General features: G+C 36.9%; 3 protein-coding genes and 1 long non-coding RNA gene across 4 annotated transcripts; 1 reads left to right on the plus strand and 3 right to left on the minus strand.

Annotated features, from left to right (window-relative positions):
* Positions 1 to 23,649: 23,649 nt before the first annotated feature.
* Positions 23,650 to 42,023, minus strand: LOC121328020 (high-affinity lysophosphatidic acid receptor-like). Its single transcript, XM_041272453.1, has 2 exons — positions 41,764 to 42,023; positions 23,650 to 26,087 (listed from the first exon to the last, which is right to left on the minus strand). Exon 2 carries the CDS (start codon positions 25,908 to 25,910, stop codon positions 24,792 to 24,794), a length of 1,119 nt encoding a protein of 372 aa, XP_041128387.1. The 5' UTR covers positions 25,911 to 26,087; positions 41,764 to 42,023; the 3' UTR covers positions 23,650 to 24,791.
* LOC121328022 lies at positions 39,608 to 46,143 on the plus strand. The gene is made up of 3 exons (XR_005951630.1): positions 39,608 to 39,683; positions 43,467 to 43,585; positions 43,660 to 46,143. It is a non-coding gene; the product is annotated as an uncharacterized LOC121328022 (long non-coding RNA).
* Positions 46,144 to 46,245: 102 nt separating this feature from the next.
* On the minus strand, positions 46,246 to 65,006 carry LOC121328019 (28S ribosomal protein S9, mitochondrial-like). Its single transcript, XM_041272452.1, has 11 exons — positions 64,867 to 65,006; positions 62,650 to 62,832; positions 56,952 to 57,014; positions 56,834 to 56,864; positions 55,208 to 55,287; positions 51,065 to 51,150; positions 50,791 to 50,866; positions 50,086 to 50,254; positions 48,955 to 49,063; positions 48,367 to 48,536; positions 46,246 to 47,371 (listed from the first exon to the last, which is right to left on the minus strand). The coding sequence occupies exons 1-11, from the start codon at positions 64,981 to 64,983 to the stop codon at positions 47,280 to 47,282; spliced, it is 1,176 nt and encodes a 391-aa protein (XP_041128386.1). The 5' UTR covers positions 64,984 to 65,006; the 3' UTR covers positions 46,246 to 47,279.
* Positions 65,007 to 106,296: 41,290 nt separating this feature from the next.
* On the minus strand, positions 106,297 to 109,480 carry LOC121327606 (POU domain, class 3, transcription factor 3-B-like). Its single transcript, XM_041271715.1, has 2 exons — positions 108,043 to 109,480; positions 106,297 to 107,749 (listed from the first exon to the last, which is right to left on the minus strand). The coding sequence occupies exons 1-2, from the start codon at positions 109,267 to 109,269 to the stop codon at positions 107,636 to 107,638; spliced, it is 1,341 nt and encodes a 446-aa protein (XP_041127649.1). The 5' UTR covers positions 109,270 to 109,480; the 3' UTR covers positions 106,297 to 107,635.
* Positions 109,481 to 109,513: the final 33 nt, after the last annotated feature.

Genomic DNA, 109,513 nt, shown 5'->3' on the forward strand with positions numbered 1-109,513 from the left:
AATTCCGCTGCCAAGGTCAGTGTCTAGTGTGGCATCCACATGTTTGATGTGCTGTCAGTTTGTTGGGTGGGGGTGGGGAGCTGCATGCAGGGCAATATGAGGGGAAGTAGATGTGTATGGTCGATTGTGAGACTCAGGTGCATGACAGGTATTTTTGCATTCATAGTAACATGGAGAGGGTGTGAAGGTAACACTTCAAAAACAGGACACCCATGTGACAGCTGCATGAACCAAGTGATATCGCCACTAGCAACATGGAGGTGTATGAGGGCCACTCTTGTGAAACTGTTTGCATGGGTGATGTCATGATTGCCAGAACAGAATTCTAACATTCTATTCTGACATAATCATGACACCTGAAGGGCTTTTGTCAGAAACGTCCTGATTTCTATATTTTTTTTTTTTTTAAACTCATTTAACCTCTTATGTACATGCAAAATAAAAAAGACGACTTTTTTTTTTTTTTACATTTTTGTACATTATTTTAAGTTGTTTTTAATATTGATCCACCATTGTTTTATGGATAAAACTTGAATACAAAATTGAACTACAGTGTTATATAGTATTATCTGCAAATTGACACTTACATTAAAAGTGATTTTCATATAAGAACTGATACTGCTGACATATGCAGGTGTTGTCCTTCAAATGAGACGTAAAACCGAGGTCCTATTGTAAGTGACTCTACAGCAGTGGTGATGCATAGCTCACCCCCTAGTCTCTGTGAGTCGCTTTGGATAAAAATGTCTACTGAATAATAATAATAATAATAATAATAATAATAATAATAATAATAATAATGGAATGTGGAAGGTTATTGCTATTTTTCATTGACAGTACAGTGCCATTGCAGTGAATATAAATGCGTTCCTGGTTCCTTAAAGAAAAATATAAATGTTACATATGAACTGAAACCTCTGCTATGAGTTTAGAAGATTTACTATAACCCCCCCCCCCCTTAATCAGTGTAACATTCAGTTTGGCAAAAGCCAGTAAATGATTCCACAATGCCAAATTGTGACTACTGTTGGGCCTAATACATGTTTCACTTGTGAACTAACCCAGCCCTTCAGAAAGTAAATAACCGACCACATCACCTCGATGCATTGAGCCTTAACCCTCCACCTCAACTCTTCTGCTCTATGTAGACAGTGCTCCATGTTCCCACCTTCCTTTTAGAACTCCAGAATAACTTCAACCAGGGTCCTCCACGCTGACTTCCATTCCTTACTGGCTTGCAGGTCTTGAATTGTAAACATATTTTTAGCTGAAGGAACTGGACTTGTGGAGATACTTGCAGTGGCCAAGAGGTGTAACTGTGATTTATTTCACCATATTTCCAATGAGACTGTTGTTCTACCTTCCCATTCAATTCAACAAAGATGTTTTTCTCTTGTTATTTTGAATGCTCTAAGGAGTTTCTTTTAAATAAACAAATACAATTGCATTTGCATAAATAGGAGAAAAGCCTTTATTTAAAAAATGTCCAGTTATTCATTTTGTTTTATGATTTAAATGAAATGTACACTTAAAGAAAGCAAAACAAGATATCACATCATCAACCAATGGGTATACAACACGTTTCATAAATAATCTAGGTATTCATTCACTTGAATGAAACTTACAAATAATAACCTACTACTGACATTAATGCAAAATAAAAAAATACAACATTGTTTAAAACAGTACCAATTACAAGTAAATGTAGTCAAAGGCAACACAAACAGATTTCAGTTATATTTCCCCTTTAAAAACAGCATTTTTTAAATTAAGAAAGATCTTATACAGCAAAGATCCTAACAATATCACACTCTGTTTATCCTTGACATTAGCTTAGTGACCTAATATTTGTTATCTTTCAGATATCTTAACGTTCGATCTGCAGAATCTGAAATATTATGAAAAAATATTTTAACCACACTTTCATGTAAGATTGAATATCATTTTTGGTATTTAACAGTCTGAAACCAACTAAAATAGTTTGGCACTAAGCAACTAATTGAATTGCAGACAACCCAAGGATGTCCTCGGCTCACCGCACACCAGCGACCCCTGTAGTCTGGCCGGGCTTGGATGCTGCCTGCCTGTTGCCTGTTAGCTGCCCGGGAGCTGCGTTGTCCTCCCACGCTGTAGCTCCTGGGCGGCTGCATGGTGAATCCGCAGTGTGTAAAAAAGCGACCGGCTGACGGCACACGCTTCGGAGGACAGCGTGTGTTCATCTTCGCCCTCTCGAGTCAGCGCAGGGGTGGTAGTGGTGAGATGAGTCTAAATAATAATTGAGCATTTCAAATTGGGAAAAAATAACAAAAAATAATTGCCAACGACTAAAAAAAAAAAAAAAAAGAAAAAAAGAAAAAAAAACAACCTTGACTTGCATAAAGGAGTGAAATAGCTTGCATCAAGGATGAACAATACTTGAAGATAATATCCTTAAGGAATAGAAAGAAGACATGCGTTGAACAACAGAACTGGCAGAAGTGTCGTTGTTCATCCATCAACAGTCCAAAGCACCTTTGACCATTGTTTCATAGTCCAATTTCTGTGTTCTTGTGCATATTTTAGCCTTTTAGTCTTGTTCCCCTTTCTTAACAGAGGTATTCTTACTGCAACACATCCTTTAATTCCTGATTTCAAGAGTGATCTTCGTATTGTTGATTTGATGGACAACAACACCTGCGCCTTCTGTCAGTTCTATTATGATATGATACAAAGTTCTCGATGGATGATACAAAAACCAAGCTGTGTTATTTCTGTAACACACAAGCCCTGTTATGCTGGTACCCAGTGTGCAATTCAGGTCGATGAGACACGATGAGATAAACAGCTGTAGAAATCACGTGCAGGAAAGACCTTGATGCTTTCCCTGATGATCTGTGGTTTTAGTTATTGTTTGAGTTAGTTTATGTCTGAATAGTTCTGCTTATCTTGTAATCTTGTCCTATGTTTGTTTTATTTCAATAGTGCAGAGATAATGGTTGCTTTCAACGAGTTTCACCCAATATTGTACTAATATATGTACAACATGTCAGTGTTTGCTTTTGATTGATACTTTAAGTTTATTGTTACACAATCTGTAATTGTGATTCTGGCTAAACAATTGAAAAGGAACTTTAGAAAAAAAGTACTCAGTAGCCAGTGGTGTGTGGTTGAGTGTGTGTATACATGTATATATGTATATATTATGTTTATTTTTTGTATAGTATTTTATCGTTGTGTTTTGCTCTATAAATACCCATAAAGTATTTATATAGAGGTAACAAATGTAAAAAAAGTTTTAGACTCAGTAGCGTAAATCAAACTCATAAACCTCTCTGCATTTGTTTCCATGTCTAATAAGGGAAAAGGTAGTCATACTAAAGTCATTTTTCAAGCTTTTTTTACAGGTCTGCAGTGTTGTTAAGTAACACAACGGTGATGATTCATTTATATCCAAGCAATTTAAAGAAGACTTATTTTCTGAAAACTCCATACCTCTTTATTCTTATTGAAATGTATCCTAACTTCCAAAGACTTGATTCACTTTTGTAAATTCTGTTTATTGTGGGATATTTTTTAACCATTCCTTTGCTCCAGAACAATGCATTTCACTATATAATGTGTAGACCACCAAATAAAGGTAGAAAACCATCCAACACTGACAACCATCATTTATTTTTCACATAGTATGTTTTAAGTCATTTATTTAGACACAGTCCACTTAAACTACTGGATACTATGAACTGCTTGCTTTTAATTGTTATGAGTGGCAGTAGTACTTGTGCAGTGCAAACATAAAGGTAGTAATTAAGCATTAAATTGGTACTTTTGCGAAGGGCTCTTTTTTAAACGGCAGACATATGTTCACTACAGACATAAATAGTACTTGGCCGTATTCTCCTTTGGTTCCTTCCAGGCACTTTAGGGAGGATCTTGAAAGTTTTGGGCATGAACTCCATGCATGCCTCTCTGAACTTTTTAATCCGCCAACAGTATATAATAGGGTTAAAGACGGCCTTCAGGTAACTCAGCCAGAGCACGCAACTACTGACGGCATAAAAGGATGGGCTGTAGTAGAAACGATGGCTGAACACAGAGAGCAAGCTCACCACTGTGAGGGGCAGCCAGCAGATGGAAAAACCGATGAAAATCAGCAAGAAACAGAATTGTCACGTCTTAAAACAGAGCCGCAAAGCTCACCGACTGTTTTTGATGAGAGGCAGCCAGCAGATGCCGAAAATATAATCCGATGAAAAGTATCAGAAGCGTAGGCGCCGCAAGGGCAACGCTCCTGCCAAGTTTGGAAACTCATGTCTACATTATCGGTGGGGACCATGCCCATAGAGGCCTAGTTTGCTGACCTGACTCAGGCACAAGCTGTCTGCGTCAAGCAGTCTGCTGTGTGTTCCGACTTCAGCACTCGCGTGGTGCGGCGCACGTGTGAGAGATACAGAGGTAGTTGAGGCCAGTCCATGAATGACATGCGTAGGGGATGACGAAACAGTGCCACCACCAGCAAACATGCGTAAGTGGCCCTGTCTTGCAGGGGATCTCGGCTGATAACCCGCAAAACTCTACTACGAGCTTTAGACGAAGTGTGCCGTGCGTTTTGCAGTCGCTATCGGGACAGCGTTCATAGAGACATATTTCGGGGTTTGCGCGACCCAGCGGGCTGCTGACCGTGTTGGTGTCGAATCAACGGATGGGTTGGTATGGTCGTACTACCCTTGCTCTACGGTTTAAATCTCATAAGGTTCTGATGATTTACTAGTATCGAAACGTGAACATCCAACTAAAAGACAGCCCGACTTGATACTAGATTCTTCCCACGCTAGATAGTGACTACAACTTTGCAGTCTATAGCTTTGAGGAAGGCCTAATGTTTCTAGTATATCGTAACGGTCCAAGGAGGAAAGTCATTATAGCCTCTGAGGGCCGTAACCGGTCGTCAGCTACCAGCAGATTACGAATTGTCCGAACACCTTGGCGTAGCGTTTCCTTCCCTATTCGTACATAAAAGACTATTTCCGATTCCCTAACGGTTTTCGTGCCTAACATACCCACATGACTGCGTAGCCGACTCAAAGACCAATCTGATAGTCTGTCTGCTATTCGTAACAGTTGCTATTTTTGACTACTGAGTTGCTTGTACTGAGGGCTTCTTAAGCTCACATAGACGACCAGGAAACTGTAATAGGAATAATCTTACCCGTATCAACATGGATGAGGCTGTTGAGGCAGCTAGTGTATACTCAGAACAGTCACCAGTGTTCAAAAGCAGTCCCCCCACTTCATCCGGCTTTCTTCTTTTACATGAAGCGAACGTACCGTAGCGTCCGGTAAAATGAGTTTTAAGTGACTGTGCGATAAATTTACTGTCGTTAATAGAACTCCTGGCAGGTAACAACGTTTCGATCTTGCGAACGTAAGGCCATGTACTAGGATAATGTACTGCCCATGATCGAATTTCCGGACATCCCTTACCAAAACGCCGTAAATAAGACCTCAGATACAAATTTGTAGATGTTTTTTTTTTTTTTTACTTTTTATTGGCATTTGAGTTTTTTTCACAAAGACATTACTGTCAAGAACAATGCATCATGCTAATATATAGTAGCTACTTCTATTTAAATGTCTTAGAAATGTGATTTATCTTTTCAAGTGAACAAAATACCAAATAGCTTGTACAACAATTATGCACAGGGGAGGTAGAGAGTGGAATTTTATTTCTCTTCTTATATATCATCACCATATACAATCTATCGAAGATAAATGTTACAGAATCTTTACACTAAAGAGAAAAGTTCACTGGTTATATGGTTTATCGAACTATGTTGTTAATACGTGTCCCCCCCCCTCTCGCACCTTAAAATACAGAGAAGTTTATAGAGGACCATATTTTAATACATAACATAGACAAACCCACCCGGAAACATTTTCTGTCTAAAGTAGCGCTTCCGTTTTTTTTTTTTTTTTTTGACAGAGAATAGTTTGCCAGTAACACTGTAGATGTGATCTACTTGTTAAACGTTATGAGAACTATGTTCTTTGTAAAACTCTCGATCGACGACGACTGATAAATAACGATTAAAATTATGTAATAATGAATTTTGTTAATATACAGACTTTGGACGTGTAGTTGCTAATTTTAATACAATTAATTAAAACAATTATATGCTCTGAAACTGCACCTCAAACAAGGGTCAATAGGGTTGTTCTGTAAGTTAATCCAATTAATGGCTCTGTGGAACAAGAAGTCTGCTTCCTATAAGAAATTATGGTAACACTGTATATCAATGTGGCAGGGCAAACACCCTGCACGTGTACATTTGTACATCTGGTATGATTGTAAGTAGTGTTGTGTACAGTTCTAAGGGTTTTTGCCCAAAGGTGATGGAGAATATATTGTAATATAACACAATATTGTTTTAAGCCATAAACATACATAAATAAAATACATTAACCCTTCCTCTACAGACAGTCAGGTTACGTGCTTTTATCTGCTGCATGTCTGGAGCCTGAACTGCGAATTGTTACCATATTCAAGATCCTTATATACACTGTTCTTATTCACTGAGTGTGGGAAAGTAAACCAAACTTAGCAGTCCCTTATGGCTGCTGGCTATGGCAGGTTTATTTAAATATAAATCTCTTTATAGTTGTAGTCTATGGTGAGTTAATCAATATAACTCCTAGTGACCTTTCAAGCCAGGCTTGCATAACAATCACACAAGAACAAACAGGACATACAAAAGTCACTTCAGCAAGAACATATCTCACAACAGATCCCCATAAATGCTTGATGCCTGTAAATATTGGTAATATAACAATTGCACATATTTGTGTTTTTGAAACAGGGGTTGTTTTAGTGTTAATGCCTGCGCTGTCTAGTTTCCCTTCAACATGCGGACAAGCCAGTCATGAGAATGTGACTGGACTGCTTACTCTGACCTGACTGGGCGTGATTTAAAAAATCTGTGAGATTGTGGTCTAGACAAATAGATTAATTAATTGGCAGATGAAGACGATATTTTGAACAATGGATAAGAGTTTGGTTTTTAAAGAACAGTAGCCATTTGGGGTAAGGTGTAATATATTACTAGAATAATTAAGGGTTAATAAAAGTAATATACAGATTACTAAAGTAAAAAGTAGTATTGGGTTAATTGGCATTTATTCAAAGCTAATGTAGCTTTGAGTTTTTCTATTGATATTAGGGAAAACAAATGAAGAAGTGAAGGGAAAGCAAGACAAGACTTTAAACAAAGTGGGGGCAATATACTGTACACGAATGGATAAAAATATATAGAGAGCAATAGAATGGCAGCTGCAGTATATGTAGCTAAGTTTAAAATTGTGAAATCATACAGATTATCTGACAACCTCTCTTATGTCCATGGAACAATGGACAATTATGCTGGCACTATGTTGGACGAGAGATGTTCAACCATTTAGAATGCTGATTCTTTCTGATTCTTTAATGGCTTGAAATGCCTTAAAATATAGTTAATCGAAAAATAGAGGAACTACAGTTTTAGAAATTCTACATTTACTCACAGAGTTATACACCAAAAGGGTTATACCTCCCCCAAAAAACATAATGGTCTATGCAGTGGTGAAATGGTGCAGCATTATTTATTTATTTTTTTTGCAATCCTCAGAAGGTGGAAAGGGGTGTAAACTACCACAAAAATTTACCATGTGCTATTTGAAGAAGGATTGCTCCAGTTTTATAAGTCGGACAAGGCATGCTAGTTAAAAAAATAAAATAAAATAAGGTAATCAATGAACATTTGAGATATGTTCATTTTAAACTTGCAGGTGTACATTACACCTCTTGCCACTGACAAAAGGTTAATAAACCATTCCTACATTACACACTAATGTAAAGTGTTATCAAAATTAGGTTGGTAATTTTATTATTCACATGTACTAGGGAACCCCTCCCCATTCACCTTTTCCAGGCTTCTACTCCCTTTCATTTCCTCTCTTCTCAACACCTCTCTACTCTGGCTGTTTCCTCTCTGCTTTCAAACAGGCCTGCATCACCCCCATCTTAAAAAAAAACCCTCCCTTGATCCCTCATCCCCCCAGAACTACCGTCCTGTCTCCCTTCTCCATTTCCTATCTAAAACCCTAGAGCGAGCAGCACATCGCCAGCTCTCTGCTTTCCTGTCTGCTGCAGAGTACCCCATGGGGAAGGTTTAGACCTGCACACGACTCATCACGACCTGCTCTTTCTCTGCCCGAGTGCGATTACTACCGCGGTCCTAATTGGAGACAGGTGTTTAAACGATACTCTTTTATTATCTGCCTCGATACACTATTCTCATTGGGAACTCACCAAACACACAACCCGATGTGGTGTGGTGAATTGCCCGCAACTATTTAATAAGATGTGCTGGGATCAATTACTAATTAATGATTCACTTTGAACTCCAGCATGTGAACCTAATATTCGATGCATCCCCCGTGCCTCAATTTTATTACAGTTACTTCATCTGCATGTGACGTTGATTGATGGCCCAATACCGTGCCTAAATACAAGTATCATACTTAATAATCACATGGGCTAACATATAGAACCCATTTATTATCTTGCAGTGGTACATATACACAAACAGTAGCACCCACATGCAACATCTAACACAATAATAGTGCCACAGGGGTAGTTAGGACACTTGTCACGGGGCCGTCCCATTGTGCCCGATCAGTACTCTGCATCATCATTAACTGAATTTATAAGAGATTTTATAACATGCTTCTTATCTGAGAGATAGACATTACACGTGCTAACAACATGTCTAGTCACCCTAGACAAGATGTCTAGCCTAAGCCCTGCTAATAAATAAATAATAATAACAATAATTAATGACAAGCCTCATTACAATATAGACCAACGGAAGTCTTGTTACAATTTAACCTGTCTGGTCATATTTCCACACAACACAATTCCTGATTTGAGCTGGATCTGCTGCCATTGGAGAAGAACAGCACTAACTTCAAAGCACTTCCAATTCAATTACTGTTGAATTTCCATCTTTCAGAAAATGGTTAATTAATGACTGCAGTAAATGGTTTAAATGGGTCTCCATGCTTGTCAAACTTAACCTTTACCCTATCCACACTACCTAATAATGCATGACCAACATACATGGAAACTACATGGTTGCCATTCACTTAATTTACAATAATGTTTTCAAAACTTGATGATCGTGCATTATTTAGGTAATATGAACTTTAAGTATGACTGATGGTCTTCATCGTAAACTACAGCACAGACAGATGAGCACGATTAAGCATAAATGTTAATATTTATGTAAGAGACGTTCTTGATCAACTAACCATTAGAAGAGGAAATAAACCTTAAAAGTGGAATTTTACATGAATTAATTAATTTTCAGTTACATTAACACATTGCCCAAGCTTCTTAAAAACTTGAATCTCCACTTTAACCCTCCTGTCCTAGTTTCCCATGCTCTCATTCCTTTACAAGCTCTTGATTTTTTTTATTTTCCATGCTTCATTTTCTCACACCCATCCCTAGTTCAAACTCACAGTCAAAGCATTTGTACATCAACATGAATGTTCTGGAAACAAACAGGAAGCTATGAAGATGTAGGAAAACTAAACAAAATTCATTGGATACATCTACAATGACTTGTAGCACCCAGAATGGAACGTTCTTTTTCTAGAATTTTGATGTTGTCATGGTGCAAGGACCCTGGGTCAGGCCCTCTCAAAGCAATGGCTGTCTCACTGGATTGTGGACACATTTTCAACTGCATATACTAATGCCGGCCTAACCCCACCAAACCCCGGCCCACCGCAACACGCAGATGGTCTCCTCACCGATGTTCGACCCGGGCAGAAATCGCCTCGGAGAATAGATGTATACATTGGTCGCGATCAATCCGTGAGGTGGATGAAAGGGTAAGATGGCGAATACACCGTGTCCCTAAAGTCAATCCGTGTTCCCAGGAACTAAACGACGAACGAACCTCCTGCAGTGAGGGGCTTCCGGATGACGGCGAGATATTGTAGGAGTCATCTTATGGGGTGGAGTGGCAGGCATATCCCAAAAGTACAACCACAGCTTGGACAGAAGAAAAGTTCTTGTCCAATGCAGGAGGCCATGGTTGCAATAGGGTTGTTAGGGTACGGACGGTCTCTAAACTGGGTAGTTACAAACAGGTTGTTTGACTCTGACTCTGAATAAAATTAGACATGACACGTATTTTGTGATTCAATGTTGTGTGTATAAACTTTTTTTTTTTCGCTAGTATTTATGGATACGGACATGGTGTGGTGATTAATATAGATCGACCGAAAATATCTTGTACTATCTCATTACAACAACACATAACGTTCTTGTCATCGACTAACACTTTTTGTTTTTGGTTTTTTTTATATATGCAGTGTAGACAGGAGAGAGAAAGAAGAAAAATCCCTGAGCAAGAATCATCTGTGATCCATACCAAACATTGCTGGTGAAGGTTAAATCTCCATGGATATATCTGTAAATATCATGGGATGTGATCAGTAATTAAATGCTCAGACAAAGCGTATTAGACCAGGAAGTACTGACAAATCCACACTACTGCTGATAGTCTTTGAAGCAGTCCATATAGAGATTTAGAACTATGTCAATGGGTACTAAACCACAAGTCTCCTGCAATGTGGCAGAAATAATTTGTCACAAGCTAAAACTAATAACTACTGTTTCAAACCAAATGAAGCGTCACCTGCCAAAACAAAACACCCAACACCCCCCATTAATTTAGATGGAGTTATTTCCGTATAAAAGTGTGCGCCCCCCCCGATTTGCGGTCAAAACAAAAAACATTATGGTTGAAACATATATAGGTTTACCGTTCGTGTTGTTATTCCTTGTTTCTAAAGGCTGTATTTACGGCCCCCCCCCCCCCCCGCCCACCCGCCCACAATCCAGTTACAGGGGTTTTGGTAATTTTTCTCTTTCGACGACCAATTTACAATACGTATGTATTGCTGATTCATGTCGAGTTCATCAATATATTTTAGCTGTTTTACGTCATGTTCGTGAAAGGTTTCTGGCATAATATTTAAGGAAATCATCACAATATCCGAAGTTTAAATTGTCACATTTATAACACACACACACACACAATGAGAAGTATTTTGTGACCCCATTGATTTAATTAAAAAGTTACAATTGGCCTGTGCTGCATAGCCTTCTAATGTCAAGATGTTTTCCTGTAGGCATCAGTAAAAGTGATTTCTCTTTGTCGCTCCTCAGTTGTGGGTGAGAATAGTAAAGGGTGAACTTCAAGATACTACCCGGCCAGACCTGTATGAGTATGTGGTGGATTTTCTTAGCTTCTGCTCAAGTCAGGAACTGGTCTGGAAATATGCAGACTGGGCCTTGCAGAAAAATCAAAAGGTTGGTACAGTGAATGCCATTTGCCATTACTCCTGAGGATAGCTGGATAACTCACTAGGCACCGAAGGGGTTGCGTCGGTTGTTTATGGCTGTCATCATGAATGAAATCACCGCAGCACTGCTTAAAAAATATGTTATGTTTGTATCAAAATTGCTTCCTCTGATTTGAAGTGAGATTTTTCCATTTAAAAGTGAATGAGATCTAATAACTCAGATGTTTAACCAGGTTGATGGTTACTGAAGCAAATTGTATTTGTAAACCAAGTTTGTGTCATTTTTTTTCTTCATAGTATGATCAGGTACACATCTAATGTAAAAATATCGAAATGTCATATTGTGGTACAAAGATGTTTGAGGTTGATAGGTAGAGATGAAAGATAATTAATACTTAATTAGGTTCAGAAACTAAAAGAGAAACATGGGGAATAAGGAGATACATCACCACACCTTGTTGTGTTTTTGTTAAAAATCCCTTTTTGATCGGCAGTACAAATGTAGATTTTGAAGTAAAGCTTCGCAAACGTTGCACGTTTCAAGTTCGGATATTCTCAGTTAATACAGCTACAATCTGTTTTTAGGTTGGTGTTCAGATTTTCACAAGAAGGCCTGTGGATGAAGAAAAGACAGGCAAATTGAATCCAGATGATATCATCAAGTACCTGCACAAATACCCCCAAGCTGTCACTCAGTACCTTGAGCACCTTGTGCTGGACAGAAAGATTCAGGTACTGTGTGAGCTTTTAGAGATGTCAAGGACTGTGGTTCATTCTGATGTATGACCTTCTTTGTACAGGATACAATCACCAATGTTTACCTACTGCATGCTCTTTTGTGGTAGCTGTGCTTCTTCACTACCCATCAATCTCGTATACGACTTTGATTGCCAGAGCGTTAAACATGTTTACTGTAGCAACCATAGCAACTGTACCATCTCTTGCAGTGCATTATGAGAACCATGGATTAGATATGTCAAGGAAAGCAAATCAATTTCCCTATTTTAACAATCCCAACAGGCACATTGAAATCACGGACCTAAAGATAATGTTTAATGCCACTGGGAGTAGAGTTTAAAATTAATGCTGGTGTCCATGACTTTAGTAGAGCATTGAACTTTACCAACTCTGCTTGAAATGTCACTTTGACAAAAAAAAAAAAAAACAGCTTTTTTTCAGTTGTGTGAATTGAACTAGTCTTTTCAAACTTTAAACTATTTCCTAAAGGTATGTAAAAATCTAAATTTGTATTTCCTGCCTTGTAATGCTGGTGTGAAAACCCTCCGAATGTTATATAAAACAAACATTTTTGTTTGTAGTTGAATATGGTTTGAAGTTTACCAGTTTTGAATTAAGTGATCAGTAAGTCAGTTCGGTTCACATTGATAATGTAAAACCAACACCACACACTAGGTCAAACCACACATATTATACATATACATATATATATATATATATATATGTATACTTATATATATATCTATATAATATCTATATATATAGCTAGCTATAGAAAAAAAAAGACTCATTTTTTTCTGCTTTTATAGACAGACTAATATTTTTTTATGTAGAATTTTCATCTGTGTGACTTCACAAACACACCATTTCCCCATTCTGTCATGATTTTGAACAAATTTCCGTGAAAAGATCCCAGTTTTAGGTATAACGTATGAAATTATTATTACATAAAATAAAATAAAAAAAAAGTGAAGAATGAATAAATATGTTGTATATTTAGATATTATTGGACCAACGTAGATCTCTCCATCAGTTGACGAGTTGTTTTTCTTTTGTTCCTCTGTAGAAAGAGAAGTTCCACACTCACCTAGCAGTACTCTACCTTGATGAAGTCTTGCAGCTGCATTCTCAAATTGACCAACACTGTGAAGAACTGAGCCCTGCCAGAGCCAAACTGAGAAGCCTCCTTCAACAATCCTGCCTATATAGGGTGCAACTGGTGCTAGGTAAGACCTGTGTTATAGCATTCATTCCCACGCCTTCCTGGCACAGCTGTATGAACTAAATTAGATCCATCATTATCATGAAAAGGTAGATAACCATGATCTGTATCCACTGTATTGTATGTGTCAGTTGTACTGAATGCCACTCCTGATGTCGGACTGCACCCATTTGAGTCCCTGTGCATTATTTTCTGGGCATAAAGAGTTTATATCTATTTAGAAATGCACTTAACACAATCTGTGCGAAATCTGCTTTACTGTTAACCGAGGGACAGGTGGGTGACAAAGATTAGTCCACATGTTAAAAAAAGAAGGCAACCCAATTTAGCACAGCTCTCTGCTTAAGAGTGGCCCTGGACAGAATGCATTTAACTCCATTCTATCCTTTTTGCTAAATTAAGTCAGTACCTGCTAACTTTTTAAATCCTCGATATCCCCTGTGGTTGAAATTTGTTGCATGTCTTTAGTATAACTCTGTTTTACCCCAGATACAACACAAACCTCATCTTTTGTCAGTGCAGAACTACAACAGGGGAATTAGGAAATACACAAACAAAAGTCAAGGGTCTGAATTACCAGCAGATGCCACTTAAGAACATTTTAGTTTTATTTTTGTAATGTCAGAAATAAAACCTGCAAACCAGTCTGTCTATTTATAGTTTGTTCTGATATATTGGCAGGTAAAATTAAAGACACAGATCTTAACTTGGAGCGCGCTATATTGTACGGGAAGCTGGAAGAGCATGACAAAGCCCTGCACATCCTTGTTCACCAGCTGAAGGATTTCCAGGCAGCAGAGGACTATTGCTCGTGGAACTCAGAAGGCAGAGACTTGTCTTACAGGCAAGAGCTATTTCATATGCTACTGGCAGCATATATGGACCCTGCTGTAACTAACGATACATTAGTAATGGCTGCGGTAGACCTTTTAAATAGCCACGCTGAAGTGTTTGACGCAGTCCGAGTTTTAAGACTTGTTCCGGGTAACTGGTCAATACAGCTACTATGTCCATTTCTGAGAGGAGCAATGAGGGAAAATATGCATTCTAAACGGATGTCTCAAGTGGCCTTGGGATTAGCAAAATCAGAGAATGCGATTTACAAGCATGAGAAGGTGAGTGAGATGACCTTTATATCATTTAAGGAAATTTAACATTAGAAATATGTGCACAGGGTATTCATCAGACACTATGGGCAAGTGGTTTGTCTATACTGGTCAGCTTTTAATATAAGGGTTTTTTTCAGTGCTTTAGGTCCTGACCAGTGAAGGTCAGTGTTGAGTCCAACAGCTTCTATGTAGAGTTCAGTGTAAAGAAAATGTATAAGGCTGCATTCAGAATGGGTCCATTTCAAACTGACAGTCTGGTTCATTTAGTATGAAACAGTGTCAGGATCAAACCCTCTAAATGAACCCAGTGTGAACACAGCCTAAGATTTATTTATTTATTTACTGTCTAACTTCATTATAACAAATCCCCATGGGACTTGGAGTAATGTTCGTTATATCAGGTTGTTCACTATAACAGGGTTTGGCACTTTGTTGTATCAGATAATGAAGAAACGCCGAAATTGAATTGAACATCTTTATACAGTATACAGTAGTTCTTTCAAGACAACTTCACACTGATCAACATTTAAACTGTATACTTGAAAGAAAACAGTAAATAAATGAGAAAAAAAGTATTGTTGCATGCTGAATAAAGTAATTATGTTCTCTTTCTTTTGAAAAACATATCCAGTGTAGATTGCTTCATAATTTTTGTGCTTTTCTCAATGCACTCTGTTTCAATCTTGTTACCTTCTCATGCCTGTTGCCATGTTTGCAGTTTGTGTGAAGATGGCAACAGTTGCATACGTCACACATGATTCACACTACAATAGGTTATCTATGAATCAGCCTTATCTTCGAATTAGCCTGCCATGGTCTTTGTTTTCACTGAGAGAATAACACATTCACACTGGAGAAAGTTCAGTGTCAGTCACTACCGAGATTGTTTTATCCGGGTAGATTTTGTAAAAGTGATCATTCTGATAGGGCTAATTTCCATTGAAAAAAACTGTTCTTGCTGCTTGGATTGTTAAAAAAGGGGGTTTGTAATAATGAAGTTAGATTGTATTTATTTATTTGGGGGCTTTAACTTGGTCTAAGTGTAAACTAGTTTTTGTCAAATTTGTGCAAAACATTTGACAGAACTGTAAAAAAAAAAAAAAAAAAAAAAACAAAAAAAAAACAACAAAAAACATTTTACCTACATAGTAAAAAAATGATCAGTTTAGAAAAATTAGAGATAGTAAATGTTATGATACATGAGAAACTGCACGTGACCAGATTTAAAAGGCCTGTCACCTGAAGCCATAATCAAAGACGTGACCAGTAAAAGTCCTCAAGCCATTCTCAAGGACTCCCAAGACTGAGTATTGTATAGGACAAAATGTGTTGGCTTAAGAGTTACAAGCAAGCAACATTTGAAAGAGAGAACATAAATGGCTGTGTACTCTGACTAATAGTTTTTTTTTTTTTCAGTTAAAATATAAAGGTCTTATTAACCTGTCTGAGAAAAAGGGCTGCCAGCTGTGTCACAACACTTTCAGCGCGCCTGAATTTGTTTGTTATCCCAGCGGCGTTCTTGTGCACATTCACTGCGCAGCGAAGAGGAACAGAGACTCTGCAAGTAAGCAGCACTTTACAAACCCCGAAAACCACACATGAAAGACCCTAATAATGTCTGTGAACATTCCCGCCCCCTTGAGAAATGGAAACGGAAAGGGAAGAAATACTGTTGCTGTCTGCAAGGAAACGTCCCTAGAAAGCCCAGGCTGGGGTAGCAGGTAAACTGTTAAGATGTGAGCTTTGAGCACTGGACACTTTCAACCTTTATATACAGTATGGCAAGTGTTGCATAAACCAGAAGTTAGTTATTTTGTGTTCTTTTCCATATAAACAGTGAACCTGAATGACTGAACAAAGGGTTCGGTTTTCCCCTAACAGTTTCCTTAATTACACTGCAGATATTTACTTTTCTGTTAAAAGAAAAAGCAGGGTTAATTTTACCCCATCATGTGTCCCCTCCACCTAAATTGTCACTTTAAAGTAAGATAAGAGAACCTTACGATACCGATTTCACACTAGGCTTTAATTTGGTATTGAAGGTGTTCTTGGACTAGTTACTGTTTGTTTTCAAGGGAAGTTCAAATTGCTTCCAAAATGATTTCCAACCCGCACAGGAAGTTTCACTACCACTTAGTTACTTTGAAAGTAAAAGTGTGCAATCCCACTGTTGTGTTTTGAAGGGAAGTACACCTAAGTAAATGTACTACTAAACAGTGGGCTGATTTTAACTTTCTTAAACAGCTTTGATCTAATGAAACCGTTGAAATAATTAAAGGGTTATTTTATAAAATAAACTAAAAAAATAAATAAAAAAAAGTCTCTCTAAGGGTGCCTCTGAGTCTCATGAGTATTTAAAATCTTTCTTGTCTTTTAACTGTAAGTAAACTGCCAGGATTGGTCCTACTTTTATAATTTGGTAGCATTATGATCCACCAGCATTTAGATATATTGAATTGATCCCAGTGTCTGCATTGCAAATGTTTGTTCCTTGTTTCCTGTATAAACGTCCTTTCCACACTGTGGTTCTGGTGTATTCATGCACAGGTCAAATAAAATTGATGGCACATTCAAATTCAATTGTCCATTCAATGTTTTTTTTTTTTTTTTTTGTACTGCACAGCAAAATTTCACTTAGCTTTCTAATATGAAGGCAACAGTGAGGGATTGGGTTTTAACTAGTCCAGGAAAGAAGATCAGATTATAGTTTGCTGAGTAAAAGGATATGTATGTTTAGTAGTGCTGGGACGAACATGGTGTTCATGTTTGGATGTCTGTTCAATATTCGTTCATTTGCAAAATGTTGTCAAAGCCATTATATGTAAGTTGAAAAATATCTCAGAAGTAAGAAAAACTTTGCTTTACCCTCATGATGAATTAAATCCCAAAGGATGCCATACAGTAGTTACAGTTAAACAAAAAAAAATCTTGTGTTGTAATCCCAGACATTGACAATAAACAATGTGACCATAGACACATTTCACAAAGTAATAAAATAACTTTTTAACTTGGAATAAACACTTGAAATAAATACATGTGGAAATGGGGGCTTGTGCAATGAAAAAAGACATTTGCTCACTGTTTTATTTCTCTTTTATTACATTCCACATAACAAAAACTAGGACTGCATCATTTCTTTTGCAAGTTGGAGTGACATCCCTCATATCATATTGCAGACAGAAACGGACCCGGTTGACCTCCTTCCTAAATCTGAAGCAGCACTGACAACTTCACATGTATACAGCCTAATCTGAACTCTGTTTAAAATACTAGAGAAATAGGGGACTGAGATTGGCTCACACAGACTAGAGCTATCTTCCCTCTTGCTAATTTAGAAACTGTCATGTAAATTCTGGCAAGGTGGTAAATCTGTACAAGGCAAAACACATAGTGATATATATTTCTCATTTCTGTCAACTGTTATATCTGACAGACACTCACAGGTTTTTTGTTTTTTTTTGGTCTTTGAATACATGTAAAATGATTGTTCTGATACAGGTATTTGTCCCAGCACTAATGTCTAGACAAGTACTTCAACATCAGAACTAATAATTTGCTAACACTAAAGCGTTTGCCCATTAAGCATCCATGGATTTGTTTTGTTTTTTCACATTATCCTTTGATGATTACTTCAAGTGAAATGTAAGAGCAACATTACGTCTTCCCATTTGTGCAATATTTTTGCCGGGTTGCTGTAGGACTAAGGATTCAGTTTTACTTTCAGACATTAAGGTAGACAAAAGGTTGGACAAAGTTTCAGCTGTAGTGCTTGTCCTACTTTACCCAGCTAAGAACATGTACCCCCCCCCCCCCCCCCCCCCCCCCCGCCCCCCCCACCTTAATGAAGTTTCAATAACTACTGAAGATCTTAAGATTTTTTGAAGCTGTATAGGTAGCAGCATGAAAACTTTCCATTATATCTGAAATCTCTTTGTGACATATTTATACGCTTAGAAAATATTTGATGATCACAGGTTTATCTGTCCCCCTCATGTAGGTATATCCTTATACTGTTACACTGTCTTACACTGCTATATAATGTCCTGCTATTCTGTATTTTTCAACACTGCCTTACCCTCTGTACTTTGCATCTTGTGCAAAGGGCTAAATATTTTTTATTGAACTTTGGTTATGTTATCAGAACCAAATGTATTTATTTAACCTGAACAGAACCCTCAGAAGGGACTAGACGGTAATGATTTTAGATCTTTATTATCCTTTTGTTGTAATGGATTACTGAACGTGTTTCCAAAAGGTTGAACCAGACGTCATTTTAAAAGGTGCAGATCAGCCTATTTAACTATTGAATGTTTATTCTCAGCTTGCTAACATGATTCAATCTGAATACTTTGTTAAAAATGTATATGATATTGCAAACTGATTGAATACATTATCAATAATCCTGATTGTCAAAATAATGTCTTTATTTGACAAGTGAGAAGGGACAGACAATTCTACATTCCCTATCAAACTCATGTTGAGTCCACTACTACAGCAGGGGTGAGAAACCTGAGCTGACCTTACAAGAGCTACTTGTGCTGCCCTCAGACATCACTGAGGGCCATGAAGACACTCTTACAACACGGTTCCATTGCTACAAGTTTAATTCTTTGATTTTGATCATGTTTGATATTTTATATATGGAATAATGATATAAATTCAACGACATAAACAAGCTTTGCTTCCTTATCTATCCATCCATCCATCCATCCATCCTAGGGAGGAGGGCTGTAGTAGAAAATTGGGAAGACGATTGTTACAGACAGGGTTATAATGCCTGATACTGCAGGCTGAGGGCATTGCACCCTGGAGGTAACAATAGTCTTCCTGAGGGGCATTTCATTTTCATCTAAAAGTATATTTTCACTTGCATATGATTATTTAATATATATATATATATATATATATATATATATATATATATATATATATATATATATATATATATATAAGCGATTTCATTGCTGGCATTGCAATATATTCATGTAGCGTTGTAATGATTTTCGTGACATTATAACAATACAGAAAACGATACTACTACATTGACCAAATCTCTTCCAATCGCTTCCACTTAGCGAAGCACAGTACAAAAAAGCGCAAGGGGCAATTCAGCCTATGCATTTGTTGTGCGATATATCATTTCAAGTTTAAAACTTTAGCATGAATATATCAGAATAAATACAGTAAAATGTTTAATTAAAAAAAAAAAAAAAAAACTTTTACGAAAAACCACACTTTCAAAATATAATTTGTACCAAACGCTCAGATTTTGAGCTCCAGGCCTCTTCAGTTCCTGTTTTGAAGCACACCAAAACAAACCATACTCCTTCGTGTACCAAGGCTGGGGATCAGATAGTCCTCAACTTTGTTCCGCTAATTTTTTCATTGCAATTGGTATTTAATTAGTACGCAGCTGGGGAATTTTATTCTAATAAACTCCTGTACATTTATTCTACTTTACTTTTGTGGCCCATCTTTTTGTTTTCTGGTTTGCTGATTTTCATCTGCTATACAGAATATACAGTTTAATTGCGATGCAAGTTCTATTTCTAATTTAGTAGCGCACACACACACACATATATATATGAGAATGAACCAATACTTTTAATTGCTTTATTGTATTTAATACAAACTTAATAACGTTATAAACCATTTTAGGAATAACCAGAGCTAGACCATTGGACCAGCTATACCACTGGATTGAGATTACAGCTGGTGTTATTAAAGGCAGTAGTGTTATTTAAACTAGCCAAGATGTTTCTAGTGCTATTGTAGTCCTATCCAGAATTAAAGAAGGGCAGGTAGGCTTTAGTGGGGGGAGGGGGGCACTATTGTGTACCAGAAATGGGCAACACATTGAGTTGTGAGGTGTAGGTAGGGCTTTAATTCATATCTATTGTGCTCTACAACAAATAATGTGAAATTCCTCCAGGTCAAGTATGGTCTAACTCAGACCAGTGCCATTTGCAGGAACAACAGGAATCTAATTTAAGAGGTAGAAAATAGATTTGAAAGCCTTGGGATATCCTGGAAATTGAATGGAAAACACAAAACATTTCATGAGTCATAAGGTGCAACATATTTGTGCATATTTGGTGTTCAATGAAGTAATCAATCTGTATGACCTTGAGGTATCTAAAACGTTAAATGTCATTTAAGCATAAGTAGATTCAGAATATTGCTGAACAACTGATTTGGTACCAAATACTTCTACATTTTTACACTTAAAGTTTTGAGAGAATTGTAATGCGAAATGCGATGCTAGGGGTTTTAACACAAGCAACCACAGACAGCCATCATCACTAAGATGAATAACGTACAACTGTACAGATAACACAAGAGATAGCCATCACCATGGTCCGCTGCCATGCCAGTGTGTTGGGGAGATGCCTGCATGCTGGGTACAATAGTGGAGGGGGAGCCACTGCATGTATATCTAAGCACTGCTCGGGTAGGTCCAGTGGAGACACATGCATAATGGTAGGGGTGGCATCAACAACACTGTACCAGTAAGAATTCCGCTGCCAAGGTCAGTGTCTAGTGTGGCATCCACATGTTTGATGTGCTGTCAGTTTGTTGGGTGGGGGTGGGGAGCTGCATGCAGGGCAATATGAGGGGAAGTAGATGTGTATGGTCGATTGTGAGACTCAGGTGCATGACAGGTATTTTTGCATTCATAGTAACATGGAGAGGGTGTGAAGGTAACACTTCAAAAACAGGACACCCATGTGACAGCTGCATGAACCAAGTGATATCGCCACTAGCAACATGGAGGTGTATGAGGGCCACTCTTGTGAAACTGTTTGCATGGGTGATGTCATGATTGCCAGAACAGAATTCTAACATTCTATTCTGACATAATCATGACACCTGAAGGGCTTTTGTCAGAAACGTCCTGATTTCTATATTTTTTTTTTTTTTAAACTCATTTAACCTCTTATGTACATGCAAAATAAAAAAGACGACTTTTTTTTTTTTTTACATTTTTGTACATTATTTTAAGTTGTTTTTAATATTGATCCACCATTGTTTTATGGATAAAACTTGAATACAAAATTGAACTACAGTGTTATATAGTATTATCTGCAAATTGACACTTACATTAAAAGTGATTTTCATATAAGAACTGATACTGCTGACATATGCAGGTGTTGTCCTTCAAATGAGACGTAAAACCGAGGTCCTATTGTAAGTGACTCTAGCAGCAGTTGTGATGCATAGTTCACCCCCTAGTCTCTGTGAGTCGCTTTGGATAAAAATGTCTACTAAATAATAATAATAATAATAATAATAATAATAATAATAATAATAATAATAATAATGGAATGTGGAAGGTTATTGCTATTTTTCATTGACAGTACAGTGCCATTGCAGTGAATATAAATGCGTTCCTGGTTCCTTAAAGAAAAATATAAATGTTACATATGAACTGAAACCTCTGCTATGAGTTTAGAAGATTTACTATAACCCCCCCCCCCCTTAATCAGTGTAACATTCAGTTTGGCAAAAGCCAGTAAATGATTCCACAATGCCAAATTGTGACTACTGTTGGGCCTAATACATGTTTCACTTGTGAACTAACCCAGCCCTTCAGAAAGTAAATAACCGACCACATCACCTCGATGCATTGAGCCTTAACCCTCCACCTCAACTCTTCTGCTCTATGTAGACAGTGCTCCATGTTCCCACCTTCCTTTTAGAACTCCAGAATAACTTCAACCAGGGTCCTCCACGCTGACTTCCATTCCTTACTGGCTTGCAGGTCTTGAATTGTAAACATATTTTTAGCTGAAGGAACTGGACTTGTGGAGATACTTGCAGTGGCCAAGAGGTGTAACTGTGATTTATTTCACCATATTTCCAATGAGACTGTTGTTCTACCTTCCCATTCAATTCAACAAAGATGTTTTTCTCTTGTTATTTTGAATGCTCTAAGGAGTTTCTTTTAAATAAACAAATACAATTGCATTTGCATAAATAGGAGAAAAGCCTTTATTTAAAAAATGTCCAGTTATTCATTTTGTTTTATGATTTAAATGAAATGTACACTTAAAGAAAGCAAAACAAGATATCACATCATCAACCAATGGGTATACAACACGTTTCATAAATAATCTAGGTATTCATTCACTTGAATGAAACTTACAAATAATAACCTACTACTGACATTAATGCAAAATAAAAAAATACAACATTGTTTAAAACAGTACCAATTACAAGTAAATGTAGTCAAAGGCAACACAAACAGATTTCAGTTATATTTCCCCTTTAAAAACAGCATTTTTTAAATTAAGAAAGATCTTATACAGCAAAGATCCTAACAATATCACACTCTGTTTATCCTTGACATTAGCTTAGTGACCTAATATTTGTTATCTTTCAGATATCTTAACGTTCGATCTGCAGAATCTGAAATATTATGAAAAAATATTTTAACCACACTTTCATGTAAGATTGAATATCATTTTTGGTATTTAACAGTCTGAAACCAACTAAAATAGTTTGGCACTAAGCAACTAATTGAATTGCAGACAACCCAAGGATGTCCTCGGCTCACCGCACACCAGCGACCCCTGTAGTCTGGCCGGGCACCTGCGGGCTTGCCTGTTAGCTGCCCGGGAGCTGCGTTGTCCTCCCACGCTGTAGCTCCTGGGCGGCTGCATGGTGAATCCGCAGTGTGTAAAAAAGCGACCGGCTGACGGCACACGCTTCGGAGGACAGCGTGTGTTCATCTTCGCCGCTCTCGAGTCAGCGCAGGGGTGGTAGTGGTGAGATGAGTCTAAATAATAATTGAGCATTTCAAATTGGGAAAAAATAACAAAAAATAATTGCCAACGACTAAAAAAAAAAAGAAAAAAAGAAAAAAAAAAAACAACCTTGACTTGCATAAAGGAGTGAAATAGCTTGCATCAAGGATGAACAATACTTGAAGATAATATCCTTAAGGAATAGAAAGAAGACATGCGTTGACAACAGAACTGGCAGAAGTGTCGTTGTTCAACCTTCAACAGTCCAAATCACCTTTGATCATTGTTTCATAGTCCAATTTCTGTGTTCTTGTGCATATTTTAGCCTTTTAGTCTAGTTCCTCTTTCTTAACAGAGGTATTCTTACTGCAACACATCCTTTAAGTCCTGATTTCATGAGTGACCTTCGTACTGTTGATTTGATGGACAACAACACCTGCGCCTTCTGTCAGTTCTATTATGATATGATACAAAGTTCTCGATGGATGATACAAAAACCAAGCTGTGTTATTTCTGTAACACACAAGCCCTGTTATGCTGGTACCCAGTGTGCAATTCAGGTCGATGAGACACGATGAGATAAACAGCTGTAGAAATCACGTGCAGGAAAGACCTTGATGCTTTCCCTGATGATCTGTGGTTTTAGTTATTGTTTGAGTTAGTTTATGTCTGAATAGTTCTGCTTATCTTGTAATCTTGTCCTATGTTTGTTTTATTTCAATAGTGCAGAGATAATGGTTGCTTTCAACGAGTTTCACCCAATATTGTACTAATATATGTACAACATGTCAGTGTTTGCTTTTGATTGATACTTTAAGTTTATTGTTACACAATCTGTAATTGTGATTCTGGCTAAACAATTGAAAAGGAACTTTAGAAAAAAAGTACTCAGTAGCCAGTGGTGTGTGGTTGAGTGTGTGTATACATGTATATATGTATATATTATGTTTATTTTTTGTATAGTATTTTATCGTTGTGTTTTGCTCTATAAATACCCATAAAGTATTTATATAGAGGTAACAAATGTAAAAAAAGTTTTAGACTCAGTAGCGTAAATCAAACTCATAAACCTCTCTGCATTTGTTTCCATGTCTAATAAGGGAAAAGGTAGTCATACTAAAGTCATTTTTCAAGCTTTTTTTACAGGTCTGCAGTGTTGTTAAGTAACACAACGGTGATGATTCATTTATATCCAAGCAATTTAAAGAAGACTTATTTTCTGAAAACTCCATACCTCTTTATTCTTATTGAAATGTATCCTAACTTCCAAAGACTTGATTCACTTTTGTAAATTCTGTTTATTGTGGGATATTTTTTAACCATTCCTTTGCTCCAGAACAATGCATTTCACTATATAATGTGTAGACCACCAAATAAAGGTAGAAAACCATCCAACACTGACAACCATCATTTATTTTTCACATAGTATGTTTTAAGTCATTTATTTAGACACAGTCCACTTAAACTACTGGATACTATGAACTGCTTGCTTTTAATTGTTATGAGTGGCAGTAGTACTTGTGCAGTGCAAACATAAAGGTAGTAATTAAGCATTAAATTGGTACTTTTGCGAAGGGCTCTTTTTTAAACGGCAGACATATGTTCACTACAGACATAAATAGTACTTGGCCGTATTCTCCTTTGGTTCCTTCCAGGCACTTTAGGGAGGATCTTGAAAGTTTTGGGCATGAACTCCATGCATGCCTCTCTGAACTTTTTAATCCGCCAACAGTATATAATAGGGTTAAAGACGGCCTTCAGGTAACTCAGCCAGAGCACGCAACTACTGACGGCATAAAAGGATGGGCTGTAGTAGAAACGATGGCTGAACACAGAGAGCAAGCTCACCACTGTGAGGGGCAGCCAGCAGATGGAAAAACCGATGAAAAGGATCAGAATGGTGGTGAACGCTCTGGTTTTGAAACTCATGTCTACATTCATCTGTTGGGGCCGCTGCATGCCCATGAGGCCTAGTTTGCTGACCTGACTCAGGCACAAGCTGTCTGCGTGGTTGTGAATTCGCACTGCGTTGCGGCGCACCGTGTTGAGGATACAGAGGTAGGAGTACAGCATGACACTGAAGGGGATGAAGAAAACTGCCACCACCAGCAAAACAGCGTAGGCCCTGTCTGCAGGGGACTCTGTATAACCCAAAACGCACTGGGGCGCCCGGGATGGCACAACCACAGCAGTGCTGCCTACCACTGATGGGAAAGAGATGCAAAATGAGAGTAGCCAAGAAACGATGATCATTATTTTGGCACGGTATGGGTTGAGTTTGTCTTGTCGCTGAACTATGATTAAGAAGCGGTCAACACTGATGATTAAGAGTATCGAAACTCCTTCCAGGACAAAGAACCAGTAGAGCATTGCCGATATCTTACAGAAAGAGACTCCAAATTGCCAGTCGATGGTAATAATGCTAACAGCGGTGAAAGGCATACAAAGGAGGGAAAGCATTATGTCGGAAAAGGCAAGGGTTGCCAAAAGCAGATTGATGGCAGACCGCATGGCTGGTTTCTGGTAGACTATCAGACAGACTATAGCATTGCCCAAAAAACTGATGGCAACCATACCCATCATGACTGCTGCCAACATTATCCTTAGATGAATGGGCAGAGTTGTATATCCGACAACTGAGAGGCTTGTATTGGAGTCTTGCAGCTCACAAGCCACCAGGAAACTGCTGTTGCAAGCAGCCATTTTAAAAATGGTGAGTATTTAAAGGCAGCAAGTTATCTTGAGGACAGTACCAGTGTTCAAATGCAGAACGCTTCATTCCGGGACATATTTTTACATGAAGGGTACCTAGCGTTCTGTAGGGTGGTTTTGAGGATGTGGAGTGCATCTTTAAACAATTCATGTTGGGTATTATAAGACCTGAAAAACAAAAAAAAAACAATGGGATAATTAAAACAAGCATCTAATTTCCATTTATCCCTACCAAGGCCGTAAATAAGAAATTAGAGCTATCAGTATGAGAACTTATATATGGCACTCAAAACCGCAGCTGCTGCAGGTAGTAGCAGGGTGATTGCGGCTTAGTTCATAGTGCGACAGCGTATCCAGAGAGGTAGACATACCTTAGGTAATGTTAACGTGGTTAATCCAACAATGGGGTCAATTCAATTGATCTAAACCACAGTAAATAGAAATACCAGCAGATTTTTTATATCAGCCCATTTGTGTACATCAGAAAGGGTTCTATTTTCATTATTTAAATTAAGTCAGTTTAAATAAATGTAATATATCCCAATGGAACTGTGTTTTAATAAAGTGCTCAGAAGTCTAAACTATTGAAATGTAGAAAATGTTCCCCCAGGATTCAGGAATGGTTTTAGTGTAAAGGTCGAAGACTGCAGATTAAAAATTACTTTGGTACAAACTGACAAGCAAATGTTAAAGCACTGGGCATTGCAGCTGAATTAAACCACATCCTACCCATGCTTTGTTTCCGTATTTTGACATTATATGGTAAACAAAAAATGGTGAAGAATTCTATTTGACAAGGAACATTTCTGCAGTTTTTTTCTGGCAGTTTGTATGCTTACCTTTACTATGGTCATTGCTTTGCCAGCCCCTAGGCTCACCCTTTGCTTGTACACCATTTGCCCAATGCATGCCTTTAGGACAGACTCTAACCCTACATTCATTATTACTTTAAAGGGTTAATTATTCCATGCATTTTGCTTCTTTTATATATTTCACAATTTCAATGGACACCGCTTCTGGTTGCATACAGATCTTAGTTTGTGATTTCCATGATTTATTTGGCAACAGTTTTTAATGGTGTGGTCACGTAAATATAAGGGGCAGAATAATGGAGAATGATTAGTAATATGTTGAAAGTTTAAATAACAATTACAAACATATAGTACGATCAAACGTTTCCAATAAAAATGCACCAACTGAAAGCATGTGTACAAATAAGTCAATTACAGACTTTAAAAACAAAACAAACAAACTGTGAAATACATCAATTATACCATTGTTAAAAGCAGTAGATAATGACGAAATGTGGCAGGGAAAAACACAAAACCAAAACATGGGCAGGCAACTATTACACAACTTAACCATAAAATACATATTGGGTCAATTGCAACGACATTTGAAGTTAGTGCACGTCAAGCATAGTAAATTGGACTAGCTGTTCCCTTACTTTCCTGACTGATTAAATTAGTTAAATTAGTTCCAATTGCAACGATCAAATGAGTTGGGGGATCAGCTGATCCTCAGGTTTATATGCAGCAGAGGATCAAGACTATCTCCAAACCCCCAAATGTGTGTGCGCATAAACAGACTGATTCCAATTCATGATAGTTCAAATTATTTCGTTGAGTGCATAAAAAATGATATTGTAGCAATCTCGGTTCCCGCAGGCAGGTGCATCACACGAGGCGAGGCAATCCACACCCAGGCGGAGGGCGGGTGTGAACCTGGCCCCTCTTGCACTAAAGCATAGCACCGACACCGCTGTACAAAAGAGCCGACTCCTTTGCAAGAAGCGTACAGTACAGTATATCAGGCTTATGTCATTGTATGTGATTACATCACCTACCAGCCCTGCTGCTGCCTTCCCCTGTGCACACTACACTATCAAAATGGTTGAAGATGGTAGAAAAGACGCCAATGTGGTTTTGCAACACTCAAATGTCTGGAGTGAAATTGCAGCCAGATTTAATGTTGCGTTTCCTGAAAGGTGTCCAGGAACAATATCGCATTTTAAAAAATTGTGGAAAGGCTGAAACAGCGATTATGCAGAGCGCCTGACAAACCTCTGCACCAGATATACAGCCTATTTTGCTTGCATCAACAGAAGTAGTTATTGATCATGATAGCATTGGGGTTGATGTCCAAGAATCTGGAACATCAGGTAATATTTACTGCAGTTTCATCAGTTTGGTTTTGTAAAATGCTACTAGTAGTTATAATACATTAACGGTCACCGTGATAAAAGCCTTCTTGAAACTGTAGTTGCAACTGGCTGTTCCGCGTGTGTGCTGCTTGCCCATCGTGCAATCACGTTACGTCGAGCACACAAACGTAACTGTAATCACTTAACATTTTTACAGAAAACAGATTGATGTAGAGATGGTAACAATGAGGGGAAACTTTTATATAGGACACCGTTTAAATTGGCACACAGGTTAGATAGTAGCCACCTCCATAACTGAGTCACTAATAACAGGTTTCATTGTTGTGTTTTATTTAAATATATTTACTGCCTTATTAAAATTTGAAAGGTCTGCTAAATGTTAGTTACATATTTTGGAAACTATATATTTTGATGTCAGTTTTATTAATGGTTTCATTTCAGAAAATGGCATTTAATGAAGCTTCTCAGTTTAACTTGAGTTAGTATGGTAACTCTTCTACTTAGTATAAAGTGCTTGGTGGTTTCATTTAGTCCCGGATATCAGGAACCTCAGCAGCAGTCAACATCTGGAGTTCGTTGCAATGGGGACTATCTGGTAGTTCTTGGTTTGTTGCAATTGATAACTAGAGCACTAGCTTAGTCTAGTCCTGAGGTACTAACTATGGGATCATCCGCTGCTTTTTGTTCATTGCAATTGACCCGTAGTCCTGAAGTGAAACAAACAGCTTTTATAAACAGTGGCCATTGTCCCAACACATAACGAGCTAGATTCTCAAAGCTATTTACTCCAAATCGTCATTAGCACAAAATTCCGAGTCGAATAAAAAAAACACTTTGCACTACTCTCATTTCTGGTCTTTATTTGGTACGTTTTTCCTTTTTGAAAAAAAAAAAATTGCTATTGATGATTTGGAATAAAGAGCTTTGACAATCTAGCTCAATGTATTCTGTATAAGGCACACATTGAAGGCATAATACCTTGAAAATAAATAAAGTGCACATATACATCAAATGCAACATGCAACGAAATAGAAAAAAATAAGTCCTGCCGAAGTTTGTAGGAGGCTACCATCCACAAGGATGTGTTGAATGTGCTATTCTGGGACGTGAAACAACCTTTATTAATATGACAAAACTGTGAAACTTTTTCTAAAAGAACTGAATGATTAACAGAGACAACGTTTTTACTGTTAAATATACAGTGGAGTCAATAGTACTGTATTGTATTTAAGTTCACCTATAAATCGAGGGTGATTCCATATGTATTATAGATCTTAAAACCTAGACTTGTTTCATTAACGCCTTGCTTCCAACTGCATTATTTTGAAACTTTACTAACTGTTAAAATATTGTATAAAGGTAAATGTTAAGGCCATTCATCTGTACACTAGGCATGAATCCAGGAAACATTGACTGGTGTCCCTATGCAGGAAGTCCCTTTACAAATCTAATGTTAAAATGATTTGAAAGAAAAGCTTCTTGTAGTTTCTCAGTTCCTTGTAGTTTACTCAGACTAGCTGAGCCTGTCGTTGAGCTGTTGTTGCAAACAGATTTCTCTGGATCTTTTCATAGCACCAGTACTAAAATACAAATTCATTCAAATCTAGATTATATTAGGAAGTGCTAAAGTTTTAATAATAAGGAATTCAGACTGCAATATTGACATTATTTAAAGCACAAAACGTGTCTCTGCAGTTGACATCCCTCACTCCAGGACCAAGCCATGCCCTTTACAAACAAAAAACACAGTAGTGATCTCACTTCCATGCCTCCTCTGGTCCAGTTATAACACAGCAGTGATCTCACTTCCATGCCTCCTCTGGTCCAGTTATAACACAGTAGTGATCTCACTTCCATGCCTCCTCTGGTCCAGTTATAACACAGCAGTGATCTCACTTCCATGCCTCCTCTGGTCCAGTTATAACACAGTAGTGATCTCACTTCCATGCCTCCTCTGGTCCAGTTATAACACAGCAGTGATCTCACTTCCATGCCTCCTCTGGTCCAGTTATAACACAGTAGTGATCTCACTTCCATGCCTCCTCTGGTCCAGTTATAACACAGTAGTGATCTCACTTCCATGCCTCCTCTGGTCAAGTTATTTGATGTCATTAGATTAAAGTGCTTCATGTTCAAGGCAGCACAATTACTGAACATGTCCTGGTTACCATAGTTACTGACCGTGCTGTTATGACAGAAATGTTTCTTTCGTATGGCACTCTACCCACATAGCTTCAATAGACGTTTTTTGATACTACTCAGGCAGACAAGATTCATTGATCAATTATTTTAATCTATCAAATCCCACAGGTATGATTAATTGATTAATCGGTTAAAACACCAATTGTTTATCCTATGCTGAGGTTGGGTGTTACAAACCTACGTCATTTTCTATAAAATGCATGACAGTACATCACAAATACTAGACAAGCCCAGCTGATGGTTTGTATAGATAAAATAATAAATGTGGAAAATACATTATTTTTGCGCTACCGAAAGAAAACCAGCAAATATCTACTCATACATAAAATACATTGAAATTCCTATTTAAACACATTAACTTGATCCTTTTGGGATTGCTGTTCAATGTGTATTACATTATTGAATATGACTTTACTGAGTCATTGTTAGATTACAAAACCCACTTTATCAAAGCAGTTTTTTACACCCTTACATGGACTCAAACTAAACTGGGAACGGGAACAGAACTACTGTGAATTCCTTGACTGCCTCATTTCAGTAAAGCTGACTGCGCTGAATTCTCAGAGAGATACGACCAATGGCCAAATTTACATGAATGCATTGTAACAGATTAAACAGCAAACTCTTTTTATCCCTGTTTGTTTCCAGACCGAAATACAGGCAAACACTTTTAAATAAACGTGTTTCATGAATGTCATCTGTAGCAAAGGTAAGCCTCCATATGCAAACTGTCACAATATACTGTTTCGTCAACATAATTCAATAAAATACACAGTGATAAAATACATGGCTATTTGATGGCTAAGCAACTAATTTAGGCAATTTTAACTCAACTCAAATACCAAACACTCAACAATTGCCATTTTTATGAAATCACATTACTTGAGTGCAGTATTTTGTTATTCCAAAAGGAACAATACTACTCAAACAATCAACAAACCTATCTGCTCACTAAAATGTAAATAACGTTATGTACGTGCCCAATGAGCTGTTGATGTAAAACTTGAGACTGTTGCATTTTCATTGTGCAGCAGTATATTAAACATGTACTAAAGGGGTAGAAAATTAAATACTTTTCTTACCTATGTATCATGTTATTTGGTTTCCTATTATATTGCTTCTGTTCTTCGTTTCATCCTTGAAACTTAATTGTAAACAGACGAACTCAGCAAGTTCTTCTACTAAAACACACTACTAGACAGTTTCTCACAAGGATGTGAGACTAATTGAATTATTATTTCTTCAAGTTAGAGACATATTGTAAATTCAGCCATCTCCTATTCTGTCAGAGATTACTCATGAATAAGTTGGTGGAATGCAATTATGGGGTTGGTTTGGTCATCAGGTTTACATTAACCACTTACCCTTAATTATCCTGCGATTAATCCCAAACAACAGGTAGTTGATGCACTGTAAAAGACAATACAAGAACCATGCTCTGGTATAACCCAGTGTGGTGTAACTCCTAAATCATATTATGAACTCCATAGCAATGTGCCTTACCTTGTATTGAGATCAGTTTGCTGCTATTTAATCATACTTCATGTTAGTTTGCCAGTAATTAGACTCAAGTTATCTTTAATGAAATGACATTTTTGAAAAGCAAATGGTTACTATTTTATCAGTTGGTTATGTGTGGCTTGTCTCATGAGGATAAACCATCATTTTCAAATGTATAGTGGACAGCCATTCAAAAAACCGTCCGTTTGCCTGTGGGAACAGACTTGGGGGTTTTCGATTTGGTTTGGAGTGGAGCAGTGATCACACCCCGGGGAAAGGTCACAGGGCTTGGCACAATTAAGAACGAATTAGCAATACAGAGCAGTACAGTACATTTTATTCAATATGTTCCAGCACATGGTAGCAGACACTCTGCACATAGCACAGCCATATATTGATTGGTGGTACTACAGGGATTTGAGAACAGGAAAACGGAATAGATAGAGCTTGATGATAGTTCCAGTCCCTGGTTCCTTGTTCTAATCCAACTGTAACAAACTTTAGTCTTCATTAAAGTCAATTTTCTCTTACAATTCCCATAATTTAATTACTCCAGTTTTTAGATACAATGTGCCTGAAAGCAGACCAAAGTTAATGTCTTTAGCAGGAAGGGATTCTTGTAGCCTGCTCTCGTTTAAAGGAAAACACTCTTGTAACTGTGACTTTTGGGGGCCCTTCCAAAGCTTTCTGCAGCCTCAGATTTTTTTTGTGAATGCACATACTTTACAGAGTGGCTGGTGACCTTTCCATCTCTTCCATAATTTCTACAAACAAAACAACACTCTTGAAGGCTAACTGAAAGAAGGTGATCAACTTGGGTTTCATTATTCATTATATAATGAAATACTGCACCATGGTTAAAGCGGTCAACCTAACTGAAAAACAAAATGTTAGTAGAGAACAAACTGCATGGTAAACATGGCACTACGTTTATATGGCCAAGGTAAAGTAACCTAAAAGGTTAGGTAATACAACACTGTATACAAAACCAAGCTATTTAAAACCATATGGAGTACCACACCAAAAGCTTAATCTCTATAGTTCAATTCTAAGACAAAGTGCAAATATTGTGTCCAATAGTGCTATTGTTATAACCACACAATTTAAAACAGTCTAAATCTGTACTTTTTTACTATTGCCACATGGATGTACCATGATCCACCATTGTAAGATTTTTGTACAATAGATGTATCTATAATGAGTACAACTGCAATCCAATACTGGATCATGGTACTCATTACTTTACCATGGTAGTACTGTCCTGTACTATCAATGCACCATGCAGTACCATAGTACCACCATACTAATCCCATAGCACTTGGAGAAGGAAATATTTCAAATAGTTTTCTGATCCTGTGTCCCGTCTTTATGCCTATCAGACAGCGAACGCATACATCGCCTCAGATTATTGCTGATATCTGCAGGCGGATCTGGAAAGATACAGGGGAAGATGCACATTGCTTGTTGCTTTAAAGCTCACGGCTGCACTAACTTTTCTTGCTAGTGGTTCCTTTGAGGGGACTGTAGGTGCTGCTGCAGGTATTAGCCAGTCGGTTGTAAGTGGTGCAATACATGAAGCTACTGCAGCTTTAGTGAAGCATGCAGGGTAATGTATTCATGGCTTATGACACCATTTGCACTCCAAGTACTCCTGCTCAATGCAGGTATAATTGAGCCATCACCTTGATCTGTCATTTAAAATGTTAAAAATACATTTCAGCTGTTTGAATTGGTCAGGTTTTGCACTACAATAGTCAGGGAACACTGGGAGACGCTCCTGTTATCGCTACTGCGAGAGATCAGGGAGCACCTTTTTTTATATGTACTGATTTACATTGTTCACTATAATATACATTGTTTTACTTTTATTAATTTTTTGTAGGCTATCCAAGTATTTTTGTTTTCTAATTTTAAAACAATTTGTTTTTGCAGAAAGAGGACACATGTTTGTAAATGCCTGAGTTCACTCTAAAACCATCCATTGATGGGAATGGCATATAAAGGTATGTATTATTGACTACAATGTAGTTTAGGGGTCTGAAGCATAGCGCCGATACCGCTGTACTACAGAGACGGGCTCCCTTGCAGGAACAGCTATCATCTGTAAGAAGCCCTTGCTTTGGGAACCGAGGTTCACTGCAGTATATTAGCATACGTTATTAGTACATGGTAAAACTAAAAAACAACAGTGTCGTTATAAAGAGACAAAAATGTACTCAGAGTTGGTTCAGGTTTTTCAATGTTACAAATAATAACTGCGCTACGGGATGTAAAGCATAATCCGTTCCCATGCCTCTCTCGCCTTTTTTGCACTGGGTGGTCGATGTTTGGTGCCATATATTATTGTTTTTCTTGCTTCAGCCTGCAATAATATCTCAAGTTCCTGTGGTGTTAAGTGACCCCTTTTTTGTCTAAGATTTGCTTGTGTGATGCCAAATTCCACGTCATGCTGCACTGGTGTCTCTTCCATGTTGGATATGAAAAACGCATAACTTGAGTGTCCTAGCGCCAGCGCAAACATATTCTTAAAGGGAATGCTACTGACTCGCGATTGGGCATCAGACTTCACCTCCCACTGGACAGATTGGCATAGCGCAAAGACATTCGACCTGAATATCAAAAGGGTCTTCCAGCAGTCCGAAACTCGCTGTCTCCGTCTGTTTTAAAATGACTTTTATTATAAAATCATAAAAATTTCTGCTGTTTTCCGACACGTGGAATTGGTGCATTTTACATAAAGGTGGCAGATTTTCTGTTTTTAAATGATAAACATATATGTTAATTATGCAAATTACAGTTTTTACATAATTTAAGGATTTCAATCAATGAACATGTGGGATTGAACAGTAGTAAAGGTGGAGCAAAAAAAACTAAACACGTGTGTTTCAGGAGATATGAACAAACAAGAGAAGATGCATTTAATAGAACATAATAAAGCAAATATGTCACGATAGAGAGAAAAAAGTAAAGTTAGAGAGCTCATTTTAACGCTGCCTTTTTAAATGTATGTTCTGTATTAATTAAATTATAGTTTCTTGTACCTGGTTATGGTGGATATTTTATACCAAAATAAACAAATAAATAAATGAATAGATAAATAAACAAATATAGAAATACATATTTATTTATTTATTTGTGATTTTGGCCTAAAATATCCTCTATACCATTTCAAATTAATTGAAAATTAATAACACCTGAGTATAGAATATCATACAAACAACTGATGGAAAAGAATGACAGGGCTGTGACACTGGCACTGCAGGACCCCTCAGGGTGCTTGACTTTAAATCCTCTTTAAGTTCATCACATATATACAATATTGTACCGTTATCTATTTGATATCTCCATAGCACCTGCTGTTCTGTAAGGTCCAAACAGATGGCCCTTTAACGATATACTGGTGGAGTATACTTTCGGCTGAGATTCCATACTGAGGGTGGGGGTGCAGCTACAGTATCCCTTTCATCCTTTAATATTGCAGCAATCCCTAGCAGCAATTGGGCACCATCACCATAACATAGTCAAAGAGTCACTACACCCACAGAAGACCTTTTGCACGGATCCTGTTTGAAATAGGTTCCCACCTCCATTAAAACTCTTTGAAACAGGCAGAAACACTTTAGACAGAAACTACTCAATCTGACCACATTAACCCTTTAGATTTTTGCACGGGGGTAAGTTAATTAGGTACCTACTTAATCTGCATAACATTCTTCATAGAGATTTTCTTTGAATAGAGAAAAGGCAAATGTAGGAGGCAATGGCAGAAGTATTAGTTGTTGACTATTAACGAAAACAAATCCTATTTTAATCAGAGAAATTCATTTAAATTTAAGGAGTGTAAAAACAGCACATTGCTAACTTTTATTATGCAGAAAATAACAGTTCACTTGCCTACCACATGACAGCCATAAATTAATATTAGCAACTGAAGGTGAATGATATCTCAATAACTATGCATTCAGAAACCACATGGCTAATATGCTTAGAGCAGCTTGTTAAGAATAAATGCCACTTTTACTTTGATCTAACACTGCACATTAACAGGTAACTCATACCCGCAAACTAACAATACAAACAACTAAATACTATGTTGGGTATATAAAGGCTTGCTCCTTTTTAACATTTACTTTTCAGGGGTTCACAAAATACTGTAATAAAAATGACTTGCTTTATTTATTAATTTATTGCACTTATATACCAGTAGCAGTGTACTGTACAGTACATTGTAAAACCCACCTACATTTACACAACACAATACCTTTTTTATAAAGATCCCCAGGGATGACACACACACAAACACAACTGCTACATATTAAATTGCATATTTAAATAACAGTATATACATTTTTTTTTTTTAAACAGCAATTTAAAAGTTACATAAAACCCATTAAGATGAGAAAGCTGTTTTTATACAAGTATGTTTTCCATCTTGACTTAAAACTGTAACAGTCCCAACTTCTCTGATGAAAGGAGGGAGAGCATTCCATAATTTAGGGGCTTTGCATGAGAAAGCCCTTCCTCCTCCTGTGTTAATTTTATTGACCCTAGGAATAACCAGCAGTCCTGCATTCCGTGAACTAAGAGTGCAATTTGGATGATACAGGGTCAGTAACTGTTGCAAATAACTAGGTATTAATCCATTTGGGGCTTTATAGTCTAACAGCAAAATCTATTCTATACTGCACAGGGAGCCAGTGCAAGGAGGCTAAACAGACAAACTGAAATCTATCGGACAAATACGATTTGAGCCAGGACAGGGCCAGACAGCCCCACTCTGTTTTCAAGGTGATTCAATAAGGTGGGGCGGTCTACAGTATCAAAGGCAGCACTTAGATTTAAGAGAGCTAAAACTGATGGAAAGCCTGGGCTAGAGCTTATCAGCAGATCATTTACAGCCTTATGCCCGTGGGCGTGGTACGGTAGTGGACGTGGTACGGTAGTGGTATGGGTAGTTCTCCACTGGCTATTTGTCGAGCCAAGCGGGAACCAAACCATGAAACTCTGGCCTCACAAGACATTTAAATCCGGCAGCGAGCCGAGCCAGGCCAGGCGTGGGGCTAAGGATTTTCGTCATTACGTTGCATCAGTTAGTACACTCCAGAAAGACAAACAACATGGCGGGCAGCAAGCATGATGAGACGAAAATACAGGGGTTATGTTTGGCAAATCATATGTTTAAAACCTCCTTTTTTCCCCTTCAACAGAACTAATTGAACTTTATTAAGTCGATTATAATCAGTAAAATGTGTGGATTATAAAGACATTCCTAAATATATTTACAAAAGATAGCAATAAACTGACTTATTTAAAATTATTGGCAAACTGATTTATTTAATAACAATAATTAATAACAACTGTCTTTTGTTGCGTGTGACGTCAATCATTTTTTGGTTCTGACCAGCATCTGACTAAATGCGGCTGGGAAGGAGATATCCAAGCGAAAGAAAATCACAGCACACAGTCATACCTGAATTTCCACCTGTTGACTGGATTCACATTGTGGAGGCTGTAGTTTCTTAACAGTGCATGTATAAAGGTGGTGGAACAGTAAGGATGTAAAGGAAAATACATGTACAGACAATCTGTCCAAAACAAGGCTGGGGTGTTTAATAATAAACCAGAATGTCATTGAGTATACAAATACAAAAACAAAGGCAGGTAAATGATAAGACTTGGCAGGCGCTTAATACTGGTTTTATAGTTTATCGATTTTCTAAATGATTATTTGTACTAAACAGAGTTTACGTGTTTAAAAGTGGCAGCCTTAATGTTTTATAAAAATTGGAAACTAGGACATTTAAAAAATAAATAAATAAATTGAAATTGGGTTATTTGTAAGGCATGTTTAAACTCTGTAGTCTATATTCTTTAAAAAGCAGTAACCTTTCCTTGGTATCTTCTAACTTGCTAACTCATTAAAACTGGAACCCTGCTACCACAGTAAGTGATAGGAAGAAGCAAATCTGTGCCGTTCTAATCTAAAGTAAAAATAACCAGTAAGAAATGGATTTCAACAAAAAAACTAAAAGAAAAAGCACACTAGCAGATTAAACAGTAGTTAATGACACGAAATGACACACAGTACTTAATTTTGTTGCATGGATTTCTCTTAGTAAAATACATTAGTTTGGGGATGTCTTCAGTTACACAAAGGATTCAATGGTCAAGTACTTTACATAATACAAAGGATACAGTGAGCTTTAAGTGTTGTAATCTGCTAATTGTATATCAGTATGGGGAAATTGAACAAGGTCCTGATCACTGTAATGTCTTTATATATGTATTTAATTTGATTAGCTTTACTTGGGAGGCAAAACTGGGTCACAAAACTGCAAGTTCCAGGAATAAAATGTGTCCCATCACACCTGCTGTGTTTTTAAGACTCTGCGTTTTAGAACAGTTTACAGTATAATGATGATTTCAGTAAAAAGGGTTGAACTAATGTATGTATGAATTTTTCTATTACTAATACAGAACCTCTGTTTTACTGTCCACAATATCAAGACAGCTTTAACTATTACAAGCTGAAAAAGCCTCGACACAGTGTTACATTTATGTGGGTTTGGAAGGATTCATGACTAGAAAAATAGTATATCTTGTGTTGTTGGTTTGTCCGTGGGTACCACAAGTAGAAATCTGAAAAAGCACAATTGCTATGGAAACAGACTTGAAGAGACATTGTTCTTAGTGCGTCAAGAGCTTGGAACGCCTGTATGATCCCCTACATCATTAATTACAAATAACAAGTTGGTGGGACTGTGTCATATTTGAAAAGATTAACATTGCACAGAAGATGTATTTGTAAATTATATGAAATATCAACAGGAAAACGAAGACCAGTACTTGTTTTTCATTGGGTAATATTGAAAGGTTATAAATGTTGAAAAATCAAATAATTTCAATGATCATTTCTGAATGGTGCTGAAAAGTGATCTCTGATGTGTCAGTTGAACTTAAGTAGATGTATAAATGTAGTATTAAGGACTTTCTATTAAAAAAAGAAACTTCATACATTAAAAAAGACACATAAATGAGATACTTTATCAAATATATTTTCCTAACATTTAATTTTGTTACCTGTTTGATATTCTGTTACTGAACATGTTCTCTATCATGTTTGTGCTTGAATCCTTTTAAAAATGCTTACTATTACAAAAGAGAATTACTTAAAATACATAGAATAAAACAGGTAAGAAATGATCCATTTCAATAATGTAAATGGTATGTAGTATCCCTTTTAAGCCACTATACACGGGACAGTTCTACGGTTGAAATGTTGGAATACTGAATTGTATAGAAGTTTTACAATGACACAACTTTAAGTGGCTCTTACTGCGCAAGCACGTGATTGTTTTTATACTAGTTTATGAAGTGATTTATACAAACTTAAATAACTGTTAAAATGTGTGAGAATTATCATTTTGAGTGAATGTAATTTGTTTTACATTGTCTGATGGGAAATGCTGTGTGACTGTAATACACCAACGTTATTGACCCCTGTGAGTTTGATTGAACATGTCTTTTAACTTGTTTGTGGTAAGTTGTAACTTTCTCTAGACATGATGAACTCAGTTGAACTACTTTTTGCTTGGATAATACATTTCCAAAAAACAATTTTAGTACCTTCTTGAAATCCCTCCTGTTTGCCTAAAAATGTGTTTATTTTATTCAAACTTTGGGATTTGCCTGCCTATTGGTAGGTATCACTGAGCTCTTTATATCAGAGCTGCCGATAGGCCCCTTCCTGGGGTGACGCCCTAGGTCCCGCCTACCGAGGGATCAAAACAGTCAACCCACAGAAGCCATTCCTCTTTTTGCACCGAACCCGTGACGGTGACGGATGCAACCTCGCAAGGTTTGTTGGTCGTCTTCTCTTTCAGAGAACCACGGTTACGGTAAGTGACCTAACGTTCTCTTTCAATTTGAAGACGACCAACAACATACTTAAGGGAAAGTATACCAGAGCAGCGCTGCCTTGTCTGCGCCTGGAACCCTCGCCTGTGACAGCCATAGCCACCTGCGAGCTACCACCAGGGGACCTGCAAGATGGTTGCAGTACGTCCCATCAGCACTGACGTAGAGAAAGCGGGGGGAGACTAGCTTCCAAGGCAACCTCGGAGCTGGGCTCTGTCTCGGCCACAGGAGATGGGGCCATGGCTGTTAATTTATTTTTTTTTAAACTGCAGTGAAGTAAATTTACAGCACAACGCAGGCCAAGCCAGGTTGTGCGATCGGGTCACACACAAGTGGACACATAACTATAACAGTAGGATATTACTTATTTTTGCTCAACTGCAGATTAGCAGCCAGTGGAATCGCTCAACGACGGGGTTATAGCAGAGCCTAGCCCCGGTGGAGGAACCATTTTCTCCCCAAAAGCGTAGGCTGTAAAGACACACACACTCACTCATTTAAATCAATACTGCACAGGCAGTCACACACAAATGACAGACAGTAAAGAAGCAAGCCTGCAATGCAAGTGAGGCAGGCTACTTTAAGAAAGGAGACAAAAAAAGAGACTTTATTTTATAAGTCACTGATTCCACGAAAGCAACAAGCCAGCTTACGGCACGAAGGCAGGGGAACTGCAGTCGACCAGGAAAAGCTATTTTAGTACCCGCTCAGTTATCAACACAGAAGGTCTCACCTTACTGTCTTGCGAGGCAAAAAATAGTAATGGCTTCTGTGGGTTGACTGTTTTGACCCCTCGTTAGGCGGGACCGAGGACGTCACCCCAGGAAGGGGCCTATCGGCAGCTCTGATATAAAGAGCTCAGTGATACCTACCAATAGGCAGGCGTATCCTATAAGAGTGTTGTTGGTCGTCTTTGAATTAAAAGGGATAAAAAAATATTCCTTGTTGTGGATTCAGGTGATGACAAATGCTCCAGGAGTACTGTATCTACACATAAAACAATTCCTAATCACAATTTTACCCAAAACCTTTCATTTAATCCTTATCAGAATTGGTATTCAATATTAATTTGTGTAATAGTGCCTCCTGGTTGTTTTGCTGTGGGTAATATCACAGGTAGGCTAGATGTTATATAAGTAACTGCTACTAATCTGTGAATCTGGGTATGTGAAACCTGGTCGTTAATATATACAGTATAAGGAGGTTAGCCATTCAAAAAACATGTAGACTAACCATATTGCTGCCTTACACTGCCTTATTATATTTAAAAATAATAAAATAAAGTAAAACTAAAATATATCAAAAATAATAGTAGAAATTAGAATAACATTGTTGGTTAAAATTGATCACTTTTACAAAAAGCTTATTCGTATTTCAAACAGCCAATCACATGTCTCTCCTAAAATCGTCAGAACCTGCAGTACATTCCAAAATGCATAACTCCCTGTGCAAGGTATATACATGTGCAGAAAAAAATTAAATTGCGCACGCATGTGTTCGTTCTTAACAGTCATCATCACCAAAGGCTTATTATATTCGGGTCAGTAATACCGGCACAATGGTCATCTCACTATAGTGCCTACTTGGGGCTTGAGTAGTAAAACAGTGGGATGATCACGACGTGCAGCTCTACATCATGAACCCTCCCCAGTACTCCACGAAGCGTATGCATCATATTTAAACAAGTCTGAAAATGATCTGTATAATTATGCTTTATTGTTCCATGGATTTCAGCTGTTTAAGTTATTGCCGACACATTACAGATGCACATTATTGAAGAAACCCGTATATTGATGATACAGATGTTGTAAGTAACCAGGCAAATGTAACATTAATTAAATAACAATCTTTCCGCTAAGTCTCTGATAGATTGACGGTGTACTAGTTTACATACTTACTGTATACATGTACAGTATGTTTTATATTATGGTACCAATAAGCAAGAGGACTATTGTCACCTTGTCAAATCAATACCAATAGCCTTACTGCTGTGTAAAATAATTTGATCATGGATACAATGTTCAGCGTGCTAGACTATGATATTTGAATACCGGTACTTACATTCACCCAGGAGATATCGTTTACCTTCCACCCAAAGCAGGTTTTTTTTTTTTTTGATGGGGATTTCCCTCGCTCAACGTGAGTCCTTTTGGCATGTCATATATTATATTCCCTAGCAGCGTTATCTAGTCCCACTGCAGGGCGATCAGCTACAAACGAGTAAATCCATGTCCTGAGGGTTCGGCGCTGTTCTTATAGTTATATACCCCGAAGAGCAGCTCAGCCCCCAAGCATGAAAAGATGTGTTAAAAGGCAGCAAGAGATGCTCGTTTTTCTGTTTGCCGACACAAAATCTTAAAGGGCTGTGTGGGAATATACAGTCGTATCTTTATTTTTTTATTTTTTTTTTTTGTCATAACATTACCTAACGTTTTAATACTATTCAATGCATTCCATAAAATATTTGCGAATGGGATTATACAATACATTTGTGCATATGGTGTAAATTTTGTATGAAATGAGGATTGATTGAAATACGGTAGTATAAAAGAATGGAACAAAAAAAAAAAAAAAAAAAAAAACACGTGGGGAAAAAAAAACCGGTATCTTCTGCTTCTGCACAAAGTTGTGCCTATTAAATTGACTCTATTGTATCAAATGACAACGGATACGCTGTATACAAACTTGTATTTATGAATTAAAAATCTACCTGTTATAATTATTGCATGGGTTTTTCAGCATTTGGAGAATTCCCTGCTTTTTTGCCACATACTTTATATTGACCATAAAAAGTGATTTTGAACATCTAGTAACACAGAGAATATTGCATGTATTTGTTCATCTTCTCCTTGCCTCGTTATGATGTTTGCCATCATTGTGTGTGCCGGTGTAGTGTCATAAAGTGGTACATCGTCAGAATGTGGTACACGTACCAAAACCTAACCCGTGCAAAAAGAGGTACGTTGTCACATTGAAAAAGTGGTACGATGCCAGATGCAATCAGTTGCGATCTGATGGGTGTTTTCCTATTGTCAAACAGAGGTACATTTACCATTAATTATACTGTCTATTTCACAAACTTACACTGGAAACAGACAATCAATTTCTCTAAAAAGAAAAAAATAATCAGGACGGTCAAGACAAAATGAGATGTCCACCGCAAAGCTGCACAAATAAAAAAATGTACAAGTACCCAATGTATTGCATATGATAAATATTTGCATACTATGTTCTTAATGATGGATAAATATGATAAATTACATTAACAACGATGTACAAGACTAGAACATATTGATAAATAAAATTAAAAAGATGAATTAAATAAAAAAGACCGAAAGCAGCACAACGTGCCAGATTTAAATAGGCAATTCCGTGCTTTCTAAGTGGAAATTGTTTAGGCATGTGTGAGTAAGCGCAGTGTGCTGCATACCACTCTTTACCTGCGTACCAGAAAATAACAGTACACCTGTTCTGTTGCTCCAGTATTGAGTTATTCATTTGATCTGGTTTTAGAGTGCTTGCGCTTGTCTGGAGAAGAATAACTCCCAAGAATAAAACACACTTCCTTATTCAATTCAAAACCATTCAAGCCTTGCATATAAGGGTGAGGCCAGCCAAGCTGAAAGGAAATTTTGTCATCTGACTGTAATGGATCATCAGAACCCAGAGCCACATAATTGCAAACATCATAAAAAGGCATAAATAAATAAAATGACATTTGAAACTGTTTGTTGTTTAACAAATGTATTCTTTTTCTTATTTAGAAGCAGTTTGTAAATCCTATAACGTGCGTCCAGTGCTCCGAAAACTGTGCGTGCTCAGCACTTCTCCTGTGCCAGATACAGCTACCCAGCTGAACCAAGAGACAAAAAAGATCTAGAAGGTAAGATACTTTAATTTCTGTGACTGTTCTTTATTAATAATATTATAACATTTTTATATCTGAAAATATTGCAGCTTTTTTCTGAAAAAAACAGTTACTACACTCAGGGGGGATGCACAGCTAGTCCTACTGAACCTCCACTCCCGACTGAGGGAGCCGTGCAGCACTGAGCGACGCTCTTGCACGCCACTTTGGGAACCTGACTGACCCAGAGGGACTGAAACTCTGGCTATGACACCACCTGTATCAGCTGGGTGAGACCCTAGTCAGTCTAGGATCGGGTCCCACGGATACTCTACTGGATCGAGATCCGGGATTGTGCTGGCCAAGGAAGAGGACGCTTTTATAGTCTTCCAATCATGGACAATGCCAACCCAGTGGAGGAATTCTGAAAGGTTCAATTTTCTTTACAACCTACTAAACTGCTAGAGAGAGATTTAAGACAGAATTCAGCTCTAGTGCCCTGTTGTATGCAGTAGTTTAAATTTATGAGCTTCAACAAAAAGGAAATTAACATCATGGAGTTTTGGTAAGAGCCCAGTTAGATTAACGTAGTTAGGGTTCACTGTAGCATTTCTAAGAATGCAGTGTTCACATTTCCATAAAGTTTGTGTGCAGATGTAGTCTCTTATTAACAATACAGTGCAGCAACACACCTCACTAAAATGATGGTGTACTTGGAGTACAGCCAGAATTACATGTCAACCAAATGCAGGCTGCAACAAATAATTCAGTGCTACAGTAGGACATTACTGTAGTGGCATCTTACAGATACTTTTATTTACTGTTATTACAAAACATATTTAATTGTTGTGTCTTGTTTTCTCAGAGCAAATAAGAGGGTCTGAAGTGTTTTGTGGTCATTGGCAAGGCCTGTTTAAGATCTAGTTTTCTGAGTGTATTCATAGAAAAACGTATTATTTAATGATGAACATAACATTTGGAAAAAAGAAAAGCAATATCGTGTATCCGTGTGGTTCGTCGGAAATTAAAATTTGTTTCTAGGTCACAAATTGAATGACAACATGCGTTTCAACAAAATTGAAATTCTCATTCATGCAATCTCCCTCATCTATTAAATACACACTTGGTAGATAATTTAAAAAAAGCAAAGATGCTTCTTATTGATTCAAAAGGAAATGTTACGCTACTTATCAGCAGTGGTCCCAAGACCTGCTAAAATCATTGTTGAAGAGTTGTTATAAAAATGACAAGAATCAAAGAAAAGGCCACTAATCCAATAACCATTCAACTCACTTTTTTTTTTTTTTTTTTTTTAATAATTTAATTAGAATTATGCAGATTGTTTAAATATAATATTATGATGAAAATATTGCTACTGCACTTCTTGGTGCCTAAATACTTCAGGTGTTGTAGTTTAGCTTCACTCCAATGGTCTAGCTGTAATTGTATTTGCAATATTTACATATCCTGAATTACTGTAAAGAAAACAAGGACTAAAAGATTCTCATCACAATAATAATGTTAATAAAGCTGATTAGAGCTCACAAAATGCATTGGTTAGCATTTTTTTTAAAAAGCAGATCCTCATATTGTTATACACAATTTCTCTACGGTATGTATCCATTTTATTTTTTTTATGGCAGGTATTTTTTGTTGCATGTTTTTGAGTATACATGAAGATGATTGTATCCAGGCTGGCAATGAAGGCTGAGAACCACTCTGTTCTCCTAATAGAGACAGTATGTTGCAGCTGTTACAACTGTTGCCATGGCAACATATTAACAGTACTTGTCAGTGCATGAATAGAGTGGATTATATGCACATTACATTCCAGTGCTCTACATAAAAATTAATATATCACGCAAACCTGTGTAATCACCATGTCTTGCAAGCAAGCTATCTTTCATTAACAAAGACACCTGCAATCAGTTTGGAGTACAAACTGTTTTTGCGGTAGTGTGAAAGATGATTTATCCTCATGACCTGGCTCTTGCTTAGTGGGTCTGGATCTGTAGAGTATTAATCTATCAAGGAATCAAACAGAGATCATTCCAGTCTAGTTACTTTATGAACATTTCACTACAGTACAACATGTCTAACCCTATGCTTTTACCTCCTCCAAGTTATACTAACAGGAGTGTGCCACCACCTGACATATTCTAGTCTGGACATTTCAGTTTGGTGATAATAAATAAACATGTCATAAAATAATAAGTGATATTAAACAACTTTGACTGCAGGTATATTCTTGCTTATGGAGGCACCTACTATCAGCTTGCTTTCAAAATGTTACAGCTGCTGTCCTGCGGATCGTGATTAATACTGACATAGTGGTTAGATTAGACACATTTGCAGAGCACAACCAGTTCTTGTAGTTAAATATTGTATCTTCTGCCCCCAAGTGATTTTTTTTCTTCAGATGTTGTATGTGATCAAACTACACATGTGACATCACATGAATAAAGACCACGGTGCTCATTTGCGCACTGGAATAGAAGTGTGCTGGAAACAGAAACACACGTACATTTTAAGGAACATTCTTTTTACATACAGTCAATTTCACTGCGCTAAATTCTATTAGATAACTCTAACCTTGGTATGTTTTTTGTTTCTTGGTGGGTTCCCCAAAAATAATCTTTAGGGGAAATGTCTTTGTAAGAAAAATATCATCAGCTTTTAAAATAAAATACAATAACTTGAATTATGTTTTATAATGGTTGTAACAACGACACATGAGGAAAACCATTATATTTGCAGATAATATACTGAGGGATAATCACAAAGCACTCTCATGCTACATTTACACTCATTTCTTACTTTAAAAAAAAAATACAAAACCTTGATTCAGAAGGCTAAAATATGGAAGAAATGTAGTTAATTTTAGCTGACATCTATGTAGTTTATTTTTAAATCCATGTAAGATTTTGCTGGTCAGAATTTCTTTGCTACAGTGCCACCTAGTGGTAAATTTAGATTATAGCTTGCGTGTCAGTTAATTCTCCGCATACAGCACAATCTTTAGACAACAATATTAGCGTGAAATATCACTGAGTTTGATGGTTAGAAATTATATAACCACTATATTAGTGAAATATCATTGGGTTTGATGGTTATAACCGATATAACCACTATATTTAAATAACCGATTTAGCAAACGTGACACTTAAATACATAACAATTTCAGTTATCTTCCTTACAAAACCCTAGAATTTCTCTTCAATCATCCTTTTCAATCCTTTCATGCTACACCACTTGCTCTAATTTTACATTTTCGTCTTGTTTTCCCCTCCAACGTCTAACTTTACTACGGTGCTGTATTTTGACTAATTTTCCTCTTTATAGCAGAATGATTTTTGTTATCAAGGCTTCTTGTCGTGGGTTTTTATCCCTTCACCTCCCCAGGAAAGACCTAATAGGCATTCCAATGTATAAAACACTACAAAACAGCTGAACTGAAATCAGGAGTTTTTTTTTGAGAAAGTCAAAAAAAAACATTTCATGGCTTAAAAATCCTTTAATCTTCCATGAAATCTAGAACTGCTATGGCAGTATGCAAATAAGTGTTAAGCTAAATCATATTTTATTACATTTTAACTAATACAATTTTTATTATCATCATCATCATCATCAATACACTAAGGAAAGTACAGACTTGCTCACAGGAAAGCGCGTTATGGATGTAAATCGTATGTGCTTTGACGCCTGCTGCTCCTCTTAAGGAGACGCCACTTCATCGTTTATTCCAAGTGAACCTCCTCCGGGCTCCTTCCTGTCCAGGCTTCTGCCGCTCCTTCACACGGGGGTCGGGGGTCAGCAAACCAGCTGGCAGGGGTCACAGAGAGAAAACAGTTCACAATCTTCAAAACTCAAATACCATAGTTTTGTTTTACCTCATTCATTTATGAACAAACATTGAAGTGGGAGGCATTGTTTATCTCTAATATGTACTGTTGTTTTTGCTTTACAGAAAGTCTTCCAGCTTGACTATAATTATATGCCGATTGGAAGTGGTTGAATAGAACGATGCAGCACAATGTTACACCTGTTTTTTATTTTAGGAACAAACAGAACTTCCAGTCTGTTATTTTACTAACTATTGCGTTACTGTTACTGTGCAGTATTCCCTGTTACTGTCTATGGTGCTATATGGTAATAAACTGAGGGTCAAACTGGAGAATCTTTCAGACCTTGCAATCAATGCATGACTTTTACTGTAATTATTAGAAGACAAGGGTAAGAAGAAAAGCTGTTGGGTTCGATCCAAATTTCTAGACAGTGGATTCTGTGTAATATTAAAAGAGTAAAACTATTAAAAAAAAAAAAAAAAACATACATGTTAGATTAAATCTATCTAGTTTATATTCAAGCCCACGTAAGGTTTTGCTGGTCAGATTTACTTTGTAACAGTGCCATCTAGTGGCACTTTTACATTACACCTGGTATGCCAGTTGGTTCTCTGCATACAGCCTAGTCATTAGTGGACATTCTACAAACTCAACCAGTGGATTCTGTGTTATATTAAAGAGGAAGTAGCTTCAAATAACAACAAACACCTTTTTTTTTTTTAATGCTTTGACTGAGTCCAGGAGCTGGTCTTCAGTTCTAGCTGACTGCCACGTACCAGTCAAAGTGTCTTTATATAAATAAGCACCAGTACCATCAACAGCAGAACAGTGTCTGGCCGGGAAGACTGTGGTAAACATATTAGGAAAGTGGGAGATCACTTGGCTGGCTCATACTTCTATAAAGACATTTTGGCTCGTCTAGCATACCGTAGGTAGCAACTAGATCGAAGGAGCAGCTCGGGTCATCCTTACCCTGCCTCATGGACTCCATTTCATTCTCTGTGATGAAGCTGAGCAGAGCTCTAGCAGTGGCCAATCGGATCGCACCGGCCTGTGCTGACCTGCCGCCTCCAGTTACTTTACATTCCATGTCATGCTTCCCCAGTCTGTCCAGAAACTGGAACGGGAACATTAACTGCTCTCTAAGAAACACACATTAGAAAATTCACCCACCAAAAACAACATAATAATGAAGTGATTCTTAAAATGGACAAGTGCACAATGAAACACTGAGTTAAGAATAAAACCCGACAAGAAACATAGCATAAAACTGAATCACTACTATCAGAAAGCAATCATTTACATACGAAGCATCTAATGGTGATTGGGATGGTCCACCAGGAAGTACGAGAAATGAACACAAAAAAAAAACTGAAATTCAAAAGCACGCTATCAAATTATTAAAAAATGGACTGTGATTGCAGTATTTAAGTGAAAATGTTGAAATGGAATTACTTAAATGTAATAACCCTATTGATATCCTACATGGCAGTTGTGCAATGTCTAGGTCACATTTCTTGCTCTTCAGATAAATTTACAATTAATTCGGGACACACTCACCGATCTTGCAGTACAGGAAAGTAGTGCAAATAGTCCACACCATTTACAGTTATTTTTCCAGCTCCGTTGTCTAGGACTCTTGCTGTTGCGGTGGCAGTCTTTCTTCTACCTATGAAACAAGCACAATATTGTAGGTATACAAGATGAACTCACAGAGGCCATCAGAGACCGAACAATATCCTGGTAATAAACACAGTATAACTCACGTAGGAGGCTGTGTAGTCCAGTGGTTAAAGAAATGTGCTTGTAACCAGGAGGTCCTGGGTTCAAATCCCAGCTCAGCCGAGCAAGTCACTTAACCTCCTTGTGTTCCCTCTTTGGGGTGACACGTTTTTGTAAGTGATTCTGCAGCTGATGCATAGTTCACACACCCTAGTCTCATACCTTGTAAAGGGCTTTGTGATTGTGGTCCACTATGAAAGGCGCTATATAAAGATTGTTAGATACTAAACTTTTGAAAAGCCGAATCCATACTAAAAGCGAGTGTCCTTCTTAGTGCCCCGTGTCCAAGGTTTCTGTGATTTGGGCCACTGGCTAATCCAATATATTCGTGCTGAATATTCAAAACAAACATTTCTTTACATGTAGGCAAAAAAACATGTCTGTATCCACCAGAAATTACACAATTGACAGAAAGTAGAACGTGTTTTGCCTTGCACCGATTTACCACCTTGCCAGAATTTGTGTGTGTCATTCTCAATTATTACAGGAAAAATAGTTCAGTCTGTGTAGGATTTAAAAAAAAAAAAAAAAAAAAAAAAAACATAAGTCAACCGAGTTACTCTTGGTCCCCTGTTCACTTCTGGCTATCAAAAAACGTCAGCATTTTAAAGTCCAGATTAGGGTGCGCACGCAATACAGCTTGCTGCCAAACTGTAATCTCTTTGCCTTCAGATTTGTGAAGTGAGTCAATCGGGGTCATTTCTACCATATTATACAGATCACCTCAAGTTTTCCAGCACTGGCTGAACTTACAAAGGTATTGTATAGACGCCAGTGTTTTGTTTTTCTTTTTTAATGCTTCCTGTGCCACTTGTATCTTCAATACTTTATATTTCTGCTGAACTATATGAACCCACCCTGACCACAAACACAATTCCGCTTTTGCAAATATAAGGATTTAATGAGAACCTTCTCCAGTGCTGAAGGCCACTTCACTTTCATCATATTGCAGTGGCTCGATCTTCTGTTTCTTTGACTGTACTTCCAGGGTCCGACGGAACCTCTGAATGTACTCCTCTTCCCTACTGCAGTACGGAAGAGCCAGGATTCGCTCTAGCAGCTGGATGAAGCGCAGACACTAGGCAGAAAGAGCTGCGTATTAGAGCCTTACACATCAAGTATTCCGAAATGCAGTACTGCAGGTAGCTGGAGAACAACATGACTCGTATTTTAAATGTTAAGTTTAATTAATATTACAGCAGTACAATGAAAAACAAACCACAAGCAAATTGGGTACATTAGCACCCACTGCTGCATCAAGCAAACATTGCACCTCCTCAACTCATTCACTCTCTCTCTACCTGCCTGTGCTTGGTACATGACAACAGAAGCTTTGCACACAGATCGTCTCTGAACCTGTGAGTTACATCATTCCACTTAACTATGTCCAATACCATAACCAATTACATCTGTTAGCGCTGTTTTAAGTCTAATGACAAAAACTATACTATTGTAAACAGAAAACAACCTATACTACAATTTGCTGATCATTTCATATAAATCAGTTATTGTTCCAACCACACAGTGCTTGTGTTATAAAGCTGGAATTAAGTAAAGACGACAACTTATATATACACACACAATACAGTACTATATTCACAGAGGAACACTTACATCATGATCTGAAATTGGCTGCACCAATATCTCTTCTAGCTCTTCCTTAATCATCCATCTGCTGCCAATCAGGTTCCTGTGGTTTTTTATTCAAACACAAAACATCCATTTAAAACGATATTACTGTGCTTATATGTACAATATGAGATACATATATATATATTATATCTATATATATATATATATATATATATATATATATATATATATATATATATATATATAAATATATCTCATATTGATAGACACACACACACACACACACACAACCTACACTTGTTTAGTATCTTGTGAAAAAAGTCCCTCTGCTCGCATACGGTCTTGATATTTCTGAATGTCCAGGAACTTTCCAAACGTGTCCTGTAAGATAAGAAGCATTAAACATATGTAAGCAATAAGGCACTTCAGGGTGTGGGATATACTCCAATATCCACACGCTCCGGGTGTGTTATACTTCACGAGGCAAAGAAGAGTGGCTTTAACAGCCCGGGGCGTGTGGATATTAGAGTATATCCCACACTCTGAATTGCCTTACAGCGCTTATAAAATGGGTCAACTAACAAAAAAAAACAAAAAAAAAACACGTTTTAAATTAACAAAAAATTAGTTTTTATTAAATATCCTTCGTCCTCTGACCTAAAAAAGTCCCTTAAAATTTAAAAAAACAAAACAAAAACAAAAAATGTTTTAATTAAAAAATGATGATGAATTTAGATGTTAAATTGAACCCTGCCATTGAAATTGCATCTTTGAAGAACACAGGCCCCTTTTTTTAGATGCTCATTCTGAACACTAGATGGCACTGCAGCAAGCGATTTCAAGCAACACCACACAGACCTGCTTTGCCATGTCTGTCCATATTTAGTTACACATCAAAACAAACCTTTCTCACACGACCTGGGGCTGTCAAGTGACAGTGTTGGGGAAGATTTGTTATTTATTTATTTTTAGTTGTCCTTTGTGATCTGGGAGTCTTGACAGGAGGTATCCATGCCAGGTTTGCGGTACAGATTCCAGCGGCAACAAAGATGTTGTTTACATTTTTAAATACTCGGACAGTGGCATAAAAAGGGCACCCGATGCCCAGGCAGTGGACTTGTTTATTTTCTTGTCTCCTTTTCTTTTGTCCAGAAGCTGTGCTTCGGTAAGTTTGATGCCTAACAGTATTACTTTTCTTTCACCACTTGCATATGTGACCTGTTTTGACCAATCAGGATAGAGTATTTAAAAGACCCATTTTATAAATTAACTGAAAACACTGGTATTGTTCATTCTATTCTGCCAAGTATAATTCTGAAGGGTTTTATATTATAAAAATAGATTAAATATTATATACATTTCTGCACTGTGGCATGAAAACAATACAACAGAAACAGCTGTATGCTGATTCTCCTTCTTTAGGCTAGAAAGACTGAATATGACCTTTGTCACCTTACATAATAATAATAATAATAATAATAATAATAATAATATGCTGACTTATAAAACAGCTGTGCTATGTATAACACAATATTGGCATGCAACCTACACCAGCTTAGCATAATCAAATAAAACATACATGTAAGAAAGTAAGCAGGTAAATAAATAAATATACAAGACAATTGTTTTAGAGTGGAACTAGATTACACCTGTTTGTAAATACCTTTAATTGTCTGAGAAATTGAATTTTGTGAGCCAACTGTTTATTTTATTTTTTTTATTAAAGTCTGTCATGCAGAGCAGACTGCAGAGGGCTGACATGCTTGTCTAAATTGGCATCAAGCCTGTGAGCTTACAGTGCCCATCAAACTGTGCAGTTCATGTATAACACTTAGTCAACCTTACAAATGAATGCTTGTCACGTTGTAAACCATGAACCCCAGAGTGAGAATGGATTTCCCTGTCAATTATCCTACAGATGGTTGCCTTAATTCTTTCTTGATAGTGCATTTAATCCTAAACAGCTGCTGGAAAGCAAACATCAAGCAAAAAAAAATACTTTTCATAACAAAAAACCAAAATAAGCAGTTTATTTAATATTATATTACAAAAAAAATAAAAAAATAATCATAAATAAAAAAGCTCCAGACATAGCAGTCTTTTTCAATATGTGACAGCGGCTCTTCTTACTAAAATACTTTCAATGTTGGATATGCTTTGTTCTTGCAAACATTGCTATTGAACATTATTCAAGACTTCGAGTTTCAAGTCAACACATAATGCATCCCCTGAATAGACACACCATGTGGTTGCATTGTAACTCACGGCTAAAACATGTGGAAGCTATTTTGAAATATGTAAAAGTAATAAAAGGTAAAATAAATATATAAAGACAATTTTGGTTTTGCTTGTTTCGGAGTGTTCTTGTATGCGCAGTCTCCTGCTATTCAAAGCATTCTTCTTTTCTTTAAAAAATATGTTGGTTCTTATGAGTAGTTTTCACAGAAGGCAAAGGATAATAGCACTGGCTGCAATCCCCCTGAAATCTCTGCAGACACCCAGACCCTCATTCAGACCTGAAACACTCACCAGTCCTTCAGTCCTGGGCCTCCCTCAAGCAGGGACTGACCATTGTGCCGATGTTATATTACCACCAAACTCACTTCACCTTTATCCTGACATTTCTATATAAATGCTACATTTTTACTGATGCGAACTGTACATACATTGATGCTCATAAGTGTCAGCCACTTCTTGACAAAAATCAAACAGGCTTTTATTTTCCACACAGAAACTATCATGCACTGTAAGTGATAGCATAGAACCACCCGCTCCCTCTGTAGGGTAGGCTCTATCTGCTCTTCCTTTCATACAGATGCTTGACAGGATTTCAATTTGGCATCTGTCCTAACTACTCCAGAGATTAAATCAGCATCTTGAGGCACTGTACATACCCAGCCTTCCTTCCTGGATGATATCATTTCCTTGCATATTATTGAGTTTATGGTCCACTGAATGCCCACTTTTGAAAGCACTGCCCGATGCAGCTATTTAGATGGTTAGGTGATGTAGTAGATTCATTCACTAGCTTGTCAAGCCTTTCATATAAGGCTCAGCCTCCATTTCTGTTGTTAACCAACCGCCTCTTTCCCCTAACGACGTGCTTTGTAGCCAGTGACAGGCTTTGATACCGAAGACATTGCAGAGGTGAAATAATCAAGGCTGAAAACTTGACAGCTTGTTTTCAAAAAAGTGCACATTTGAAACCTACACAGAAAACGGCAATGCAGGACATGTGAAGAATTTGTTCACTAGCTAGAATCGCTTTTAAGCTCTTGGTTACCCGAACTAAAAAAGTCCTAGCTTACAGACAGGCTGCTGTGCACTCAGCAGCAGTGCAGCAAATGGGTCCAGCCACAGCGGTCTGCCAAATATCCTGTCTAAACTGCACTTTATTACCACTTTCTCCCATGAAACTTGAATACAACAGCAGTGGGGCAAAAAGGAAGCTAATGTACCATGTACTCTAAAGGTGATGTCATGCAAAACCCTTGATTAAGTGGGGGAGTTAAAAGGAACAAATTTACCCTGGATGGCTCAGCTGGGAATCCTTTCTGTGTCGACAGCACTACATCTTTGGTGCCATCATCCTTTCTGACAGCTGAAATGCAATGTTGCATATGCCCCCCCCACCCCCCCCCCCCCACCCCCCCCCCCTTCCAAAGAAAATTCGCATCTGCACCATGAAGCGTTGTACATTATTTCATAGCACTGCAGGGGGTTTAAGTCTGCCAGGAACCTTTTGCAAATATTACCACAGATCAAACAGGCAGCATTTCAAGGTAGATTTGACATACCTATTTAAATGAACAGTAGGGGTCCTTGGGTTGCTGGAGGCTGAGCAAGAGCAAACCTCAGTGGAAAGTCAGAGCCGCAGCTCCATTACTCAGCAGCGACACTCTGTGCATTTATCATTCATTCATTTCTGCCTGGCCAATAAGCTCATTGCCCAAGGTCGATAGAAAGCAGAGAGGTTTCAGGAAAATAAATGCTCCTGACAAACGTGGGGGGCAGATTTTGTTCCTCTGGGGGTTTTACTTCCTGCCTATCACCCCCTGCAAAACACACACAAATATGGACTCTACAAAGCTTGACTTGCTTTAAAAAGTCAAATCGGCAATCTTGAAATACGATTTTAGAGTACAGGGGACTGCCACCTTACTTAATTCCATGCAACTTTTATTTCTGTATTTCTTCTTGGCACCAGTGTGTGAAATAAGATCTGACAGGGTCCCTCATTGGGGGATTATAAATTCATCTACATTAAGAAATATATGCTAGGGACTGGGCACACACCAAACTTATAATCACAGCACTGAGCTGATGTGAACTCTTTCTCTGAGTCCACTGAAGTGAATGTTGTTATATATGCAGCTTATTCACCAGCAAAGGTGCAAACACATAAATATCACAGAATTCTCACGGCCGATTTACTTACATGCATTAGCGAGTAGTAAGACTGTTTGCCCGTATAGAAAAGGAAATGAAAGGGTCGACCATCTTCTCCCCATTGGACAGCTGGAAAAGCAATACAACAGCAACGTTAGGCTTCCAATAGTGGGGTATTTTCAAAACTTTGCCAATTATTTTCCAATAACATTTTCTCAAGTCCTTGTTTTTATATAAGATTCTAATAAACAAGATGCCTCAGTTCTGTCAAATAGTATCCCGGACACTGTAGCACTGGTGTGTTTTGCTTGGTCTTTCTCATATGTTGTGGAATATCATCATCAACTCTGATGCACTATGGACACTTGTAAAATATTGTTTTTCTGAAAGCTGACAGTGTCTGCTGGCTAGGCATGTACTGTAACAGGTAAAACACCTGTTCATTTTACAAAACTAAAACCAAACAACTACAGTAAGTTATATATTTCAAGTTCTGTTAAGCACTCTCAAGGGGTTTTGTTTTTAATTTTGAAACATTAACATGCTATTCTCTCCCTTCAAAGTTAACGACTGGGTAAACACTCTGCAAATACAGCCCTCTGTATCATCCCTTATGCAGCCCGTTACAGCAATTGTTGGTTTTCTTTACCTTCAAATGTACCTACTGTATCAACACAGATGTGTTCATTTCAATTTCTGGCATATCTCAAATTCACCTCTTCTCCTGCTTATCTGTTTACTGCATCTGTATTGCAATTAACTTTATGTACATGTGCAGCTTAGCAGTCTTTAAAAATAATTATTAACACAGGCTTTAACAACTTATTGTAAAAGACTGCTAGTATAGTTTCTGTTTTGTGTTTCAGGTGCATTTATGGAAAACTATTTACAAACATATTACACTTTATTAGGGGAAAAATGTTATAGTAGTTTGTACTGCATACTATTTCAGGCAAAGGCTTTGGGCAAGCTGCAAAATGATATAGTACATCAGTCTTTCTCTCATAATTGTTCTGAGGATTACTGTGGCATAGTTGCAGACAAAACAGATCGATAGGTGCACTGTATACTGTAGGCATCCATAATACACAGTCAGTTTTTAAATCAACACCAAGCTTGTAAATACTAAACATTTAGTGAACATTAGCCACTAATATGACAAAGAGAAAAATACACAATTTCTGGTAGCTGAAAGGACTGCGTTTTAAAATAAGTAGGCTTCTATTTAGATGTACTGTTGGTTTTGTTGATACAAAACTATATTTTCAACAGAAGTATTTAAATTCAGAACGAGATGATTCTGAAAATGTCACTTGCCAAAAGAGGCGACTCACAGTGGACTGTAATACCGTCCATACTTTTAAATCCAGTACGTATTGTAGCAGTATGTAAAATTCCCCGTTAATGACCCAACATCAAAATTAAATGTTACCCATACACAGAACTGCATAAAAAATAAAGGCAATGCAATTTAGCAAAAGATAAAACAACACCAGATTCCAGAATTAAAACAGTATCCAAAGTCAGTATTCAAAATTGCAGAACATGGTGCTTGATAAGGCCCTAAAGTCACAGTTCACTTGCAAACGAGTCAAAAAAGCCTTAGTTATTGAATTATCGGCATTATTGTTCATTTTAAAAAGTAGTTAAATCACATTGTATTATTGAATCTTACCTCTCTGCTTAGGAAAAATCTCATCTGGGTGCTGTAACAGAATACAACAATGTTAGGGATCAAGCAGGCATCTTTCAGCACAACATGACAAGTATATTACATTTTACTACTCACGTACCTTCATGACAGGCCTGGCTCTCTTCTCAAACAATCCAGAAGGGAAAAGGTAGGCAATCGCCCTCTGTGAAAAAGAAAACAGAAATTGTAAACTGAAATGTTAATTTGTTTCACCTGTGATAAGAATAATTTTTTGCTTAAAAAAAAAATAAATAAAAAGTACAGCTGCTATAACACTGTCAGCCAGGATAACATTGATTTGACGTGACAAACCTGGAAGGTCTATAAACTGTTCTGAAAGAATACATGACCATTCCTCAGTGATTACTGTGGACTGTTGCTTCAAAAGTGTTTTTTTTGGAGCGTTTTTTTCTACATTTCCCTATTCAAAAGACATACACAATACTAAACATTACTGTGCATTTTCAGTCCTGCACTGATGACAGAAGTCATGTGATCGCAGAGACATTTAAGACCAGCGAGTCATAGGAGAAGCATACTGAGGACAGCCTAATTCTGGGGACTCCAACTCCTACAAGCAAACTTAAATAATAAAAAATCACAGATAAGAAATCAACCAACCACCATCACGGAATTATCACATGTAAAGATGTCATCCTGTTTACTGAACATATAACACAATACTATGTTTACCAATCAACACTACTACTTTTAATGTTACACCTTTCTTTTTATGGATTATAATCAGGGGGGACATGACTGAAGTCTTTAAAATCTTGGGAGTTGACATAGTTAACCCAAACTAACCCTTTAAGCACAGTAGAGAAACCAGGACCAGGAGAACAGAGAGAGAGAGAGAGAGGAGACACTTTTTCACAGTGTTGAGGGTATGGAATCAGCTGCCTAGTCATGTTGTTGAGGCAAAATCACTTGGATAATTTAAGACCCATCTTCTGTTGGGTTTTAAAGGTTCTGAGATCAATCAGCTACTAAGAACCGGGTGACCTTATGATGGGTCAAATGGCTGCTTCTCTATGTTTGTAAGAGTTTTTATGATCACATAATACATTGTGTGTAGGGTGTTTTGTTTTTTTTTCTCTAAAACTGCACAAGATGACATCTCTTATAGAAGACAGGTTTAAAATCTGAAATAAATGGAGATTGACACTTCAAACTGCGTTAAGCTCTATGTATCTGGGTGCATGGTAACCGCCAGATTAGCTGTGAGGTACACATAAAGGTGACAAGATGACAGCTCAAAATGTTACAAGAGTACATTATATTTACTCTGAAGGATAATATTAAAATACCACAAGAAGATAAATGAAGACAAAAAGTAATTCAATATCTTAGACCCTGTCATATATAAGTGTCACGACAAAGCAATCACTGACTTGCATATAAGCATAAGGAATTCTTAATTTCCAATGGGACACCTCAAGTAACAAAGTGTTCCTAGCATCTTAGCAGTGTGGTACACCCCTTTTGCTCCTAGGAACAGAGAGCCCCAGTGAATCTCAGGATACACTAATGATATCAGTCACTGAAACAGAAGCAATGTTCCTGTGTTTACTCTTGCTTCCTGTTGCTTATCAGGTGATTGCCTAGTGTTATTTCCAATTTTCTCCACACATGCTTGAAATAGAATACAATGAGATGGACTACTGTGAAACCTCTCTATTAAGGCCAGTTAATGCACCAACAAAATGTGGCTTTAATAGGGGGACTAATGAAGGTACAGACAACTTCTTGTAATTTCTTAAATACAAACTGTTGTAATTTACTGTTCTAGTTTCTAACAGGGAAATTAAGTTTCATCATGTTACATCCACTTTCTAACTGCTATAGTGCAATAATTTGATAAGAGATTTTGTGATTTTTAGCAGATGGAACCTTGTGTTATGTTTACTTTAAATCCCTTTATTGATGTTAATGCGAGTGACATGGCTGAACACAGGTGGAATCCCTGTTTCATTTAAAATGCGCTGATTTGGAAATGGAGATTAATAAATCTTCAAAATAATATTTAACTGAAACAATGATTTAACTGGTTCTACTGATCTGAGTGAATTTGCCCTTTTGGACTTTTAACTTCATCAAATCGAAATTCCGATCCTGTCAATGGATGACCGCATGAGAGCTGAGCTTTCAAATGTCGTCGTTATGTTAGAAACCATGCAATATCCAACACTGAAAGTGTTTTTTGAGGAGTGGCCTGCCTATAGCCTTGTTATGTATAAGTAGCTTTGTTGAAAAAAGGTTGGAGACTTGATACAGAAGGTAAGCTGGGCAGCTCATTTCCACTTTAAAAGAAAATGCAGTTATGTTCTTGGTATTTTGTTACAGAAAGCGTCCAGTGCTGTAGTCGCATTAGCCCTCACCCTTTGCACTGTCTAACTTTAACACAAAACTAAATTAAGTAAGGGGCTGAACTCAAGCTCAAAGCACTAAACAATCTACTTTGTATTGAACTTGAGGCAGGCTGTTTACTGTTCCTTTTAGACTGTCGCAGAATGAGAAGTGACGATGGTTTCAACAGGGGAAAAGCAAAGGGTCGTGTTTGTTGTCTTTATTAATTAGCTTTCCCAGCTGGGCAGTGGAATGCAGCTGTTTACTTGATCAATGGTTTACACAAATGTCATCTCGACTGACTCGCTTATAAATTACCGACAAGTGCAGCTAATGTACAGGTGCTAATTTATTTAAACTCGTCTCCACATCTCTCTAAAATGCATCTGGCACCTAATGTTACCCGTCAATTTTGCTTAGGCATGCCTGTCCTAATGACTCTATTCATTAGAAATGAGTGCAAATCATGAAATCCGGTGAATAATGATACATCAAACGGAATAAGCAAAGCAAATCAATTAGAGGCGATTTTACTCCCCTTGATTGTTGACACAACGGTTAAATTGAGCTATTTTCCTTGCAAAGATGCTAATAACAATTAAATATCCATTTGATGCCTTGTGCCATTTTCTGTAATGTGTACTGTTTTTTTTTTTTTTTTTTTTTTTTGCTTGGCACTTTGTGAAAAACTTTCTGACACTGAAATACAAAATGACTGCTGCTGCTCAAATGCCAGCGTGCCTCCAGTTCCAGACCAATTCAAATATCTCCTGTGGGGTTTGTTTTTCTTACATATTGTATACGTGGTTTAACAGATTTGTGGGGTGTTTCTCATCACACAGGAGTATTGCTCAGGACAGACAGGTTTGTTAGCTCTCCTTGCCTATACGAAATAACAAATGGTCACCTAATCCTTATACAAAACGACATGCTTATTACTTTTTCTTCAAAAACATATGACAAATAACATCTACATTATTTCAATCATTTTTGAAATATCATGAAAAAGGGGTTGTAAACTTATTGCCGTTATAATTGTAAATCAGTAAGGGGTACATGTATAGATAAATAAGACGACATGAAAGTCAGAGGATGTGCCATTTTAATAAACATCTTGTCCCTATTAAAAGCACACCGCTTTTAAAGAGGGGAAATGTCACATACTAAAATGCCTGCTTTAAATGCACATCTCTTCACCACTAGGTAATGTATATTGTCAAACATCTACACACATCGTTTGTCTTATTTTTTTTCTTTTTGAGTACAGAATTACCTTCTTTCAAGGGATGTCTTCTTTAAAAATCTATTTAGCTGAATTTATAACGCTGTAAAATACTACATTTTATGAAAAAACGTGTGAATGCAAGAGCTGACAAAAAAAAAAACATGGCAGCAGAGTTAAGTTTGTCACCAAATTTATTTACTGTTTACACTAAAGTTTCCTGTTCCTAGTAAACGATATAATGTGTATTTGACTTCTTTAAATGTTATGATTGTAATGGCTTTGCGTCCCTGCTACACACGCAACTCCAGAAACATTGTACCCATTTTCTCAGTCCCCAGGAAGTAGATTACCTTGCAGCATATACCATGACTCATTGATATTGTGACCACTTATATCAATGTGAAATTCTTAGCAACACAAACAATTGAGCAAGACAAGAAACACCAGTTTGACATTCGCATTATAATTTCAAATTCTGATGTTTCAGATTCCGAGAATATAAAAAAAAACATATGTGGAAAATAATACCCAAAGAATTCATCTGGCATCAAGATGACAGGCCAGACTGTTTCCAAAAGAAACAATATTTACAACTAATAACAAGTTACGGCTATTGCAAAGACTTATCTATGCTATCTTGATCGATTACTGTGATTTCATCTCTAGATAAGCTACAGCTTGCTATAAAACTTCAGTCTGAGACATGACATGCTAACGCATCATTTGGTCTCAACTGCTGCCCAACAAAAACATTTCAAGACCCTGACCACTGCCTTCAAGGTTCTCTGTACTGGTACAATCAGCTGCTATGTCCGCTCTGACTAGAACTCCCTTACTGTGGAAATCAGGACACACAGATGCTTGCCAAATGTAACTAATGCCATGAGACATTCCTACAGTATTTGACAATGCTTTTTCACATCACTCCAGACTTGTTCTTAATGCTTCCAGCTGTACTCCAATTTTGCTCTTTAATTCCCAGGGATGTGATCATTTTGTTGTTAAGTATGACATACAGGAGTCCCATTCTTATTTATTATGCTTGGAAGATTCCGATTTTGATCATCTCAGCGATATTCCCCAGTCCAGTTCTGGCAAAGGGACATTTCCTGTTCAATCTTGAAAATGACATTCAGATCTGTGATGGATTTTGACAGTAATCTTTCCTACCAAGTTGCACATCATATGCTTACAGTAAAGCGGTTTCATATTTTGAATAATGCCCTGATGCAGTGGTTGAGAAAACCACTTTGGAGGCAGAAACAGCATGTGCACGTTGCCTCAATGCTATGGGAGCTTGAGTTGTCAAGCAGAAGTAAGAATGCGTGTTTCATAATATGCATCGTTTTGTTCAGCCCCTTAAGCCAGTCACAAAATGGTACAGTATAATCATCTTTTTGCTTGTTCAAGTGACAGGTGTTACTGGATCAAGAGCTTTGCAGCTTTTTATCAAAAGGCTTTAGTTTCTCTTCAGTTGCCTCCTGTACACTTGTCAGTCTAGTGTTCTATACGACGATCTGAACCAAAGGCCAGTTTCATCATACTTGAAAACGTCACTAACATCACAACCGGCACACTGTTCATGCCGTTTACACTGATTCATCAGAATATTTGCTGAAGTTAACAGCACAACATGACTGTCAACTCTCCAACCATCCATTGAAAGTCTTGAAATCAGTAATATTCAGCTGGTTTTCAAATGCAAGTGATTTGCTCCAACAACGGGGGATTTGTTAGCGTGAGCCTGTTTAAACGATACCAATAGCAAAGCGTTCACTTTTTCCACCTGCTTGCTGTTGCTCTGTTTTTGTGTGGCTGTAAATAGGACTCTCGTAATTCCCTTGTGATTTTGAATTTTTGTTCTTTTTGTGTTGGTTTTGGTAAACTTTCAGATTCTTTGATAAGCGCAATTTTGTGAACATTTAGCCATTTTATTAGCTGCTCAACACCTGCACAATTTAGCATGGCACCTGCTGGACATGTATGACTTACTCAACATACTGCTTTTTAATTATTTTCATAACATACTTGTTTATAAACTATGAAAAGAAATCAATGACTCATTGCTGGACTTGTAGATGATGCCCGATGTCAAGACTATACAGGTTCTGGTTTGTAGAGGAGGCGACACTCATTTAAAAAAGAACCCAGAAAACATGCTGAATTATACAAGATGATGTAGAGATTGGATTAGATAGATTTAGTGGAGCACAAAGATACTTACATCAATACCCTCTTGAGTAAATGTTTCTGGGTCTTCACCCATCATGTTAGCCAGGTGTCTCTTTCCAATGTTAAACTCTTCAATCTGCTTCTTGATGAATTCTTGTGTGTACTTCTCTGGACCTGCTGCTGCTATGTTCTTTCGTTGAAGTGTTGAGCTGGTGCATACTAACCTTGCTAACACCTATAAAAAAAATAAAATAGGAAAGAGGTGAGTTTCGGTCTATTTCCAAATCCTGATCTTAAATCAAAAACATAAAAAAACTTTACATCTTAAACTGTTTGTGGTGAACATTAAGCTATATACTGTTTTATCGTTCCAATCAGTAAAAAAAGTACAGTAATCCATCGTGTATCCGGCCGTCACATATCTGCCCTAACCGCCATGATCAGTCTCTTCAGCAATGTTAGTTTATTATTGAAGAAAGAAGATTAGTTCAGAGATTGCAGACCCTATCGTACACTGTGCTTCGTGTGCTACCATCGAGCTGTTCAGTGTGTTGATATGTAAATAAATCCTGTTCGCCAGCAGGAGGCGTATCAACCTCAACCTCCGTGTCGATCTCCTGCCTGTCACTCAGCAGCGAATGCACACGCCCACACAGCAGACGGCTACCCTGTCACAAGCATTACTACCCTGTATCTTTCTAAACAAGGGATTTGGGGGAGCTCCCTAATAAAAGCTGAATCTCAAAACAATAATTGTGTGAATACAGTAATGGTGTTACAGCTGTGTATAATGGTATTTAAAACAGGATTCCTTTATCTGCCCTTATTCTGGTCCCAACGCGGTCAGATATGCAACGGACTACTGTATTTAGATTGCACTGGACTAATGAATGTACCATTGGTAATCCCAATTGCAGTGTACCAAAAGTGGATAGGTTACAGGGATAACAAGTTAAACTAGATCACATTTAGTACTGAGTGCAGCATACTAAACCAGACCTTATGTAGAACCTTATGAATACAAATCACTTTATTTTCAAAGAAAAGAAACAGTAGGTTAGCATTAAAAATAAGGACAGAATATTATGGCCTCTATTCATCAAAGTAATATATGTCACAAAAAAAAATTCTTAAGGGTGGCTTGTCATAAAAACCTTCTTGCACATTTCCGACTGCCCAGTGTCATCACTTCAATCAATACAGTAACTTTGTTATTCCACACTATTGCCTGATTTGCATACACTGACTTTAGGAAAGGCTATATTGAAAGGTACGTTATTTTTTAATGTAAACATCATGAGTCAATTGCAATTTACTTTTGAATTTAGTAGGCATCTGGAGAAGGGTTTTTACTAGCACAAATGCAAAGTGTTATTTTTGTGTGACATGTTGTAAAACAAATGTATACATTGATGACAAGCACACAATATAATACTACGTTATTCTTTGTGTTCGTTTTCTGACGTAAATGCAACAAGTAAACTTACCTGCTCGTTTTTGTCATGTCTGTCAAATATATTGTTTGCAAGGGCCGGTTTGTATTACGTACGTTTTGGAAAGTGTAACGTTAAACAATAACTGACTGGGGAATGGTATTAACATTACGGAATACGAGCACAATGCTGGTGCATAGAAACAATACGACATGAACAAGATTCACCAAGTTAATACCTGTAGTAGGGCAGCTTTTCATTGACTGGTTTACCACACGCACTAATTTCATTACCTGGTATAGTAATTTAAAAAGTAAACTCGATTTCCTTTCTAAATATATTTAAACATTTACTAAATATAACACACTTTTGACCCTATGTGTGGAGTTGAACTACAGGTGTGTTGATGTTGCATTTGCACACTGCCATATATGACATAACACACAACTTGGCAAACGGCATCGGTAAGATTTTTTTACTCCCTTCCAACACTTTCCTCTAAATACTAACTTTAATAGACATTTCATATCATCATCAGCATAATTAACTGTATGTATTACGTGGTTCGCTGGAAGTGAACAAAACGACTCTTGGCACTGAGTAGGTCACACCAACGTGTAACACTACATTTTTACACCGGATCGCTCTATTGTGTGACAACTTACATAGATATATGTATACTACGATTACAAATAGTATTGTACTTACATCGATTAAACACACACACACTTGAAACAGCCTACCAATGAGGTGCAGTCAACGATCTGGAAATGGCAGACCTGACAGTTCATTAAAAACACTACAATTCAACAACCTGAAAGCACAAACTAACTCACCCTAACTGCTGGCTTTTGAAGAATGGCATTTCTTGCTATTGACGGCAGCATCACAGAGGAGCACCCGCAACATCCCCGCACAAAGGACTTAAACACTCTCCCACTGGAGGCTGCCATCTTTGAGCCACACTTCGCTGCAGAGCGCAGGAACGTAGTAGCACGCGCACAGTATAGCTCCTCCTACTGACACCCTGGGATCGTGCAAGAAGCAGCTTGCTGAGATCCTGGGATCAGTAAAGCTGCTAACAGCCGAGCATACAAGGTGGACCGAATGGCCTCCTCTCGTTTGTAAACTTTCTTATGTTGTTATGTTCTTACTCCCAGTCGTATGTTTGACCACATCCGTCTTCCTAAACAAGAAAGCAATTTCCAAATGGTTTCATATCCAGTAGTGTTACATCTCAAAAACTAGATCTTGTATGTACCCATAACTTACTGCAGTAACAAAATGTTTTTACATTAGTAGTAGCCATATATCTATATGTTTAAAGTTTGTGAATTTGGGGTTGTGTTAAAATTAATTAATGCAGTATGGCGACACATTCTGATATTTACCAAGTAAGGAACACTGATACCTACCTTCTGCAACATCTTGTCATGCAATTTAATAGTAATGCTGTTAATATTTGTCTTAAGCTATTGTTCTTTGATACTAAAACATGTTAATTGTTAAATACTGTAAAGGAGAGAAATGGCTAACTTTGGCAGAACGGGACGTCAAATGCAATATGCATTACAGCTGGAGAGGCTCTACCAGACAAAATGTAGAGCCCATATATATTAAAGCGTGCACTGGGGCCAGTTTTTTTGTACAGCGGTAGCGCGAGAGGTATTGGGTTCGCGCCCGCCCTCCGCCTGTGTGTGGATTGCCTCGTCCTGTGTGATGAGCCTGTCTACATTAACCGAGATCGCTTATATACATATATATCGGCTTTCTACACTAAATTTTAAACATTTGTTATCGTACTGTTCCTAGTATGTAATAATATGGGTGTGTGTACTTCTATATATGCACCGTTTCTTTTTTTTTGTTTTTCCCCGCCGCCTCCGCCTGTGTGGGATTGACCGGTCCGGTGTGCCAGGCGTCTTCCATTACCGCGATGCTACTGCCTACAAGTTATCGGTACCTGTCGCTTTTACACTAAATTATGTTGAAAACGTGTGTGAGCGTACTGTTCCTCGTATGTAATAATATGGGTGCTGTGTTATATATAGATATATATATATATATATTTAGTACTGTAAGTGAACAAGAGAGGGTCGACTGGAATATCAGATTATAAGACTTTGCTTGGGTTTCTCTGGACCTTTGGCTGTTGTTTTCTGAATGTCACCCCTTTTCCCTCTGGAGCCACTGTCTGCTGTGCATTCTAATTAGTACCAGTAATATTGTACCTGATGGTGTTTTCTGTGCCAGCTCCGTGCCCTCAAAATTCACTGTTCAGAATGCTAATTAATGACACCTATGTTACTTCTTGTGATATGTGAAACATGTTTGGAAAACTATTTCAAGCTCAAGTACAACTTTGTTTTGATGTCTGTCACCAAGTTATATTTGCATTATTGCATTAGTTGGCAATTTGAATGTAACCATTTTTTCTTTGTTAAAGAAACACAGACTAGTGCACTGATCTCTTGACATCTGGCACCATTCCCAGCAATGGCATATGTTGGCTCTGTATATGGTACGTTATAACTAAAGGAGCAGATATCATTTTGAGATACTATTTTGGCAGAAATCCATTTTATAGCTGTATCTTTGGTACATTCTAATCAGTTACACTCTGTACTCTGGCAACTCCACTCCATCTGTAGAATAATACAACCAGTCAATATTATAAACGCCTTTAAAAAAATATCTATCAAATAGGGTTTGGCTAAAAACACCTGCCATATATAACACATACTTTTGTATGTGAATGTCTTTCTGTGCGTAGAACAATATAAGGAGTGTGTAGCTTAAAAATAACAAAACACATATGTGTCACCTTACAGTTGTATGATGTTGGCAATCAGTGTGAGTTAATTAGAAAGTAATTGGGTTAAGGTGCTGTTGCCTGAGGATGTACTCACCAGTTTTATTTGCCTGCCAGAGATGTGCTGCATCAGCCAAAGTGTCTTTCTATTAGTTATCACCAGCACAGTCCACTGCTCAGTTATTTACTGACAGAGTTAGAAAAGGAAACTTGATGCAAAGTAGCTCATCAGTAGATGAGGTGCTTTGGTCTAACTTCTATAAAGCTTCTAATTTAACTGCTCTAGTCTGTTACATATATCTATGGCAGGTAACTAGAAATAAACAGCACAAGATATATTTTAAAAATGCAGTCAGTTTTGTGAATAGGGCAACATCTATAACTTTAAACACTCATGACAATTTAGAGTCAACAGAGTCTTGGCCAATGCCTTTGTCAGTGTTATGGTTCCATCTGTTTGTGATAGTGTTTTTATACATGGGGTATTTATTTAACCCCTACCTGTAAAATATACCACACCAAGGTATAATGGGAATGGGAAACTAATATAAAGCTATAAGAGAAGAAGGGTGTAGAGGCAGAGGAGAAAAGGGAATTGAATGGACTGTAAGTGTGGGAGAGAGGTGAAGGGGAAAGATACACCAGGCAGGCTCAATGTTCTAATATAAGGCTTTATATTTCAAGAATACCTGGTATAAATCCATCATGGTTTGCATTCAGTTGATTGAAGAAAAACCAAATTGGGTCTGGAACCACAGCTGCCTCATTATACAACCTCCCCAAGCTGGTGTCGTCAAATGAAAAGGAAGCCTAAGGACAGCCATTGGCATGAAAGTGATAAACTGTGGTTATACTCATTTTTAGCCAGTAGCACCATTTTGAAAGCTATGAAAAATACCTTCGACCCCTGGTCAATAATTCATTGCAGGAGACGGGGGTAAGACTTTAAATCAGGGAGTTGCCTGAGACTTTGACCAACGACAACGAAGCCAAATGCACTGTGATGCTAAGTATGGCTATTTCTCTTACTTGTGTACGGTGACTCCAGAATTATTCAGAGCTTTAACCTACGTTTGAATATTCATGCTTTTATATGGTATATTTTAATGATAATATAAATTCCCTGTACTGAGCTGTCCTCCGTTAAGTTATCCTACCTCTTGCCTTTTTACACCCCTGAAAATTGCCTTGGAAATTTGTTGACAGATTATTAATTATTCATAGTTAGTTTAATTAGCACAAGGTACCATTTATTGGTTAGCTGTCAGAATAATTTTGAGTTTTTGCAAGCTATGTTTAAGTAATTAAAATTAGGAACCTGAAATATGTATTCATTGTCTGAAAATGTTTTGGTGCCACTGTATGTCAGCCTATTTCAATGTCTTTTTGACAACCTGATAATTTATCCATAACTGACAATAGCAATGATCTCAATACCCCCAGCAATATAATGCAAATGGTAGCCAATACAAATCTGTTAGCTTTTTTAATGCTACAATGAAACACAGAGGCACATGTAATCCCTGATTAAAGCAAACATGGGGTGTACAGATAGGCAGTGCTCCAAAAGAAGCTGCATACTGTATGTTTTACGCATTGAAAACATATGAATTACGTATAATAATAAATAATAATAAAGAATACACATAGCAATTTTGATGTACAGCTTGAGTTGGCATGTTATCAAGCTTCTTGTACTTCATTGGTTCCCAGCGTCTCAATGGTCAGTCATGTACCGCAGTAGGTAACTGGAGCTTTAAGTGTATTTGCTTTTTATTGTAAGACCAAATTTTTGTGCACTAGTTCAAAGTTAAAATGTAAGGCTGTAGTTAATGCATACCCCATAAGTTAGCATTAAAGTATGTATAGTATTTAATGAAAGTACTCATGACTTCAAGGTAATGTTGCATTTTACTCACCCAAAATACATTTTACTCGCATCGCGTCTAAATCTGGAGCGCTGGATATAGTGATTCGACTCACAACTGCACCAATTCCAAAATGTTTTTCCAATATTACAACAGCAAGAGAACATTCAAAGAGGAGATTAAATGTTTAAGAGATACAAATGGCAAAATCGTAGAGGAAGAAAAAAAAATAGCAAATATGTTAAATGATTACTTTTCACAAGTTTTTACAAAGGAAGATACTGACAACATGCCCCACATGTCATCCAGTTCCTATCCAGTTTTAAATAACTTTAGCATAACTGAGGCAGAAGTGTTAAAGGGACTAGGAGCTCTTAAAATAAACAAATCCCCTGGGCCGGATGAGATCCTCCCAGTAGTACTCAAAGAAATGAAAGAAGTAATTTACAAACCGCTAACCAAGATCATGCAGCAGTCTCTTGACACAGGGGTGGTACCGACAGACTGGAAAATTGCAAACGTAATACCGATCCACAAAAAGGGAAACAAAACTGAACCAGGTAACTACAGACCAGTAAGCCTGACTTCTATTATATGCAAACTTATGGAAACTATAATAAGATCCAAAATGGAAAATTACCTATATGGTAACAGGGTACTGGGAGACAGTCAACATGGTTTTAGGAAAGGGAGATCGTGCCTAACTAACTTGCTTGATTTTTTTGAGGATGCAACATCGATAATGGATAATTGCAAAGCATATGACATGGTTTATTTAGATTTCCAGAAAGCTTTTGACAAAGTCCCGCACAAAAGATTAATTCTCAAACTGAACGCAGTTGGGATTCAAGGAAACACATGTACATGGATTAGGGAGTGGTTAACATGTAGAAAACAGAAAGTACTGATTAGAGGAAAAACCTCAGAATGGAGTGTGGTAACCAGCGGTGTACCACAGGGATCAGTATTAGGTCCTCTGCTATTCCTAATCTACATTAATGATTTAGATTCTGGTATAGTAAGCAAACTTGTTAAATTTGCAGACGACACAAAAGTAGGAGGAGTGGCAAACACTGTTGCAGCAGCAAAGGTCATTCAAAATGATCTAGACAAGATTCAGAACTGGGCAGACACATGGCAAATGACATTTAATAGAGAAAAGTGTAAGGTACTGCACGCAGGAAATAAAAATGTACATTATAAATATCATATGGGAGATATTGAAATTGGAGAAGGAATCTATGAAAAAGACCTAGGAGTTTTTGTTGACTCAGAAATGTCTTCATCTAGACAATGTGGGGAAGCTATAAAAAAGGCTAACAAGATGCGCGGATACATTGTGAAAAGTGTTGAATTTAAATCAAGGGAAGTAATGTTAAAACTGTACAATGCACTAGTAAGACCTCATCTTGAATATTGTGTTCAGTTCTGGTCACCTCACTATAAAAAAGATATTGCTGCTCTAGAAAGAGTGCAAAGAAGAGCGACCAGAATTATTCCGGGCTTAAAAGGCATGTCATATGCAGACAGGCTAAAAGAATTGAATCTGTTCAGTCTTGAACAAAGAAGACTACGTGGCGACCTAATTCAAGCATTCAAAATTCTAAAAGGTATTGACAGTGTCAACCCAAGGGACTTTTTCAGCCTGAAAAAAGAAACAAGGACCAGGGGTCACAAATGGAGTTTAGAAAAAGGGGCATTCAGAACAGAAAATAGGAGACACTTTTTTACACAAAGAATTGTGAGGGTCTGGAATCAACTCCCCAGTAATGTTGTTGAAGCTGACACCCTGGGATCCTTCAAGAAGCTGCTTGATGAGATTTTGGGATCAATAAGCTACTAACAACCAAACGAGCAAGATGGGCCGAATGGCCTCCTCTCGTTTGTAAACTTTCTTATGTTCTTATGTTCTTATTCAGTCACTGAACGATATGTCCCTTATAAAAGTTTTCTATAGTAAAAGCATGGTAAAGCCCAGACAGATATAGTAAAGCATATTTAAAAACATGGCAAACCAGGGTGAAACTGTGGAAGATGCATGATGTAACCATGGGTAAAGCATTGGAAAGCTGCAGAATTTCGGGCATATTTACTGAGGCAAACTTTTCTAAAGGCTATTCTAAGCTAAGCTGGCTACAGCAAATCTAATGTTCAAATATACTGTAACTGTTTATCAGCAGCCCTATTACACATTTTCCAAGGATCTAACGTAAAGTATATATTACTTGGTAAAATTATAATGTTATCATTATGCTATATATTCCTATACATGTAATAAACATTTTTTTTTTTTTTACCTCTAATCTCTCAGCATTATTGTGTATTTTGATTATTTTGAAGTGTTTCAACAAAACCAGAATGTTTCAGTTTACTACTATAAACTATAGAAAATACACACCTGCAATTTCATTTATTCAGATTTGATACTGTAAGACTGAATCACTGCATTAGATTTTAGGTAATATATTATTCAATACACCATCTATGAAAATATACTATTATGCTCCTTTTCCTAATCTTAACCTTAAAGGTGTAGTGAGGTTTAATTATTTATTTTTCACAGCTTAACCTGAAGCCAGTGACAGTACCATTTTAACCACCACTTTGCACCTGCATTAACTTTGAAATGGTGTAAGCTGACATTAGAGTCCCCCCGACACTCTGTGTGGATAGAATACTTATTTGCACCTGTTTCACAGTGAGATAATAAAACATAATGACACATTGTGTTAAAGTGGATTCTAACTGGAAAGGAACTCTCATTTCCAGCAAAGACAGCATGGAGGGCTTAGCAAATTGAAAAAGATGTGGAAGAAATGAAAAGTTCAGCTGTACAGGGAGGCAATGAAAATGGCAATGACAAAACAATCTGTTTACCAAATAATCTTTAAAGGAAATGCATGCGATGACAAGGGGCAATGTAGCACTGCTGCAGATACAATGATATGAACAAAGAGAAGGACATGTGATACCTTTTATTGGACCAACTAAATAATAATTAATCACAAGCTTTCAAAACCTCAAAAGCCTCTTCTTCAGGTGAATGACCATTGGCAGAATGGTACCACAATGGTAATATTGTCACAATTTGACATACCTATGAGATCATTCTGGTGTGAACTAACACACAATGGTATTCCATTTCAGCACCATGGTACCAATCTGAGCCAGCGTGTTACCACAGTAGAAACCCTGTGCAATAGTAAAAATATAAGAGGAGTGGCAAACACTGTTGTAGCAGCAAAGGTCATTCAAAATGACCTAGACAAGATTCAGAACTGGGCAGACACATGACAAATGACATTTAATAGAGAAAAGTGTAAGGTACTGCACACAGGAAATAAAAATGTACATTATAAATATCATATGGGAGATACTGAAATTGGAGAAGGAATCTATGAAAAAGACCTAGGAGTTTTTGTTGACTCAGAAATGTCTTCATTTTGATCCTCATCTTGAATACTGTGTGCAGTTCTGGTCACCTCGCTATAAAAAAGATATTGCTGCTCTAGAAAGAGTGCAAAGAAGAGCGACCAGAATTATTCTGGGCTTAAAAGGCATGTCATATGCAGACAGACTAAAATAATCGAATCTGTTCAGTCTTGAACAAAGAAGACTATGCGGCGACCTAATTCAAGCATTCAAAATTCTAAAAGGTATTGACAATATCGACCCAAGGGACTTTTTTGACCTGAAAAAAGAAACAAGGACCAGGGGTCACAAATGGAGATTAGACAAAGGGGCATTCAGAACAGAAAATAGGAGGCACTTTTTTACACAGAGAATTGTGAGGGTCTGGAATCAACTCCCCAGTAATGTTGTTGAAGCTGACACCCTGGGATCCTTCAAGAAGCTGCTTGATGAGATTTTGGGATCAATAAGCTACTAACAACCAAACGAGCAAGATGGGCCGAATGGCCTCCTCTCGTTTGTAAACTTTCTTATGTTCTTATATTCAAAATATAATATTGTAAAATTGCCATTGCTGGTGAGGTAGTGATCTATCTGCTAGGGCTTCTTCAGGTATAATGATATCCCAGTGGTATTTACAGAACTATCCTTGCAGATGTTGATTCCATGATGATGAAAATACATCATTAAAGGTAAAAGGCACTTGTAGTTATCGTAGAAACTTCAAAGGGAATGTGATGGGATTTTTTTGGCAGTTGGAGAAAGTGGTGCATGAGATGTATTGAAAAAGGCTATTCTAGCCTTCTCAAGTATATTGGATTTTTTTTTTTTGTAGAACTTATTTGATGTCCTACTTCAGTTATATTAGCTTGTGAACATTAACCCATTAATATTTTTAAATATTTTTTTCTTTGAAAAAATGTGAACACATGATGTATTCATGTAATTTGATACATTCTAAATCAATATTTCTTCATGGAAAAAAAAAAAATGTAAATCCTTTGTTTTGTTAACTTCTGCATCCTATTTTGAAAACTGTCAAGTGTCTATAATCAGACCAGTGGAATTAAATGCCAGGTATGAAGCTCAACACATAGAAAATCAAGTTTTATCATCACTGTGGGGAGGAAAACGACAAGAAATGTGTTTAGGTTTCAGTTTCTTATTTTATATTGAGGCATCATAGAAGCATCTGAAGGGCTGTATTCGTAGAATTAACAGTTAAATGTAGATTTAACTTTCATGCTTAACAAGTTATTATAGCAATATTATTAAAGAGAACATTTTAATAACCAGTAGATAGATGCCAGTTACAAATTCTCCAAAAAATGACAAAGTAGCCTGTCCTCAAATACGAACAATAGGGCTTAATGGGTTAATACCTATGGATAGGAGATACTTCTGAGGGGCCACTGGGGGGCACCATAGAAAGACAGTTATTTCTATTACAGTCGATATTGTAGGCTGTACTGTACTTCTTTTTTGTTAAGACTGAATAACAATGAGATTCATGTAGGAAGGTTTTTTTTCTTCTGAAGGTTTTTTTTTTTGTTGTTATAACATTTTTCAGTAGAAACTTAAGGGTGTTGTGCACCTAGTTAAATATATATTTTAACTTACCTTTTTGTTAAAAAAAAAAAAAAAATCTCCCCCCAAAAAAAAAGGATTAAATGCATATGCATTGACTGTATATTTAATGCAGTTGTGGCTTACTCCATGATTAACATGCTAAATGATTCATACCCTCTTTCTAAAGGATACGCTTTCATTTTTTTCTGGATGTTAATCTTTTGTTTACTGTACATATCCAAGTGTTGGAAAACAAACAAAAACACCTGTTATAGTAACACTTTTGAGTAAAACAGGTACAACTTCCTGTTGCAAATCAGTTTCAGATCTGACAGACATTACTAGGCATAAGCAATATAGGTTTTCAACCTCCAATTTTCAAGGTGGTTGTTCCCTCATTTAAACACCTTACACACATGTCGCAGCTAATGAACACTGTCCTGGCTTCGCATGGTGGCCCTACACCTGTTTAACAGTGTTGTGGTGCTTGCTACAATTTTTTCTCCAACGACTGTAAGTTGCATGGTTAGATTTGATACACTGAACACATTACAACCGTTTACCAATAAATGCCGCTCTTCACAGCAGTGTGCTGTTTATATTCTGTGTGGGCTTGGGAGATGAAACAGAGGGATCCTGCTCACCCCCTGGCTTTCCAGAGATGCTTGGTGAAAGGATTTTGCTGGGTCACACATTAATCAGTGATTGGAGAGCTGAAACTATGGTCTCTTGAATCTCTGTCCTGGGGATTTATCGATGTGATCTCCAGTTTCTAAACAAACTGCCTTTTTGGTGTAAATATCTGATGTAAACATATTGGTAGTCCTTTTGAAACATAACATGTACATGATCATATAAATCCTGTCACTGGCATTACACACCCAGCATAATCCTGTTTAGACCTGAAAAAAAAAAAAAAAAAAAAAAACTGTGGTAAGAAGCACAATGTATATATTTTGTCTGTATATATTTTGTTGCCACAAATGGTAGGACACCCCATGGATATGAAGCACTTGTTGTATGTTTTTCCCCACTCAGGTGACCTGCTTTCTTAATATCTTAGTTACTCTGAATAGATAATTTGATAGATATGTTGTGGGTAAAATGAAGAACAAATGTCCCAGGGTTTTGAATTGATAGTAAATTGATCACATTTGGCATACCACTGCCTGCCAATATTTCTTTAAATCCTTAACTTTAATGCTGGGGTCTTTTGTTACATTTTTACTTTTGGTTTCTATGAAATAAATACTGGGATCTTTAACTGTGTGAGATTAAAGATGCATTTAATGCTCATTAATGTTTAATAATTAGTAACCCTATTTTATGCGTCATACATAACATGTTTTATTCTTATTTTACTGCCCTGCTGCTCTACTAATTGAAGAAGACTCCATTGGTCATAACCAAAGCAATATTATATTGATATTTTGGGATTTTTTAATTGTAGGTTTTGCTTTTTCACCAGTAGTCCTTTCTTAAAGTATGAAGTCACAGCAGTAATTTAAAATGTACACCTGTGCTGAAGCTCTAGACACAATCGTGTGACAGATACAAAGGAGATTAATGAGGCATGACTGAAGGGTTGATTTTTCTGTCAAGCACTTCCAACTGTTTTTTAATAAACAGAAACATGGTATAAAGTCTAAATGTCTATTCTTCATGTTTGTAGGTTTTTCTTATGTCAAATAGGACACACCTGTTATTATTGTGTTGAGAAATCCATTCAGGTTTTGTTTGCTAGAATTTTAAGATCTTCTCACCACACATACAATATAATATTAAAGGGTAGCTTTAAATGTCCATTGAATGCCATTAGGTACAAGAAATTTTGGATTATTTAAATCTTAAAACATATCAGTAATATGTATTTTTTTAATATAAACTATTCCTTCCATGTCAACAACACCCACTAAGAAATAATAAAATTCTGGACAATTCTCCATTGTAAGTGGTGTTAATTGGAAAAGGCAGTGTTTCTCCAGCAGTCCCTAATGGGACTCAAGTACTATTCGTGGTGAATGCCTGCACATTACCAACGTGCAGATGAAAGTGTTTCATTTACATACCCAGTGAGTGTGATCTTATTAAAACTGCACAACCAACTTCCAGCTGACTACATGTGGTGTACAGTGACAACCAAGAACACACCCAATCACACACAGCACCAGTGCCACTGTGACATCACACACAGCGCTAGTGCCACTGTGACATCACACACAGCGCCAGTGCCACTGTGACTGCTCCCCTCATTTTTGTTGATGATTTTGATGATGTTTAATCAGTGTAGTGGTATTATATTTATTGATAACTTCCTATGAGTGAACTACTATTATGACAGAACTATTATTCTGTCTAGAAGTCATAGTTAGAGATTTTATTTCCTACATTTGGGCAATATATGATGATTGATAAAATACATTTGTATATACAGTACAATGCAAAACGCCTAATAAGGAGAACTGTTTGATGAACAGGCTTGTTTTGTCACACTTGTCCATCACTAATGCAAAGAGAGAAAGAATTTCCAAAAAAACTGAAAAGGGGTATATAATAAACTAACAAAACAGTATGCCTGCACATGAATTATCATATTGCTAATCAGTTATCAAACCAGTTACACGCTATCGGTGACTGTTTCCTGAACAGAGCAGATAATGCATTTATCATGCTTTAGCCATAGGTGTCCAACACGACTGGTACAATAAAAAAAAAGTTTAGCAGCAAAGTGATACAACACAACTGAGAATTATGCTGCAAATAAGTGGATACAAATGATTCAGCCCAGTAAACCATAAAACTACTTTATAGGCACCAGGAGCTCAAGCTGTAACGTGCTGTTCTTGTTAAAATACAAAATACTTTCATGGTTATGGAATGGATAACATTTTTATAAGAAGCAAATACACTCTCCTAAACTGTGTAGAATTTCATAATAAGATTATTTTCTGCCATATAAAAAAAAACAAAAAAAACCCACATCTATTTATGTCTAAGCAACCGTCCAGCCTCTGCCAGCCCCTTACAAGCCATCGGAGCTGTAGAGCTCTTTACTTTGTTTAGGGAACTCCATTGGCCTCTGCTTACCTCATCCTATTACCTGCAGACATCTGAAAAACGCGTTCATTTTCCGTTATGTCGAAGTAGATCAATATCTTCAAAAGCAGCAAACTAACAGCCAAGACCAGGTACATATTACACATATTCATGACTGAAAAAAAAAAAAAAAAAAAAAAAATTATATATATATATATATATATATATATATATATATATATATATATATATATATATATATATATATATATATATATAGCAGACTAGGGGAAGGACTAGGAGGAAGAGGAGAGAAAAATGTAGTCCAGGAAGGGCTGAGGGACATCTTTCCCCAGAATGCCACGGGAGGGACCCAGGATGAGGATCACCTGGCTCTAATTATAAATGAATGCCACCTGCGCGCAATTGACAGGCAAGTATTTAAACAGGACAAAAAGTTTGTTCTAGGCAGTCTCCAGTCTATGTGAAGAGACCTGTGTGATCTTTGTTTGTTGTGTGTGTTTATAAGGATTTTTTTTTTTAATTGATAAATGGCTTAGCCATCTGATTTTAATTAGGGTCTAAAGAAAAATAAGTTTAGTTAGTACTCTGTGTGGGAGATTGATTTTTTTCTTTTATTTCTGTAATTGATTGTAATTGTAATTGAAAAATTGCACGAAAGTGCTTAAACACTTCAAATCTTGTGTCTGGGTGTGTTTTTAAGGGGCTTTGAACCTTAAATTTAAGTGACATATATACAATTCCTTACAGCTAGCATGATTTAAATGTAGAGAACATATCTGTGTATAATTTATAATAGAGCTTTTATAGCTTTTTTGTGCTGGAATATATTATGGTTCTTGGGGATATTTTTACAAGTGCTTTCGTATTTGGTAAGAGCTAATGGTAATTGAGATGAGTTCCCAATCTGTTGTGCCCTAGACTAAACCTGTGTAGAACAAGTAGCAAGCCTTTACCAGCAGCAATACAGTAGCACACTGTTACAATGATTATCCTGGTTGTATTGGTTCACACCTTGACTGGACAGCATTTCAACAAAGGTTGTAAATGATCAGATCACACTGCTGTGAGTCCTCCAAGTCTCTGTGGTAGGATTCAGGGTAACCTTTTTGGTCTTGAACAGCACAGTGGATGGAAAGAGTTCAATATCGGGATGATTACGACCCTTAAGACATATTCTATGATAGAAGGACTTGAGGGGATAAGGTTTCCTGTATTACTGACCAGTGCGTATTCAATGACTTGAGATTTTATCACATAAACAATTAACCTTGGTGTCAGCAGCTGCTATGGTGACTAACAGTCTGTCCACAAGTTAATGGTAGTGTCTCCAGAAACACACTGGTACTCAAACTTACAAAAAATGGCAAATATGTTGTGCAGTCTAAAATAAAGTCCAACTTAACTTTAAAAAAAAAAAAAAAAAAAGGTTGTCAGCCTGTGTTTTAGCAAATTTCTTTCTTTTTTTTCTTAATTATAGTTTTTTATATATTCAGAGTTTCAAATATTAATTTTCATGTATAAAACATACCATTCATGTACACTTTTTACCCTAATACTACACAATTAAGAAGGTTATTGCATATGTGTATGCCTTTGTTGAAAAAATACCATAAAAAATTGTTGTACTCTTCCATTAGCTTACCTTTTTTATTTGCTACCCAGAGATACTTGCAGGCTACATTTAAAACCTTCTGTTGCTGCAGGTAGTCGCAGGAGCATGCATGTTTAGTTCACAGAGCGACAGTGTCAATAATCTATGAGGACGAACGCAGATTTTTTGCCTTCAGCGTAAACCACCTTTAGGGAATGTAAACAAACCGTTAGCCAACCAGATATGGTTTCTGGTGTAGCAGAAGGGAACAGAAGGGTAAACTGGAAAAACTATGTGGTAAACAGTCATCCAGGAGTTAAATTCAGCAAAGAAATGTATCGGATATAAAGACTGTCCCAGCACAATAAGTGTTTCTGAAACATCCCCAAGCTCCCAGGATGCTGCAGTCTCAATTCTGCTATTCTGACTGCTTTGTTTGCAATATCAATCCCGCAGAACACAGTTAAGTTTTTTTTTTTTTTTTGCCTTGATGTCTGATTAGCGAGGCAGTTTAGTCCAGCTTGCCAACATGTCTGCCTCATTGTGCAGGTGCATGTGAAACAGCCTGAGGTGACCATGCCCAGACTCCGCTTAAAGAGCCTGCAGAGTTTCTGCTTCCAGATGGTAGCAATCTGATGCCTCCCCTTTACCTAGCGCTGGTATTGAGTTTCTACCCTGAAACCAGTAAGAGCTGCTCCAGCATTTTGCTTGGATCGGAAAGACGTTTCTTTATTTTGCACAGGGCTGAAGGGATAGTCCCCACAGCCACTGAAGGAAGGAACTAATTACGAGATTGTGCAGGAGCTGTGCATGGGCTCCAGCTGCTCATAGTTTAAGAGGAAGAAACACAGGACCTGAAATGTGGGACCTGATTCCATGAAAATACTTGAGATCCACCCAAGAAAAACATCCTTAGAGGCTTGTTTAATAAGCATTATGCATAATAATCTCAATGTGTGCTCAAATTTCCTGAGGAGTTTGTACTGAGCTAACAAGATTCCCAAGTAGAGGCAAATAATTTAATGAAGGTATTTAATAGTTTGTGTTAAACCTAATATGGTCCATTAGGAGCTGTCATTTTCATAAATAGAGAAGATATATTACACTCCTCTTGAGTGTAAGTTATATCCGGCTTGATTTCAACACGAATGACTAAAATGAATGAATGATAGTTGGAAAGATGCATTGCTATACTTTCCAAATGTCTGAAAGATATCTGGGATGCTACTCTACATCAATCATGATTATAACATTATCTGTTTGTGTCCTTAATAAAACTCTTATATCTATAATATGTAATCCAAGGGTGGTAATGTGGGTCCCAGAGGTGTAAACAATAGGTTTACTATAGGAAAGCCTACTTTTCTCCGAATGCTATGCAAATGAAGAAGGGGGGAGGGGGGTCAGATTTAAATTAGCTGTGCTGACAGCCCATTTAGATTCTCCTGCTGTTAACCTTGAAAGTCCCCAAAATACTGTTTACATGAGAACAGTTTCAAGAGAGTGAATCCACATGTCACTGTGTGTGACAAATCCTTATTAAAGATCAGATTTGCTGATGGATACTGACTGTTTTTTTAATACTTAGTTGTAGTGTTGTTGCCAAAACTGCTTTTCACACATAATCGGTCTCGGGCTTATATCTTAATTACTACAACCTGTTTTGCCTAATTAATCAATTGAAAACGTAGTAGCAGCATATATAAGAAATCTGTTCATCCCACATGTCATCTCACCATAGCTGACAACTGGTGGAGACGCAGAATTCTAGCAATGTGTGCAAGACACCTATCTGGATTGTTTTCAAGGCTGTCTGGATTGGGAACAGTGGATGCCATGGCACTGTTCACAGTGATTGAACCCCCTAACATCCTTTACCCACAGATCCCTATGCCTCTTTAATAGGGCAGTCTGAGCACATTGTTGTCCGTCTTGCTGGTGGGAAGAGGTTGTGCTGCATTCCTCTTATTCGGATCAATACCATCAACCTTCCACAAAATACTGGAACTCGCAAAAGAAGACCGGCAGCCAGAATTAAATTATGTCCTGACGCCAGTAGCACAGGACAGTTGGAAATGTGTTTGGTGTTGCAGAGGTCAACTGTGCATAAGCATGTGTACAAGTTTGTAAAGTCAATTGTGCACAGGCACTGCAAGACATAGATAGCAATGCCTGATGAAGCCGAGGATGAAACCATTGCTTTACGTATCTGTGAAAAGTAGGGGTTGTCCCAATTAATTGGCATGATAGATACCACCCACATTTCTATTACAGCACCAAAGCAGTGCCTAAGAGTTTACTTCAGTAGGAAATTCTGGGCTTCGTACATTCTGCAGGCAGTGGTGGATGACAAGGGAAGGTAAGATATATATATATATATATATATATATATATATATATATATATATATATATATATATATATATATATATATATATATATATATATATATATATAGATGGGCTTCAGTGAGTTACAGGAAAAGAATTTCATCTGGAGTTTCTGTGACGTCATAAATTCCTAGACCAAAGGTCGAGTAATTTATAAACTGTCACAGAAAACCCAGATGGAACTGGTTTCCTGTAACTCACTAAAGAGACCCATCATGTATTATAAAATATAATAGGATACCCTTGTGATGCTACTATTAAAGAAGATGAGGTTCAGAAGTACAGTTGGGTTTTTTTAAACGTAGGGTTTCAGTGCTGTGCAGACATTCTATGTCATTATCTGTTAGTGCTTCAGCTTTATTTGGATGATTGCCTTACCTTGTTTTAATCACGTTTCTCTGTATACTTGACATGATGTTCTGTAGATGGCGGTGGTGGATTCTATGGTAGTATTAATGCAGGTTGACTCTATGGTAGTATAGCCCCCTTCATAATGTGCAAAAAAGACATTTCCACAGCAGTGTATATCTAAATGTAATCATTTTATGAATTGTTCTGTAGGCACTGCAGCATATAGCAGATTAAGAAGTACACCTGTATCCTCCTAAGTGATGTTGCATACCCCCTTCTTCCCTGGCTTATGAAACCCTCACCCTCCACACAGCTCACAGCTGCTGCAGAAGCATTTACCGATAAACTGGGCCAAATCCGAGTGGCGGTTGAACAGGCGTTTGGGCTATTGAAAGGAAGGTGGTGGCTACTACTGAAGCGTACTGAAGTGAACCACGAGCTTGTTCCCCAAATAATTACTGCCTGCTGTATAGTGCCCAATCTCTGCCAGGACCGTCAGGAGGTGTACAGACAGGATTGGCTGCTGCCTGTCAGGAAAGCTGAGATACAAGCACTGTGGCGTTCTCAAGACGGTCGTGCTATCAGAGATGCACTGCGATATTTAGTTTAGTAAACTGACTGTACTTTTGATTTGCTTCACGTGTCTTTCATTAGCTTATTGTATGTATATATGTATTTTTAGTTAAATAATAAACCAATGCATAAATTTAAGAGAAGCATAACCCTTTATGTTAATTTATTGTACATAATACAATTATTTGCTATTAAAGTGGTCTCCCATTTATGCTGCACATGTATGACTGCTTCTGTTAAATACAATACTGGGTTCAACAGCGTTCGTGTTGTGTGGTTTACTTACATATACCAATTTAAAACTGTAGAGAAAACAATACCCAGAAACAGCGTAGTAAACTATTTACATATTTCATATTTACATTTGTGCATCACGCTGCCTTCCTCCCCTGGTGCGAATCCCTTGAGATGGACGACACTTGAGGCATTTTGTGTGAAACTTTACAAACACATTTAGGTCCATGGCATAATTAGCATTATGCATGGTTATATAGAAGACAAGACTAGATTTGGGTTATCCCTCAACACCAAGCTGATAAGGAAAATACTGCAAACATATAAATAATTTACCTGCTGCCATCTTTGGACCATGATAACTTCCGTGTTCCCATGTGACTTTTATAGAGGCTTTACGCCAGGCAATTGATGAGTTCATTAACATTTCACGTGCAATCTAGAAATTGCAAACAAGAAATTGAGGCTTTCACTGTAAAATATCATTTTTTGGGACATTTTCACAAGCATTCCCTGTCAGGTTTCACATGTAAACTGGCTTAATGTGTCCCAAACATTAAGACAAGTATATATCTCTGTCAAGCAGTAAAAAGTCTCTTGACCTCAAAATGTCAAGGACACTAACACATTCAGATAACAAGTCACTGCCTCAAATGGTTTTTAAAACGTGTCTTTGACACTGTTAAAGGGATTATTAACAGCTGAAGCAGTGACTCAGTAGGTACAGCCAGTGATTCCCAAAGGCATACAAGCTCCACTCACAGGGATGCTAAACTACTGAAAATAGCTGAACAATTCCTTCCTGCAACTAGGTGGATTTTTGCAAGTATGATACAGTAATGCGGTGGTTCTCTTGTGGATCTTAAGCTATTCCAGTCTAGGACCTTGTTCCAGCCATGTCCCTAATCAATACATTGAGCAGTCCAGAGCCTTGTTTCAACCAGGTCACAATTGTTAAATCAAATCTAGGTGTTTAATTACTGTAAGTAATAAAGACCTGGTTGGATTAATGCTGTGGATTAGAATGGAGTGAAAGAGACAAGAGTACTGTAACACTGGCTGAAATATCTATGCAGGGACCTTTTAACAATGTGGGTCTTAATAGTCATAGTATGAAGTAGAATATCTTGCAGGCAGGAGAAACTAACACAATATTCTCTCACTTAAGTGTTAAATACTACGGTTGTAGTTGAAATGTCCTTATTTTAATACTAGAACCGCTGCACTTATACCTAAAACTGCTGCATGCAGTTATTATGAGGGTTACAATTTAAACAACATCAATATTAAAATGAAAGACAAACAATTGGATACAACTCTAAAGTTTTATTCAAGCACATCATATCAAACATCTGCACAGCCGAAACGTGGTATTTCAATGAACAATTAAACATAAAAGGATTTATTTTATACCACATATAAAGCACTAAAAAAATGAAAAACTATAATAAAATAAACATTTCAAAAGAAACTAGTGTGTAAACAGGTATATGTAAATACAAAACTGTAAAAACGAAATTATTTTTTAGTTTCAAACGAAAGTAACATGTTTCTTCTTGCGTGTGTCACTGGCTGCAGCACTGAATCCAGGTTGAGCGGCAGCAACCTGTAGCTTTGCAGTTTTCTGATTGAAATGTTTCTGCTGAAGCGTTGTAGCTAGCTTCAGGATGAAACCTCTCCTACTGATATTTTCCCTGGTGCATTCCTTGTACAAAACACAGGAATTGATGGCTGCTAGGTCCAGTAGAGATAACAACAAGCTTGTGTGTGTGTGTGTGTGTGTATATATATATATATATATATATATATATATATATATATATATATATATATATATATATATATATATAGTGTAGTTTTTATACTTACTGTTTGTCTCGTCTCTGTTCCGCTCTGAATGGCTAGGGGTCGCTGTCAGTCATCTCAGTGGTTTGTTAGTACTGTAGTTTTACTGCCACTGTCACTTTCATTGACTGAAGCAGCACTGGAATGCTCTCATTCATTAAATTAACTGTCGATCATCAAGACTTGCATGGACTGCGCACTTTCATTTGCCAGCTGCTGCGCCTGTCATTCAAAGAGGCTACTTTGAAATTAGTGAAATTAAAGTTATACGGTGACAGTTACTAGTTTGATTTGTGTGCAAGAGGAAAACACTTAATGAATATTGTGCACAATACCCTGATTGACAGCTGAAGTCTCTGTGGCAGGACAAAACGGGCCCGTCTGCCTTGCCTTCCAGACTCCAAGAGGGGAAGAGGGGGGAGCTCAGACTCCGAATAATAAGCGCAAGTTAGTCCTGTTCAGCTATCTAATGTTTTGTTCTGTGCATAGTTTTACTCGTAAGTTTATGCTATAAAAGTCTTCGTACGCTGTGTTTTCTATGGTTTATTTGAGAACATCTTTTTAACTTGTGAAGGCTCTTTATCTTTACAAGGTATATGTCCTCTGTAACCAAACATTATTTCAATTAGAATGTTGATAACCATGGTTTTGTTGCATGTTGAATATGATAAAGGGGTTTCGTTAAATGACATGTTTCTCAATGGCATAAAAAAAGTCTTTTTTTTTTTTTTAAGGCATAAAGGTCGATTTCACCCATTCTCTGCTTGAATTGAAAAATAAAAAATGGTAAATTCTTTCTAAAATAAATGTCCATATTAATTGTCGATTTGGCAAAAAAATAAAAATCGAATAGTAGCAAGCTTATGTATAAAATATGTTTCTATGTGTTTATTATATTTAAAATTTAGGTTTGTATGTATTGTAAAGCTATTTTAAATGCATGACACACCTACACTAAATTTGAAAAATACATTTTTCATGTGGTTTTGGTGTTGTGTAAAATTTCTCTTTACAAAATTAACAAGAAAAGTCCAATTTTCATTGCACAGCCAATTAATATGGTCAGTTTGTTCTCCAGTATATGGATACTGTAAGTCAGGCCAAGTCACAAATAGGCTTGTTGGCCAACTAACAGAATTAAACATTAACAGTCTAGGGATTATTTAGGATTATTATTGTCATCACTTTTATTTAAAATGTTTTTATCCTAAATGAGCCACTATATAATTTACTCAGCCATAGATGTTTGTGATTCCAAGAACATTTTATAAATGTGGGGTATCATTATGCTTTTGAAATAGATTGCTTATTAAAATCCTATGCAGGTAATTTTCTATTCAGTTACCAAGATATTAGTAAACAATAGGCCTGAGATCCCCTTGAGACCAGCACTGATTTTCTCCTGTTTTATTTTGTTCCTTACTGTTGTCTGAAGAATACTTTTCAAAACTACCTTGACAAAATATGTATGTTTCAAACGGAGAGATCACATAGCTTCTGCCTGTTGATGCATTTATTAATGAACTTTGATATCCAGACCCTAATGACTGTAATACCAAAAGTGGGGATTAGTACTTTGAATGCATAATCACTGTCTAGTGTGCAATTCTCTTGAATAACAGGGTTTTGAGAACAATTACTAGTAATTAAACATGTGCTGGTTACCAAAAAAGATAATTACGTCCTTTGTGTATTGCACAAATTAATTGCTTTTATTTCAGGGAGCACAGTGCTTGAACCTCTCTGCTGTTATTTATAACTGGTTATATTTCAGAATACATGCACAACAGGTATTTTTACACCTATTCCTTTTTGTCTGAAATATCTTAATTATCACATTGGTTTCAAGATAGATATGCAATGCAGCATCACTGACAATTGATAATAAGGGACGACAAATTTGTGACATTTTAGTACAAATGTTAAACCCAAAAAGGATGTACCCTCTTCTTTTTAGTGTCTTGTTTTCTGCTATAGTTTTCATTCATGAATAGCAGAAATTAAAAAAGATTACCATTCTTGTAAATCTCTGGGTCACTACTTGTAGTAACATCATGTGTCCAACTGTAGTATTGAAAAATAATTGCATACCTGTATGCCCCCCTTCCTGATTATGTTCCTGGGGCTCTCACAAGCCAGATTCACTGGTGTGTACAGGACCAAGCCTTCTACTGGAATGCAAAACCACATCACATTACATTACATACAAGTGAATTGCATGTTAGTCAGCCCACATCCCCTTACAGTAGATTATGTTGGGCTATTAAAAAATAATACAGTGTGTGTGAAACACGGTACGTGCATGAGGTATCAGCTCTCTTAACTAATGTATTCTTCTTGTTTAGAATTGTTGAAAGCACCCCTGTGGTCTCCTAGGGGCTCTCAAACATGTCTTCTTTCTATGTCTAGCTGGTACACCAGAGTGTAACGGTGAACCTGTTCCCCTGCAACACTAGTGGATGTTACAAATACCATGTAGAAAAAAGTGGTTCCAGGAAAGCTTTAAAGTCACCAGGTTGTAATATATACAGTACAGAGACAATCAAAACAATAATAATAACACATTAGTTAAGATAAATGTTTATTTTCAAACCTGTACCAAGTTGTTATTTAAACACAATAACATTGCAAACAGGTTCAAGAGCTTAGAATGTTGGTTTTTAGTGGTTGAAAGTGTTTCCTTAACAAACAGATTAGTCATAGAGGCACCCATGTGTGCTTCAGCATTTTGTTTGTTATGTCTATTTCCAGTTAAATAAGCTCTTAGCTCAGCACTGGGCCTTTGTGTCTCTTTTTAAAACCTATACAGTAACCTGTATTCCATTGGTGCCTATCTGATGCATATGATGCACCGTAGAATTTATATAATGATAAACAAATAACAAGGCTTTTAAAAAAAAAAATACTCAATTAGCATAAATCTGTTGTTGATTTATAAAGTAAGCACGTTGTGAGGCGATGGGGAAGTACATTCAAATGACATTCTCTTATTGTTTTACTGCCCTTTACATTTGGAATGGTTCTTAGAGCAATTACTCAAATAGTGTTTCATTTTTTGAGGAGACTGTGTTAAGATGCATTGACTGAGTAGGTGCTGTTCTTCTGTTCTAGTTCCTGCCATAGATATATGTAACACACACTATATCAACTAGAGTGTACCTTTTACAAGTTAGGGCCAGAAGCACCTAGCACACAGTTCTGCATCAATAAAGACACTTTGGCTAACATGCAAACCAGAACCTAAAATTAAATAGTGATAGAAAGTGAGCATTTCTAAACAAGTTTGTCTCTGTACATTCTACAAGCAGAAAGCAGTGACAGGAAGCAGGGGCTGTGCAACTGCTTTATGGACACCAGAAAATGTGTGGGGATCCCTAATACCTGTTATAGATAGAAATGCTTCTGTATGGTTTAAAAAAAAAAAAATCCCTATTAAGTGCTGGTGTATACAACCTCTCTTAAGAGGACGTACAATAGCATCCTGTTTAGAAATCTGTCACATTCCCCTCCTAAAGTTGCCTACTCTAACCCTAAAAACTTGGGGAAAATCCAGCCTTTATCTATTGATTTCTTACCTTTAAAAATAAATGAGAAATTAAAGGGATGTGCTTACATACATGTATTGTAAGGGTCTATTTTATTTATCCAGGTAGCTCAAATAACAGTCACTCCACACAGACATTCTAAAGGCAGGAATGCATTCATCCTTACTGTTTCCGAGCTTGACATATTCATACTGGCACATGTTACCTGCAAATTACGGTAAAGATCCAATAACCCTTTGGGGTACTAGGTCACTGAAAGAGGTGGCAGTCATATAAAAAAGCATACAGTTATTCTGAAAGGAAAAACAACAAAAGGGTTTTGTTACAATATGCATTGGTATTAATGGAATAGGCAGCTATACACGTGCACATCAAAAAAGCCACTCATCAACCAAAATAGCTGTCTAACAATGACACAGAAGGCTACACCATGAAAGAATGTAATGAAAGAAATTATATTTTTATATATATTAATTATTTTTTTGTGTAATAAATAACATGAACTTTAGTGTTATGCTCTCTAGTTTCTTGTTGTTGCGTAGTGAATTATTCCTGTGCTACACCTTTACTTACAAAGTCTTAAAACATTCATATGTAATATCAAAGTACTATAGCATTAACAGGCCACACTTTATTATCTGGCGCTAAAAGTAGTATAATAGGTGCAACAGCCAATTTCTTCATTAAGAACAAATTCAACAGGAAAACTAGGGTTCATTGTCTATTATATCATATCAAACACCTTTTTGTAAATTGACTGTTTTATTATACCCCACAAAGGATTGAAGTTCTCCCGCCAATCAATATGCAACCCCCAAATGTTTTATTTAGGGGGGAGGAGGGTGCTAAAATAGGTGCTACACCCATTAGTGTACCTTACAAAACGTTTCAGAACACGTACCTTTCATGACATGAACCTGTGAAAATGATGCAGCTGCAGTAGAGTTTCTGGTCATTAATCGTTGTCCCTGTCTCATGCCAGAGGCAGTTTCCAGACGTTTCTCAAGTTTTAATCAAAGCCTCCCTTTTAATCAAAGTGATGTACACTGGCCTGGATTAGTTGTCATGTTATGAATTGCTAGACACCTTGTAGACAGCTCAAGTTGTTTGGAAAAAAAAAAAAAAGGTTTTATCACGATAATATCCAACCCAAATACAGTACAGTACTAAATTCTGAATACTCAAATACGTGCTAAGTTTGCACCAAGAACAAGAACTAGCAAAATCACAACTAAAGTTACTGTAAAAGCTCTTAATTGAACCGGATTGCCTTAAAGCTTTTTAACATCAATGTTTTCTTTTCCTTAGCAGAGTGGTAAAAACTATTTGAATATTGCCCATAATGGATTGAGGGGGAAATGTCCCATAATCATGTTTAATTTACATTCAAATGTAAGGTCTGCCTTTTCCAAATGATCTTCATATTTTTTAACTCAAAAGTTATATGTTGTTATGTTGAATTTATGTCGTTGAATTAAAAAGTTGTGTTTATAAACATAATTAACATATCACTAAAGAAATCGGTCAAGTATCAGAAGTACTGTATAATGTTGATAATGTTCTTTCACATATCCAACTCGAAGTAGTTTACAGCTGCAATTAGTCCAGAATGGAAAATCAATTCAACAATATACTGGCTCCACAGTATTTTTGAGACAACCAGTTTAGAAGACACATGCGAATCATTGGAAATTGTAGTTAACAAAAGCAACTTAGAACTCTGAGATACTTTGTAACAATCAAATTATATTCCAGTGTTAGATTACAAGTTACTGTGGGAGATCTGGTATTAACCACTTAATCTGGAGACTACGTTCAAAATTATTCTGAAAGTTGAACATTGACATTGCAAGCTCATTCTAACAAGAGATACTGGTAAATGTACTGAATTTGTTTTAGTTCAGGGTGTTGGAAATTAGCCAAAAAAAAAAGGTGACAACCATGGGAATTAAAACCCTTCCACAAGTGTGCTTAATGCATTTCAAAATGATCCTGGGGGATTAATGAGAAACTTAAGATACTTGCATCCAATTATAAGTAATATATTAAATCCTGTAACCACTAAATGGTTAATCTGTGATTCTAACGTTTGTGAAATGTCCTTTTATTTCGTATTTCTTTGGCTAATGTATTACTAAACTCTCCAGCATGCCATGTTGTTCTTTGCAGCCTTCTGTTCCTTGATGTTTAGCATACAGTAATTCTATCTCCTAGCTTGTGCTAGCTGTACACACTGCTTAATCCTTGCATGTATGCAGAAGCACACATCTCTTCAAACAGTGAAATCACCCTGAACCGCTCTGGGACTGTGGACCTGCGAATGCAATGTGAGCAGTTCTCCTCCCCTGCTAAGTATTATTGACAAATCCATCAAAGGCAGTGATGCATTGGCTTCCACCTTACCCAGCAGGACACTAGGGCAACAGTGACATGCTGTCACCGTGGTAACTGCTGCTGAAGTGAACAGCCTGTTGGGATAGATGACCTCTGTTGGCAGCATGCCGAGAAATGTAGCAGTCGTGTGGCAGCGATGTCAACAGGACTCAAAGGAGAGGCCTAGTGCCCTGCAATTGATCCATTAGGCCTTAAAGGTATTGATCGGTTCAATTTGTGGGAATTTATTATATTGATATTGGACTGATTAACATTTTGTGCCAGACTGGTTCTATGTAAGCTTGTAACAGCTTCCAATGATTAATTGACTTTTATGATTCCATCTTGGTGCTGTCAGTGAGCTGTGAGCTATGAACTGTGGGCAGGCTCATTCCCAAGCTGCCTCTCATGTGGCACAGGCCAGTGATTGAATACCTGGGAAATTAGTGTCCTTGCTGTCTCGTTTTATGAAAGATAAATGGTATGACATTTTAATGTCAGGCTTTAATTTAGAATATCATCGAGCCAATCATTTTGAAAGTCAACTGTAAGCATGGAAATCTCAACAAAATGAACCTTTTTAAATTTGCGCAAAAAAGTAAACTGTACATTTATAATATAGAACAGCTATATGGATACATTGTTTTTCTTTGGAGAGAATTTAACAGGTTTGCCACCAAAGGAGTTTATTTTACGAGAGTGTATTTGTAACAACAAAATCAGACTATAAAGGATATCTGTTTTGTACAGCTTTGTCTTAACGGTTTTCAAAGGTATTTGAATTTCTTGTTTCCAACTCAATCAGATGAAATGTTTTTTATATCCTAACACTACAGTCCTATATACAGGCCTAGTATGATTAACTCCAGTCTAAACTGCAGACCAGTAAACTAATCTATGCCAATTGTATGTATTTATCAATTTAAGGCACCGGGTGTGAAATAATGATTTCTATTTAATAAGGGTAATCTTTCTTTTAATAAGGAGCAAAATAAAGATGTTGTTGACAAAAAAAAAAAAACCCTTCTAATGAATACAGTCAAATTGCAATGTTAATATTACACTTCATTATCGTATACTTTCTTCTAAAAAAACATTGAGCCATGTCAACTTGAAGATCTTGAATGTTTATTAGAGTTATGAGACACTTTTTCCATCATTCGATATAAGCTTTGAAACCCAAAATTCCCAGTGACACAAATATGTCTGACTTTATTTTATAGACTGCCCAGGTTAAGTAACTTATAGAAAGGCCTAGGATACCCTTTCAAGTAATTTCAGCTTCAAATTTGGTTGCCCAGAGCTTAATTCATTGCATAAAAATGACAAATACATTTCCCAATAGATCTGTTAGAAGTTTATTTCTACTTTCACAGCTGTGTTAGCAATGGAAATTATGACATTTATTTTACTAGTGCTATAGCAGAAACCTAGGTTGTAAATTGAGGAGAAAAACATACAAGTAGGTATCCCTTTAGATTAGGAGTGCAAATAGCCATGTAATTACACTATAATTACAAATGGTTGTGAAGGGAAGGAAATGGTAGTTACCCAGTTATTACATGGTTATGTTTACCCATTATCTACAGAGATCTGAAAGAGATTTTTTTTTTTTTTTATAACAGGCCTACCTCAAATTCTACCAAACAAACGAATCATTTGCTAATTAAATAAACCACCATTATATAAAAAATGATTGCATTTCCAATCGATTTGTTATTCACCTAATACAAAATTCACTAATTTTTTTGCTTCAAAACTTCAATAAATCAAGCTGTTGCAGGAAGTGTTAAGAAGTATAAATATATGTTGCTTAGTTGTTTTGGAGTAATAGAAATTAACAGTAGATCTGAGATTCAGGACTTCCAGTTTTATGTGTTAATGTAATGACTTTGAATCAGAAGCTTTGCTACAAATTTACTTTTCCTGAATTCCCTCTAGTGTGGCAGAGCGGAGAAAGAAAATACGTGTTTCCATGAAAAAGGTAAAATAATTTGGAAGAAGTTAATTAAGTATGTCATAAATGATGAGATCTATTAGGGATCACTAATTAAAAGATGAATTAATATGGCCCAGTGCCACTGACTCATTTAAATATCAAACACACTACATGTATATAAATATCCACCCCTATGATAAAAGAGATGTTAAGAACCTGAAGGTATTGCATGCTATGTTCTGTACTGAACAGATTATCCTATTAATTATTATAGAATATTCATATTTGTTATAATAGTGGTCATAGCTATATTCTTGTTGTATTGTATTTGATGAATATGCCATGTATGATTACTAACGTATTTCTGGAGTGAAACACTAGTAATTGGGAGGCAGTTAACAAATTATCTCTACATTGAACTTGTCGCAAGTCTTGCCCATAGATCGTTGGGAGTTGTCCAAGCAGCTGTAGGTTAATGAAATTTAACCAATTCAGAACAGATTTACCAGGGCTTGGTTGCTTGAATTCCTTGCACCAACATAGTAACTTCAATACCATATATAAAGCAGGTCATTCTGAAACCCAGGACTGTGGTCTAGATTGAATCAAAATGATGGTACAGTCATAGACATTATAAAGCAGGTGCAGCATTATAAACTTGCATTTAATGTAGGCTGCTCATTTTTATCCTGATAAAAGCAAGGTGTATTTTTTTATTATCAGTAACTGAGACTTACGTACCATTTCTTCCACTGGCCAGATCATTTATTTGAAACACAGCTGTAAAGTAACTATGGATGCTGGGATTTGGTGTGGTTTTGAATGTCCCATGTGATTGGTGTTAGAGCAATCTCTCTATGGAATCATCCACAGTTCTGTGTGACATGTATCCCTCTCCATCAACAGCCTCTTCACACAGCAGTTCTACTTATCAGATGCAGTTTTCTGCTTTGTCTCTCCAAGCAGTGAAGGCTTTTTAGACCCAAACCTAAATGATTTCATAGTTATGTAGTTAAGATCATGCTTGTTTTAGGTGGTGGACAATCCTTAATTAACTATTATTATTGTTGTTAATAATAATACAAATAATATTATTTAGATAGTATGAAAGCAGTTTTTCTGTATGCATGCCCTGCCTGTAAATAATATTGATTTGGTGTTTTGGTGGTGGTTGGCAGGGATGGAGTTAATTTCATGTAAAGATACATGTGAGAATGTGGCTGGAGCTAACTGATGATAGTTAGGCTCCAGCCACATGGTATAAAAATGGAGAAAAAATCCTTTGTTGGGTGGAAGGGATTTAATGAGTGAGCACTCTGTTTGTTATTGTGGTTTGTTTGCATTTTTGTAAGTCGAAAAGTTCAGTGAAGGCTCTGTCTAGCACGAACAGATTTTTTTGGTTTGTTTATTGAAAGTGAGCATGAGCACTTAACTGCAGCTTTCCTAGTCTCTGAGTCTCTATCCTGCCAATAACACCTGGACCGACAACGCTGTCCTGTTATATATTTATATATGGTGTCAGAGTGTGATAGTGTCCCCTAGAGACTCAGAGAGGGAAAATAAAAGGGGAGGAAAAGCAGCAGGAAACAGCAGCAGTGACACATGCAGCACCAACAGCAGCAGCAACAACAACAGTAGTGCAGGTGGTAGTCATGGGTTCCAACCCTTCTGGGACCTCCGGACTGGGCGGCAGAACAGCAGCAATGGAGGACAGAAGGGGCCCCCTTGTGTGGCGCCTGTGGACCAGGGGGACTGCCCCTATGGAGACCCCTTCTGTGAGGAAGTGTGGAACCAGGGCCTGGTTGGGAACGCTGCAGAATGGTTCTGCTTTGCCTGGGGTTACCTGCTGTCCTGCTTCACCTGGGGGTTCCTGCTGTCCTGCTTCACCTTGGGGTACCTGCTGTCCTGCTTTGCCCAGGGATGCATGCTGTCCTGCTTCACCTGGGGGTGCCTGCTGTCCTGCTTTGTCTGGGGTTGTCTGCTTTCTTGCTTCGCCTGGGGTTGATGCCTGCCCAGCTTCGCCTGGGGTTGCTACCTACACACCCTCGCCTGGAGTCACCTGGGGTCGCTAGCTTTGCCTCGCCTGGGGATGTCTGCATGACACTGCCTGGGGAATTATTTGCATAAGCAGCAGTTTCGCTGCCAGTGATGCTGTGGCCGGAGCCCCAGAAGAGGGAGGGGAGGGGGGGGGGGGATCAGGAGACCACCACTCCTGTGCCACAGCCCAGCACCTGGGGGTTGGTTCCCTCGACCTGGGCTCCTAGACACCCGACCTTCATGTCTGAATCTCTGGTCGCTGGGTCTGAGTCCCAGGTTGTGGCACTGCCAGACACAGTTGGTCGCTTGGTCTCCTGCTCCACTCCCCCTGGCAGCCCAGCTGTTGCTGCACAGTCGTCTGGACTCACACCTCTGCCTGGGGCTGCAGCCAACTGGATCCCCTGTCGCTGGGTCTCAGTCCCACCTTGACAGCACCGGACTATGGACTAACCCTCCCTCAAGGAAGGCAGAAGGACAGTAGGGTATATGTGGCATGTCAGGGCCCTGCCTGTAAATAATATTGTTTTGGTGGTGGTTGGCAGGGATGGGGTTAATTTCCTGTCCTGCCGAGATACATGTGATAATTAGGCTCCAGCCACATGGCATAAAAAGGGAGAAAAAAAATCCTTTGTTGGGTGGAAGGGATTTAGTGAATGAGCACTGTGTTTGTTCTTGTGGTTTGTTTGCATTTTTGTAAGTTGGAAGGTTCAGTGAAGGCTCTGCCCAGCATGAACAGATTTGTTGTTTGTTTAAACCTTTATTTTGGCCCGTGTGCTTTTTGTTTTGTATTTTGTATTTTTTTGTTTGTTTATTAAAAGTTTATTAACTCCAGCTTTCCTTTGTCTCTGAGTCTCTATCCTGCCAATAACACCTGGGCCCACTCTCGTCTACCCTGTCACAATGCGCTATTTATATGGGAGGGTTTATAGCAAGCCTTTTTAATATGGTAAAAAATAATCTTACCCCATTCAGTAGTCTTTTGTGGGGGTGGATTTTTATATAATTTGTTCCAGACTAATGAGGCTCCATCCTATTTAATAATATCTTGCGCTCTTAATGTCTGTTTATTTTTGCAACTCTATATTCCCCCTGTATCTCCTTGTCTACATTTCTATCAGCACAATATTACATCTTAGATGAAACAAGTCATCCTTCAGAAGGTGGTATTTATATACAGACAGTGCCAAAATGAAAAAAAACTCCTAGGTCTGTCTGTTTAGAGCACCGTATTTTGTTCACATTGTCTTCAAGAATACATTAGCTCTAAAAAGTATTATTACTATTATTATTATTATTGTTATTATTATTATTATTATTATTATTATTATTATTATTAATAATAATAATAATAATAATAATAATAATAATAATAATAATAATAATAATAATAATAATAATAGCAATAATAATATCACTATTTACTTATCGTCAATCCATGAAGAGTAGCATTACCTTAATCCAGAAATGGAACCATATCCAATGCTTTGTAGTGGCATTTAAGTTCATTTTGAACCGATTTATATCCATATTCACAATGAATATGTCCAATAAGATTTGTTGAATTCATTATTTTTATTGTAAACAGGACTGGATTATATTTCATATTGTGATACAGAACAAAGACACTGATGGGAGAAACAAAACCAGCAGAAGGCTAACAGGCTATTAGCCCTGCCTTTCCATTGACAATGCTGTATAGATTTGAACTTTTCGAGAAATTTAAATTTTTCCCAAACAGACCTAACTAGTCAAATTTCCAAATCACGTGACTTTCTTCAGCTTTAGAAATACAGTACAAGTATAAAATATCCCTGACAAAAATCCTTTTATGGTATTAATTAGCCTACTACTTCCCGGTTGGGTCTCATGAAGGTCTATCTCTTCTCTCTCTCTCTCTCTCTCTCTCTCTCTCTCTCTCTCTCTCTCTCTCTCTCTCTCTCTCTCTCTCTCTCTCTCTCTCTCTCTCTATATATATATATATATATATATATATATATATATATATATATATATATATATATATATATATATATATATCAATGCTCATTCATTGGTAATCATCCATTCCTAGCCACCTCTTCCCACCCCTTTAGTATAATGAGGCTGGCTCTGGTGCTGAAAATAAGCTTGACATCTGTTTTTTCGATTGTGTTATTTGATGCATCATATCATGTGAAGTAACTTTTCTCATGAGGCATTTCTATGATCATTTTCATTAAGTAAGCTACCTGCCATAAGATATCAGCAACATCCTAAAACACGACTGAAACTGAATCATGACACTTAGATTCAGGACTGCTGTACACTAATTTGGTTCAACCTGGACTGCACTATGAGAGAATGTATGGAAATACTGTACAGCAGTGTGTCTTTGTGGCAGCTTAAGTAGACTGCTGTTTGTTCAGGCTTCCCAAGTACAGTGCAACTACACATGCTTGAAGTACAACATGAGTCATTTGTTTTGAGATTAGATGGGAATGGTGAGTTTACCTAAAGATACATGTAATTGCAATGACAGCTCAAAAAAATCACAAAAAAACAAACATATAAATTAATAATGCATGTTTAAGTAGCTCCATCAAAAGACTTTGCAGCCCTTTCTTTGTATATGTTCAACTGAACAATGGTTCATTTGAAACAGATACTGAACACAAGTTCTAAATAATGAATCCAAAACTATATATTGTATCAAATCATTAAATAATTATATTTAAAGCCATTACATATAGTCTGTTCGTTATACAAGAATGGTTCTTTATAGAAATCTACGGCTACAGATATGTCTTAAATCCACATGGTTCTTTACACAAGGTATATGAAACACATGCATATTGCATTTTTATTGCTGGGTGCTCCAGTTACCCGTGTTGAAGTAGATGGTTGAGGTCCCTATTGCATACAGTGTGCTAAATGGATTAAAAGTTAAAAGGTTTTATTTTATCTGTAATATAGACTTAATGTGACCATAACCTGGAACGGGATAATAAACATCAAATTAAAAAGCTACTGAGATGGTTTGTGATGTTTCATTTAACTATTCCAAATATAAAAGTCCTTAAAAACCTAAGAGTACGTAAGTGTATATCAGTTGTTTCCTGAATCCACGATTAAGAATATTTTCCAACATTTTATAATTTTAAAATGTATGTTTTAATGCATTTTACTTGCATTCATTATTTTCTTAGCTTGTTTTTTTCTTTACTCTTAAAGCTGTTGCCAGAAGATGGCGCTAAAGTCTTTCGAAACCCAATTTAATTACTATTATTTCATCGATCCAACCAATGAAACAATTACAATTCATAATTGCTAATAATAACAACAAACTGGCACTTAAACATTTTTAATTGATTTATTTTTCAAATATATTAATAGTTTGGGACACAGGTTGTATTCTTTTACTTTTAACTAAACAGATGCAGTCTTCTGTTTTGTTGGCATGCAGTTGTGCTTTGCATGTATTTCCATGAAGAATAATTATTACTGTCTGTATTAGGATTGAATTGATTTTAAAATGTGCAAATAAATATATTTTTAAATATGTGATGAGATCCGTAAAATGTGCAGGCCTAAACACATTGGACTAATGTAAAACAAAAACAAAACAAAACAAACAAACAAACAATGAAAACACAACAGTTATACTAAAATGCATTGGAAAATGACCGGGTATATAATAACTATAAATAATAACTATAATGATAGTAATGTTAATGAAACATTATTTTGGTTTACATTAAGTTTGCACAACTGAAACAACATAATTTCCTATACAAAAGTATACTCAACGTGCACAATTCTAAACTGAACTGGATGCGTGTACAGCGGAAAATGTACACAGAAAATAATTATTTGTTCACGTTTTGCAAAACCAGAAATATATTTATTTATTTTATCCTTTTGTTTAAATGCATTAGAGGATAATGGTACAGGCTACAGATATTCATTTTTTTGTGTGTTTAATTTATTTAATACATTCTTACAGTGCATTTAATAAGTAGGAGATACCTTTGTCTCCTGGGAATAATTATCCCACTGAGAAAGTGAACCGACTGTTAAGGATGATTGATATGTCTGAATTTACATTTTCTAGCAGACAAGTGCAAAATAAATAAATAAATAAAATAACGGCTTGGAATGTTCTTGCAGAACATAGCTATGGAACACAACCTCCAGGTATAGACTATGCGGCAGTTCTCCTTTAAGAAACGAAGTATTCCATATGAATATTTAAACCCGCGTTTCTCCTGTGTAGACGACGTATTTAAAATCCATACATCACTTGAACGGTGATAGAATAAACGCGGCTGAAAGCTGATTTCTACTCTAACCTGTGGTTAGTATTTTACAGATTTAGCGCAATAAAATCACAAATGAAAATAGTGTTGTTTATATCTGTAGATTTTGGTGATAAAACTTTCAAAGCAGGGACTCGAGTATATATTTAGTCTTGATCGTGTTTTCTGTAAGGATAAGGCTACCAGATCACAAGAGGAGTGGGATCAATCTGTACGTACACTTGTTTTAAACGCGTTTTAGGTATTTCGTGAACTGATATTTTCCCTTTTAATAGTAAAAGCTTAATACAAATACGGAAAACATGTTACACAATCCGTGAAGAATATTAGCTTGATACAGGGTAAGTAATTATGTCTTGGATCTCGTTTAAATTAATTTAAAGGCTATGGAATCCAAATTCAATTCAATTTGCATAACGGTGTTGCTTTAATATGCATGAACGATAAACCTTTAAAAAGTGACCGATTTCAGTTCTTTACATTCTCATTTTTTTCAGTGAAATCCGGAAAACATGTTGTTTCAGTGGAATTAAATATGTAGGCTTTTTCACTGTGTTATTAATTGTATTTTTACAAGAACGCGCAAATAGTGCACCCCACGCGTGTCAGACTTTGACATAGGCATTCTGATAATGACTATTCATATTTTGTAAAATGTGTATTCATATTTTGTTTATATCTGTTTTCAATTTTAGTTGAGGTGGAATTCTTATCGAACATCCCTAGCTTACAACGTGTAAACAGAGAAACAATTACAATACTTATTATTAAAAGCTCAAACATAAATGAATTGCATTTCTATCTACAAAATAAAAACGATTACATGTATGCTGTTTTTGTTTCGTTTAATTGGACATGATGGTTATTATTTTATTTTTTTATAATTATGAATTCAATAATAGACTACCGTGTATGTCTGTTGTAGGCACGTGTTTAAATATTAAAATACGCGCATACATAGTTAAGTCACCCAAAACAAAAGTGTATGTTTATTTTAAACTTAGGCCAGCTCATAAAACCTATTACAAAAAAATAAAATAAAAATAAAATACACAAATCAATCTCTTTAAAAAAATAAAATAAAAAAAAAACTTGATCTGCGGCACTTATTCACGTGTAACTGATATATAGTTCTCTGGTAATACTGTATACAAAGTATACAAATACGCGTTTCTTGCACAAATTTGAATGTCATGCCGGGATGCTTAAGGTCAACAGAAGGCGAGAGGCAGCCCTTTGCCTAATCATTATAGAAACCACATTCACACTACAACAGATCACATATGGAAGATTAACAGGAGAATCAATCTTCAGTTTGTAGAGCAGTTAGACAGATCAGCTTCTCCCGGTAACACGCTTAGTGTATCATATTTCACCCTTTGTATTAAATACCCTGCATTTAAATGTTGTAGTCGTGTTCCCATTTACAGTGTTGATGGGCCAGAAGTGCAGGACTGACCACGTACTGCATGCGTGACCATTATGAACATTCCTTGTATGAGTTAAAATAAATAAGTAAATAAATAAATAGAAGAAGCTAAACCCGAACTTATTTGGCTGTTTTTACCCTGATCAAGTTTTATTTATAATTGTTGACTATGTAAAGTTATTATTTAACATATTATGCTGCTTGTTTCATAGATGCATATCATTCATCTGTGGTATTTTGAATGCTTACAGCAATATAAGCTAACTTCACGCAGTTCCGAGTTCACTTCCTTCCGATTCACTAACTGTGCTCTTGTGTCTTGTAGCCGTTCTCTGTTAGCCTATCAAAACCGCTAGACATCAATGTTGTGAGGAAACAGCTCGCAAGACTGGAATATCCCTACCGCTGCTGACAGTAGACTGGATGTTCCACGAGTTTTTACCAAAAAAGCAAATGTTAAAGGCCTATTGGCCAGTGAACTGTATTTTATGTAAACCGTCTACAACCAATTCCTGTCTTTATGTGTTTGTATTTTGTATACTCGTTGTGTATAACATGTATCATAGTCAGATTAAATATATTCCAATCCCTTACGAATTGTATTTAACAAAATAAATAAAATTAACAGGATCTACCTTTTCACTCTTTAACTGGTAATTATGAAGTAATAACAGAAATATATACGAGAGCTTAATACAATAACAGAAATATATACGAGAGCTTAATACAATAACAGAAATATATACGAGAGCTTAATACAATAACACGTTAACATTTTTATCCCGAGCCAAAGGAGGAAGACTCTATAAATATTTCAAATCATTATGTTGCCGTCGAGGTAAACTGGAGCCTAAACGATGGCGCTGTTCACTGACACTCAAATTATGGCTCTTGGTATTAAGATATGCCTTGCATTATTTTAAGATCTGTTACTTAGCCTTAATTAGTATAATTAATTAAATATTCACTACATGTGACACGTCTGCAAAGGGAGTGGTAGAACAGTAAAAAGTCTATTCCCCACTGAGAAAAATCCCAAGAACAATTACAATTCACGTGACCGACACGTGGGTTATAATTCTGCCTCTGAAATACTGTCAAGGGCTTACTCACACATTAATAAGTGCACTCTGACTTTGGTAGAAATGCACTTAGCGGCTTTCGTGAAACAACCACGAAAAACAACTGTTATGTTTGTATGATTCATTTATTAAAAGCATCAACCCAGTTATGAATATAAATATTTATGAAAAGTTTCTACTTTTGTGAACTTATTTGAGCCAGTCTGTAAACCTACTGCCAGCAAAGTATCCATACAGTTCCAGTCCGATACAGAAAACCATCTCTACAGATAGAGCACAGGATAAAGAACACGCATTTAAAATGATTGTTTTAACAGTGCTGTGATTAAAAAAAAAAGAAAAAGTTTCACACTGCACATGAGTTTGCGGGCTATTTTGGAGCACAAAGTGTATACTGTATTCATTAAGTGCAAATAGGCTACACGTCACCAATCTATACCAATTGAATTATATATCTCCCCAATATAGTATCTGAAAACATGAAAACATATTTTTGGGGAGGTCACTTACTTTCATCATTCAAACACGGGATGATAACCTTTATTTTATGGTACTGAAACTCGTAGGGCAAACTATATTATTATTATTATTATTATTATTATTATTATTATTATTATTATTATTATTATTATTATTATTGTTTATGTTAGTTGTTTACTAACTTATCTATACACACTAAAATATTCTTGTAATCTTTATGTATTCAGAATATTAACATATTTTGTTTACACACTCAGGCCAGACTTTCATCTGTTAGCCCTACACACACGCACGCACGCACGCACACACACACACACACACACACACACACACACACACACACACACACACACACACACACATTGTTATACATGTGGGGTCTTCTCATTGACTCTCACATTTTCATTTACTATTTCTCCAGTCAGACAAAACAACACACAGGGTGAGTCGACAACAAACTAAATATTTTGGCACTTTTATTTATTATTTTTTTTAAAGGCATATTTAGTTCTAAAAAAGGTGTTTTACAAAGTGGGGACATCCCCACAACGCCGTTTTTTCAGGATTTACTACTTTTGTGCGGACATTTTCTCAAATTTTGTGGCCACATTGATAGTAATACCTGCCCCCACACCCACAAACACACGCACGCACGCACGCACGCACACACACACACACACACACACACACACACACACACACACACACACACACACACACACACACACACACACACACACACGTGTGTATTTATTTATTCGTGTATAACAAGACCAGCCAATGTTACTGCTGTTTCCCATGTTATTTCAAGTAATTTGAATACAGGATTTAATTGAATGCTATACTTTCAAGTAATGGGTGTACTGCATGAAGAAGGATATCTTGTAAGAAAGACAACATTAAACTGTGCAATATTCATTTAACGTGCATGCCTCTTTTTGTATAGTCAAGTTCTTAATTCTAGCTCTATTTCTGTAATAAAACAGAACTTGAAAAACACACAAGAAGGCTTGTATTTCCAGTCAGGTTTCCTGTCATAATGTGATGACATATGGCATACATTTCCACAGAATAAACACCTAATACTAAACATTAGAACAGAACTAGTGGAATTGGTTGCCAGAGTGTTTTGAACGGGGTTTCATTGCATGCCAATGACGTGTTTGTGGAGGTGAGTACAATGACATTGCAATAAAAAGATACAGAACCAATACAAGTGCGCTTCAAATTCATTTCCTAGAATAAGTCGTCTCAGCATGTTACGTCACTTGTCCCTTTGAATTTTCTTATATTTGTGTCCTCCTTAATAATTATACATACCATATATAAAGTGAATTTCACTGAGGTGCACGAGAGAATGATGTAAGACAATATATTTACCATTTGAGAATAAAACACATTTCATTTTGTTGAACATTCATCGTTTTTCTGAAGACAGTTAATTTTTTTTAAAGGAATGTAGTGCGTTTTTCTTAGTGAAACTGTGTTCCTTATTCCATCTGTGCCAGATTAATTTGCTTTATGTACAATACAATCAAATATAAAACTTCCATGTAGAGAAACAGAAGAAGGATCGATTGACTGTAAAAACACAAAGGTGTTAATGTCTGTAGGGGTTTTGGTACACGTGCCTAATTATATTCTCTTTAAGGCAGGACTCGGTGTTGATTAACAGGTCACATCACATATTTTTGTTTTCTGATCTTGGATTTCAAAAAGGCTCTGAAATGTCTAACAATGAAAAAATGGGGGTTCTCTATGAAAAGAGCATATATATATATATATATATATATATATATATATATATATATATATATAGTATATATATAATGTACAGGATAGTTCAGCACAATTAAATAGCAGTTGGAGACGTGTATGGGAACTTCCCGGCTGCGGAGTTTTACATATTTCAAAATGAGTGCTTTGTAGAATTTTTGCTTTTTTTTTTTTTTCGTGAAGGAAAGAGAAGGAAACATCTCTAGGTTTGCTATTTTCAACCGTTTAAAAAGCAATGATGGATGTTTAACAGATAAAGACCCTAACTAATGTACTAATTAAAAAACAAAAAACAAAAAAAACAAACATACAAAAAACCCCACATGAACAGATCTTAGATCTTTTATTTAACAGCATGTAATCAAAGAAACTACAAAATGATATCACAAAAGTCTACCGGAAGCCATTATAGTGGTAAAGTATTTCATATTAGATTTTGAAATGTCACATTTTTTGTCTTTTTTTTTTTTTCGTGAAGGAAAACTAAAGCGACATAATTTTCATTCGACTATGAAGCAAAATTACTTAATTTGGGGCGATGCAAAACTTTAGGTAGCTGTTCAGTGCGCGTGTAGCATGACCTGTAAGAATGCACGCATTGTGAATCATATCAATTCCTGCACGCATTGTGAATCATATCAATTCCTGCACGCATTGTGAATCATATCAATTCCTGCACGCATTGTGAATCATATCAATTCCATTTTAGAGTACATTTGGACTTCAGTTAGATCAACAAAAGAAACCATGTTTCCAAACGATATCGGTCTTATACAAGTTTTGTGTTTTTCTTTGAAGTCTGTAAGTACATCTGCGATACGTTTAAAATACCTTGAGTGTTTTTATACTTTTGCCATAGAGAAAGGTGTAGGACACAATGAAGTCTACGTTTTAAATGGTTTTAAATGTATTGTCGGGTAGATAAAAAAAATGTACACTTGCACTGTACAATAAGCCCATCGTCACCACGGGGTTTTCTTGTATTATGTTTGTATAAAATGTGACATAAACAAAAGATTAAATTATTATATTATTATTATTATTATTATTATTATTATTATTATTATTATTACATCAATGAATATTAATACGTTTATTTAGAACTGCCATGTTAATTTGTTTACAACCACCGCATAAAACATGCCTTTTTTATAATTACGATTATTTCCAGGATTAAAGCAAATCATATTACATTGGAAACTTTGAACGTCTCTCAGAATAACTAACTGCATAGCTGCTGTCGTCTGTGTTATTTTTTTTTAAGTTGCAGTAATCCAAAATCAGACTCTATGTCAGATTGGCATTTTTATTAATGAGAATACAAAAAGCTTGCATATTCTTTGAGCACTGCTTGAATTTAGTTGCTTAGCAACCACTATCTGGTAAATCATCCGCGAAATTTAAATCTTTGGGAAGGGATTTGGGGTTTTGCTGAATAGTCACCACGAGGAAAATGTGTGGGATATACAGCTGTTGGTAGGACCGGATCCCAATATTTTGGGTTAAAATATATTTTAAGAAGACCCCCACCCCCATGTTTTACAATGTACCTCTCTCTCACGAAACTCTACCTATCTTAGCAATAGTATTGCAAAGTATCATAACGTATTGTCAACAGACACACACACACACACACCACACACACACACACACACACACACACACACACACACACACACACACACATACTGTATATGATGTTTCCAGTATAGTTACCAATTGCAAGGTTGATTATATAGTTATAGCTGGCATCTTTCTGATATCAATTTGTACATTGTGTCATCCCAATTTTTTAAGGCATCAAATGTAAATTGTACAGATACAGTTACAGTTAAGCGGTCTGTCTCAGAGACTCGAATATTGCTCATAACGCTAAGCGGAACAGTAAAATCATATTAACGGAAGGGCGATACGTGTTGAATTCTGTTTCAAGAGTCTGATTAATTGCTGTTAGACTTTGCCAGTGCCATCCAACACACTAAAGGTTTATGTGATCTGTAAAGGATTTCGTTTTCTTTTCTTTTTTCTTTCTTTTCTTTAACGCACTAGTACGAGCGCTGTTCTACTTTACTCAAAACGAAATGATAATTAAAAATACAGGTTTAGTAAAGTCTACAGGAACAGAACGGGTATGTTCTGTGGTAAGTAAGCTATTAATTCCCCCTAAAACACCCATTTCCTGCAAATCAATCGTTAACAAATATTCCCAGTTCAAAATCTACCTTTTTTTTTTATAAATTGACGTTTGTTTATAAACGCTGACCCTGCAGTGCTCATATAACAGCAATCTAAGACAGTACAGTCTCTGGAACGTTTCAGCTACCTGCTAATGAGGCTGGGGTTGTTGACATAAGACCAGTACCTGTCCATAGAACTCGTAACCTAAAACCTTATACGATCATGGGAAGAATGATGAAAACATATCGGTAACCCGCAGTACACAATGCAGTGCTGAAAATTCGACAAAATAAAACAAAATAAAAACAATGTGCCTTTTACCATTTAGCTGGCACAAGCAGGCCTATACAAAAACAGAACTAAACAGCCCTCTATAGCATTGATGCAAATAAATAAATAAATAAATAAATAAATAAATAAATAAATAAAATAATAAATAGGAGGAACTGAATGGTATCTATCAAAGCCTTTGGTTACAGTTTAACATACCTAACAACTGTGGTAGGCCTACACGATACGCATACTTAAACATGGGTTAGTGCACTTACACTAGTAGACATATTTTGTTAAAAGACTTGAAAGCACCACAGTCCAATAAAAAAGCTGGTGTAACATGAGCGCATAAAAAGTCCGTCTGTATTAACTTTTCAAAATAACACTGTATCACTGATTGTTGATACAAACTATGTGCAAAACGTGTCAATCAATCAATCAATCAATCAATTTTTCCAACTGCATTCAATTTATAAATAACACCACTGCATGTAGGCATGTTCACAATTCTAAGCAAACAAACGGTTGCAGATTGGTGTGAATTCGGGTTCTGATACATTACTGGAGGCAAGTCTAAAATGAATACTGCTGTTTTGTTAGGTCTCCAGTTTTGCAGTAGGCCTATATACAATGCAAACTCCACGTCGCTGTACAATGGATGCATCGAAAACATTAACACAATAACAAAAAACACGTAGATGGTGTCAAGCGATTTTTTTTGTTTACCGCTATTACGATTTAAAAAAAGGTGAGGCTTTTCTTATTAGGCTTATATCTATCTATCTATCTATCTATCTATCTATCTATCTATCTATCTATATATATATATATATATATATATATATATATATATATATATATATATATATATATATATATAATCCTTAATTTATTAGGAATTAGTCTTTAAACAATTTGAAATCACAGAAGTTGATATAAACATGCTTTTCAGTACAGTTTGTTGTTGTTACCAAAGTTGGCCAATGAAAACACGCGGTTAGCATTATGGCGATCTAATTGGTAAACAAAGTAGATTAGCCCATTTGTTTCATCGCTTTTTTTTTTTTTAATGATTTATTTATTTATTTATTTTTTTAGTAAACATTAAGAATTGTTTTATTTTTTAAAAAATATACATCTTTAAACAGAGCGCACTTAAAGTGTGTACATTGATAAACTCAAACACAGCTATTTTCTATTATTATTTAATAATACTACATACAGAGCTGTAGCCTATACGAGAAATGAACCAGCTGTCTTTTAAAGTCAAAAAATGTGACCTAAGGGTTATCAATTTGTTTTGGTACGCTGTGTTTATAGTGAGCAGTAGTTACATAATTTATTATGCCTAAAATGTTTATTTTGGCTGTAAATTTAAACAGTCAAATAACCACTGTTATAGTCTATAAGATAATCAGTAAATCTGTCAATAAATTACATGGTCTGAGAACATTTTAAAAATAAACATTCCCAATGTCAGAGCATGTCAAACACTGAGCTTCTATGTATATATATTTTTAGGAAGAATTTCAATAAAATCTCAAATCATATAATTTTAGTCGAATGCTGTAATGAACATATATATTTTCTGCGCTACCATATGCAACACACACAACCACATTATTTAATTCTAACAAATTTATTTTCTCAATTATCTCTTAAGGAACCACTACTCAAATTAAATTACAATCAAATTATCACATCAAAAGATACCCTTATTACCTAACAACTGTCCACATTTTCAGCTCATTTTGATTTGTGCTCGTTTGAAAAATAATAACGAAAACAAAAAATAAAAATAAAACACGTAATACAAGATTTTGGGGAAAAATAAATTACCGTTTGTAACAGTTCATAGGTATTCTGAATAAAATATGAAAACAAGTCATTTTGATGAAAATATAAAGTAAATATTTTAGATCAGCAACTGATCTAATGAATCTATATTGCCATCTTTAAAAAGTCTGTTTATTAAAACCTACCAAAAACACTGCTTAGAAATGGCAGAATTAAATAACAGCATCCACAGCACCCATTCAGTCAAACTTGGCAACGGCATTTAGAGAGAAGAAATTCACATAAGTGCAGCTGCAGATGGTCAGTTTTTTTTTTCTTTTAAAAAATCCATTGATAACATATGTTCATAAAATACGATATAATCTTCAAAAGAGGTGATCTTTTAGATCAAAGAATTGGGGTCGGAATTGCCTGACAAAGTGTTCTCGCGCTAACAACTCCATTCGTATTTATGTATCCATGCAGTCCTCTTCTTACGTCAAGCTTGAAGCTGGCGGATCCGCATTCTTCCTCTGTCCTTGTCACATAATTCAACGTTTTGTTTTTCCTCCCCAGCCTGTTTCCTTAACGTTTACAGTCTGTTTTTTTTTTATATATAGTGTTTTGTGTCTGCTTTTGTTGTCTCAAACAAAACAAATAAAGATTGGGGAAAAAAAGAAAGATCTCACTTCTTAAACCTCACATCTCGTGATGATGTTTAGTGCGCCAAAATTACCTGGTGGAACGTACTCGCAGCAGTCATCCTCTCGTCACTCGGATGATTCGGCCCGGTTAAAAGTGCATCTTTTAAGTAATCTACTAAAAAATGTCCCTGAAAGAAAGAGCAGACAGAACCTTTTAGGTTAATACATTTGAGGCCTTGGTGCAGTTAATCGATGCGACTTTGGGGAGGGGGTTTTAAAAAATATAAAACACAGCTGCAGTCTTATTTATATTGCCTCTCACAATCACAGTATAACATTGCTATCTTGTTGATAGTCTGTGTCCTATCTGATTAATATCTATAAAACAGTTTTGTATTTTTTTTTTATTTTGTATGTTTTATATGTCTCACTGAACATTCGTTTGCAGTCCATGGTGAGGGGGCGGTGTGTCTGCACTCACATTGCCGACCTGGGAGTACACATCGTCCGGCGTTTGCTGCACTCCCGGAGGTGTCATCCTTTTCTCTTTCTGTCTCCGATTACAAAACCAGACCCTGACCACTTCTTTCTCCAACTGCAGGCTGTCCGCTAGAGAAGTAATTTCTTGAGCCGAAGGTTTTGGACATTTCAAGAAGTGGCTCTCCAACGCTCCCTTAACGCTGACCTCGATGGAGGTGCGCTTCTTTCTCTTCCTGCCCTGGGCTGCGATCTTGTCAATGCTGGTCGGACTCCCGGTAGTGGAGTCTGCTTCTTCGAGCCATTTGTTTAACAAAGGCTTGAGCTTGCACATGTTTTTGAAGCTCAGTTGGAGCGCCTCAAACCTGCAGATGGTGGTTTGGGAGAAGACGTTGCCATAGAGGGTGCCCAGAGCCAAGCCGACGTCTGCCTGCGTGAAGCCCAGCTTGATTCGCCTTTGCTTAAACTGTTTCGCAAACTGCTCCAAGTCATCTGAGGTCGGCGTGTCCTCATCGGAGTGGGGATCGTGGCTGTTCACTCCGCCGTGGTGTTGCTGGAGGTGCTGATGCTGATGATGGTGGTGGTGATGATGACTTCCATGATCTAGCTCAGGTGTGTCCCCTCGTACTAAACCGGGGTGCACCAAGCTTTGGCTCCCAGGTGGACTCAGCATACCGTTCACAGTGAATCCTCCTGACTGGGAGTATATCAGAGACTGTTGCTGCTGTCCCCCGGCTATAGACGGGATGTGTGCCGCTGTCGTTGCCCCCCAAGCCCCTGGGTGACCCTGGTGTGGACCAAGATGGGGGGGCCTGTGATGCAGTGCAGTTCCCGTGTGCAGATCGTCTCTGCCGGAATTGTTTTTGATATCTTGCTGCTGCTGATGCTGAGGGCTTCCAGCCATCCCCACGGGGCTGGATGACCAAGGCGATCCGGCTTCAGCCGCTGCTACTGCGGCTGCAGCTGCGGCAGCGGCGGCATGGGGCAGGGCTGTTACCCACTGATGGGCATGGCTCAACATATGGCCCCCGTTGCTCGTCGCCATGGCTCCCTGCATGAAGTCGCTCTGAACCATCTTAGCTGTTGGATCCCCTCTGTATCCGACAGAGACAGAAGTAATAGCAGCACTGCCAGGCTGCATACCACCACCTCCCGAGTCGGAGTGCACAATTGAGCCTGTAGTATGGATGTTATTGCTTGGCAGGTAAGGGTTGGAAGCCGCAGTGGCCATTCCTTTAACCCTGTGCTAATTGTCCGCTGATTATTCCCCTCTTCTTTATGCAACTTTTCTTTCAGATAGGTACACACTGTTCTCTTTCACATAAATTAATCTACCATTTAAAGTCCCCGACAGGCTTCTGGCTTATAACACCAGAAAGAGCTAGCTCTCTCTCTCTCTCTCTCTCTCTCTCTCTCTCTCTCTCTCCTCTCTCTCTCTCCTCTCTCTCCTCTCTCTCTCTCCTATATATAACACA

Source organism: Polyodon spathula, chromosome 15 (genome assembly GCF_017654505.1).
Source record: "Polyodon spathula isolate WHYD16114869_AA chromosome 15, ASM1765450v1, whole genome shotgun sequence".
NCBI classification, from domain to species: Eukaryota; Metazoa; Chordata; class Actinopteri; order Acipenseriformes; family Polyodontidae; genus Polyodon; species Polyodon spathula.

Excerpts from the sequence above, each read along its gene's own strand:
- LOC121328020 (XM_041272453.1), bottom strand. The coding sequence starts at position 25,910 with ATGGCTGCTTGCAACAGCAGTTTCCTGGTGGCTTGTGAGCTGCAAGAC.
- LOC121328019 (XM_041272452.1), bottom strand. The coding sequence starts at position 64,983 with ATGGCAGCCTCCAGTGGGAGAGTGTTTAAGTCCTTTGTGCGGGGATGT. Across the intron at positions 57,015-62,649 it reads TTACTCAAGAGGGTATTGAT|AGGGCGATTGCCTACCTTTT; the intron begins GTAAGTATCTTT and ends TCTTTTTCACAG. Across the intron at positions 56,865-56,951 it reads GAGCCAGGCCTGTCATGAAG|CACCCAGATGAGATTTTTCC; the intron begins GTACGTGAGTAG and ends ATTCTGTTACAG.
- LOC121327606 (XM_041271715.1), bottom strand. The coding sequence starts at position 109,269 with ATGGCCACTGCGGCTTCCAACCCTTACCTGCCAAGCAATAACATCCAT. Across the intron at positions 107,750-108,042 it reads TGTACTCCCAGGTCGGCAAT|GGACATTTTTTAGTAGATTA; the intron begins GTGAGTGCAGAC and ends TCTTTCTTTCAG.